General features: G+C 43.1%; 1 protein-coding gene across 1 annotated transcript; it reads left to right on the top strand.

Annotated features, from left to right (window-relative positions):
• Positions 1 to 37,139: 37,139 nt before the first annotated feature.
• On the top strand, positions 37,140 to 112,884 carry CASS4 (Cas scaffold protein family member 4). Its single transcript, XM_086950974.1, has 8 exons — positions 37,140 to 37,572; positions 70,589 to 71,017; positions 97,487 to 97,603; positions 100,595 to 100,735; positions 103,053 to 104,366; positions 106,230 to 106,307; positions 109,266 to 109,343; positions 109,983 to 112,884. The coding sequence occupies exons 2-8, from the start codon at positions 70,592 to 70,594 to the stop codon at positions 110,394 to 110,396; spliced, it is 2,568 nt and encodes an 855-aa protein (XP_086807100.1). The 5' UTR covers positions 37,140 to 37,572; positions 70,589 to 70,591; the 3' UTR covers positions 110,397 to 112,884.
• Positions 112,885 to 143,759: the final 30,875 nt, after the last annotated feature.

Genomic DNA, 143,759 nt, shown 5'->3' with positions numbered 1-143,759 from the left:
ACATAGCAAGCGTGGGATTTCCAGGTTTGCTAAGTTTTTATCTTGTTGAAGAACTCGGAGTGTTATCTAGAATATCAGATAGTGACTGCTGCTCTGTCATTGCACTAATTGGTCGCAAAAGGAAGTAGCAGAGAGTCATGCTGGAATGTGGCTCTGTTCGTGTGAGGCCAGAGATGACTTTCAGAAAATCGCACTTGAACGGTTATGCCAATATAGGAAATAAATGGATTTATAGCCGAATAGGGGCATAAGGTCACAGTATCGATCAGGAACCTAGATAAGCACGCAACACTCCTGGAACAGTAGTTTCCCTGGCCGCATCTGTGCGAGCAGGGAAATTTGTGTTTGTTCCTAGTGGGCACTGATGTGGGTAGGGAAACAGATCAACATATTGCTACTGCCCGAGGGAGCAGCATAAATGCAGCTGCTTCGTCAGGGCGGGAGCAATGCTGGCTGGCGCACTATGCGGGGAACCGGCTGGGCCCTGGGGGTCCCTGGGGCTCCCCCTGTGGCCCCCGTTGTTGTGCTTGGTGGGTGCCCTGGATGGGCACTAAGGCACCCACATAATTTGAAGACAGGGCCTGAGCGATGGGGTCCCTGGGGCCAAAATAGGCTTGGAAGGGGGGCGACGTGCCCCCCAGCTCTTTAAAATCAAAATGGTCCTGGGGGTGGGGGTGCCCAGGGCCTGATGAGGCTCCGGGGGGGGGGCACACAGAACCCCTCCCATTCAAAAAAAGGTACAGCCCTGAGGGTGGGGTCCCTGGGGCCCTAAGGCTTGGGGTGGAGGGCCATGCTGCCCCCTTACCTTTTATTTATATCTTAGTCCTGTGGATGAGAACCCTGGGGCCTAATTAGGACCAGGGAGTGAGGCCACATGCCCCCCTCCCAATCACTCAGCACCTTGGGATGGGGTTCCTGGGGATGAATAAGGCTTGGAGGAGGGGGCCATGCTGCCCGCTCCCCTTTAAAATAAGGTACAGCCCTAGGGAATTGGGTCCCCGGGTCCTAAAAAGGCTAAGGGAGGGGGACAGGTGGCCCCCTTTCCCTTTTATATTATATTTAGCCTTGGAAGATGGGGTCCCTGGGTGCCTAATAAGGCTCGGGGATGTGGGCTGTATGGCCCCACCCCTTTTTTATTGGCTTTGGCCCCAGGGATGGGTTCCCTGGGGCCTGATAAGGCTCGGGAGTGGAGTGTGTGGCCCCTCCCCCTTTTTCTTTAATTCAGCCTTGGGGAAAGGGGTCCCCAGGGCCAATTAAGGTTTGACCCATGAGGTTGCAAGATGGTGCGCAGTGAAGCTGACTGCCTTTGGGGTGTTTGGCTGTATGTGGGGTGTTGGCCACAGTCCCCGTGGGCAGCCTCCCCTGCGCATGACTGAACGCACTGCACAGCGTGGGGTTAGCTGCCTTTGGTGGGAGTTTCTCCTTTATCACTTCTCTTGTCTCTTCTGCTCCAGTTTACCTTTCGGGAGATGCATAAAGTCATCTAACCACAATGCACCCCATCCAAATTTCTCCTGCCTCATTGTATTTATTGGGCAAACTCCTTTCCTCTTCTTGTTCTTTCTGTCAATTTCTTCTGTTCCTCATCTGCACTATGAATTGACCTTTGTGTAAACCGGCTATAGGGATAGAATGGCTGAGGGAATTCCAACAACAGATTTGTTCCCGATTTTAGGACTTCCGCCAGATCTCTGATCATTTTTTATACCATCCTGCTTTAAACCAGGCCCTCTGTCCCTAAACAGACACAAGCAATACAATTTAATTAATTCTCTCATTTCCAGAGCCAAATATATGCTAAGAATCACCCAGGAAAGATAAAGGTGTGGTATCCTAGTGCAATGGTATGTAAAGGAAAATCCAGAATCATGCTGCCAGGGTGACTGCAGTGATGACTTACTATCAACATAACTCAAGAGCCTAACTAGACCTTGCTGGCAGCACGTTAAACCCAGGATTAAATATCGAGTCCCCATTGATTGTCTTAAAATCCCTGAATTAAACTCCTTGAAGAGTGAGATTTAAGCTGTATATGCTAGCACACCAGGACTGTGAGGTCACTGTATCACAGATTGATAATGACACATTTGTGCTTGCATTTAGACTGGTGTGGAATATGGACCGTAGAACTGGATGCCCTGGTGTGGAATTGTTACTAAAATTAAAGAAATCAAATGATTGGGTTACTTAAAAGAAAATAGACTTAAGACACATTTTTTTATATCAAATAAGAGCTTGTCACTCGGGGATTATCAATTGCCTTGATACCAATCAGTTTCGGTGTATTTCCAAACACCAATTTGGAGCTGGAAATTGCTGTCCAACCCGTGGCCTCGTACTGCCCCTTGTCTCTTTAAAGTATTGTGCAAAGTGAGCTTGAGCATTCATCATATATATATTTTAGAAGACTGCACGCAACCAGTGCTTAATTTGTGGTGGTGGTTGTAGGAGGTGGTCGCAGGATTCACTGTTGGGGCCCATTGTTTATTTTGTTTCAGTCTTTTATGAAGAGATAGTCCAAAAAGAGAGAAAGATATCGGAAAACAGTGGCCAACGGCTAAAGCAGTGATATTCAAAAAACATGCAAGAGTGCGATAAAGAGACAGGAAGTACCAGGTGATGGAAGAAAGAGGTATGAGGGCGAATTAAGACAAGACAGCCCTGGTATTTAGCAAACCCAGCATTGAGCTGTGAAGATGGAAGGCTCCTAAGAAAACACTTTAGGCCCCTTAGGTCTCGGCTGGCGAAAGCAGCGCGCATGCGCTGCTCTCATCATACAAGAGCTTCTTGGAATCAATACCGATTCCAGAGCTCTCGGAGGCAGAGTTGAAGCCCCGCCCATCTTTTTGATTGGTTCGTGTCATCTTGCATGTGAAACGCTGGCTTCTCATTGAAAAGGAGGCTTGTTAGTCCCTCCTTGTTTCCGCCTTGTCTTCTTTTGGCCACGCCCACCGGGACTTGATCTTTTACCAGCGGCTTGACACTCTCTCCTTCATTAGGCCCTAGGCACTTTTTTTCTCTCACTCAGCTTTGGCAAAGTCACCCGCGCGTTTGGTTTTGCATCGTGCTTTCACTTAAAGTTTTACTTGTGCAGGCTAGGGCGCTTCGAGTAACGCCGTATCTTGTTTTTTTAATTTGTTATGGATCGCCCATTAACTAAAGAGGGAATGTGGCTTCTCTTATCCCCTGTCCCCGTAGCTGCATTTCCCGGGATCACCTCTAGAGCCGCCGTGATCTGCCGCTGGCTCAGGTATGCCCACCTCCCCTCCTCCCCCGCAGCAGCTGATCCACTGCTGCCTCCACCACTCTGCAGCACACAAGATGGCTGGGTGCTGGTGGAGAGAGGCAGTCGCCTGGCAATGGTAGGTGCCCGTCATGCTTCTGTGTGTGTGCACAAGAGAAAGGAGAGGTGGCACGGGCCCGGGCCAGCCCGGACCCGGGCCTCGTCACCACCTCCGTGCCTGGCACTCAGAGCTCCCCACGCTCTACCAGCCCACGTTAACAGACAGCAGCAGGTACCTGGCTGCAGCCACCGCAGCTCAGCCTGCAATGCCAGCTCCCTTCCTGTGACACTGCGCAGCAGCGACATGTGCCCCGCATGTTTACCCCGGGGGCTGGAGGCCCTTCCTTCCGTGTAGCTAATATCTCACAGGGTTACAAAGCCCTTCATATTCTTATCAATAAGATTTATTATCACGTCTGTGTTGGTAATATTGGGCAGTGATATTTTTGCCCCTTCAGTGACAGAAATGGTTTAAAACTATATTTGTGTTGATATAACTTTCTTAAAGCTGTCAGTCTAACCAGTAACTATATTAGAACCAATATAATACTGATACCCTGTGCATTCTAGTCTATGCAAGCCATATGCAGTCTTCTCCCACAGTCCCACCCGGTAACAAATGCTTGATTCCTCGTTGGTCTCTCTCCTTTTAATTTTAAAAGAGAGACCTGTACCCCAGCAGCACAGCTGACCGCGACCTAGTGCCTTTTTCAACTGCCATCCTCTCTGGTATACTTAACAAGCATTTGCAATGCAATAGGTCTCGCATTTCGCAAGTTTGAGATATTGGCATTATAAATGACAATTTCTTTTATTTATGTTTTTAAAACATAAATAAAAGGCATTGTCATTTACAATGCCAACAGCTTAAACTTGCGTAGATGCGAGACCTAATGCATTGCAAATGCTTGTATAGACTCTGCTTTCACTTGCAGTCAATGCTTTTACTTCCACCTTAGCATGACACTACGGCTTTCAATTCCCTTCAATTCACTTCCTATTTCTCTTCTATTTCGAGATGAATGCGATTCCTTTCATCGGCCAAAAACAGCAAATTTCAGGGAATATTTTGTCGTATGTGGAGTACACTAAAATACTTTCTCCGCAAAAGGAGTTTAGTGATTAGGAGCTTGAGGTGATACTGCTACATTTTCAAATGCTTCATGTTTGCACATATAGCAGCTGCTGTAATTCATTTTTTTCTGGATGAGACCCAACTGGTTCTTAATACACTTCTAAAACCTCTCGGTGAATAGCTGCAAATGTCTGAAATAGACAATTCTAGCAAACGGAAAGGAAAGAGCTATAATATGAATGATCATTTAATGGAATTCAACACGTGCTTACACACACGTGGATTGATTAGAATCCATTCAAAATCTATATAGATTACACTGGTTTGACTCGTGTTCACCAATGTCTTTATTTAATGTGTTTCATGTAAGCCTACATGCCACCTCTTCTGCTACCTGAGAGCTTCCAGGTGACATACTGAAAATGGGTTAGTAAGTTGGGTTAAGTAAACTTTGGAAATGAAACATGCATTGCATGGAACTGGGTGGAAAATAGGATGTTCCTCAACCTGAACTACATTCAGATAACGCGTGGTAGGGGGAGAGGGTGAGAGTGAGTGAGAGTGAGTGAGAGAGCGTGAGAGAGTGTGAGTGCGTGAGCGTGAGCGTTTTCAGCATTCCAAACAAACTACTTGCTGACTGATAGTTAAATGAGAGAGCTTGATGCACTGAAGTGGAGCCAACTCAGCAGACTGTGAATTCAACATCAACATGAGTGGGCAGATAAACCATCAGTGAGCCTCGTATGAGAGTTGTTAACCTACTTTAATCCTGAGAAACTAGGGCTACCTATGTTGGCTTTGGGGTAAGGTATGTAACCAGGCTTGGAGCAGTGTCCTCAAATATAGGCATGTGCACTGGTTAAAGCATCTTAATACTTTAGAGGAGTCTCATCTGCACCTTGGGATGGAGTAATGAAACCAGAACCCGATAGGAGTCTGTCTGGCAGGAGACTGGATGTTATGACTAATCATTTGGGATGAGGACAGGGACAGAGGCCATCCCTCCTTTCACCAGAAGGGAATATTAGTCACTGTGAAAGTATACAGCCCATTTACACTAGTCCCTGGGTTACCTTTCTCTGGAACTGTGGCCACCCCTTAGGGTTGCATTCTCGAGCAGGTTCCTTAGCAAATTGCACTTTTTTTTCCAACTCCAACATACTCAGGGAAGGAGAGGATACAAAAGTAATGTGGATCCTTCACTGATTTTTTTTCACTCCCAAATAAAACAAGCATTAAAAATGCAATAGGTCTCGCCTTTTGTTAAGTTAAAGCCATTTGCTTTGCTATACAATACCATTAGCCAAGCAAATGGCTTTAACTTAATCAAAGGCGAGACCTATTGCATTTTAAATGCTTGTTTTATATATACCTTCATAAGACAGTATGTTGTCCATACCCAACTCTTTTACTCTGGATCAATTCCATATAGGACCCACATATTAAATCAATGCATTCAGGAAGAGATGTATATACATCTGTAATGACACTTAGAGAAATGTTTAATCTTCACTCCTCAAAAATATTTAATGCAAATAGATACTACATGTATAGATGTACTTCCAAATTGAGTGTAATAAGTATTGAGTGAATGCGTTGGTTTAATATGTGGGTCCTATAGGGAATTGATCCTGAGTAAAAGAGTTGGGTATGGACGACATACTGTCTTATGAAGGTAACATGCTTTTAGAGAGATTGGAGAGGGCACTGAGCCTGAAAAGCAAATAGAAAGATCGAATTCAGACCGCATAGACACTGAGTTTAAACATAGTTTTCAATAATTGACCGAAGGGGGCACTGAGACCTTAAAAGCAAATTTGAGATCAAAACACAGAACATGTAGACACTGAGTCTAAATAGAGGTGTTAACATGGCAAAAAGAGTTATAAATGCGAGTGTGGGCAATTACCCACAAGTGTTGCAAAAATGTAATGGCATGTGATTCAAAATTACTATGAGACTTTTGGTATGTCAAAAGTTATACACTCACACCCAGCTCTGATACAAGTGTAAATGTGAAAAACACTAGAAAAAGTGAACAATGATGTTGAAAATATGCTTGATTGTAAATAGAGACTACCTATCCCACAATGCCTCATAATGGGCAACGTGGAAGTTTGGTATAAAAAGGTCAAAGCAAAGAGGGACTATCGCTATGTTCCGCGATCAAGACCAATATGGTTGAAACGCGTAGACGGAGTAAGATGGCTTGATCCTAAAGAAAAAGAAAAACCCTTTGGAGAGTGCTGCGTGATATTTGGAAATTTGTGGAAAACATAAGTTCAAGGAATAGTCCAGCCTTGCCGCAAGCACCAGCTAATCAGTGCGATCTTCAAAACATGGACTGTGTTTTTGGCTCATAGATATATAAATAGATATAGATAGATAGATAGATAGATAGATAGATAGATAGATAGATAGATAGATAGATAGATAGATAGATAGATAGATAGATAGATAGATAGATAGATAGATAGATAGATAAATGAAGACATGTATGCATCCCCTCAGTAAAGTGGTGTTTTCAGATCCAGTGTATTCTTTCAAAAAACCTCAAATAAAATATTGCAGCTCCATAGACCGCGCATTCCGCTCTGCTATCCCACGTGCATGCCAAAAATGAGGCTGCGGAGGGGCTGCGGGTCCATCCATGGGAAGGAGAGCAGATACTTCTGCAATGAGGCTTTAGAGAATAGACGAAGTGTGGGAAAAACGAGCACCCCCTCCAGCCATGGTGGCGCTCGTCTGAGGCTTCCGGGGTTTCTCTGGAGGAGATTGACCTTGCTCCACACGACTCTCTGCATATGTTCCTAACGCAGTGATTTTGTTGACCTCTGGCTGTAGTATACAGTTGCAGAAGTCTGCGGATGTGACGCAAACAAGCTACAGACGGCGAAGTGTACAGAACTCAGGCCCCCCTGTTTGAGGCTAAGCTTTCCCACACCGCCACTTCCGCTCTGCTGGTTACCCGCACACATTTAAAGTTCATTTAATATCCCCTCCGACGGCTCGACGCAGCTGGGGGGTCAGCGGATGGAAGACAGGGTCAGTCTCCTAGGTTCCGATCCCCTGACCCGCCATGGGACAGGAAACATTTCCGATTGATCGAAAGAACAGATACATCAAACTGGAGCCAGAAAATTATACCAGTAGATGTGGAATCCGTTTCATGACAAGAATATAAAACAGCTTTCTCCAAAAAAAGGCAGGAACCTACAATACAAACTGAATTTCTGTTTCGGGAAAGTGAATGTATATTTTCTTTAGAAAAATATTGCTGTCACTGGAGTTTTTGGAATGCCCCATCATTAATTGCTTTTGGAAATGGTATGGCTTTGGTTGACCGGCCTCTTGTCCAAGTAGACGGCTGAGTGTGATGGTTAAGTTTAATTATGGACCCTCTGCTGAGGTTTGTGTGTGAACTGGAGATCAGGTTCGGACCCTGTTGTGATAGCTTTAGCCTTTGATCCCTTATAAGATTATAGAGTGAGCGATGTGAACAAGGTAACAAAAACATTATTTATACAGTGATGCAACACTAGCACATGTGCTGTAAAGCACTATATATATATATATATATATATATATATATATATATATATATATATAAATATATGTGTGTGTGTGTGTATATATACAGCGTGATCAAGGGCATAACTTGCCAGAAACGCGTAGCTGCTTTTTTTGTACCGAATAAATCGTTATGATGCTGAAGTTCTGTGGTCTGTCTTCCTTCTGTTTGCTGGTGTGCTAAGCTGGAAACGCCGAGAGATTCAGAGGAGTCACGTGGTATATACACATATATATATATATATATATACACATATCACGCCCCTTTAAAGGCAGGTGCATGTGTAGGCTTCACCAGTGGGTGGGGCTTGTTCACCAAGACCTGCCTCGACATTGTTTCCAAGTCAGGTATGGCTGGCGGGGCCAGGAAGTGACATCGGTGCATACTTAAGCACAGTGTCATTAGTGAGCACCTTTATCTGACTTTCGCTTCCATTGAAATCTCCACTCAGATCCCGTCCCTCTTCCACATCACACTTTTCATCTCTCTTTCAGCATCTCCTTTTATCCACTTCTGTACTGAATTCCCCTCACGCCGCTGATCTACATCCCACTAAATGTATAGTACAATGCTAGGAAAGCGCAGGCAACATTCTAGCACGCCGTAGTCCTACCATCTTTTTCTTAGCGTGCACTGGTTATATCATCCTGACGTGGCAGGAGAGCTTGGACCGTGATTGCATCTGGGACATGGGCTCTCATACTGCTGAGATCAGTAATGGGCGTGGAAGTGTACACTGCGAAGGAAGGGCTTCTCTATCTCGCTCTTCGCGGTCTCGAGCATGGCTGCGTGTATGGCACTGGCCACCTGTGATCTCAATTTGGCCAGTCAAGCAGTGGAGCGTATTGGGGCTTCCAAGTTGATGCACAAGAGTTGAAAGTGATGTGGACGGGTAGTGAGGACCAATGGGATTCTTGAACCATGGGGGGTAATCACGTTTATTTCCTTAGTCTTCTCAGTCAGCCAGCTATGTGTGGAATACTCCTAAATGGTGCCGGACTGTTGTCATGGTGTTTTCCACCATATGGGTGAGAGGGAAAGGGCCAGTGCTTGCAGAGTAATTCTGTAACTATTTTATGGAAGATAGGTTTTACTTCTGTGCAGGGTTCAGAGCTAGTTCCATACTGTCTGTGTCATCTTAGTTTTGTGGGTCTTGAAGTTTGTGTTGTTTTCAATGTGGGAAGGCGAATAGTGTGGATTTTGAGTCCTGAATCCATCCAAATTCATGGGTTACAGACATTCTTGAACCTGTGCGTTTCTGATATTATTGGTAAAGAGATCAAACTTAGATTTTAGGGATACACTTCAAGTAGGCCTTTGAAATCCAGGTGAGACTGGTGCAGAGGCAGTTTATGTGTGGGTCTTACTAAAGCAGGGACATGAACAAGCAGTGCTTAATTTGATCAGGTGGTTTCCGGTGCTCGGCACCAGCACTTAATTGTCAACACCGGCACTTGTTACTGTCTGCCACATGGTGGCACTGTATGTCTAATTTAGAAATGAGCACAGCAAGAGTTGTTTATTAACTCAATGTACATTAAAAATACTTTTATCTTCCGCCCAAGCCATTCTTAAAGGTTTTCGGGGCCTGGAAAAGTCCGAATTGTCTCACTTGTAGTAGTGTGATGGTTAATAATTGTGTTGGTACTATCACTGGCAGCACTGGCAGTGGAAATGTGTGGTGCAAGCTGCAGTGGCCTCCTGACAAGGGCCCTAGCACTTATTTTTTTACAAATTAAGCACTGTACACAAATAACCTGGAGTCTCCGAAAGGTGTATGTGATCGAAACAAGCTACCACCAGACTCAATGAAGGGTGTCTAAAACAGTGTTCAAGGACTCCTCACTGACATATCTGTTAGTGAACCATGACAACACTCCCAGCAACTATTTATGTGCTGGGAGAAAAAGGTGGACATGCTCCTTAATGTTTCTCTTCCAAGCAGACACAATGATATATGTACTTTGCTACTTGGCAGGCTTCCAGCACAATTTGGAATCGCTTGTATAGCTTTGCAATAATATTTTTAAACAGTCAATGCTGCACTTTACTTGTTTCTGTGGTTTTTATCAGTAATACTTGACAATTTTTTTTAATGCCTCCTATTAAGTCCAAAAAATGTACGCATTGCAACCAGTCACAGTTATATTTGAAGCAACTTCATGATGACGAAGCATGTTTTTATGTAAGTTTGTTCTTGCGGGCTGCTGTACGTACAAGACACTCAATGCACTTCGTACTGTACACCATCTGTGTGGGCGCATGTTCAGAATAATGTACTCAAGCTGTGCGTTAGATGCACATAACACTTTTGGTTGAATATTTTATTCATGTGTTTATTTTTTATCTATTTTAATTTCGTACATAATTATTGTAATTAATTTGGTGTATCAGAAAGTCTTTTGACGGAACGATGGCAGTTATATGTATTATCGATAATTCTGTACTCCCATGGTTGCAAGGCAACCAAAGAAAGTTTTTTAATTGAATACAATTGACTCTTCACCGACAGCTAGCCTTTAATAGCTATGTGGTGGATACTAACCCATGACGAAGGGGCCGCATCCTCTTCATGAACAGCATACATTGACGCTTGAGGAAATTCCAACAGGGTATTTTATTAACTATTGCAATTTTTAGACCTTCATAAGCTGCTTTAGTCATTCTGAAAAGAGGATCACCATTTAATTAACCTCACTTTGTGGGGTATACAATAGGGTTACAAAATCAGAGACACTATTTCCTTATTTAGGTAGTCAGCCGCAGGGCTGACTCCTTTTAAACAGCAGCTTTAATTAAAAAATCTTAGTCGAACACATTTTTTGTTTGTCTAAATATTGAGCTATTCAGGTCCTTCTAGTCACTTGAGACATAGACCACTGATATGGTCTGTACAAAGCTTTAGAATGCTATACTCCAGATGATCCACACTTTCAATATTGTAGTTTCTTCTGGCAGCACTGACTTTGTGTTAATACCACCAGAGGTTGCAAGTGGCCGAGTGAGGGGAAGGCAATATCTGAGGGTACAGCCGGGAAGGAGATCTGAAAGAACTGGAACAGTCCTTGAATGTGGGTCTGCATCTAGTACTACAATAACAGTTAAAGAAAATGCAATCATTTCCACAATACAAAGTGGTGGTGAATCACACAGTATCGCCACACCATGCTCGAGACGTGCATGCATAGACGCTTCATTATCAAAGTAAGTTATACTGAAGTCTACCTCACTGGCAGTTCAATACCACGCAAACCCAAGGAGATGATGGATGGAGTGCAGAACATTTTCAGACACTCACCCCCAGTCACAATTCGGGTTGAATCCATCATCGTTCTTTAGCTTACTTTGCCACCCCAGTTGGGAGCCAGCTATATGCAAATCAGTTTTGACCCTGTGCCTCATGGGAACAGTCCAGCCCGAACTGCCAGGCCAGGTCCTCCCTGGACCAGAAACAAGTATCCTAGGACCGGTTTAGGGGTAACACCCCATATCAGCCAGGCTAGCTTGAATCCAGTGGCAAAGGGAGTAAAGGATCCTCGTCAGGGCAAACCCTGCCAGCTTAGGGCGAACAAAGCAAAAACAAGGAGATGATGGACGGAGTGCTGAAACTTTTCAGACACTCACCCCCAGTCACAGATCGGGTTGAATCCATCATCGTTCTTTAGCTTACTTTGCCACCCCAGTTTGGAGCCAGCTATATGCAAATCAGTTTTGACCCTGTGCCTCATGGGAACAGTCCAGCCCGAACTGCCAGGCCAGGTCCGCCCTGGGCCAGAAACAAGTATCCTAGGACCGGTTTAGGGGTAACACCCCATATCAGCCAGGCTAGCTTGAATCCAGTGGCAAAGGGAGTAAGGGATCCTCGTCAGGGCAAACCCTGCCAGCTTAGGGCGAACAAAGCAAAAACAAGGAGATGATGGACGGAGTGCTGAAACTTTTCAGACACTCACCCCCAGTCACAGAGCTGGGTTGAATCCAACATCATTCTTTAGCTCACTTTGCCACGCCATTGGTGAGTCAAAAGCAGGATGGCATGCAGAAGAATAGTTTTTCCACTGCTGAAAAGAAAAACCCAAACGTTTGGGCGGGGTTATTCCATTCCTTTCATGGAATCCCCCAATCTACTGCTTAAAATTGACTCAAGTTTCTCAATAAATTACAACTGAGAACCAATGCTTGAAACGTCTTGCAAGTCAAAGAGAACTATACTATATCAATGAAAACTGCTTCAAAACAAGCAAACCAAAAACTACTGCCACAGTCTTTGCTAGATGCACCAGAAGGAAGAACTCCTGTCAAATGGAGACCAGCATGGGCTGAAAGAGTGAAATTCCCTTGCTGAGAATTTGGCCTGGGCAGATTTTCGATTATGCTGGAGTACACTGAGTAATTTTGGTAATTCTACATTACTGATAATTAAATGTTTACCCATGCTCGTGTAAATAAGAGTAATTGGGGAGGAAAGAAATCCTCCCAAATGAGCACATTTAGCGAGAGTGAGCGGCCGTTCATTCTTGCTATTTGTGTTCCGCTGTATTACCTGTAAATTTTGATGCAAATGTGCATTTTGCGCTAAGAAAATAGATCTATATGCCAGTAGTAAATTGGGGGGCAATCCTATCCTAAGAGCACATTTAGCGAGCATGAGCGTCTACTTGCTCTCACTATTTGTGTTCCATTGCATTTAGCGCTAATTCTTAGCTGAAAATGCATCCTCGGTTCGATTTTGGACATGAGGGAGCATTTTTACAATTAAGAAATAGCTCTAAATGCAGCATTTCTCTTCTTATGTAATTCAAGCGCAATCTTGCTGAATTTCTTAGCTACTCCTGCATGACTATGCTACATGGAATAACGAGAGTTACGCCCACCCCTATTGAGAGTGCCGTATCTCTATCTCGCGAAGCACAGATTAAAAACTCTCAAACGGCTTGACAAAGGACACAAAATAACCAGGATGGTGTGATGGAACCACGCATGCGTTTACCATGCATGCCGGTTCCATGCAGGCTGTACATCGCAAGTCTTAACCACAAATATGCCTTTACCACGCATGCCTTTACAACGATTTATGCGTTGTTATAGCATGCATGGTAAACACATTTCCATGGTTAAGACTTGACCCCACCGACCCATGCCCCCTTCCTGAGTCCAAAAACGACCCCCTCCCGCTGTAAACCAACCTCCTCCCCGAGCCCTAATAACTTCCCTGCCTCCAGCCCTAAATACTACCCGCCCTCCCCTAAGCTCTAAAATTGTACCCAACCTCACCCTGAACCCTAAAAATGACCCGCCCTCCCTTAATTCTTCAAAACTAACCTCATTCCCCTCCCTCAACCCTAAAAACAACCCCTGAAAACTACCCCAAACCCCTACCACGCCTGAAAACTACCCTAACCCCCACCACCCCTGAAGACTGCCTGAACTCCCCCACCCCTGAAAACTTCCCTGAACCCCCACAACTCCTGAAAACTACCCCGAACCCCCACCATACCTGAAAACTACCCCAAATCCAGCACCACCCCTTAAAACTACCCCAAACCCTCACCACATCTGAACACTACACCGAACCCCCACCATCCCTTAAAACTACCCGAAACCCCACTACCCCATAAAACTACCCCGAACCCCCCCAAACTACCCCGAACCCCCCCAAACTACCCCGAACCCCCCCCCCCCAACCCCCCCACCAAGACCCGGCCCCAGCCCTACTTACCTTTCGTGACCCCTTCTTGACGCTTCTCTTTTCCCACCCATTCCGAACACTAGAGCTCATTTGCCTTAACCACGCAAGTGTGTGGTTAAGGTGGATTCATTGTTCGGGCAAGCATGATTACGCCTGCGGGCTTCCGGAACTCGTGACTCTGGCCTCGTAGTTCCGGATGTTTACCAATAACCAGCAATGTGGTTGAGGTCATGGCCCTATTTATGACCATGCATCCAAGCTGGCTATTAAGATGTTTGTAGTCTCACGACACGCATGACGCCTCATACCTCAAGACCTGCACCTTCCCATGGCCCAGCAAAACAACAGAACGTGGCCCCCTCCAGAAGGGCACATTGCAATGCCACTACCAAACCCTGGAACCATGCACCTTTTCAGAGTGCTGTGCACCACACCACCTTTATTTATTTATTTATAAAGTTTTATATAGGGCGAACAAGATCCAGCAGGATATCAGAGAGCTTTACAGTAAATTGGTAGAGAGGACAAAATGAAATAAACATAGGAAAAAAATGCTAAACAGTAAACAATGGTACACATATATAGTTTTATGCAGAGGATAAAGTCAGTGACTGTTAGTTGTGCCATGGAGCTAGGAACAACGAAATAGTCGCCCTATAGGTGCCATATCCCCTTATGGCACATATTTGCTCATGAAGAATCTTTTGGCTTCCAGTTTGAAAACCGTCGTCGATGAGAGTATGCATAAGTGCGGAGGAAGAGAGTTCCATATTTGAGGGGCAGCACCAGAAAAGGCTCTGTGACACAAACTCTTTTTGCTGAGGAAAGTAGAGGCGCTTCTAGATGCCTCTCCCCACAGGATAATTCAAGATACGTGGGAATATTGTAGTGGAGGACCTTGTGCGTCAGGATTGCAATCTTTAGCTGGATTTGTGCTTCAAAGGGTAGCCAGTTGAGAGATTTAATTACTGGCGATATGTGCTCATTTAGTTTTGAGCCTGTAATCAGTCTTGCTGCAGAGTTCAGCGAGGTCCTAAGTGGAGCTAGGGCAAGTTTAGGAAGGCCACAGAAAGTTGCACTGCCATAGTCTAACCTTGGTAAGACAAGAGCTTGTACCACCTGCTTGAAATCCTTTTGTGGCAAGAAGGGTTTGGTCATTCTGAGAGTCCTCAAGTGATTTGCGCCCTTACAAACATTGCTGATATGGGAATTCATATTCAGGTGTTTCTCAACTGTGACTCCGAGTGATTTGGCTGAGTCTGTGATGATCGGAGTGCAATTGAGAGCCGTGAGGTGAGGCATCCAGAGGTCAATCTTGGGGCTGTGGTTCGGCGGGGAGATGAGCAAGAATTCCGTTTTGGAGGCATTGAGCAGGAGATGGTCCTCCGTTAACCAATTTTGAGTCGACATAGAGATAGAGTTTAGCGAGATGATGTAAGGGAAGAAATTTTCAAATAGAGTTGTGTGTCATCGGCATACATGTGGAAGAGAATGTTCATAGAGTTGAGTAAGTTAGTGAGAGGTTCCAAGAAAAGGTTGAAGAGGATAGGTGAAAGGGCGGATCCTTGGGGGACCCCCATAAGTACTGGGGAGGGCTGAGAGAGAGAGTGGTTTGTCTTGACTCTTTGAGATCTGTGGAGAAGGAAGGATGAGAACCAGAGGAGCACCAGATCCGAGAAACCCATTCTGTTTTGTAAGATGGATAGGAGGATGTTATGATTGACCTTATCGAATGCAGAGGAAAGGTCAAGGAGGATCAGGAGGCAGGATTCATTTTTGTCAAAGCATTTTTAGCATGTCATCAACAATGTGTACAAGGGCCGATTCAGTGCTGTGACCCCTCCGGAAACCTGATTGATGATGGTCTAAGAGTTGGTAATTCTCAATGTGAGCACAGAGCTGGGATTTTTCAAGAAGGTTCACAAGGGTCGAGATGTTAGAGATAGGTCGGAAATTATTGAGATCAGATTGGTCAGTGTTGTTTTTTTTTAGAATAGGTGAGACCTGGGCTGCCTTTAGGCAGTCAGGGATCAAGCACAGCCTGAGTCCCACTTTAGCAGGTTTTTAAAAACAAACTCACTGCCAGCTTTATTTTAGAGTCAATGCTCATATTTGAATCAAATAAAATACATGTAATGGTAAAAAAAAAACAGCCTCCTAGTTGTGCACGCTCTGTAGAGAAAACAATTATACCGCAATGAGACAAGTTTCCTGAACAAAGCGCCTGTTAACTTATCCGGTAGAATAAATCTTTTTTTCTTTTCTTTTACGAAGTTTCTCAGTATTGTGGGTACAAACCACATTCATAAAGGATGCTTAAAAAACCTGTAGCGACCCATTTCTGTTAATGCCTCACAAACAGCAAACTCTGAGGCAAGCAGTTGTCAGCATGAGTGAACGCCTATGTGGAACATTTGAAGAGACTGCCTGAGAGACCTCTTTGGATCCCTTGACCAAGTTTGTAGGAACATAAATTCCCTGGTAAAACATAAATTGTAATTGTAATTACATTTATATAGTGCTTACTACCCCGGACAAGGCGTTTAAATGCTTTTTCGGCGAGTAGCACGCTACTTCAGAACCCATAAAGGATTAGTGATGAATTAGTATAGTGAAATATGAAAGTGATTTGACTAGTGGATATTAGTCAGTTATTTGGATTGAGAAGGATAGCGGAGGGACAGAAGAGGAAACAAAGGTTTGCATTTATATAGAGCTTGCTACCCCTGATGGGGTTTAAAGCGTTTTTTTGGGCAAGTAACACGGGACTCCGGAACCCATAAAGGATTAGTTGTGAATTAGTATAGTGAAATGTGAAAATAATTTGAGTGGTGGATCTGTTAGTCAGTTATTTGGATTGAGAAGGATAGCGGAGGGATAGAAAAGGGAAAAGGGTTTGCATTTATATAGCGTTTGCTACCCCTGATGAGGTGTTGAAGCGCTTTTCTGTGAGTAGCACTCTACTCTGGAACTTATAAAGGATTAGTATAGTGAAATATGAGTGGTTATGTTAGCCTGTTATTTGGATTGAAAAGGATAGAGGAGGGATAGAAGAGGGAAAGATTTAGAATTGTGTTTGTTTTGGAGATCATAGCATTAGGAGGAGGTTTGGGGTGTGTAAAAGGGAAGTGGAGGGGGAGAGTCAGAGGGAAGGGGTTAGAAAGGCTTATTTCGGGTGATCGGTATGGTAAAATAGGTATGATATGATGCAAGGAGGGGTAGAGTAGCCAAGAGTCTAGAAAGGGTTATTTTGCGGATCATAGTTGTGGTATGGGGTTTGGGATGAAAGAGAGAGTGGAGAAGAGGATATATTGATAGAGGTACAGGGTGAGGAATAGGATAGTGCATTGGATATGCTGAATTAGAAGAAAAGTAATAAATATATAGGGGCCAGATTCACAAAACTAATCTGAGACAGAATCCTAAACTTACTACTTTTGGTATTCACAGAAGGCATTTTATCTCAGTTTAGTAGTAGTAAAGTTAGGAATCATAACTTTACTACTACTCAATGCCTTCTGTTAATACCAGAAGTAGTAAATTTAGGATTTTGTCTCAGATTAGTTCTGTGAATTGGCCCCTAGATGCATAACTACATGGAAAGTATATAAATGCATAAAGGAAGTAAGTATATGTAGATTAATTATATTAATAGAGGTATAGTGTGAGAAATAGGGTAGTACATTGGAAAGAGTAGTAGAAAGAGGTTTGAGATGAGTCAGAGAGTTGAGTTAGAGGATATATTGAGAGAGGTATAGAGTGAGAAATAGGCAAGTGCATTGAATATGCTGAATTAGCAGAAAAGTAATAAATATATACGTCCAAGTACATGAAATTTATATAGATGCATAAAGGAAGTAAGTATATGTAGATTAAAGATGCATTAAATAAATTCTGGCTTTCAAGTGTTGTTTATTTAAAAATGTAGTTGATTTATTTGTTTTTAAACATAATTATTCTACACGTTTACACAAAGCAATACACATATATAGGTACATGTCTATAGTGCAAATAAATGCTTATATACAGAGGGGTATGCTGTGTATTTCTGTTTGCGTATGGTGCTTATGTGGGGAAGAGCCAATTCTTGAGTAGTTTTCTGAAGTTAAGGTGGTTGTCCATGGATCTTATGTTGGGGGGTAAAGAGTTCCATAGTTTGACTGCTTGAACAGAGAAGGATGTTCCACCCATATTTACTTTCTTGTAGCTTGTGATTTTGAAGCAAGGTGACACTCTAGAGTGGAGGTTCCTTTGTTGAATGTGTTTGGTGATTTTATTCCTGATGACGAGCGGTCCCGTTCCATGTATCGCTTTGTGGATGATACAAAGCAGCTTGAACATGGATCTTCTGGCAGGCGGTAACCAATACAAGGCTTTCAAGGTAGGGGAGAATGATTGATTAAATATGTCCTCACTAGCTAGAAATGCTAAAGGGAAATGAAAGCCCTTGGAAAATGCAAATGTTGGTCAAGTTAAAAGAGAAACATCAAATAAACGGAATGGGTATGAGTGATGGTACCCTCTTGTTTTGGGGTGAGCCAATGGTAGCATTGGGCATCTTGCCACCGTTACTCCTCAAGATCATGACGTGTAAAAGATTAGGGAGACCTGTAATAGAGCTGCAAATACCAGGCGCGAAAGGCCCTCAAGTTCCATCCTTTGAAAGAGTAAGCCCTTGATATGCCAAAAGAGATAGTGCGGCCACTAAGTGTGGCCATTGCGTATCAGCAGTGGCAGTGATGGCTGGCTACTATAGCGAGTGGAGAACGCGCAAATGGCTGGTGGGTGGGTGAAGTAAAAAAAACTTTTTGAAAAAGTACAATAAAAGAAAAGTTACTTACCGTCTTTCTGCAGACACGTCCTCTTTGATCCGGGCATTTTATCACGTTACATCCAGGGCCCCAGCTAACTCACTTAACCAATCCTGGTGCTTTCATGCTGTCAACCAGCATGAGAGAAGCACTAGGATTGGAGAGAGCGGCCTATCTGGGCACTCCCGATGACACCAGAGCCCTATGCTTTCTCTCAACCCAGCTGTCCTAGACAGCTGGGTTGAGAGGTTAAAAGTGTGCATGTCAGGCTGGCCGTCACAAGACGGCCGGCCAAAGTGATATGCACAGTTTTAAATTAGTGCACAGGCAGTTCACCACTGCTGCCACTCAGTAGGCCCTGCCCCTTCCTGACATTCAGTTCAGGACGGGTTGACAAAAACTAAAATTGTAATGAATTAACTTCATAACCATTTTAATTTTTGGTCTCTGGGGTATTATAGCGGGTGATGCTCCTCCTCTCTAACGGAGGAGCCCCTGCCCCTGGGCAGTGACATGGCCGTGGTTGGTAGAATTGTATGGAGAAGCCCAACAAGCCATTGAGTGCTGAAAACAGGGGACCTCTATCTGTCACAGCAGAGGCAGCTATAAGAAGCCCACCGTTGACGCTGACAACTCCACCATTGTCGTTGAGAAGTCCACCACTGAAGCCAAGGGGCCTACCATTGGGGAAGGTAAGTGAGTAAGCCTTTTTGAGGTTTGAGTAAGGCAGCGATGAAGAAGCTCTGGAAGGAAGGATTTGAGAGCAAAGACTGGTATTGAGAGAGGCGAGTGTAGTCTTGAAGAGAACTCATCTGCTGAGCATTAAGACAAAGCTGGATCGGGAGGGTATTTGGGGAAGACATGGTTTCTGGATGATGATTTGTCTGAAGATTGCAGCTTCTGAGGGCATCAAAGAGCTCAGTCACACAAATGAGGCATTCTTGGTCTAAACTTCCCAATGTATACAAAAAAGTGATGGATGGAATACTTGAATTAATCTCAGCCTCTGGTAATTACTCGAGCCACAACCATCGTTATTTTGCACACAATCTCACCTCAGTTTGGACTCATCTGGCTCACCCTGGGTTGCTTGAGTTCCAATTCAGCGAGCACCTGGTTTGGCTCTTCTGGATGGACTTTTACTATTAGAGCAGGATCAAGAATGATTTGACTATAGCTGGGCCCAAGCTGAGGTGACATGGTGTGCAAAATAACAGAGTACCGGAATACAGCCTCAGTGATTCCCAGTGGATGAGATTAATTTAAGCATTACATCCATCACTGTTTTGTATACTTTTGGTGTAAACTTTCAGCAGAATATCTTACATCAACTAACTTTAAACAAGCTTTGTTGCATTCCGCCTTTAGACTGAAAGGTGGAGAAGTGTGGCTCAGTGGTTAGAGGCGGCAGACCCGGAGGCTGAGAGCGGCCGTGGACCAGGGTTCGATTCCCGACGCGGCAGGGTCTCGGGCTCAAAAATTCCACGGACTCGTTAATTCTCGCGCCGGTGCCTACTCAACTCACGGGGTCACACTCTGCGACTCTGGGCAATAGCTTGCTTAATCTCCACTACGGCCCCTCGCGGCGGGATGCCTGGCTTTCACCTTGTGGATACCCTGCCGGGGGTATCTCACAAGGGAATACCAGGACGGGTTCCCTAAGCAAGCGCCCTGAGACCTTCGGGTGATTTGTGCGCTATATAAGTCAAATTACATTACATTACATTACATTACATAAAGGTGTGCCTGGTTTAGTGTTCAATATTGAGCCAGAAACCTGGAGTTATTTGATAAAAGCGTTGAATGAAATCAGGAGGCATTATTCACTCACGCATTCGAGGGAATATTGGGTCGGGAGCATTCATTCATCACAATGGTAACTATGGAAATTTTCTCTAGCATGAAAATGTTGGCATTTCAACTGGTGTAGGAATCTGTAGTCATCATTCCACAGCAAAATGTTTTAGTCTCCATCCACTGACACATTAATAAAGGGTAAACACTAAAGAGCACAAACAGCAGACCAAGGTTAAGCACATTAGTTCCGTGTGTTCACAAAATCAGGTGGTGCAGCCACTTCCAACATCCGCTGTTTAAGGATGTTTAAATAGAACTAGTATAGAAAAACAGAAAGGAAGGTGCACTCCAATGAAGTCAATAGAGCAAAAGATGATTTAAAAAGTCTCTTCTTTATTCGGAAATCATAATTTTCAATCAGCAAAGGCACAGCCAACGTGTTTCGTTCCCCTTGTGCCACGGGAACTTCGTCAGGGCAAAAATATGTGTTGCAAAATCGTTCGTCAAGATTACAGGAAAAGGATCTGTCCTGGTAATAGACGTCCCAATAGAATAGTGCTTTAAAAAGATCCTGAGGGTACCAAGTTAGAGTTCCTCACAAGATCAACCGTCAGAGGTTCGTTGTACAGTCCAATTTGTTGCAGATAAGCGCCAAGATTGCTCGCTAATCTGATGGAAAGTGCTTGAAATGGTCGAAATAATGACCAAAAAACATATAGATTCACACCTAGGGAGAAAATAGGGAGTTATATTTCCTCCACAGAGTGAGTACCTTGCTACGAATAGGGCGAGTTTCAAATTAGATAAATTGGGACTGTTCTTACAGTAGCACTTCCAATATGGACAGCGGCCAATTACAAACATAAATGCGGCACCTGTAGTCAGGCACCGGGATCGCAAAGCACCATAGGTTCGAGACGCCCTAGGTGTGAATCTATACTTTTTTTGGTCATTATTTCGACCATTTCTCTCGTGAGGAACTCTAACTTGGTACCCTCAGGATCTTTTTAAAGCACTATTCTATTGGGACGTCTATTACCAGGACAGATCCTTTTCCTGTAATCTTGACGATCGATTTTGCAACACATATTTTTGCCCTGATGAAGTTCCCTTGGCACAAGGGGTACGAAACGCTTTGGCTGTGCCTTTGCTGATTGAAAATTATGATTTCCGAATAAAGAAGAGACTTTTTAAATCATCTTTCGCTCTATTGACTTCATTGGAATGCACCTTCCTTTCTGTTTTTGTACATTAATAAAGGGATAGTATCTATTGGCACAATAATCTTGAGCAATACAAAAAGAGTTGCATAGTTCTAATGTCATTCTTCTGTCATTTCAAAGCACTTGTCACTAATACCCAAAAGCACAATTCATCAAGCTCGGAAGGATGGAAGGCTGAGTTGACTTTACTGCATTCATACCCATAAACTGCAGACCACAGCAGAAGTCAAGCTATAAAGTGTAGCTCGCAGAGCCATCTCCATGACTACAGTACACTCTCACAGCAATTTTTGAGCATTATTATCTGACATGGTTCTGCCAAGCATGAAGCACTCAAAACTGCGAATTCTTGTACATTGATTGAAGCCGTTGTATACAGCTAATGAAAATCTCTATTTTCTAGTATAGATCAAGAAAGCTTCAGAGATTCACGAGAGAAAAAAAGAATTAAATTGGTGATTGATCTGTCTGTGTGCAAAATTTAGCCATAGAAGTTTGTGAGTGGAAGACTCATATCAACACATATGTTACTCAGCAAAATATTTTTGTTTTAGTTGGCAGGAGCAATCAAATGTGCGATTCTAGGAATTAAGCAGGTTCTGCCACCTTTCCAGCAATATATGTAACAAAAGTCTGTTTTTGGTTATATAAAAGCTTGCAAAGGGAGTTTCAGGATCTTCACACCAAGGGGCCGATTACGATGTCTAGTGCAATTCCTTCTGCCCAACACCGTCTCATAAACAGTCCTGACCGCCTGATTTGGATATGACTGAACACTGTTAGGTCAGGTCCTATATTTCTCTATGAGAGCATGTGTTACGGACGTAAACCATAGGGGAATGGGAGGTGGTATAAATTCTGCACCCTGTGACAGGCACCTTAAGGTGCCTAGCACGGGGTGCAGGGATCAACAGGAGTGCACCATAGTGTCCCCTTGGCCCCCAACCGGAGGCCGTGCACACAAAGGGGCCACTGCTAGGGGACCCCAAACATGCTTTCTGACAGGGTTTCAATGTTGGAAAGGCCGGCATGGCAATCCTGCTAGTAACCATGCATCGTAATCCCAAAGGCGGAAAGACCTCCCTGGGGGATTACTGGTTGACCTCCGACTGGCCGGCGAGCTCCTTGAGCCTGTCGGATGCCAGCCGGAATGTCTGGCCGGTTTCAATTCCAACCAGCTGATTCATAATCAGCCATCAGAGTTGAAACCGACGATGGCGGTCAGAGGCTTTCCAACTGCCAGCGTAATAGGCCCACTATATTCAAGCAACAGAAAAGTTTGAGAATTCATTGAAACTTGAACTGCCACAGAATTTGGATGATTCAAGTGGCAGCTGATTCGGTTTGCCTATGCCAGCCCAAAGAATAGATCTAGTTCTAAGAAACAGTTTCAACTCTGTTATGATCCCCAGTGAATGTGTTTCCAGTTTTCTACTGCTGTCTTCGGATCCCTGCATGGCACTATGTGCCTGGATCACTAGGTTTCCATTGTACAAACCACTGTAACCAGTCACTCTAATCTCATTGATGTGAACTAAGGCTAAAACTACCAAGGGAATTAATTTCTAATGGCAGATGGAGGGCATGTCCGATGTAATAAATGCTGTAGGCTAAAATGAACTTGCAATACAGGAGACGGAACATGTGCCACATTTGTGACTGAGCATCCCATCCACCAAACTCTAAATAAGGCCCTAACTCCTTAAACATTTTATTTACTTTAAAAAAAATATTTTCAAACTATGCGAAACAACATACAGCAGGTGCATGTATTTAAAGTGATAATCATTGAGCGGCATACAATTCGTAGTGTTACCCTTATAGGCATCACTCCATCAGGCCAGAACCCACCCTCTAATCAGAGCCGGGGCTGGCCGTAGTGGCACCGGGCATTTTCCCGGTGGGTCGGAAGGTTGGGGGCTAGTTTTGGAGCGGTGTGGACCGTTTTTGTTACTGGGGCCGGTTTTGCAGCAGTGCTGGAATATCAGCCCCTGTAATAAATGCAGCAGCAGTGTTTCCCACCAGCATCCTCCCTCCACCCGGGACCGGTCCAACTTAATTGCCAGGGCTGGTTTGCGTTCTCAGTCCCGCCCAGCCTCCGATGTTGTCTCCCTCACATTCCACATACGTTCTAATATTTCTGGGAGCAACCCCTGAGTTTATATCCATATTCCTCCGCTTTGGCTCTATGGTCCAAACCACAGGTCCATTCCCCGAAGGGGGTGCCATGTCTGATCGTCAATGACTAGCTATGTCCCTCTTGTTAATCAACATGCCTATGAACACCAAAGTCTTGTACCCCTCCGACCACGCCACTCATTCATCTAAGGGTTAATGTCAGGTACAGTAGGTTTACCTACATTTTGAAGAAGTGGGTTGTAGAATGTGGACATGGATTGCTGTATGACCGGGCATTCCCATGTCATGGGTAAGAAGGTGCCCAAATCCACCCTACACCTTAGGCAAGTGAGGTCTGTCCCAGTCTTCCTCCTGATGAATCTAGTGGGCTGTAATAAACTCCATTGAAGCATTTCAGTTGAAGGAGTCTCAGTTGCATAGATGCAGCCAGGACCAGAGCAGGCATTTTATGTAGTTCCAATCTGCGTCCTCAAGGGGGTCCACATCTTGTTCCAATCTTTCCTATAAGTAAGTTAATGGGTCAGGAGTGTTAGTCACCAGTGAATAGTATATTTTAGAAAAACCCTTACCCTCCAAACATGACATCGTACTCTTCGACTCTAAGGTGCTGAATTCAGGTAGCACAACTATGCTATCCCGTTGGGCCTCCAAGGCATGATACAGCTGTAAGTATCTGTAACATTGCGAGTTGTGTAGGTTATAGGTTTCCGGCAGCTGTACAAAGGATCTGATATGGTCGCCCTCCCAAACGACTTAAGTCTTAAAACTTGTTCTTACAGTGGGTATATCATCTCAATATTGAGCATTAACCCCTTCCACGCAGGGCTAATTCCCCCGCGGTCGGGGGGGGGGTAGGTACCGCGCGTGGCGCCGCGGTGTTTGTGACGAGCCCAGCTCGCCATGCTGCACAGAGGAGCTGTGCTCATGACGAGCTGAGCTCGTCACAACTCTGTCCACTCCTTTAGAACGCTCGCGCAGGCGGGGAATTAGCCCCGCGTGGGCCGTCCGCGACAGTTATGACGAGTTCAGCTCGTCATGAGCACAGCTTCACTGTGCCTCACGATGAGCTGAGCTAGTCATAAGCATGCAAGGTGTTAAATAGTGTACATAAATAGCATTGTCAGACTATCATCTATAAAAATATTGTATGGCTAAATTCAAGTAAATATAGATTTACCATTCTTAACTCCACATATATTTACCTTATTGATGTAATTGTAATTGCATTTATATAGCGCTTACTACCCCTGACGAGGGGCCGATGTGCTTTCAGGCTAATAACAAGCTACTAAGAAACCCAAATTGGAATAGTGGTGAATTAGTGTAGGGAAATAAGAAATTCATTTGAACAGTGGACATGTGAGTCTGTTATTTGGATTGAAAAGGATAGCGGAGGGATAGAAAAGGAAAGGGTTTAAGAAGAGATTATGTGAAAATCCTAGCTGCAGGAGTAGGTTTGGGATGAGTAGAAGGGGAGGGAAGAGCTAGTAGTCAGAAAGTGGCGGTAGAGGATATATTATAATAATAATAATTCCACATTTGTAAAGCGCAAACGTATCAACCCTAAGGGTATCCAGGCACTGGGGGCTGTCGGGGAGATTACGTGAGCTATTGCCCAGAGTCACATGATGGTGAGCTGGGCTGCTGCCGGCACTGGGGATCGAACCATGAGCCACAATCCGGAGTCAGATGCTCTGGCCGCTGCGCCACACCTCTCCCTAGTGTGAGAAATAGAGTAGTGCATTGGAGAGAGTAGTAGATCAACAGAGCCTTATGGTATGTGGATGTGGTGTAAGAATATAAAATCTCTACTTACCAATATATACCTTCTTTCCTTATGTTTCATGATATTTTGAAAGTCAATATTCTGGCTAGGACATATTTGGCGCGCAATATTTTCATGATGTTTCATAATATGGTGATCGTTGATATTCTGGCTACGACATTTGTTGCGCAATATTTCAATAATTCTGACGTGCAACCATCTCAGTGTCTGGATTCATCTGGCGAACATAAGGCGAAAACCGGCACAGCCAGGGCAGTAAATGCGAGGTCGCATTTAAATACTGTTTTGAAAGGAATGTTTCCTCTGCAGCCATTTGGAACTAAAATAAATGTGGTTAGCAGATCACTTGGCAACTTGATGGAGGATATATCTAGCCCGGGCCCTTTCCTGTTGTTGGCTGGCTAGGGAGTTTAGTCGTCTGGAGTTTCGACATCGGATTCTCTGGTGCCGGGGACCTGCCAGTCAGACAGATTGTGTTGGACAAGGATTTTTGTTTTTTGTCCAGCTGATTCATAGCCAGAAGCAAATAATCCATAAAACAAAACTGCTTTAAATAAACTATGTGAAAAGTGGCGTAGGGCTTCCTTATTCCTGGCTCCTGCTGGTGCAGAAGTTAAAGCTGCGATGGTTATGTTTGTGCCACATGGGATAAAGAACCCCTACGTGATATGGATATTGCAAGTCACTGAGGAGTTGTGTGGCCAAGGTCCAGTTCCTTTAGAGGTCACAGAAAACAAATAGTTGGCTTGCAGTATTTTTTATATTCAAGGGGGTATTTTATTCCCTATAATACATGATCACCACATTTAGCATTCATCGCTTTTCTTGAACTAATGCAAGAGGTTTCCTGGCGTAGAGGTGGAAATCTGTACTGTGAAAATAAACACACCAACATGCAGCTAGCAATCTTTTGCAAACAAACTTTTAACCAGATCGTAAGTTTAAAGAGACCGATGTTGTGCAGATCCATTCTCTTTTCCAAAGGTGCTTAATAAATATGATCAGTCACCCAGTCTAGCCCAGAAAGCAGCTAGTAAATTCGCATCCGTTCTTGGTTCCAATGGCTGACTCAGCCTTTCATCCTCGCAAGGTCGGTAAAATGAGTGCTGCCGTGTAACACTGTATTTACGGCGCTTCCAGGAGGCAATTTTATTTTTAAAAAGCTATTATTAAATCTTCAGTGTCTCCTAGTAATCCTCAGTGGCATACAGCCTACAGGTGCAGCCTGTCCTCAACACTCTCCCCCCACCACACCCCCTTCCCTACACGCTCCTGACGCCTGCCCTGGTACCCCCGTCACTGCTGGGCTGTCAGTGGGCACCGGGGGCGGTCCCGGCCTGTCTGCCGGTGGCAGCTGGTAGGGTCACTATGTGCTGAGCCGCCCGTGCAGCACAACGGAGCCATTGTTCGGTGTCCTCCTCGGAGGGCAGATGATGCCATCAGCAACAGGTCGCGGTTATCAGCTGAGCTGACGCGTGGGTCTTCCTGCCCTGGTGCTTTAAACCAGTTGCTCCTGGCAGCAAATGCTCTGGATAAAAATACAAAAACAAATGCTGCTTGGGCTGCAGAGGGGTTTAAAGGTTCTCTGCTGAGACCTCCGGACCCGTGCAATAATATGGGCCGCCTTAGACGTGTCTGCTAATATTTCTAACCAAGAAAATGAAAAATGTAAAAATATAGAGATTGAGGGGGGAAAAAAGTGTGGACTTGCGGGCTATGCTCCCCCTAGAACTTCCGAAAAGCCAGCTGTTCTAACTAAGCCTAGGGATTCTAACACACCTGTACTTTTTTTTTTATATTCAAATCTTTTTAATTAAAGAAACCGGGTTTAAAAAGAAACGAAAACAAAACATACATTTGATTACATTCATGTGTCAACGCAACCCGAGTTTCACAATTTAAATAAAAGAGCATCAGTCTTGTGTAACAAATGATTCTCTAATGATGAGGCAAATGAACAGCATACATAAACATATGCAATTATTAATCAGAAGGAAAGAGAGGGAAGGAAGAGAGAGGGGAGAGGATGTAGAAGAAGAAGAAAGAAAGACGAAATTGATATGAAATCAATAACAGCTATTAACATAAAGTCATGTTATGTACTCCAAATCATAACACTACATTCCTCACCGTGGCGAAAATCGCACGCTAAGCTCTGGAGTTCACTTAACTCTATGCTATGATCCGCCTTAGATTAGCACAGTGGTCATATTCACTGATCTAGAACACGTTCCTGTCACCTATATGAGCACACATGTACTTTTTAACTGACCACCCCAGCAAAACTTTCTCAAGCTCTCCTCTCCTATCTCAGCTGGAAAAGCTCCTTGAAACAATCTTCAGCTAAATGGGCGCTATTCAAAATTCAGTGCTATTGCGCCGTGCCAGTGGCAGGGATTTGCTGTGGAAACACCCGCACTCTTGCGGAGGCAGTTTTACCCTCTGGAGTTCACATAGTCACCCATGCAGATGATACGCAACTGGTGATCGGGCTCAATAAAGCGGAAAGCTACCCTCCCTGCCTTCGCCTATGCATGGAAGAAATTGCAAGATGGATGAGCGACTCCTTCCTAAAATTGAATGAGGGAAAGAGTGAAATTATGATCCTAGGTAACCACTCTCCCCATGATTTGACTGAAATCTGGCCTATGTCCATGGGTTCATTCCCCACTCCTAAGACTCAGTTAAAGAGTCTGGGCGTTTGGATGAACCATGAACTCACATTTAAATCTCAGGCCCGGAAGACATCCGCTTCATGTTACGGGATCCTCAAAATGATCCGGAAAGTTCTTCCTCTCCTCCCTTTCCAGGCTAGAAAAATAATGGTCCAAGCGCTGGTATTATCCCGACTGGATTATGCTAACACCCTTTACTTGGGTTCCCCTGTTGCTACTCTCTCCAAATTACAGACGACTCAGAACTGGGCAGCAAGACTTCTTTTGGGCATTCCTAACCATCACTCTGCTAAACCTGCCCTCAAATCCCTCCATTGGCTGCCAGTTCAGGAGAGAGTTAAGTTCAAAGCCTTGTGTATCGCTAATAAATCTATGTTTAAAACTGGGCCCTCCATTCTTCAGGGTATCATCCAACCTTATGAGCCCAATAGATCCCTTCTCTACAAAACTAAGAACTTGGCCATCATCCCTAGAATTAGGAAGGCAAGAAGCGGAGGACGATCATTTTCATTTAATGCTGCCAGACTCTGGAACTCCCTCCCTCCCTCTCCACCTTCGTACAGAATCCAATCACCTTTCCTTTCGTAGATCCCTGAAAACCTTCCTCTTTCCGAACTGAGTAACACCTCCCCGTTGTCACTGTAAGCGCTGGGATGCCTCCGGGTAGCCATGCGCTATATAAATGCTTCTACAATTACAATTACAAATAACTTAACATAACACCTACTGGATCATTATGAAAAAAATCAACCGTCTTCGCGGTTCTGTAACTGCAGAGGTATAAATATATTTTTAGAAATGCCTTTTTGTGGCATTCTTAGGAATAAAACTTTGGGGCATATTTACAACAAAGTGGGGGGGCGCGGCGTTAGCCTCCTTGGCTTATTGCCTCGCTCCGCCACTTCAGAAACGCAGGGCTGCACCACATTTACAACAATATGGTGCAGCCTTGCGTTTCCCCATGCGCTGGCTCTAAATTTAGCTGCCTAGTGCCAACTCGGACACCCTTGCACCATAGTGCAAGGGTGTCTGCATTGAGGGGAAGATAGTTTATGTGCAGGAAGGTGTTCCTTCCTGCACATAAACAACCTTTAAATTGTGTTTTGCTGTTTCTATGTGTGCTGCATAATGCAGCACACATAGAAACAGCTAAAACAAGGAGAAATAAAGCATTTCTCCTCGTTTCGCCTGCTTAAGACCAGGGTATCCCTGGTCTTAATTTTGGCGTGGCTCCTATTTCTGCCACCCTTGTAAGTAGGGGGCAGGGTAAAAATCAATGGGTGCTGCAGTGGAACGCCCACCGCAATACCCATTGCCCTTCCCTTTCATGCTAAGTACAGCATGAAAGGGGGCCTTATTTACAAGACAGTGTTAAGTCCTATTAAGTGGCTAACGCTGCCTTGTAAATAAGGCAAAGCTCCTATCCCCACCACAAAGTCACTAAAAGTGATGTTGTGGTGGCGGTAGGGGCATGTAAATATACCCCTTTGTGTTTTTGTCTCAGATCCTGTCGGTCCAGGGCTGTAAATGTCTTTCAAATGGATTTAGACAATGCCACATCCACCCGCTTCCAGGCTGGTGTTTTAATTCCCAGCAGGGCCAGCTCAGCCTTTCATTCTTCCATGGTGGGTACAATCACTACCACTGACTGCCGTAATATTTAAAGTTGTTCTTTAAAGTGCAGTGAGGCATTAGGGCTCGCACAACAAGCACTGTGTAAATATAAATGCTATTGCTGAATCATATTTAGTTCATGTTTAGGGAACATCATACTTCCATATTGCATTTGACAACAAGTCAAGGAGAGGGTGTCAAGATTATCGTGTTTTTGAAATTCATACAAAAACATTTTAAAGCTTGGATTGATTTTATTTTGTAGTGATTTCTTCTGAGCCCAAGTTTGGGATTCTTATGCATTATATACGTTTGACTGGAAACAGCATGGTTTCTTCCCAATACAGCCAGGCCTCCAAGGTAACAGGCTCAATGTTGGACAGGCCGCTGCCTTGTAAAAACCAGTAGTGCTGGGTGTGAGTCAGCAATGCTGGAGCACTGGGTCGGTCTTACCATTTATCCTACGATGAACCTTTTTAGTTGCCTGAGGGGTAAAAGGGAGTTAATAACAATCAAACAATTGAATTTACAGTGTAGCCCATTTGGCCACACATTAAGGACCAGCAATCAGTAAGTAAGGTTAAGTAGGTTTTATTACAAATTAAGGGCCAAACTGATGTATATAAATCTCAAAAACATATTGTAAAGATACAAAATCACCATAGGTATGCCAAAGCGTGAAATTAAATATAGTCTTAGTAGCATAAAACATACAAGAAATTTAGTTATGGCAATACAGAAGATATGAAATAGGATTTGATGATCTGTTTACAGGTTTTGATCCTACTGTCTATGCATAAATATATCCTAAGAGTCCGATGTAGCGGGCTCTACTGGCTATTAAAGGTCCGCTCCAGTGTTAAAGGGCTGAGCCGAAGGCTAGTGCCTTAAACAAAGAAGCGGGCCTTTAATGGCCGGTAGAGCTGGTTACAGAGAGCGCTAATGCTATTAGAACATTCCGCCCCTAGAGGGCAGAATTTTCAAATTTGTCAAAGGCCTCATGCAACCTGAGGGGTTTCTTCACAGCAACAGCTGTAAACAAACATTGGTATGTTGGAGCTCTGGGCTTCTACATTGTTTTCAATGGAGCTCTCAACATTCCAATGTTCTAATAAATCTAAAGCCACCTAATCTAGTCATAAACTAAAATTGGGTAAACGGGGGAAAATGAGATATATCAGGAGTAGCAGAAAGGTGTCAGCATAATGGAGACTTTAGTAGACGTTCTCCAAATTAAGCAATGCATAGCATAGAGCCACACAAAAAGAAAAAAAAGCAGAGAGGTTTCTACCCTTCAAAGTCCAAAATGTATCTGCCCTAAAGACTAAAATGTGGACACTAATTAAACCCATAAACCACTTAAGAATTCCACGTCATCCATTCCAGTAGTTTTGCACCTTCTAACAGTAGAAACAGGAAACTTCACTGTTATTCCATTCTACAGTTTTGAACAGCAGGATGTTTCCCTGCTCCTGATATGACATGAAGAGCCTTCCGTTAGTTTGTTAGCATCTCTCATTCTTACCAGAAGTTCTCCTCCCGTACTCATTAGGGACCAAATGCTTAAGGTCTTTGGTTAAGCTAACTTAGTAAGACATTCAGAGTACACTTTAGATACATGATTATAGCTGCACCTATGATTATTATAGATGCAAAACATTATAAATGAATACAATAGTTCATAAGAATGAAAGCCCAGTAAAGCGGTATAACTCGAAATACACATGTGTAAATGTTATGTTAATTAAATGATGTTATATTAATTAAATATGATATTGCACTCGAATCACTTGAGGACATCTCGGCGCTGCAAACAATATCAGGCAAGCATCCACATGAAGAGAAGGATTAGAAAAGGGAGGATTTTAGCAGTTTCATAAATTGGCAGTAGTTAATGCAGGTACAAATATGTACAGGGAGACTGTTCCAATAGAAAGGAGCCAGGTAGGAAAAGGTTTTCCCTCCACACCTAGCCAAGCGGATGCAGGGTAAATGTGAAGGAGAACAACAATTTGTAACATAATGAAAATATTAAAGCACACTCCTATATAAATGACGGCTTTCTACAGTGAATACACTCCAGCAATTTGTTTAGCTCTTCTCTTTACATTAATAGAGTTAAGGCACACACTAGATTTATTGTGTTAATGCATGTAAGTATCGTTCTTTGGTGACGTATAAGGGAGGAGCTTAAGTTGTGCTTATCCAGCAACCTATAAACGGGGGTCACTGGAATTATGTGACAGGCAAAGACAAAATTATGTGGCAGGGTTGAGTAAATTATGCAACAAGAAAAGGCAAATCATGCGGCATAGTGCGGCAAATTTTGTAATAGTGTTATGTAATTACTTTCTCATGATTTCGCATGTTAAAATTGTCTGGCCAAAGGTTTCACCTCATTAGTACCAGTTTAATACCCAAATACAACTGGGTAGTCAACTTTTGTGAAGGACCTTCCACTGCTTAGCAACAGGTGTAATACAGGAATGAAAACAATGGTCCGTGACCAACAATTAGAAACATTTTTTTACGTTGTATAAGTCATTACAACATGGTTAATATGCATGCATTGGAGTAGAGTCAGCCATCTGCCAGGGCCTGCTTCAGTGGAGTCAGTCAACAGCAGAGTCGGTCACCTGTCTGGCTTGGCGTTGCTGTGGTACAGTCAGTAACTTGCCGGTCTCGTCCTTGATGAAGTATAGTGAGTCACTTGTCTCTCTCATCCTGAGTTAGGTAGAGTCAGTCACTTGTCGGTCTCGTCCTTTGTGAAGTAAAGTCAGTCACTTGTCTGTCTCGTCGTGAATGAAGCAGAGTCAGTCACTTTTCTGCCTGTCTCGTCCTTTGTGAATTAGAGTCAGTCACTTGTCTGTCTCGTCCTCGATGAAGCACAATCAGTCACTTGTCTGTCTGTCTTGTCCTTTGTGAATTAGAGTCAGTCACTTGTCGGTTCCATCCTTGATGGAGTAGAGTCAGTCACTTGTCTGTCCTATGCTGGGTTAAGTGGAGCCAGTCACTTGTCGGTCTAGTCCTTTGTGAAGTAAAGTCAGTCACTTGTCTGTCTCGTCCTCTAAGAAGCACAGTCAGTCAGTCTGTTTCGTCCTTTGTGAAGTAGAATCAGTCACTTGTCTGTCCTATACTGGGTTAAGTAGAATCAGTCACTTGTCGGTCTCGTCCTTTGTGAAGTAGAGTCATTCACCTATTAGTCTTGTCCTTTGTGAAGTAGAGTCAGTCACATGTCTGTCTCGTCCTGGGTTAAGTGGAGTCGGTCATTTGTCTGTCTCGTTCTTTGCAAAGTGGAGTCAGACACTTGTTTGTCTCGTCCTTTGTGAAGTAGAGTCAGTCACTTGTCTGTCTTGTCCTGGATGAAGTAGAGTCAGTCACTTGTCTGTCTCATCCTGGTTGAAGTACAATCAGCCACTTGTCTGTCTCATTCTGGATGAAGTAGAGTACGTCACTTGTCTGTCTCGTCCTTTGTGATGTAAAGTCAGTCCTTTAACAGGCTCGTCCTAGGGGGAAGTAGAATTAGTAGATTGTAGGTGTCGTCCTGGGTTAGGTAGAGTCAGTCACTTGTTGGTCTCGTGTTTTGTGAAGTAAAGTCAGTCACTTGTCTGTCTCATCCTGTATGAAGCACAGTCAGTCACTTCTCGGTCTCGTCCTTTGTGAAGTTGAGTCAGTCGATTATCGGTCTTGTCCATTGTGAAGTAAAGTCAGTAACTTGTCTGACTCGTCCTGGATGAAGTAGAGTCAATCACTTGTCAGTCTCATTCCTTGATGAGGTACAGTCAGTCACTTGTCTGTCTCGTCCTGGATGAAGTAGAGTCAGTCACTTGTCTGTCTCGTCTGGTTGAAGTAGAGTCAGTCACTTGTCTGTCTCATCCTTTGTGAAGTAGAGTCAGACACTTGTTTGTCTCGTCCTTTGTGAAGTAGAGTCATTCACCTATTAGTCTTGTCCTTTGTGAAGTAGAGTCAGTCACTTGTCTGTCTCGTCCTGGGTTAAGTGGAGTCGGTCATTTGTCTGTCTCATTCTTTACAAAGTAGAGTCAGACACTTGTATGTCTCGTATTTGTGAAGTAGAGTCAGGCACTTGTCTGTCTCGTCCTGGGTTAAGTGGAGTCGGTCATTTGTCTGTCTCGTTATTTGCAAAGTAGAGTCAGACACTTGTTTGTCTCGTCCTTTGTGAAGTAGAGTCAGTCACTTGTCGGTCTTGTCCTGGATGAAGTAGAGTTAGTCGCTTGTCTGTCTTGTCCTGGGTGAAATAGAGTCAGTCACTTGTCTGTCTCATCCTGGTAGAAGAACAATCTGCCACTTGTCTGTCGCATTCTGGATGAAGTAGAGTCTGTCACTTGTTGGTCTTATCCTTTGTGAAGTAAAATTAGTCCTTTATCAGACTCATCCTAGGTGAAGTAGAATCAGTTGATTGTCGATCTCGTCCTTGGTTAGGTAGAGTCAGTCACTTGCCGGTCTTGTCCTTTGTGAAGTAAAGTCAGTAACTTGTCTGTCTTGTCCTGGATGAAGTAGAGTCAGTCACTTGTCAGTCTCGTCCTTGATGAGGTACAGTCAGTCACTTGTCTGTCTCGTCCTGGATGAAGTAGAGTCAGTCACTTGTCTGTCTCATCTGGTTGAACTCCTGTCAGTCACTTGTCTGTCTCATCCTTTGTGAAGTAGAGTCAGTCACTTGTCGGTCTTGTCCTTTGTGGAGTAGAGTCAGTCGATTGTCGGTCTTGTCATTTGTGAAGTGAAGTCAGTATCTTGTGTGTCGCATCTGGTTGAAGTAGAGTCAGTCACTTGTCTATCTCCTCCTGGATGAAGTAGAGTCAGTCACTTGCCTGTCTCGTCCTTTGTGAAGTACAGTAAGTCACTTGTCTGTCTCGCCCTTTGTGAAGTAGAGTCAGTCACTTGTTGGTCTCGTCCTTTGTGGAGTAGAGTCAGTTGATTGTCGGTCTTGTCCTTTGTGAAGTGAAGTCAGTATCTTGTCTGTCTCATCCTGGATGAAGTAGATTCAGTCACTTGTCTGTCTCGTCCTGGATGAAGTAGAGTCAGTCACTTGTCTGTCTCGTCTGGTTGAAGTAGTGTCAGTCACTTGTCTGTCTCGTCTGTTTGAAGTAGAGTCAGTCACTTGTCGGTCTCGACCTGGATGAAGTAGAGTCAGTCACTTGCCTGTCCCGTCCTTTGTGAAGTACAGTCAGTCACTTGTCTGTCCCGTCCTGGATAAAGTAGAGTCAGCCACTTGTCTGTCTCGTCCTTTGTGAAGTAGAGTCAGTCACTTGTCTGTCTCGTCCTTGATGAGGTACAGTCAATCACTTGTCTGTCTCGTCCTGGATGAAGTAGAGTCAGTCACTTGTCTGTCTCGTCCTGGATGAAGTAGAGTCAGTCACTTGCCTGTCTCATCCTGGATGAAGTAGATTCAGTCACTTGTCTGTCTCGTCCTGGATGAAGTAGAGTCAGTCACTTGTCTGTCTCGTCTGGTTGAAGTAGTGTCAGTCACTTGTCTGATTCGTATGTTTGAAGTAGAGTCAGTCACTTGTCGGTCTCGACCTGGATGAAGTAGAGTCAGTCCCTTGCCTGTCCCGTCCTTTGTGAAGTACAGTCAGTCACTTGTCTGTCTCGTCCTGGATAAAGTAGAGTCAGCCACTTGTCTGTCTCGTCCTTTGTGCAGTAGAGTCAGTCACTTGTCTGTCTCGTCCTTGATGAGGTACAGTCAATCACTTGTCTGTCTCGTCCTGGATGAAGTAGAGTCAGTCACTTGTCTGTCTCGTCCTTTGTGAAGTAGAGTCAGTCACATGTCGGTCTCGTCCTTGATGAGGTACAGTCAGTTACTTGTCTGTCTCGTCCTGGATGAAGTAGAGTCAGTCACTTGTCTGTCTCGTCTGGATGAAGAAGAGTCAGTCACTTGCCTGTCTCGTCCTGGATGAAGTAGAGTCAGCCACTTGTCTGTCTCGTCCTTTGTGAAGTAGAGTCAGTCACTTGTCTGTCTCGTCCTTGATGAGGTACAGTCATTCACTTGTCTGTTTCGTCCTTGATGAAGTAGAGTCAGTCCCTTGTCTGTCTCATCTGGTTGAAGTAGAGTCAGTCACTTGTCTGTCTCCTCCTTTGTGAAGTAGAGTCAATCACTTGTCTGTCTCGTCCTGGATGAAGTAGAGTCAGTCACTTGTCTGTCTCGTCTGGTTGAAGTAGTGTCAGTCACTTGTCTGTCTCGTCTGTTTGAAGTAGAGTCAGTCACTTGTCGGTCTCGACCTGGATGAAGTAGAGTCAGTCACTTGCCTGTCCCGTCCTTTGTGAAGTACAGTCAGTCACTTGTCTGTCTCGTCCTTGATGAGGTACAGTCAATCACTTGTCTGTCTCGTCCTGGATGAAGTAGAGTCAGTCACTTGTCTGTCTCGTCCTTTGTGAAGTAGAGTCAGTCACATGTCGGTCTCGTCCTTGATGAGGTACAGTCAGTCACTTGTCTGTCTCGTCCTGGATGAAGTAGAGTCAGTCACTTGTCTGTCTCGTCCTGGATGAAGTAGAGTCAGTCACTTGCCTGTCTCGTCCTGGATGAAGTAGAGTCAGCCACTTGTCTGTCTCGTCCTTTGTGAAGTAGAGTCAGTCACTTGTCTGTCTCGTCCTTGATGAGGTACAGTCATTCACTTGTCTGTTTCGTCCTTGATGAAGTAGAGTCAGTCCCTTGTCTGTCTCATCTGGTTGAAGTAGAGTCAGTCACTTGTCTGTCTCCTCCTTTGTGAAGTAGAGTCAGTCACTTGTCTGTCTCGTCCTTGATGAAGTACAGTCAATCACTTGTCTGTCTCGTCCTGGATGAAGTAGAGACAGTCACTTGTCTGTCTCGTCCTTTGTGAAGTAGAGTCAGTCACATGTCGGTCTCGTCCTTGATGAGGTACAGTCAGTCACTTGTCTGTCTCGTCCTGGATGAAGTAGTCAGTCACTTGTCTGTCTCGTCCTGGATGAAGTAGAGTGAGTCACTTGCCTGTCTCGTCCTGGATGAAGTAGAGTCAGTCACTTGTCTGTCTCGCCCTGGATGAAGTAGAGTGAGTCACTTGTCTGTCTCGTCCTGGATGAAGTAGAGTCAGTCACTTGTCTGTCTCGTCCTGGATGAAGTAGAGTCAGTCACTTGCCTGTCTCGTCCTTTGTAAAGTAAAGTCAGTCACTTGTCTCCCTCACCCAGTGTGAAGCAGAATCAGCAATTTTGTCTGTCTTTGCCTGACGGGAGACAAATCAGCCATCTGTCTGTCTTGTCCTGAGTGAAAAAGTGACCGAAAGATAACCTACTCTAGGCACAGTGACCTGCCGGCTTCATTAGGCTGATGTGGAGTTCAGTGTTTACAGAGTTAATCAGGCTCGGCCTGCGAAAGTAATGAGTCTCCCCTCTTCCCCAGCCCTGCCGGCCTTTCCTAGGCCCCGCCTGTCGGGGGCCCCCTCCCATTTCCACCTCAGCGGAGCCCGCCTGCGCTCCCCAGCAGTGTGCTGCTGCCAGGCCCCGTCTGCACGACATGTGGCGTAGTGCCGCGTGTGCAGGGGCTTGGATTGATTTAGCACTGGCGAGGAGTTCTGCTCCTGACACAGGCGCTCCGGGGCTGCAGAGGGGGCGTGTGAGGAGCAGGTGACACATGGTGCTCGGGGTCCCACGCCTGGTGGTTGCGGAGCTCACAACGGGTCAACACGCTTCACAGTGCCGAGAAGCAGCGCCGCGAGGCAAGGAGCTAGTGCTTTGTGGTCCGTTTCTGAGAGAGGGGGGTACGCTGCGGGCCAGGCATGCCTTGACACCCTGCACGCCTTCCACTTAGAGGAGCAGCCCCAAGTACCGTGAAGCGGAGAGCACAGCACCTCTCCGACGGACGCGGATGATATGCGGCACTGCGTCCCTACATACAAGTAGGACCGTACCGGAACGTCCCAGCCGAAAAGTGCACGCGCATCTGTGAGTATCTATCCCCCCTGTTTATCAATCAAGTCGAGCTCTGCCTGTGGGGAGAGAGGAGCCCGACGTGTGTCCAGGAAATGCGAAAGGCAAGCTGTATATTTCTTGTTGAGGGGACTGCTAGTCTGAAGAGCAGAGTTGGGATTGGCTTTTAGAGAGTTTTAGAAGGAGAAATCACTAGTTTAGTATGTGTCTACGGGTTTGAGGGGGGGGGGGGGGGTAGTGGAGTGGCCCGAGAACGTGGGGTTGTACCAAGCATTTTGAGCAGGGCTTTGAGAACACAAGTTAAACTTTGGCTGAAAATTAAAGAGGGAGGGGGGAAGGGGGGGGGGGGGTTGGAAACTGCACTTGTTGGTAATGCGTAATACAAAAACACTTAAAGCATGACTCAGCCTCTATCTGATTGGCATACAGTTGCATATACTAGATAGCTATTAGCGATGGCGTAACACAAAACAATGGGGGCCCTCTGCAGAATGGGAAGAGGCCCCCGTGACTCTCATATCTCAAAGATATTCATTGGCCTTGGGCTGATTGGGGGTCTTCTGAAGAGTTGGGGGGGACCCTGAATGGTTGAGCGGGCCCTGGAGGTTTGGGAGCCCATCTGCGCTGCAGGGGGTCTACTTTACACCCCTGACTTTTGGAAATCCACACGTTGGAGTACATTTCAATGCCAGCAATCTGCTCAAAGTTATCTACAAAAAAAATAGCCTCGAACACATTGAAAATGCAGTAGCGCAGAATAAAACGTATCTATTATCCAAGGACAACTTGAGTTAATTTGATACCCAGAGGAAAGCTGGCGTGCCGCCATTAATCATCGTATTAGTCAATGATATGTTAATGTTGATGTAGTGTCATGCAATGTAAAACTATTATAAATTGATTAGCGGCACCAAGAGGGACAAGAAAAGCAATTGTTCTCATAAAATAGAACCCACAGTGAATTAATATCATAAATGGTGCATTACATAAGCAGTTAATCAGCAGGGCTCTTCGTAATGGAGAACTGAGGACTGTTGCACAGTTCTTTGTTTATTTGTTTGTGTTTTAATTCGTGCCAACATGCCACCTTTCAGGCTCTCTGGAGCGTCATACAAGACCATCGAGAATGCTTCTCCGCCAGTCATGTAATATTGTATTGGTATTTTGATGTCGCTTTCCATACCCCACGTGAGGCCTGAAGCGCTTTCCTGGGTGGCCCAGTTGCATTATTTATAGCACTTCATAGCCACGAGAATGCATGTTACAAATTATACAACCGAGAACTCTTGTTAGAGGACCACAACAGGAGAGGACTGACATTGACATTAATGGATGCCAAAACACGCCGCAGCGGCAGAGACTTTTGAAATATAAGTGAACACTAAGAAGCCATTACACTGGCGGTATTGGTTACGTTTGAACGTTTATGACGTCGTTTTTGTCAAAAAGCAATACAATAGATTTGGAGAAAAAAATAATTCTTGTTAGAGTTATGCAATACAATTGGGGATACTTGGCAAAACCATGCAGTACCATCCAGAACGCGTATTAGAATTGTGCAATACAGTTGGCAGTACTTGTACGAGTCATGCAGTGCATTCAAGAATACACATCCGTTATGCTATTGAGCCTGGAAATACTTGGCAAAGTCATGCAGTACATCAAAGTCATGCAATACAATCCAGAATACTTGTCAATATGCAATACAGTCAGAAATACCTGTTATTGTCATGCAATACAATTGGGAATACTTATCAGAGACATGCAGCTCAGCTGGTAATACTTGCAGATCTATGGATTATAAATAATTGGTAATACTTCTCAGAGACATGCAGCACAGCTGGTAATACTTGCAGATCTATGGATTATAAATAATTGGTAATACTTCTCAGAGACATGCAGCACAGCTGGTAATACTTGCAGATCTCTGGAGTATACTTGGGAATACTTATCAGAGACATGCAGCTCAGCTGGTAATACTTGCAGATCTCTGGAGTATACTTGGGAATACTTATCAGAGACATGCAGCACAGCTGGTAAGACTTGCAGATCTCTGGAGTATACTTGGGAATACTTGTCAGAGACATGCAGCACAGCTGGTAATACTTGCAGATCTCTGGAGTATACTTGGGAATACTTATCAGAGACATGCAGCTCAGCTGGTAATACTTGCAGATATATGGATTATAAATAATTGGTAATACTTCTCAGAGACATGCAGCACAGCTGGTTATACTTCTCAGAGACATGCAGCACAGCTGGTAATACTTGCAGATCTCTGGAGTATACTTGGGAATACTTGTCAGAGACATGCAGCTCAGCTGGTAATACTTGCAGATCTCTGGAGTATACTTGGGAATACTTGTCAGAGACATGCAGCTCAGCTGGTAATACTTGCAGATCTATGGATTATAAATAATTGGTAATACTTCTCAGAGACATGCAGCACAGCTGGTAATACTTGCAGATATCTGGAGTATACTTGGGAATACTTGTCAGAGACATGCAGCACAGCTGGTAATACTTGCAGATCTCTGGAGTATACTTGGGAATACTTATCAGAGACATGCAGCTCAGCTGGTAATACTTGCAGATCTCTGGAGTATACTTGGGAATACTTATCAGAGACATGCAGCTCAGCTGGTAATACTTGCAGATCTCTGGAGTATACTTGGGAATACTTGTCAGAGACATGCAGCACAGCTGGTAATACTTGCAGATCTCTGGAGTATACTTGGGAATACTTGTCAGAGACATGCAGCACAGCTGGTAATACTTGCAGATCTCTGGAGTATACTTGGGAATACTTATCAGAGACATGCAGCTCAGCTGGTAATACTTGCAGATATATGGATTATAAATAATTGGTAATACTTCTCAGAGACATGCAGCACAGCTGGTAATACTTGCAGATCTCTGGAGTATACTTGGGAATACTTGTCAGAGACATGCAGCTCAGCTGGTAATACTTGCAGATCTCTGGAGTATACTTGGGAATACTTATCAGAGACATGCAGCTCAGCTGGTAATACTTGCAGATCTATGGATTATAAATAATTGGTAATACTTCTCAGAGACATGCAGCACAGCTGGTAATACTTGCAGATCTATGGATTATAAATAATTGGTAATACTTCTCAGAGACATGCAGCACAGCTGGTAATACTTGCAGATCTCTGGAGTATACTTGGGAATACTTATCAGAGACATGCAGCTCAGCTGGTAATACTTGCAGATCTATGGATTATAAATAATTGGTAATACTTCTCAGAGACATGCAGCACAGCTGGTAATACTTGCAGATCTATGGATTATAAATAATTGGTAATACTTCTCAGAGACATGCAGCACAGCTGGTAATACTTGCAGATCTCTGGAGTATACTTGGGAATACTTATCAGAGACATGCAGCTCAGCTGGTAATACTTGCAGATCTCTGGAGTATACTTGGGAATACTTATCAGAGACATGCAGCTCAGCTGGTAATACTTGCAGATCTCTGGAGTATACTTGGGAATACTTCTCAGAGACATGCAGCACAGCTGGTAATACTTGCAGATCTCTGGAGTATACTTGGGAATACTTGTCAGAGACATGCAGCACAGCTGGTAATACTTGCAGATCTCTGGAGTATACTTGGGAATACTTGTCAGAGACATGCAGCACAGCTGGTAATACTTGCAGATCTCTGGAGTATACTTGGGAATACTTATCAGAGACATGCAGCTCAGCTGGTAATACTTGCAGATATATGGATTATAAATAATTGGTAATACTTCTCAGAGACATGCAGCACAGCTGGTAATACTTGCAGATCTCTGGAGTATACTTGGGAATACTTGTCAGAGACATGCAGCTCAGCTGGTAATACTTGCAGATCTCTGGAGTATACTTGGGAATACTTCTCAGAGACATGCAGCACAGCTGGTAATACTTGCAGATCTCTGGAGTATACTTGGGAATACTTATCAGAGACATGCAGCTCAGCTGGTAATACTTGCAGATCTATGGATTATAAATAATTGGTAATACTTCTCAGAGACATGCAGCACAGCTGGTAAGACTTGCAGATCTCTGGAGTATACTTGGGAATACTTGTCAGAGACATGCAGCACAGCTGGTAATACTTGCAGATCTCTGGAGTATACTTGGGAATACTTGTCAGAGACATGCAGCACAGCTGGTAATACTTGCAGATCTCTGGAGTATACTTGGGAATACTTATCAGAGACATGCAGCTCAGCTGGTAATACTTGCAGATCTATGGATTATAAATAATTGGTAATACTTCTCAGAGACATGCAGCACAGCTGGTAAGACTTGCAGATCTCTGGAGTATACTTGGGAATACTTGTCAGAGACATGCAGCACAGCTGGTAATACTTGCAGATCTCTGGAGTATACTTGGGAATACTTATCAGAGACATGCAGCTCAGCTGGTAATACTTGCAGATCTCTGGAGTATACTTGGGAATACTTGTCAGAGACATGCAGCTCAGCTGGTAATACTTGCAGATATATGGATTATAAATAATTGGTAATACTTCTCAGAGACATGCAGCACAGCTGGTAATACTTGCAGATCTATGGATTATAAATAATTGGTAATACTTCTCAGAGACATGCAGCACAGCTGGTAATACTTGCAGATCTCTGGAGTATACTTGGGAATACTTATCAGAGACATGCAGCTCAGCTGGTAATACTTGCAGATCTATGGATTATAAATAATTGGTAATACTTCTCAGAGACATGCAGCACAGCTGGTAATACTTGCAGATCTATGGATTATAAATAATTGGTAATACTTCTCAGAGACATGCAGCACAGCTGGTAATACTTGCAGATCTCTGGAGTATACTTGGGAATACTTATCAGAGACATGCAGCTCAGCTGGTAATACTTGCAGATCTCTGGAGTATACTTGGGAATACTTATCAGAGACATGCAGCTCAGCTGGTAATACTTGCAGATCTCTGGAGTATACTTGGGAATACTTCTCAGAGACATGCAGCACAGCTGGTAATACTTGCAGATCTCTGGAGTATACTTGGGAATACTTGTCAGAGACATGCAGCACAGCTGGTAATACTTGCAGATCTCTGGAGTATACTTGGGAATACTTGTCAGAGACATGCAGCACAGCTGGTAATACTTGCAGATCTCTGGAGTATACTTGGGAATACTTATCAGAGACATGCAGCTCAGCTGGTAATACTTGCAGATATATGGATTATAAATAATTGGTAATACTTCTCAGAGACATGCAGCACAGCTGGTAATACTTGCAGATCTCTGGAGTATACTTGGGAATACTTGTCAGAGACATGCAGCTCAGCTGGTAATACTTGCAGATCTCTGGAGTATACTTGGGAATACTTCTCAGAGACATGCAGCACAGCTGGTAATACTTGCAGATCTCTGGAGTATACTTGGGAATACTTGTCAGAGACATGCAGCACAGCTGGTAATACTTGCAGATCTCTGGAGTATACTTGGGAATACTTATCAGAGACATGCAGCTCAGCTGGTAATACTTGCAGATCTATGGATTATAAATAATTGGTAATACTTCTCAGAGACATGCAGCACAGCTGGTAAGACTTGCAGATCTCTGGAGTATACTTGGGAATACTTGTCAGAGACATGCAGCACAGCTGGTAATACTTGCAGATCTCTGGAGTATACTTGGGAATACTTATCAGAGACATGCAGCTCAGCTGGTAATACTTGCAGATCTCTGGAGTATACTTGGGAATACTTGTCAGAGACATGCAGCACAGCTGGTAATACTTGCAGATCTCTGGAGTATACTTGGGAATACTTGTCAGAGACATGCAGCACAGCTGGTAATACTTGCAGATCTCTGGAGTATACTTGGGAATACTTATCAGAGACATGCAGCTCAGCTGGTAATACTTGCAGATCTATGGATTATAAATAATTGGTAATACTTCTCAGAGACATGCAGCTCAGCTGGTAATACTTGCAGATCCCTGGAGTATACTTGGGAATACTTCTCAGAGACATGCAGCACAGCTGGTAATACTTATCAGAGACATGCAGCACAGTTGGTAATACTTGCAGATCCCTGGAGTATACTTGGGAATACTTCTCAGAGACATGCAGCACAGCTGGTAATACTTGCAGATCTCTGGAGTATACTTGGGAATACTTGTCAGAGACATGCAGCACAGCTGGTAATACTTGCAGATCCCTGGAGTATACTTGGGAATACTTCTCAGAGACATGCAGCACAGCTGGTAATACTTATCAGAGACATGCAGCACAGTTGGTAATACTTGTCAGAGACATGCAGCACAGTTGGTAATACTTGTCAGAGACATGCAGCAGAGCTGGTAATACTTATCAGAGACATGCAGCAGAGCTGGTAATACTTATCAGAGACATGCAGCAGAGCTGGTAATACTTATCAGAGACATGCAGCACAGTTGGTAATACTTGTCAGAGACATGCAGCTCAGCTGGTAATACTTGTCAGAGACATGCAGCTCAGCTGGTAATACTTCCCAGAGACATGCAGCAGAGCTGGTAATACTTATCAGAGACATGCAGCACAGTTGGTAATACTTGTCAGAGACATGCAGCTCAGCTGGTAATACTTCTCAGAGACATGCAGCAGAGCTGGTAATACTTATCAGAGACATGCAGCAGAGCTGGTAATACTTATCAGAGACATGCAGCAGAGCTGGTAATACTTATCAGAGACATGCAGCACAGTTGGTAATACTTGTCAGAGACATGCAGCTCAGCTGGTAATACTTGTCAGAGACATGCAGCTCAGCTGGTAATACTTCCCAGAGACATGCAGCAGAGCTGGTAATACTTATCAGAGACATGCAGCACAGTTGGTAATACTTGTCAGAGACATGCAGCTCAGCTGGTAATACTTCTCAGAGACATGCAGCTCAGCTGGTAATACTTCCCAGAGACATGCAGCAGAGCTGGTAATACTTATCAGAGACATGCAGCAGAGCTGGTAATACTTCCCAGAGACATGCAGCAGAGCTGGTAATACTTATCAGAGACATGCAGCACAGTTGGTAATACTTGTCAGAGACATGCAGCACAGTTGGTAATACTTGTCAGAGACATGCAGCTCAGCTGGTAATACTTCCCAGAGACATGCAGCTCAGCTGGTAATACTTCCCAGAGACATGCAGCTCAGCTGGTAATACTTCTCAGAGACATGCAGCACAGTTGGTAATACTTGTCAGAGACATGCAGCTCAGCTGGTAATACTTCCCAGAGACATGCAGCAGAGCTGGTAATACTTATCAGAGACATGCAGCACAGTTGGTAATACTTGTCAGAGACATGCAGCACAGTTGGTAATACTTGCGTAGCTATGTATTATAATTGGTAATACTTGTCAGAGACATGCAGCTCAGCTGGTAATACTTCTCAGAGACATGCAGCACAGCTGGTAATACTTGTCAGAGACATGCAGCACAACTGGTAGTACTTGTCAGAGACAAGCAGTATAATTGACATGCAGAATAATCGACATGCAGTATCATTGGTAATACTTGTCAGAGACATGCAGCACAACTGGTAGTACTTGTCAGAGACAAGCAGTATAATTGACATGCAGAATAATCGACATGCAGTATCATTGGTAATACTTGTCAGAGACATGCAGCAGTACTTCTAATACTTGTCAGAGACTGGCAGTATAATTGACATGCAGTTTAATTGGTAATACTTGTCAGAGACATGCGGTATAATTGACATGCAGTATCATTGGTAATACTTGTCAGAGACATGCAGCACAACTGGTAATACTTGTCAGAGACATGCAGTATAATTGACATGCAGTTTAATTGGTAATACTTGTCAGAGACATGCAGCACAGCTGGTAATACTTGTCAGAGACATGCAGCACAGCTGGTAATACTTGTCAGAGACATGCAGTATAATTGACATGCAGTATCATTGGTAATACTTGTCAGAGACATACAGCACAACTGTTAATACTTGTCAGAGACGGGCAGTATAATTGACATGCAGTATCATTGGTAATACTTGTCAGAGACATGCAGCACAGCTGGTAATACTTGTCAGAGACATGCAGCACAGCTGGTAATACTTGTCAGAGACATGCAGTATAATTGACATGCAGTTTAATTGGTAATACTTGTCAGAGACATGCGGTATAATTGACATGCAGTATCATTGGTAATACTTGTCAGAGACATGCAGCACAGCTGGTAATACTTGTCAGAGACATGCAGCACAGCTGGTAATACTTGTCAGAGACATGCAGTATAATTGACATGCAGTTTAATTGGTAATACTTGTCAGAGACATGCAGCAGCACTTCTAATACTTGTCAGAGACTGGCAGTATAATTGACATGTGGTATAATTGTGAATACTTGTCAGAGACATGCATCACAGTTGGTAATATTAGTCAGAGACATGCAGCACAGCTGGTAATACTTGTCAGAGACATGCAGCACAGCTGGTAATACTTGTCAGAGACATGCAGCACAGCTGGTAATACTTGTCAGAGACATGCAGTATAATTGACATGCAGTTTAATTGGTAATACTTGTCAGAGACATGCGGTATAATTGACATGCAGTATCATTGGTAATACTTGTCAGAGACATGCGGTATAATTGACATGCAGTATCATTGGTAATACTTGTCAGAGACATGCAGCACAACTGTTAATACTTGTCAGAGACGGGCAGTATAATTGACATGCAGTATCATTGGTAATACTTGTCAGAGACATGCAGCACAACTGGTAATACTTGTCAGAGACGGGCAGTATAATTGACATGCAGTATCATTGGTAATACTTGTCAGAGACATGCATCACAGTTGGTAATACTTGTCAGAGACGGGCAGTATAATTGGGAACCCTTGTCAGTAAGGCAGTACCATCAAGATTTCTTATCAGTTATGCGATACAGTCATAGCTACTTGCTACGGGTACAGGTTGGGTAGCAGACTGTGAACTTTGTAAGGCAACCAGTGAGATCTTGCAAGTTACCCAACTTTACATCCGCTTTGCCTGCGCAGGAGCTGTGCCACTAGATTGAGTGGAAGAGACAGTGTGAGGGTGTAAGGTTTATTGATTGTGGAGCATGAATATTGTATATGTCACCCACAGCTGGAGTCCTGCCAACTGGTGTTGCTAGCTGCTGTATTTGGGGGCCTAGGTTTTCAGTCATATGATTGTCTGAACAGTTCAGTTTTCAGCAGTTTCCTGAAGCACAGGAAGTGTGACTCTGCACTTGAGGTTTATTTATTTATTTATTTATTTGAGGTTGGAGGTGGGACTTCCTGTGCTCCAAGTGATCGGTTCCTGTGCTCAGCCTCGTGCATTCTGGGTGGCAACTGCTGTGCGCCTTCTCTGTTGGGAGAGTTTGTGTTCAAATCTACAGGTGGCGGACCATGTCGAGACCAGTCAAATCATAATCAACAAAGACTTTAACCTTGATAAACCATAAGTCTGATCCTGCAAAAATGACCCAATACTCACTTCTATTTTTGCTTTAGGGAATATATACTATTCGCATAAACATGACATGTTAATAAAGAAAAGTTTTATATGAAGTAAAAATGTGTACAGTATTGTGGGTGAAGATTTGGACACAACTAATACATGATAAATCCCTACCACATTTGGACGCTTCTAAAAATGAGTCGGAGTCATGGTTGACCACTCGTCGGGTCCCTTGTAGCATTACCAATTCAACTGACTTGGAAAAGGGGGGAAACACCTGTGTTTTTCTCCATAATTTTTCCTTTACAAGGGGAACCAACCTGATCCCTCACAATAGAGGGAGCTTGGGCCACCATGAAAGGCGGTCCCCCAAACTCAAGTATGACAGAGCCAGCCCAATAGAAGGACCCCCCCTGCCACCCGATGGGGGATAGGCCTGGGCAACCAGGCGATATCTTGGTCCCCTGGTGCAGCCCCGTCCCCCAGCATCCCTATGGCCATGTAATGGAACACCAATGGAGCGACAAAGGCTTAAATCCAATTCCATCTTCAATTTGCCTGCACTTATATTCTTGATGCCAAGGTTGTCCACCTGATTTGTGACCGAACACAACTCCTCTCAGGCCAGAGGCAGGAACCAGGCATGTAGACGGCCAAAAGGTGCAGCCAGGCAGAAAGGTGGCAATGAAGTATGCTTGCCCCTTATTTAACTTGCCCGGCCGCTCCGGCCGGCCGTCCAGGTGATCTTTTTAACCACCCGCGCAACAATGGTTGTCGTCCGCATGGGAGCCCGTGAAAAATCAAGCAATCGGCCTCAGTTGCTTGTACCCTGGACTTGTCCAATCCAGCCCGCACGTGTGTCAGAGGCATGCCAGCTTGAAACGGGGCCCCTGGCCTAATATCTGTCCAGTTACTGCATGTATACTTACCTCTTTCTGTGAAACACTTATTCCGTGGGGCACAACAATGACATTTTATCCCGGATGTGTCCTGATGGGGAGTTGGGGGCGGTTGCAACTTGAAGGGATGGTGGTGACACAGAGACAGTCTTCAACTAAAACCTGGCTTTCAACATGCCCCATTAGTGCCTTACAGTCAGACACCAGATACTGTCTTTGGTGACCCAGAGGACCAAAGGCTGTGCAGCTGCACAGCCCACCATTTTGATTTGGGCAATTCTTGCCGCCACTGGGAACCCTCCATAGGGTCGGCGCTTTGTGGTATTTGATGCTCATTCTTGCTGCCAGGTTTTGTATCAGGTGTAGTCTGCCATTGAGGTTCTTGGACAGTCCCTTATTGATCAGATCACAGTAACCCATTTGCCCCTTGAATAGTAATGTAGTTAGCTCCGATTCAGTGGTCTGTTGGGGCTTCATTGAAGTTTTCAAAGTAGTGACAGTTGGGAAGTGGTGGCTTTTACAACAACTTTCAGTTTTAAGTCAAAGATGACTTCATGATTTGCTTCCTCATCTTTTGAGACAGGTTTGACACTCTTGTCAGCATTGATGGCTATTACACATGAATGTATTTATTTATCTATTTGTTTATTGACTGGATTTTTAGCGTGTGAATACCTTACACGTGTCCTACAAAATGGGATGTTTTTTCTTCAAGGTTAACACAATATTAGAATTGCTGAACATGATTTGTAGAGGAACAAAAAGCCTTTCCTCATCCAGTTTAATTAGTGAATGTGGCAACTCTTGATGATACACTGATTAGTTTGTTTTCCAACTTCACTTACCAAGTGGATGAAGATCTGAGTTTCATCCACACACATCTGGACTTATAAATGCTGCTGTTCAAATAAAAGAGATAGTGGATGTATAGAAATGTTGAAAAGTGGTGTACAAAACGATGAACTCATTGCTTTTGTGACTTTGTGGTGGATTCCACAGATTCTGTTTTGTCTGTTTGATTTCAGTTCATGGAGGAGCGAGTGGATTTAATCATGTGTGGTGCTTGTGACGTCAGTCCATTCTTTTAGTTGTTTTAGAAGTCATCCACCATGTCGGGTGCTCTCTGTGATTCGGGAGCATCAGTGGTGACTGACCCTCTTTATGTAGGGTGGTGTGAAGATCCTGGCTGCCGTTTCAGTCTCTCTCATGAGTCTAATTCCTGGTTGAAGGTCATGGAGTGGGTTGCTTTAATTCACATGTTCTTTAGCAGCTGTTTGTGACTTCTCTTTCTAGGATTTTGCCCACCAAGGTTATATTTAATATCAGACTGTTAGTGAATAGGACCTCAGGATTAGCTACTGATTTCTTCAACTGCATCGTTGTGACTGGCTTTAGGTGATTGGCAACTGCAGCATAGATAATGGTACACTGATGATGACTGTAATTCATGGAACCTGCCTTCGGAAGAAGTCCTTAATGACAGCAGGTTAGACAGGGTTCCACGTATAAGGTTCATCAGTTAGGTTCCACCTGTAGGTTTCATCAGTTGGGTTCCACCTGTAGGTTTCATCAGTTGGGTTCCACCTATAGGTTTCATCAGTTGGGTTCCACCTATAGGTTTCATCAGTTGTTTATCGCCTGTAGGTTTTATCAGTTGGGTTCCACCTGTTAGTTGCATCGGTTGGGTTCCACCTGCAGGTTTCATCATTTTAGTTCTTCCTGTTAGTTACATCTGTTGGCTTTCACCTGCAGGTTTCATCAGTTAGGTTCCACCTGTAAGTTACATCTGTTTGGTTCCACCTGTAGGTTTCATCAGTTGGATTCCGCCTGTAAGTTCCATCTGTTGGGTTCAAACTGTAGGTTCAATCTGTAGGGTTCTACCTGCGGGCATGCTTTGATTTTGTTTGTCAGTTTCCTCATCTCCTCTATCTCTAGAGGCTTGAAAGCCTCTAAGGGTAGGATGAGTGAGGATTGAAGTATATGGGAATCAGTGCAGCACACTACGTGGTTTAAGAAAAGTAGAGATAGATGGGTTTTTAAATATGTTTTCATTTCATTAGGGAATTTGGGTGGGGATATTTAAAAACTACTGTGTTCCACAGTCTGGTTTTCTGCTACCGTTGGAGCTGCATCTTGTTTTTATTCAGGCCCAGTAGAATAATGTGATTCTACAGCAGCAGTGTTTTCCTCTTAATTATGGATTCAGAGCAAGTGCCACATAATCCACCATCTGCCGCATAATTTTCTAGTTTCAACTAAAATTGTGTTTCTAGCTAACACAGATCAAAAGTTTTTTTTTTAAAAGCGCCTTTAGTAGCGCCTCGTGCCAGAGCCATACATACCAGTGTTTAAGTTTTCAATTGATAATTGCTAAACGTACCTCAGTGTCAAATCAGTTTTAAAATATACATTATTAATTTGTGTGAAACTAGCAAAATAGCGAAATAATATTGCCACATAATATGCCACATAGGGCCATACGTATGAAAGTTACATTTTGCGATTCTCAAATAGCGATTTTTAGGGAATCGCTATTTGAGAATCGCAAAATGCTATGTATGTAGAATTTGCAAATAATTTTGCGAATCCTACATATTCCTTAATTGCGAATCGCAATTCGCAATTAAGGAATACAGGCCCATAGGAATGAATGGGAAGACATTCTCAATTTGCGATTCTCAATTAGAGAATCGCAAATTGAGAATGCAATTTTAAGGGTGCCACGGTGTCAAAAGGACACCCTGTTGCACCCCTGAAATGTGCATGAGTGCCCATGGCATGTATGTGTGCCACATGGCACCTTGAAAAATGCAAAAAAGTGCATTTTTCAAAGAAATCGCAAATTACCACCAACTCGAATTTGGTGGTAATTTGCGATTCCTTATGGCCAAATTGCACTTTTTCTGGGCCTCATACATTGCATTTAAGGAATCGCAATTTGAGATTCCTTAAATGCAATTGCAAATTAGGGAATCACAAATTTGCGATTTCTTATTTTGCGAAGCTGTTTTGCTTACATACATACCACTTAGCAATTTTGCGAACAAATTTCGGCGTTTGCGATCGCAAAATTGCCTTCATACATATGGCCCAGTGTGCTCCAGAATTGGTCCATTTTTGCTACATTATTTAGTCTTCCATGCCACATAATTTGGTCCTCCATTTCCACTAATCCCCACATAAAGGCTCTACTTTAGTAATGCGTCCGTAAATGGAGAAAAGAGAAGGGCAGGATGTTCCCCTTAAAAGGTCTGCCCTCCTGAGGTAAGGTGGTCCCATGCAAGACCCGCTGCCTCTGACAGGCCTGCTTGCTTTTCCACATTTTGAACAGGCATGGGTGTCAAAAAGGTGCAGTTTCTCAGTGGATTTAATGCAAACAGGAAAGAGTATTCTGCAGCCTTAGTCCATCTCTCTCTGACAGACGATTAATACTGGCCTCCGATCAGGGGACGGGAAGTTTCCAGACGAGGGATGCCCACAACCCACTTCGGTCTCATCACCAGCACAAACTCCCTGTGCAGCTGCAGTGTCTCTCTGCGACGAGTGATGGAGCTGACGTGCGTTTGCTTGCGTGACGCTGCTATCTGCTGCCCCGTTGAGAGACGCACCCCCTCCGTGCCGGAGAGGCGCGGGGTGCTGCGTGAGGAATACCATGTGTTGTTTTGCTTGTCACAGATATCATGGAAATGAGGCCTCGGCCTTTGAAAGCGTGAAATCTCCGGATAGCGCGGGCATAAATCACCCCTGCCTGCGATTGGTCACTGTCTCTGGGAAGTGGCTGTCACTCACACTGAATGTATACATTGGCCAAGTAAACAAGGAATGCCTCAAAACAGGTAGCATGCACGGCCCCAGAGCAGTATTTGCATTGGTTTAAAACAATAGTATCGCCTGCAATCACTAGGCCCAGAGTTTGCTTCGGCCCAGAATTCCTTCTTGATAACTTTGCATAGTATACTGGGTTTGATCGCTCAGCTGGTTAATGCTCCTGTGGTAGAGGTCTGTGTGTAATGTGTAGGCCACCGTTTTACACCGGATGTGGGGCTGACAGAACCATTCATTCTTCCTGGTTGGGACATAATACGAGTTATTGTTTGCCAGTGCCAAGAGGCAGGTCAGTTTGTGATATGATGTATATAGTCAATATTCATCCATCCTGTCTATGGTCTCTTCAGAGTTGCTCATCAGGGATCCATCTCTCTGAAACATTGTGTCATGCACTTAAATGCCTTCAGAGTGCAATTTGTCAAGTATTTTTAGATAACAACGGAAATGGATTGCAGAAGCTTGAGCTTACACTGCTGAGTCTTTCGAAACTCTCATTTTTAGCATTCTAAAGCACGCAGTTAACGTTATGAAGTGTTGCAGGGCTGTGACTTTAACTAGTAGTTGCTCTAGAAAGTATACCTCCAACTCACCCTAGACCTCCTCCTGCTGCTATGATCTCCAAATAGACACTTTCCAGACCCTCCCTTTTCTATCCCTCCATTATCCTTCTCAATCCAACTAACAGGCTCACATGCCCACCGCTCAAATTAATTTCATATTTCCCTATACTAATTCACCACGAACCCTGTTTGGGTTCTGGAGTAGCGTGCTACTCGCCGAAAAGCGCTGTGATGCATCGTCAGGGGTACCAAGTACTATATAAATGCAAATCCTTCACTCTTCTATCCCTCCACTATCCTTTTTCAATCCAAATAACAGACGTTCATGTCCACTGCTCAAATTCATTATATATTTTGCAACGCTAATTCATCACTTATCCCTTTGGGTTCCAAGTTGTGTGCTACTCGCCAAAAAGCGCATCAACGCCTTGTCAGGGGTAGTAAGTGCTATATAAATGCAATAACAATAAACCCCACCACAGACAGAAAAATACTAGAGTCAGGTTGTGTTGAGCTCTTGGAAGTTGTGTCCCTTATTTACTTTATCCCAGAATGCTTTGCGCACACTGCCTCATTTTAGGATCATTAAATTTCATATAATATCGTTTAGCTGTCACAGAGATGATTAATGGAGACTGTTTGTGTGCTTTGAGCTCATTAGCATGGCCACATTCGATCTTTTTAGAAGTAAACATGCTCCAAGTAGCAGTAATTAAAATTGACTCCTTCTTTTCGACATGGTCCATATCACCCGGGCCACTGTGTGTCTGCGGGCAGGTTTTTCACCGGCCTGAGACTGCTGTGAGTTAGAACTTCCACTACCCTGAATTGTAGCACACAGGCCTGCTTGCCAATGCCTCTTTGCTAGCTATGAATCCTATCACAAGATAATATTAGCCTTGGTTTATGCCCAGAAAAGTTGTCTACACATTTTTCTGTTCATCAGAGCAGTTCCTAGGACAAAGGGAGGATTCCTTTATTTATATAAATACACATCAAAAGGAATCACCTGACCTGGAGCCTCTGAACCGACCAGAATAATCTACTTTACATCCAAATCCGAGCAGAGGAAAATGGCTGTGCCAGGCCCAAAATTTAGAAACTCCATGTCACAGAACTGTCCATCTGCAGTACCTCAAGTGTTCATCCTGTACTATTGCTCAGAGGCCCGCTGCATCAAACCACCATCTTGTATCAGTCACTTTATTAAGCACCCACCCAGCCCTGCGCATAACTACACAGAAGCGTTCTCTATTGGACCGCCATCTTAGATCTGTCAATTTATTAAGCAGTCACTCAGCCCTGTGTAGTACATGATAAAAAAATCCATTCTACGCTCATATAGACATTTTGAACTTATAATGCAATGTAACGTAATGCGTACAAAAACGTCTGTGATCGAAGCCCCAGCATTATGGCTCAACCATGGTCTGTAGATAGTCAGAGATTGTACAAGAAAATATAAATGGATACTTTCTCGTAAAAGACAGACAAGCACATTTCATTGGGCTTATTGACATTGCATTATTTTAGCTGAATGCAAATAAATGTGCTAGACACATAGTTATGTGCCATTTTCTATTTCGAAAAGAATTAACACATTTTGGGGACAACATCACATTTCCTTTTTGCTTGGGTGTCACCTACATCCTTCGCGTATCTAAGGAATGGTGAACTACAGCGTTATCCTAAAAACTGGGCTGGTCGAACAGTAACTGAGGGCGGATGTGGACTGAGATCCACCGACTATCTTGTCTCGGTGAGCTCCTGCATAGTGTACGCGTTTCCTGGTGGAAAACCCATACCATGTTAGGCAAATGCGCTTGTGGGCTGAGAAAGAACAATGAGTCAACTTTGCTGCCTACAGAGTGCTAAGTCAACTCTCTGAGACCTACATCGCTCTCACCCTTACTGCATGACACTTACTCCCATCACAGGACATAACAGGGCATGACCAATTTTCACATTGTGGTTGCTGCCATCAGTGCTACACCACAGAAGTTATAGGGGTTGTGAAAAAACCAAGTGTCACCAAAAGACCAAATATAGCAAAGATCTGAAGCAGGATCATGGTAAGGGTGTAGTAAATAGCTGGTGGTGCATTTTGGAACACATTACCACAGATACATTACTAATGGATCATGTGGTCGCGCACTGTCATTTACAGAGAGCACGTTTTCCATTTTAAAAGGCCACTAAATTTAGAAACATCAAGGTTTACTGCTAAAACTATACATAGCACACAAATGATATTGTGTGAAAACTGGGTTTAAATATCGCATCACCAAGAAAAGTTTCTTGATTTTGTTTTGATCCTATTGAATCTTTGTTTCATTCCAATTCAGATTCATGCTTTCCTAACTCCTAAATGTAAAGGCATCTTTATTGTGCACCCCTACTTACAGCCCTATGCAGGACATCCCTGGAAGTGTGGGAAAAGGGGTAAATATGCCTCTCATCCCAAACGCTTATAAAATTTAACCAATCCATTCCCCAATCCTCTTATGTTATCCATGCCTCAAAGGTATTTCACAAGGCAAAGTAATCAATAAATACGGTGCAGTAGAAAATCAGCATTCCTTGACACAACATATCTTAAGACAACGCAGCATAACAAAATGTAACACAACATAACTACACATTATAACATAGTTACACAAAACTACACAGCTTATTATAACCTAACATAGCACACAATACTGCAGCATAACATAACACCTCATTGCACAACATAGCAGAGTAGAAAGCACTATATACATGCAAAACTTTTCCCTCTTCTTTCTTTCCACTATCCTTCTCAATCCAAATAACTGACTAACATCCACCACTCAAATTACTTTCATATTTTCACTTTACTAATTCACCACTAATACTTTATGGGTTCCATAGTAGCATGCTACTCGCCGAAAAAGCGCTTCAACAACTCATCAGTGGTGGCAAGTGCTATATAAATGCAAACCTTTTCCCTCTTCTATCCCTCCACTAGCCTTCTCAATCCAAATCCCTGACTAAAATCCACCCCTCAAATGACTTTCATATTTCACTATACTAATTTACCACTAATCCTTTATGGGTTCCGGAGTAGCGTGCTACTTGCTGAAAAAGCATGTTGACGCCTCATCAGGGGTAGTAAGCGCTATATAAAAGCAATTACAACACAATACAACACAACACAAAATAACTTAGCAGCACACAACAACACTCTTTAATAAACATGTCACACAATATCATAACATAGCACTTTCTTCAGTGGCTGCCAGGCAAGACCACAGTATTCTACAAAACGCAGAAATAAATAATAAATCGACAAATATTCGTTGTGGGTCTCACAAACCATCACATAATGGACCCTACAGTTTTCCCAGTGATTGACAGGGTGCAGTATTGCTAGTACCCTGTTTGTCCCTGCTCACACCACCCTTGGGCCAGTCATACCAAGGGCCACTTTCGCTCAAATAAGCTCCATGCCGCAGGAAGGCAACTGTTATTTTGGGTGCCACCTGTTCAGGTTTGACTCATCTATTACACTCTCTCTAGTCACCCTGGTGCGCAAGGCCACTTTCTGCTAAATCTGCTGTGTGCAGCAGGGTTGGACTTACTTGTCTGCCACCTGTTCCTCTTCTTTTGACTGCTTCAGTCCCAGGCAAACATGTTGCAGTACTGCTGCTCTCTGCCAATGAGTCAAAGTGCTTCTGAGGTACATAACAGCACTGGGGTGCGAAATTCTTGTAATTTACTTTCACATAATTACGCAAAAGCTTGGCAAAATTATGCGTAGTTACTCATAAGTATGTGAAATGCAAATCTATAATTTCAGACTAGATTTTAGCAATTTTCGGGCGAAGACTCACTTAAACAAAGCATCGCTCGTCTTTTGTTGTTTCTATGCCTTTTTTCAAAATTTTCCTGGGAATAGCACTGTTCTCTGTACATGTGTGCCCTGAGGAGCACGCAATTACGCGAGACGTATGCAAAATTCTTGAATTTATACAAATTACCCCTGCGTAACTTACATTTCTCCTACTGCTAATAAAAAGTTGGTATTGCATACAGTGCAAGTACTGTACTATCAGTAACAGGTAGGTGGGAGTTTTGGGAATGTTTCCCAAACCTTTTACCCTTCTTTCTTTGATTAAAGAAAATGCCTCCCACAAGATGCCTGGAGGTGCTACTGGTTTGATGAAAGTTACACAGATTATGCCAGCTTGTCATTACAATGTCCAACAGACCTTGGCACCAAGAAACTCCATAGATACTCGCTTGTCCCCCTGCTGGACAACGAGTTTGAATATAGTCCTAGAAGATGCCTACGAATTTGCAAAACCCTCCAGCCTGATCACTTAAACACCAGCACCATATTCCCTGTCATTAATGGCTAGGACCTAGTCACTTAACTGATAAAAATTATCAGAGCACGGTACTAGTAAACGCATCATCACAAGTTCTATCAGAATATAGTCTGAAATGGTAAACCCAGAAATGTGAAAAATATCCAGACTACAGAAAATGCTAACAGGCCATAGTGCCAGATCTAGGGTAGAATGTATGCTTTACAAAGGTCGAGCATAGAGATATTTAGTTTTTTTTATGTCGAGCGTGGGTAGCGCGTGTGCTGCGAGGCTTGCTGTATTCAGGTAGGAACTTGAAGCTCCGTCCATACTTTTCATTGACTTGTGTCATTGTCCACTGTGACTTTTCATTGGTCAATAAGCTTAGTAGTCCCTCCTTAGTACCGCCTTGTCTCATTTTGTAACCTCCCATAGCGACACCCCCTTTTACGTGTGTTGTTACTCGGCAGGCTTTAATTACAGCCTCCGAGTACTATTTTCTCAAATAGCTTTGTCCTGCTTGGTAATGCAGGCAGGACACGCTCTCTTGAAACTCTTTTAAAAAAAGCATTTTATACCACAAATGCATCTGCAATGCAATAGGTCTCGCATTTGCGAGAGTTTAGCTACTGTCATTGTAAATGACAATGCCTTTTATTTATCTGGTTTAAAATCAACACATAAAGGCATTGTCATTCACAATGCCATCGGCTCAAACTCTCGACCTATTGCATTGCAAATGCTTGTTTTGCTTATCTGAATGTAGTGAATTTCACCAGAGAGAGGTCTTTAACCTAGCCTTTATATCTTTCTAATTTACACATTTTGGGTTCACAAATGAATGGTTCACTGTCCTATCCATCTCGATGCAAGGCCTAATGATACAGTCCACCAACAACAACTCTGCCAACTGGTAGTTAGCTGCACCCTGTGCCTTAAAGGGCCCATCCAGTCCTCGTTACCGAGCCGGCACAGGCTTTCCAGAATGTTCCATTCTTTGACGATGTCATCTTGGCTTTTGAGAGCTATTATGACATAATTTCCCGAATGGTCCCTTTACGCCTTGCACTCTCAGGTGGGAAAAATCCTAAATCAGGTGGGCAAAACCCTAAATAAGTAAACGAAGTAGTATTCGATATTTGTATTTTAAAAACACTGAAAATGTGCTTCACTGGGAGTTTTGAAAATTTGAGCTAACTTAGACACTGTCAATAATTCCACTAATTATGTCAGTCTCAAAAGATTTTTTTAAAAATATTACGATTATAAGGGAGATAAGATTGTTAAGTAAAGCATTATTTTAAAAGCCCTCGATAGCTGTTATTTGTATACATTTTGAAATGATATCCCGCAGGGACTTTTCTGCCTTTTATATGATTCTAGGCAAGGATTATTCGAGTTTTGGCCGACTCAAAGAAAATATGTAAATTCTCTTAGCTCTTTCTGGGAAGGCTAACTAGTCATTTGAGGCTAAAAGCTAAGTGTGATTGTTGTGTTGCTTACTTCTGTACTGCTCCTTTAACCTCACACATTCCTTCCTATGTCATGCTGAATGTAGAACCTTGCATATGTCATTTTGATGTGCATTCTTTGTAAGAGTCAGTTATCCATTGATGCTGATTTATGCTGGATGAATTGTACTGTGCTCTTCGAATAAACTAACTTCTACCTTAACCATCCTTGGATTTACCTTCATTTCACTGGCGACGGGATTCGAAGAGCAGAATCCACGTGGATACCTGATCTAATTTGGGAATTTTACCTGAATTCCTCGTTTTTTTAAGAAGGACATTATTCTACTTTGGACTTGGTAATTATACTATTGACTCAATTTACCTTTGGATTAAGCTTATGCTCTTGCATATCATAAACTTTGAGCGTTTTAACTTTAAATACGAGCGTTTTTGCGAATAGGAAAACAAGAACTTTAAATTTACCTTCTCTTAAAAAAAAAATCAGCCTTTCGTTAACTGGAATGACATTGTGTTAATGGATTGGTAACTTAAAGAAAATACTGTTACCATTGTTTTTAAGTTGTTATTGAGAAGTGTCTTAACTTATATAAGCGTTACCGTTATGCTATACGTTTTCCAACGCGCATTCAGCTCGCTCCAGCGCTCGCACTAATTCTGAATATAAAAAATTCTGAATGACGAAATTGCTCCAGCGCTCGCACTAATTCTGAATATAAACAATTCTGAATGACGAAATTGCTCCAGCGCTCATAACAAGCCCGAAGGTAAACAATTCTAATCAACGAACCTTGTTGCTCCACGGTGTTCCTTCATTGAAGCTGCAACGTGCCGCTGTGAATTCTGGGAGTTTACGTGTGACGTCACACGCTACACCGTAACGGCGGCCATTTTAGTAAAACTTGAAGGCGCGAACACCGCTGTTTCAAGTTTCCCTGACAACTTCAAGCAACAACGTCAAACAAACAGGAACGGAGCGACTAATTTAATTACGTTGACAGCGGTTTACCTTTACGGTGATTCGCACACCTTGTCCTACCAGATCTTCGTGCTACTCGCAAAAGAGAAGAAAAGGATTATAACAATTCAACAGCGGGTCACAAGTAACAGTGATTCGCACACTTTTCCTACTTTCAAGCGAGTTATCATCCACGGTGATTCGCACACCTTGTCATTTTGAGTATTTTATTGATTTACAGTACAATTTAGTCTGCTGATTTACAGTACATTTTACTGCATAATTTTCATTTTAATTGTGTTTTAGCACGGTTAGTGATAGATTTAAGCATTTAATCCAGCATTTTTCTCCATTTAGTTTCTTTTAATTGTTGTAGCAGTAGGTTAATTTAGGATGACTCAACCTAACTACAATATTAGTCCTCCTCAGGCATTTTGGGTTTCTGGTAATGAACCACCTCTTAAGTGGTTGGAATGGAAGCCTTATTTTTGTAATTACATTGATGCATTAGATGAGGATGGAAAAATGTCTCATGCTCAAAAAAAGAGGCTTCTTCTTCATTCCTTAGGTCCTGTTGGACTAAAAGTTTATGAAACTATGACTAAGCCCTCCTTTCCTGGTGATTTAAATGTTTATATGTTAGCACTTTTACATTCGACCAAAAACAACTCCACATTATATTGGATCCTAATAGTAAAGAACAAGTCTTAGTAGTTGATGACTGTTCTATAGTTACAGATAGCATTTTAAAGAAATTTCCAAAGGTTTTTAGTAAAACCTTGGGGAATTTAGTTGGTTTTGAACATAAAATCATGCTAAAGGATGACGCTTGTCCAAAAGCGCACAAGTGTAGAAATGTGCCTATCTTAGTGAGAGATGAAGTCAGTAAAGAACTGGATAAACTTGTGTCTACTGACATCATAGAACCTATTGAGGCGAGTGAATGGATTTCGCCAATTGTCGTCGCAAGACGGAGCAACGGCAAAATCAGGTTGTGTGTAGACCTAAGGTATTTAAACAACAACATTGTGGTTGATAAATTCCCACTTCCCAAAATCAATGAGATGGTCTCTAGTGTTGGTAATGCCCAGTGGTTCTCTACCATAGACCTGTCATCTGCATACCACCAGATCTCTCTGTGCCCCGATTCAATGAAGTTTACGTCTTTTGTGACGCCTTTTGGGTGCTTTCGTTATAAACGCATGCCGTTTGGCTTAGCCTCAGCGGCTGCTGTTTTTCAACGGCTTATGTACCAATTATTCAAGGGAGAAAAAGGTGTCAGATATTTTCAAGACGACATTCTGGTCTTTGGAGACGATGAGGATGAGCATTTATCGAGGCTACATAAAGTTTTGAATATTCTTGAGAGCAAGGGTCTTACAGTTGAACATTCCAAATGTAAATTTGCTCAGAAAAGTGTAACTTATTTAGGACACATCATTGACGCTGAAGGGGTTAAACCCAAACCCTCTTTGGTTTCTGCAATCTCCGAGGCTCCTATTCCTACAAGTAAAGATGACATCAAGTCGTTCTTAGGAATGGCTGAGTTTTGCTCAAAATATGTTCCTAATTTTGCGAGTGTCTCATACAACATTCGGCAACTTTTAAAAAAGGGTGTGAAGTTCGAATGGTCAAAGTCATGTGATGAAGATTTCTTGAATATTAAGAATGCTATTGCCCAGACCACTGCCTTGCACAGTTTTGATCCATCTTTTGAGAATGTAATTACCACAGATGCAAGTAACAAGGGTTTGGGAGCTGTTTTGGTGCAGATTGATGAGAAAGGGAAGGAAAATATAATAGCCTATGCCTCTAGATCCCTTTCTCCTTGTGAAGAGAAGTACCCTATAATAGAAAGGGAGGCCTTAGCTTGTGCCTGGGCACTTGAGCATTTCAAGTCTTTTGTATGGGGCAAAATGTGTTTGTTAAGAAGTGACCACAAACCATTGATAAAGATTTTGACTACCGAAGGAGTTATCAACGCTTCTGCTCGCCTAGCTAGGATTTCTATGAGGTTACAGAATTTCATATACAAAATCATTTATGTACCAGGTAAAAGCAACGTTCTGGCCGATTTTCTGTCAAGGATGCCTGTAATGTTAGAGGAAGTTGATAATAATGAGTGGAATGAATTACAAATTGCATATGTTCATGATGAAGGACTTTCAGCCTTTAGCAAGGAAGAGTGGAACAAGGACTATCTTGCTGATGAATGCTTACAGAAAGTTATCTCTTTCACCATTGAGGGTTGGCCAGATAAAAAAGATGTTCTTGATGATAATTTAAAGCCTTTTTGGGAGATTAGGTCTGAACTCTCTGTTTCTCATGACACCTTATTAAGGGGTGAAAGAATCGTTCCCCCTGGTGGGTTGCGGGAAGGAATCATTGAACTTTGCCATGAAGGTCACCCTGGAATTGTTAGGTCCAAATCCTTAGTAAAGAATTTATTCTGGTGGCCGGGTTGTGATTCTCATATAGAAAAAACAGTTAGAGACTGTACCATTTGTGCTTCTGCTGACAAAACTTTGCGTACCTTCCGTCCTCCTATGTTGGAGTGTTCTCCTCCAGAATCTACTTGGGAATCGATTTCCGTAGACATTATGGGTCCTGTTCAGGATCAGGATGGTTCTCAGAGGTATTTAATTGTGATCATTGATTTGTTTTCTAAATGGCCTGTGGTCAAAGTTGTAGAAAGAGCTGATACTGATTCAGTTTTAAGTTTTCTGGATGAAACTTTTGTCACTGAAGGTATTCCTTCTTGCATTCTCACCGATAATGGTGTTCAATTTTTATCAGTTAAGGCAAAAAGGTATTTTAGCAAACTTGGTATTAGACATAGGACTACGTCCCTTTACAATCCTAGTGGCAATGGTGTTGTGGAGCGTTTTAACAGGGTTTTGAAGAACACTATTCAACTTTCTATTAGTAACAATCTGGATTGGCAAACTCAGGTTGGAAAAGTTGTTTGGAACTATCGCATTACTGTGAATGACTCTACAGGTATTTCTCCTTTTGTCTTGATGAAGGGTAGGAACCCACGTTCTAAAACCATTCCCACTTGGTTATTCTCTGGTGAAATTGATCCCTACTCAAAAGATTTAGTTAAGGCACGGTTAGTTCAAGTCCACGATAAAAGTAAAAGATATCATGATTCGAGGCATGGATCAAAGGAGGTAACAATAAATGTTGGTGACTGGGTTAGAATTAAAAAACCTTTCAAGGTACAGAAGGGTGAGTCTACTTTTTCTGAACCCTTCCAAGTTTTAGAAGTTTTGAAAAATTCTGTTAAACTCAGTAATGGGAAAGTTTGGAATTTAAGTAGAGTTGCCAGATGCAATCCTGGTTCTTCTCTTAAGGTTGATGTTCCCAGTCGAGTGTGGAAAGCTGAAGATTTGGAGGTTGATGACTCTAGTGGTGATTTGGATTCTTCCCATGGTTCTGGAGTTGTGAGTTGCCAAAATTCGTCTGAAGTCCCAGATCATAGTTTGGTTGTCACTGGAAGCAATAACTCAGATTCTCCTAACGGTATTTCTGAGGAGTCAGTTGTCACTCCTAGGGAGGATTGTTTGGTTTCTGGTGAGGATTCTTCTCTCCGCCATTCCTCAAGGAAGAAGGTGGTTCCTTCGTGGCTTAAAGATTATATCACTAGTAACAGTTAAAGATCATATCAAACAGTTAAAGGTCATATCACAAACCTTGTTAATGTTTTTTGTAGTTGTTTTTTATTCATTATATGTTTCCTTTCTTTTCTTTTCTTTTTGTTTCTTTTTATTATAGATAGGGGGATGTGTTGTGTTGCTTACTTCTGTACTGCTCCTTTAACCTCACACATTCCTTCCTATGTCATGCTGAATGTAGAACCTTGCATATGTCATTTTGATGTGCATTCTTTGTAAGAGTCAGTTATCCATTGATGCTGATTTATGCTGGATGAATTGTACTGTGCTCTTCGAATAAACTAACTTCTACCTTAACCATCCTTGGATTTACCTTCATTTCAGTGATCTCGCCCAAAACATGCTATTACCCACCCTGCTAATTGGCGCCCTGCGAAAATGAGATGCTGAGGCGCAAGAACTGTGTCGCCTCCAAGGCTCTCAGGTGACCGTTAATCCGCACGAGCCGCCTGGTCTATATTGAAAGTGGGGGGGTTCACGATATGCCGGTCTGCCTCCGTTAATCCTTTCCCTTGTTACAGTCACTTCTCCACCCCCCTCGGGTACAGAGTGCTTTGTTGGTCTTGGTGTGCCTTGACTAAGCCACGTGCATCTGTGGCAAGAACGCCGGGAGTTAAAGAAGATGGCGCCCTCAGCAGGACATTTTAGCAAGAGTACCCGAGAGGATGTAGCAGTGTTAGCAACAAGTAAACAGAGAAGAAGGCAATTGGAATTTCCCGGAACAGGCTTAAATTCTGAGCACTGAGGCAGGGTTCAGGGAAAACACATTGTATGTTTCTGTCGTGGAAGCTCGTTGCGCTTTTTATTAAGTATTTTAAGCTTCCAGAAGTCAACAGTGCTTAATTTGAGCCAGTGGTTTCTGGTACTTGGCTCTGGCACTTAATTGCCGGCACCTGCACTTATTTGCCGAAAACTACACCTCTGGCACCTGCCTCATGGTGCCGCTGATTGAATCATTTCAAGATGAGCAGAACAGTTGTTTGTTAATTCAATATACAGTAAAACAACTAATACCTGCCACCCAAGCCATTCTGAAAGCTTGTAGCAGTGTGATGGTTAGTAGTTGTGTAAGTACAGTGGCAATGTGTGTGCAAACTGCGTGGCCTCCCCACGGGGGCTCGGCACTTATTTTTTTTTCAAATTAAGCACTGCCAGAAGATGCCGTTTCAACAGCATTTGAAATGGGCCATCAAGTGTAGGCTAAAACGCGAGTTCTCTTTAGGCGGGCCACGACCATATCTAGTAGTCACCAACAATAGGCGGTCAAGAACGTTGCTTTGATGATTTAGTTTTGAGGTGTGTTTATGACATCATTCACCGAATAGCCCCTTTGAAGTCTCCCACTCCTGTTCTTATAAGGACCACTTGACCCATAGCGCACTGTCCAGAGTGCTTGCTAGGGGCCTCGCTTATTTCATTGCGGACTCTGCGAGCTGCAACTCCCCACCACCCCACACCAAAATAACAACTCAGCACCATTCTTAGCAGAGAAAACCTGCTTAAGATTTGTTACTCATGCACATGTGTTATTATTTACAGGAGAGAAAACTATTTGCATTTAATACCAACAATGTGAGAAAAACGACAACAAAAAAGACAAAGGGCCCAATGTTTGCTAGAAAGGAAGTCAATAAGCCACAAAAATAATGAGCGGGAAGACCCATAGGGACCACCCGCAACAACCCCTTCAGCGCTTGTTCGTTGACACCTGTAAACCCTTGACACTTGGACGTGCGAACGGTCCACATACTTTGCAGACCACACTGGTGGATGATGGCGTTGCTAATATTATTGACTAGTGAGAGTGATAGTACCCCTCCCTACGGCATGAGGTTGGCTCAAATCCGTGACATCCTCACACTGTTCTGGGCATTTGTGACCTTGAAGTGACCTTAGTTGCTCCTGGCACACATAAGCACCACACCATCAATATCATATTAGGAAATGGCACTGGGTCTCCACTGTGGGTGGGAACATCTGCGGTGCATACTTCTTCAGATTCCAGGCCCCTTCCACCCATAACTTCTCAAATGTGCTTCCAATGATGTTAATAGTGAAAGAAAATGGGAAACTTGACAATTTTCAAAATGGAGAAAGAATGTCAATGCTCTTCATATAACCCATGCTCATCCAGACAGAACAAGATGCATTTTGGTTGCTCCTGATCTGTTACCAATTTTAATCTTGGCTTTTTCACACTTTCCTTCTTATCCATTTGTTAAAATTAAATTGAATGGTTGTCATAAAGACAGCCTGGAAAATTGTTGCTTTACTCACCCAATTACAACTTATTGTCTTTTTCCATGCCCAACAAAATGCCAAGGGAGGGAAGTAAACAACATATTGCATCAACAATATACTGACTTTATGTGAAGCACAAAATTATCAGTAAAGCACTACTTGCAGTCTCTGGTGAAATGAGTTATCTGTAGCCACGCTGACTGCAGAAATATTGTAATATTTTTTTTTACACCAAAAACACACATCTAAGAACAAATCAGCCATTTTGTTTGGTTATCCTAACCTTTGCGAGGTCTTTTTGAGCAGACAGATTTTGTCAGGGTGCAAACTTCTGCAATATATTCTGAGAGCATCGACAAAGAGAGGTCACTTCTGAGGCTTTTCTTCTCCCCTTATTGGCAATGGACATGGCTCTTGCTCAGAGGTGTTGTGGGATACTGCTTGGAATTTGTTTAGCTCTACATTTCACCTCAAAGCACTTTGGTAAATAAGCAGTGGCTGCAAGAAAAATTAAAAGGTGTGTGCTTGTGGAACGTGATTCTGGCAAGGTAAGCTTTTAATTCCCTTTTCATTATCTTGATCTTCTCTGACCCTTCCTGGTCCTCAGGCATGTTGTTTGTTGCATCTACCGATTACATCCGGAGGTTGATTGTACACAACACTTAGGGTGGAATTGAAGAAGACAGATTTCCAGGTATCTCAGTGTAGGCCCTAAAAATACACCTCGGGACCCAAAGAATTTTCATTTGAATCCACCTACCATTGGGAACTAGTGAAAGGTACCAAGAGTGGGTGTTGTAGGCCCACTATAGACACAACCAGTAAGAGACATGCCGCATAGTTTGGAGGTGCGAATGAGAAGATAGGAAGGGTTCGACTATTCATAATAGCTCGCTATAATATTATTTTTTATAGATTATAAACTTTCAATAAAGTATAAATAGGATTTAAAGGATTTAAACTTAACCGGATTCAACATTTTATTCTGCGCTAGGTATTTACTCATTATTTAATACTTTAATAAATTACTAAACAGAATAGAGAATAAGACAAATGTGTGTTGAAAGGCTGAGGTAGATATATGAGGCAGATAACTAATACGACATGAGGAACAAAAAGAAGAGCACTGCATAATAATAATAAAAATACATTTGACATTGTAAGGGAAAGGTGTGGCGCAGCAGCCAGAGCGACTGTTCGATCCCTGGCAGCAGCTCAGCTCAGAACCATGTGACTCCGGGCAATAGCCCACTTAATGTCCCCGAAGGCCTCCAGCGCCTTGAAACTTTAAGGGGTGATATGTTTGCGCTTTACAAATATGGATTATTATTAAGTATTTCTCAAAGATGTAACATTATCTCAGCCATGCGGTAAAGCGTGGAACTCTGGTTTCAACCAATACACACGTTGCATTTGGTTGATGGAGGCTCCTGTAAAAAATATTCGCTAAGATTTTGTTATCTTTAGAAGGTAAAGGAGCCTGAGGTAGGAAATAGAGCAGTTTGTTTACCAAGTAATTGGAAGTCTTCATTCTTGTGTCTGACGTTACATGTGTGGAGAAGGTCTATAAAGGGCATATAGGGTAGCATTGCCTTCATTGCTGATGTTCCAGTAGTTATCCTGGCATGACATGCAAGATAACCTCGAAGCCACCTTTTGCAGCAACACTTTCTATGTGGGTCTGTTGGAAGTGGTTAAAATATATCTATGCAGTTCCTCAAGGCGATTACCTTGCTGTGTGTGCTCTACGTAAGACCCCCCCTACCACAGCACAGCACACAAGAGGGGGCTATACATACAGCAAGCGCATAACTCCTCATCATCACTCATGTCACAAACACAGTCTGCCTCACCTTGTCCTCATCGCTTTCAAATTGTTTAATATTGGTGAGAAACGCCAATCAATAATTTTATTTAGTTGTGTTTTCATATAGGGTGTACCCAGAGCCACTGTTATTTTGCGATTTTGTGTGTGTGGCGATTTCCACATAATTATGGATTTGCCACATTTGCTACATAATCCATTTTCTGCTGCATAATCTGAAGATTATAACCCCAAAAATTGTTTCCAGATCAAACGGATCAAAAGTTAATAAAAACGTAGCATTACATGTTGCTGCGCAGTAGAAAACCCTTGGCAACGGGGTTCTGGTCACCTTTCGGTTGTTAATTGTTGTATTTGAGTGTCAAACTGGTACGAATGAAGTGAAACCTTTGCCCAGATACTATCAACATGTAAAAACAATAAAATAATGAGATAACACAATCGCAAAATTTGCCGTATTATCCTGCATAATTTTCCTTTTCGTGCCACATAATGTCAGTTCTACCATGTAATTTGGTCCCCCATCGTGCGGCATAATTTTAGAAGCATAATATTATTCACCATTAATAGCCACAAATGGGACTATTCGTGTTGGCTCAACAACCCAGTTTTTGGCATTTTTTGGCAACAATGAAGGTGGCATTTTACTTATCTACTATATAAGTGTTCAGAGGCAGGTATCAGTGTGTTCAGTAAAGTGTTCAGAGACGGTATCAGCAAACCTTATAACAGTCAGATGAACGATTATAGACATCAGTATAACAGAGAGGGACCATCATCGACTTGACGGGCGTCAATGTTCAGAATTGTAATTGATTCATTCAAATAGTGTAAAATGCCACAGAGCTATCGTCAATTCCCTTGAAAATGCTGTTGTACTGATAACATGGTCTACTGCCACCATCACTTCCTGGTTAATTGGGATTGAATGATAAAACTTGACATTCTTTGAGGGATAATCCTGGATTAGGAGACTCTGTCGATCGCCTTTGTCAAGTTAGTCATGGGGATTTTGGGTTAAGGGATTGACTGCACTTCTAAATGGTTTTGATGAGCATGCGGGAGGTACCTTAAAAGGAAAAAAAGCCATTAATATGTTTGTGGTGCAACACAATGTCGTCCTGCGGCTGGAGTAGCATGGAACCAAGGTACCGACATTATATGGGCCTTTACAGACATGGTTGGGGTAGATATTCTGGTTAAATGCTGCGCAAAATACCACATGTTCCAGCAAGAAGAAAAATAAAGGTTTCCAGCTTCTCTTTTATGTATGGGATTCTCCTGAAATCCACCTACATCTTGAGGAAAACTTTTTAGCAGAACTACGCAAAGCTGATTAAAAGCACGATAATGCAAAAATCTGTCAAATTGTAAAGAAAACAACTCTCACCCTTCTCTCAGCACCGATTAGAAAACTTAAGTCATATATTTATGAAAAATTCTAATGAGAACATATGTAAACAACAGACAACTAGCTTTTGTGATTTTGTTGGGGAGTCTGAAGAAATTTGGTATGTTCCCATGACATTTTCACAGAGAGTGAAACATATTTTGAAAACGTTCAGCAATTAAGAAATAATATTTGATCTGCTCCTTTAATTTTGTTTTGCAGTTTTAGCGCTTTTGTAATCTATAACAGTAACTTTTCAGACACTGCTGTGTTTTAGGTATAGTGAAATTTTGAGATGCAATTTCTTCTGTGAGGTGGACTTTCTGAGATTAATTTAAAATATTCTCAACGTTCTATGACAGTTTCCTGTCCATCCATCTGCTTGGGGAGGAAAGGTTAATTTTTAGATTAGTTCAAAGTGATGCTTTGCGTGAACAGAGAAAGAACATATTTGTGGAATGTAGAGCCCATATGTGTGCATTTCCATTTAATAAAAGAATCCTGAATTTTTCAGAAAGTGGGCTTTGTTTTTAAGATCTTTTTCTATATGAATGAGACAATATTCCATCATAGGCCCACAATTTAACAGACTGGTGTTTCTAAAAGACTTGGAGGCAATTTTCTATGCGTCATCTTACCGGTGATTACTTTAATTGGGTAACTGTTGTGGACTCAGGCTTTTAAGTTCCTGAAGTCCAGTAGCAAAGATGCACAAGAGATACATGTGTGGTCAGCTTAAGACCAAATAGCCATTCTGTCACCACAACAGCGGTTATTGAGGCAAATGCTAACTCTTACCAGTGTATGGCCACAGTTGCCTCTAACCTATCACTCTGGCACAGGATAAAGCCTCGAATTTGAGACAGTGCTTAATTTGAGCAGGTGGTTTCCGGTGCTCGGCACACCCATGACAGTCTGCCACATGGTGGCGCTGCTCATCTAATTTAGAGATAACCAGAGCTACAGTTGTTTATGAGTACAAATAATGTACTATAACTACCTCCTCAGCCATTCCTTTACATTTGGGGACCTCGAATAATCTGTACTTTCGTACTTAAAACAAAAGAGTTGTTTTGGGACCGTCATTGACAGCGATGACCGGGGCAATGCATGGTGCAAGCAGCAGTGGCCTCTTGGACAGGGCCCTGGCACTTATTATTTTACAAATTAAGCACAGATTTGAGAGTCATGATTGATTTTGAATGTATGTAGAAAATGTATGTATTTTACATGTGTATATTTTTACATTGTGCCTATAGAAGATTCATCAAGGATACGAATTCCATGCCCACATAGTTTTTCACTTTCCAAGGACTTTAATTCATAATGGGCGGAATTCCATGCGGAGAAGTTTGCTGGTAAAGATAATTCCAAGTAATGGAAATCTCTGCATCGAATTCCACATAGCTCTAAACTACTGTGAGCAATTCCACATGCTAATGTGGGGCTACTATGGAGGGAGGGTACGAAGAGTAGGGGAACAAAGAAGAAGAATAGTTCTGGAATGGCATAGCCTTGGAAGAGAACAAACATTTGCAATGCAATAAGGTCTTGCATTTGCGAGAGTTTAAGCTATAGGCATTGTAAATGACAATGTCTTTTATTTATATGTTTTGATGATTTACACATAAACAAAAAGCATTGTAAATTACCAATCCCTCAAACTCTTGTAAATGCGAGACCTATTGCTTGGTAAGTGAAAGCGCGCATGGAGCGCCAAATGTTGCAGGAAAGCATGTTGTGCCTGTAGTAGAAGAAACTATTTAAAGAAAATAGTGTTTACAGACTAAAAAAGACTCACTGTGTAACAACCGAAGTAAAAGGGCCAGTCCTCATGGGAGGTTACGAATGAAGGCAAGGCGGTACTAAAGAGGGACTAACAATTAATGAATCAGAAGGCAGCATTTATGGGACAATGACACAAACCAATGAAAAATATGGGCAGAGAGAGGGCAGAGCTTCAAGTCCATACTCCAATACAGCATGGCTCGCAGAGCAGCGCATGTGCTGCCCAGGCTCGACCTAAAAAGCTTGGCAAGGACGAGGGAATGCGCCTTGGCAACTGTTGCTGTCGAAACCTCATGCAGTTTTGCTGGCCAGACACACCAGTCTGTAAAATAAGGTTCAGTGTTCAAGCATCCATGAAAAACTGATGCAGGAACATCGTGCAAGTCATTCACAAGTTGATCCTCATCCCACCCGGGGATTCCACTCCGCTTAACTCATTATCAGGTCATAAGTGTTACTCTAATGGTCATGAATGGTGTTTCTTTGTGGTCAGAAGCCACTGTTTTGCTTTTCAAAATGTCAATGTCTTATGCAAACTTGACCTTAACTGTTATCTTATTGGCATGTTTTTTTGTTTTGTTCAAAGAACATGTTGGCGAAAGCTCTGTACGACAACAAGGCCGAGTGTCCAGATGAACTGGCTTTTCGCAAAGGTGACATCCTGATGGTGCTTGAGCAGAATGTGGTGGGAAGCGAAGGCTGGTGGAACTGTTCGCTCCATGGTCGGCAAGGGCTGGCTCCGGCCAATCGCCTGCAGGTCCTTGCTAATTCTCCCGTGGATACATCACCTTCATACATGCAGCATGGCTCCCCAGGTGGAAAGGAGAGCCAGCAGAACATTTACCAGGTTCCCTCAGCCTCCCGATCCCCCACCACCTCCATGACGTATGAAGAGATGGACCGGGTGTACCATACGCCTACATCCTCGCCGCCTCTTTCGAAAGATGTTTACCAAGTGCCTGCATCTTCGCCCGCAAAACTGTTTTGCGACCGAACCCGTAGCTCCACCAATCAGGTAAACATTTATATACTACTCCAACACCAATTGTTATTAACTACTTTTAATATTCAACCCTATTTGGTTTGTGTCCCTGGCGATTATGACAGATTTTTATTATTTCGCTTTAGGCTGAGATTCTTTCACAGATTGGTTCGTTTTCCAGCCGTTAATGACTGATCGCGAGATCTACAGCCTTGCCCCTGTGAGGATGTGTCTCCCCAAAGCACCATACATGTTGTTTTATTTTGCTCATTTTACACTACTATTAGGCGCAGGATTTTATTGCCTATTTTGAGACAGATGGGTCTGCGCCAATGTCGTCCGGCCCTGCTATCCCTACAATATTTGGATAATGAAAGAGGCGTTGCAATAATCGTAGTCCTCCTGAAAAAAGTGATATATTGGAGAAAAACTATGATCATGTAGTGCACTTTATACATAGTGATGATGGCTGGAGTGGAAATCTCCCACTAATGAACTGTTGTATATGTTTTTATATGTGTTTTCTTATAATATGGTGATCTTGTAAAATGAAAATGAAATGTGTTTAATTTTTAACCTGTATGCTTTTATGATTGCTTGCTAACAATCGAATAAAGCTATTTTTGATTGATTGATTGATTGATATACTGCTCATGAAAGAAAAAAAGGTCTTGTGACTATGCTGTTTTTTTGCATTTTTCTGCAATATCATTGTACAATTTATATATTTTAGTGTACAAAAACATTGCATGCTTTCTCTGCTCTAGGACACATAACTGCCATTTCTCCCCTGCACAAATTTCGACAGTTGAATTTTTAGTTCAGGGAAAGCGACTGGACCAGTGTGTTATTGGTGCACATTATACAATCACGAGTTGGACATACACACCCTTTTAGCGCCTGAGTCAGGATTACTGTGGCCCTCATAATGAGGGCCACGTTGAGGACGCCTGAAGGACAGAAATAGTGGCAGGGATTAAAAGAGGGGGTAGTGTTACAAAGGGCCTCAGTGGGAATTTACCCCATGGCTGGGAGCAGAGTGAACGTGGGATGCAGGTGAGATCTATAAGCAGTATTTAATTATGCTGTGTCTGTCCTTTCCAGCTAAAGCTTCAGTATTCACTTCTAATCTGTTAATGTAAAGTGGTTCAACCCATTAGGATATAAACTATAAAGCTGGGGAGAGGATGTGGCTTTACGGCTAGAGTGGTCGACCTTGACGCTGGGGAACCCGGTTTGAGTCTCGGCTGGGACGCTCAACATCCTCCGATTCTGGACAAATCACTTCATCTCCTGGTGCTTACCAAGAAATGAATGTGTCCATTTGTAATGCAACTGGTGCTCATGTAAAGCGCTCTGATGCGTTTGGGTCAGGTTCGCACTATATAAAGCTCTGAGAAAAAAAAAGCGAATATAGATATACAAAAAAAAGGCAATCATTTCTCATTGAGCAAGTAAATTAATTTCCAGATTGAGCTCGTTTGTGTAGTAGACCATCTAAGAAGCCCTTAATTCAATGGCTCATTTCTTCATTGACATACACCCATCTTGCCTCTTCTCTGTGATCTTATATATATGTCCAGGGAGGCACCGAGGTCCCTGGGATAGACAGACCTTCCACACTGCCCCCCGCCATAGCAGCAAATTGATCTGAGACCACTTTTGGAGATCTACGGCTGGACTGTTTCTGTGAGGGTCAAGATTGATTTGCATATGGCTGGGTATAAACTAGAGTGGCGTGATGAGCAAAAGAACGACAGATTATACACAGATCTTTGTGCCTGGGGGTGAATGTTTGCATTGTTCAGTATTCCGTCCATCATTTGTACCCTTTCCTTTTATGGATGGGGCCGCCGGCTGAATCAGAATCTCATCCCCAACCCAGAAGGGCTTTGCCCTTCTGGCAGTGACTAAGGCTTGGCCCAACACCTGGACCCAAAGATCCCCCCAGGGATGCGAGACCGCATTCGCCCACTCCCCATCGCGCTCTTCCATACCAATGCTCCCCCAAATTGGGAGAGCCTTGTCTAATGCCTACACTAGGTTTCAACTTTTGAGTATTTTTCTTAATGTTCTAAGCACTTGTGAGCTGAGAAGATTGGGAAATTGTGGTTTGAATGTATGAAAGTCAATGCTCTGAGCATAGTCATCTTAAGGATTTTGGGGGCCCTGGGACCGGAATGAGGTCAGGGCCTCTGTTCGGAAAAAGTTTGAAATATATTACCAATTTATTTGCAAATTTAAGCCCTGTGCTGCCTAACAATATTAAGTTATACATAAAAGGTTAAGACACAAAAATTCACAAAAGTAAACTAGAGAAAAAGTTCACTTTCCAGGGGGTCATTTGGAAGGCGGGCGCCCTGAGCAATTGCCCACTTTGCTCATGACTCACAGCGTCTCTGGCTGCAAGAAAAATTACATGAACCACCAACTCACCAGTAGAGAGTCAAGAACAGCATATACTTTAAAATGTCTTACCTTATCATGCATTAAACAATATATATACTTATGGGTATAACGTCATAATCTCTGCACGTGTACATTTTATATCTGCTGTTTACACAGTATGTTATGTTGCTTTCTAATATTAGGGTGCAGGATATTTTATAGCGCCTACACCTACGAAAGGTTGCTTCAAGGAACCAAAAGGCTTTTTTTGTGTACAGCATTTCTTCATATGTTATCATGGAAAAGCTGACACTCATGGGGGATTTTATGACTAATGTGGATTAAAAATGTGTTTCGTAAAGTGCTCTATTAGTCACTGATACTCAGCATTAGCTGAGCATGTTGTCTTCGACTAGATTCAGTGATAACAGAAGCTGGATCCCTGCCACTATGCACGGCAGTGCGATCTGAAACCTCAACAACGCTTTTGGGGTTAACAAGTCTTCCCACGCAGTGCCAGGCGTCATTGGCCACTTCCCTTTTAACTGTCTTAGTATGGCCAAAGCAATCAGCGTGTATAAAGCGCATGTGCGTCAAGCTTTGCAACACAATAGGATTGCTCTAAGCTGTCGAGTTCTATTTTAAAAACACTTCTGTGCAGGAGGCCCGGCTTTGCATCACTGGAAAGAATGCTTCATTATAAAAGAGCTCATCTTCTCTAGTAACCAAAAGCTCACCTCACATGCTCATGAATGCTTGCTCACTTTGCCACTGGATTCAAGCAAGCCTGGCTGAAGACGGCTGTAATGCCAGAAACCGGTCCTAGGAAGCTTGTTTCCGGTCCAGGGAAGACATGGCTTGGTAGTTCGGGCTGGACTGTTCCCATGAGGCACAGGGTCAGACTGATTTGCATATGGCCATTTCTGAACTGGGGTGGCAGAGTGGGCTAAAGAACGGTGATGGATTAAACCCAGATCAGTTGACTGGGTGTGAGTGTTTGATTGGTTCAGATGCTCCGTCCATCACCACCCCCTTTTGTACCGCTGTGGTATCAAGGGGAAGCAAAAATGGGCCCCCAGGGGCTCAAAACCGGCCCTCACCCTTGCGGCGCACCGGGGGATTGGCCAGTCCGGGCCTGGGGTGCAGCACTTTTCATTGCACTCGCCCTCGCAAGAACATTGATGCGCTGTATTTACTGTACAGTGCTCCATGCCATAAGGATTTACAGATATGTCAGAAATCCTGATATATCTTTAGGCGCAAAGATGGTGCAATGCTGGAGTGTTTTTAAAAACAGACGCAACTCCAGCAATGTTTAATTTCACATAGGGCAAGCCCCATGTGAATTGCTCTGCGTCACACCTTATACCTGCTTTATGCAGGCGTAAGGATTTGACGCACTGAAGCCATAGAAGTATCGCAGTGAAATCTGATAGATTTCACTGCAACACTTCTACGAGCCTTTTCTGTGCCTTAACGCCCACCCTGCACACATTATACCTGTTACAGGTATAATGTAGTGCAGGGGTTTGCAAAGGGACGCATCTGCCTAGGTGTGTCACTTTGTAAATATGGCTCAGTGTGGCTCACTTATTACGCCGTCGCAGCGTCACAAAAAGTGACACAATGGCGGTGTAAGGGCCTCATAAAAAAGGCCCAAAGTACCTATTTATTTAGAGCAGTGCCTAATTTGCAAAACAATAAGTGCCAGGGCGGGGGGGAGGAGCCAAGATGGCGACCGGAGCAGACGCTTGAGCTCCCGGCTCCGTCGGCCCTTGGCTCCGCAAGAACATCCTGTTTATTATCCTTCTCGCTCCTGGCGGCGAAACGTGTGCGAAGACGAGCTGATCACTCCTGTGCTTTCCCGAGAATCCAGCTTGCCCGGATGCCGGAGATATTCGTGATGGTGTCCCCCGCCCTGGACCCTCACTTCATTGCCGCTCGTCGCCGGCCCCTGGAGGCTCCGCAGTGACCGGACCTGCCAGCGCCATTTCAGGCTGCGCGGTCCCGACCGCACTACACACCGAGGACGGCCGCCAGCGGTGCCTGGAACGTGAGGGCTGAAAGACTGTTGCACGCTGTGCCTGGATTATGAGGGCTGTGAGGTAAGCCCCGGAGGATCGGGTCTCCTGCTCCGATCTGGTGGAGCGCGCTGTGGGAATCTCAGCGACCCGGCTCGCCCTAGGCTGCCGGCTCCTTCTTCTGACACTTCACCTGCTGCACAGCAACCTTAAGGGACGGGTGCTCGACTTTCCTCGATCCTTGTGGCGCTATAGACCTGAAGTGAGCTTGTTTTTGCCACAGCCCCCCCCGGCCATTATATCGTCCTGCGGTAATCATGACCTCATCTGATTGCCCGCGGCTTGGGGGAGATCACCCGGTCCTGCCCGCTGACTGCTTCGCCCTCCCTGCGTCTAGCACCAGTTCCACAGCGCCGGCTCGGATCATTATCAATGCGGGGTTGCAGCCTCCACCGTCCTGTGGCTCCGTTCTGGCCGCCCTCCGGGACTTTCACTCGCAGATGCGTAATGGTCTCCAGGCACTGAGTGAGCGGTTCGACTCAATACTATCTGATGCGGGTCGTGAGCGCAACATTTGTTTCCAGCAAGGTGTGGATCTGCCCTTGCTGTCATGTGGGGAAACAGTGATTACATGTGGACGTGCTACATTGGTGCCTGCTGCTGACTTTACCGACGCCTATGGTCAGCTACTCTCCAATTCTGTTGCTGATACTTTGTTTCCCCCTCCTTTGAAGCTTGACTCATTGTTGCCTGCACCATCGCGCTTGCAGATGTATCCGGCTGCGCAGCTCCTTGCACCCTCGAGGGCTCATTCACTGTGGCCTTCGCCTTATCCCCGGCGGAACTTTTGTGCTTCAGATGCCCTGTTGGGACTGTGTAAGGTGAACAAAGGGATCTCCACAGATGGTCGGCGGCCATTTTATGCTCCTGAACCACCTTCTTCTTCTGAGCGGCCATATTGTCTTTGTGTGCACGAGATGCTGGGCCTTCATATGGGAGCTGGCTTTCTTTTACACCCGCGATCGGGCCAGGGTTAGGCTGTTTCTTGTCGCTACTGCTTCATGGGTTGGCGGGTCTGGGACTGGAACTGATTTGTATATGCTGTGGGCTTGCATCGTGAGATGACTTCTTCCATCTATGTTAATATTGCAATTTACTATAGTACTGCTGCTTTCGGGGTAGAAGGTTTTTAGTGCGTGGAAGTTGTAGATGGCCGAGGGTCCCGGGCGCTCTGATATTGAGTGGCTCCTCCCCACCTTATTCTTCTTTTGGAGTTTAGATTAGATTAGTTTATTCTTTTCTGACTCCCTATATCATAGGTGTTAAAGTTTTTCTTTTTTCCTCTTCATTCTTCTCTTGCTCTCCTTTCTTGTCTATATTTCGGGTTTTAAAGGGCGACAGGCACTATGCTGGGGGGGGGGGGGGTAGGCCGTAGCCTCCGCATTGGTGTAGGGTGGGGGGGTAATTTAGTACTTCTTATTGGTTCTATGGGCCTTACTTTTCTTTTTTGTGTTTTCTGCGCTTTCTATTCTGGTTCGATTCTGGGTCCGGGTTTGGGGTTGGCTGAGTGGGGGCGGCGCTGAAGGGGCGCGTAACTGCTAGTTTGAATGTCTTGCTGTTGATTCGCACCGCCTCACTGCCTGGGATGTTAATTTCCGCCAGTGTTTTCAGAAATGATGCCGCTTTCCCATGATGTGAAGATAATGTACGGACTCGAATCTCCTTGCTTCTTATTCTTCACTGCTTATTTTATGATAAAATTCCATAAAAAACTTTAAAATTAACCTTCATTTCTCCTTTCCCCCGATGTCATGGCTCTTCCCAGTGTGACGCTCATAAACTGTTGCTGTTTCGCCTGTTGATGCTAGGGGACCGAAATGCTTGCTCCTGTGCTTAAAAGTATTGTGGCCGGCCTGATGGTTGTAGGCCCGTATTTGTTCTTTTCTTCATGCACAAATAAAGGTTTTCAAAAAATTAAATAAAAAAAAAATAAGTGCCAGGGCTCTCGTCAGGAGGCCACTGCACCTTGTGCCACACATTGTCCCTGCTAGTCCTGCCAATCAGAGGAGTAGCCAGAAACCTAAAATGCCCCCCACTTTCAACCAAATCTTTTATGGCACCTAGCAGACTGGAAGAAATGTTGAATCGAGAGGAGAATCCACCAGGGATATTTCCTCCATCATAGGGCTAGTGTGGTCCAAGGAATTGTTCCTCTACAGTCACCTCCAGCATTTATTCATTCTCTGAAAGATCGTATGATTTGCAGTTAGCCTTCTTCTCTAAATCAAGCCCTTAATCTTCATGAAGCTACTGCACAGTATCCATCTTTGCGGTTCTGCCTTTGTGTCTCCCTACTCTTGTCTCACTGCTTTTATTGAATCATCAGGCATACAAAAATGGTATTAGTTTGTGTGGGTAGCGCCTTGAGACTTTCAGGGGTGAGTTGTGCACTTTACAAGTCCTTGATTCATTGATTGGTTGATTGTCATGACAACTTGACACCAACTACAGGCGAAGAGTTGTGGTGGGAATAGTTTCATACTAGATGGTGGGTGCCAGTATTTACACCTGAGTCCAAAAACCCTTTAGTGTGAGTGCAGTGGTATTCAGCTGAGACCCAAGAAACTATTCAATGCTCATATCCTATCTCCAGGTTTAACTAGACCAAACTAGATTTCCCTTTAATATAGGTTTCATTGATTTTCAAAGTTCTACAGTAGTTTTAATATAGCTTGCTGTGTCACCAGCTATTGTACTGCTGTTCTTGGATATCTGCAGGAATTGTTTCAGCGATATATTCCACCCTCTTCACTCCAGTAATGAGCATCCTTTAGATGTTCCCCAGTACAAGCTGAAACCCTGAGGTACTGGTGCCTTCAAGGATGCATGAATGGAAGTTTGGAAGAACTGATGTGCTTTGTTATACAAGGGCTTCTTTTTATGTTGGTTTTAATACTGGTCTGGTTATACGTTTCAACGTGTTATACCATGTTGTGCTTGCATCCATTCAAATTGTTGGCGTGGTTTGTGAAGGGTAATAGTGCCATCTGCTCATATGGTTCATGAGCATCTTTTTTTTAATTAGTGCCTTGATACCCTTGTAGGACAAATTGCGGTCTAGCCAAGTTTCGATTGATCATATGTGTACAATTTCCTTTATTTCCTGTAGACTCTCTACCAATTTGTTTCTAAAGATCTCCAGAAAGTACTCTCAGCAACCTGTGACTACACTGATACTAGATCGTGTGTTAAAGAGGCTAGGGAGGAAAGGTCCTCTGAGGACCTAGGAAGACTGGATCGGGGACAGACTTTTAAGATAACCATCATATGAAAGTGATGTCCTTTCAGATTCATTGAATGAAAATGTATCTTAAATGGGTATCCCTTTTTTGGGGGGGCAAAATTCTCAAAGGACCTCTTATCTCACCCGTGGACCTGTCCACCCAAGTCCCTCACACCCTACACACAGATATGGCTCAGACATGCCCACCTACCACAACTCCCAGTTCTACACATCCTGCCAACATCCAACTCTGCAGTCAACTCAATAGTAAGTAATATGTTTTTATGATGCGGACAAATGCAGCCGCTTGCGTCAGTGACCTTATGTGCAAAATGCAGTAGGTGGACAGCTCAGCCGAATGGAGCCCAGCTGTATAGGCGTGAATGCTTCGTGGACAGCATGAGGCAAATGGCAGCGGTCCAAAAATGCTCAGCTGCTGACTGAGCAGCTGGCACAGCTTGTGTCTCTAAGCACATTGACATGGATGGCGAGTACACATATGTCTATTCTTGAGACTGTGAAATCAACGCATCATGCTGAAGTCTATAAAGAGCTCACAACAGCGTCAGTGCTCATCCACCACACGTGCCCTCTGCAATGCACGAACACTCCCCCGTGGGTGTTTATGTGTCTGTTTCGCAGTCTCCTGCGACCCATTCGCCTTGTTATGGCTTGAACAACCATATGCTTCTATGTCCCGCTGTCCATTAGCTTCAACTCTGTGTAATAAAATAAAGAACCCACTCAAAGTCAGTCAGTCAGAAATATCAGTGTGAATAAAGATCTGCCTCTTTCAAGTGATCCATACAGATGGGTTGATGTTTTGTGGCATGGCAACAAGGACTTTATTCTTGAGATTAGTGAACCTGATATCAGTCTCTTATCCACATTTTAAGGTGTCAAGCACAGATTTGAATGAAGATGGATAAGATCAAGCTTATCTATAGATAGTTCAAGGGACTGCACAAAGAGAATATGGTCTCAATGCATCCCCGTTCCATAACTACGACTGTGTGAATAATCAATGAAGAAATCGCCTCTAAGACAAGTACTGGCCAATCCAGTCAGTCGAATGTTGGCTGCCAGCCTTTTGGCTTTGTCAATATTTGTTTTCTTTTGTGATTTCTTTTATTTGTTTATGTTTTTTTAGGAGACCTTGATGTGGAAGCTGCAGAGCCCACACCAATATAAAAAAAATATTTTGAAAAAAAACAAATATATTTTGGTCTCAACAAGTACACATTCCTATAGTACCCCCAGCACAGAAAGGAGCATTCTGTGTGTGTGGATGTGCTTCTTGTGAAAGAGCAGAATATGGTTCCTCGCAGTGATGCTAGCCAGTGGCTCAAGTGGACTGACACATTGCCCAATGCTGAATGCTGGCGAGGGTGGAGGAAACCTTTGAAGCACACAACAGCAGATCAATAAATGAAGATGGCATTTAGAAAGCCCATATAAGTAAAGTGTATTATATATATATATATATATATATATATACATACATATATATATATATATATATATATATATATATATATATATATATATATATATATATATATATATATATATATTCAAAATTAAAAGATCTTGGCTAAAGCAAGAACTAAACTATCAAGATTAGTCCTCCGGTTGCAAAGTCTCAATGGAGCGCTGGCCTCTGTAAAAGTCTACAATTTATGGGCCGGTGGAACTGGGGAAGCCTGCTAGATGAGAATTGCTTTAACATACCGGTGAACTGCTGAGATTGAGACATAAGATTATTTTTGTCCAGTAGATCTTCAGTGTATGGAAATGGATGGCCTGGAGTTGTGCCTTCTACAATGGAGCCTTGTGTAGTAAAAAAGATCTTTCATGATGCAATTGTGGCCTTTGCCTATGAAGGTTGTGCCTATAGTTTGCAGTCACCATTCTTAATACCTTCAAAGTCATACAAGGTCCCATTCTCCCACCTCAATGATGCACTGAAAGAAGAAGCATCAAAGATCTGGTGTACATTTGATTTTTAGGACCCCTTAACATGGAACTCTTGCTTCAAAAAAGCCAGACATTTCATCTTTATTTTATAACAAACTATTAGGCACATAGTTTACTACACAAAGCGAATGCTTACAGGTGATCAGTAACATGCATAAATAATACTGGCATTTGTGGCCTTCTGGTTGTCTGGCCTAACTGAATATGATCAAAGAGCAGTGCCTTTACACAGTAGTGCGTAAAATTGCACTGCCATTGCAAAACATTGGTAGCATGGGTATGATTTTGCGTTGCCATTCTTTGTGGGACTTCTCTTATCCATTGGTATGCACATTGGGCATCAGTGTTTGGACCAACTTCTCTTGACGTGAATCCCATAGTGACGATTTTTTTAACTTGCTACTTCCCTTGCGACAAAGCTCCATTTGTATAAGTTGTCAGGCCAGTAGACATCTCATTTACATTAAGGGCTTGATTTAGAATTTGCAAACAGACGCAATTCCTTTGGTATGGTAGAGACCTTTACTCCCGCCATACCGAGGGACGTCCGCCCACCACATTAAGAGTTATCCTCCAACCCAGCAGACATCTCTTTACATTGTCATGGCACTGTGACTGCAGTTCCTGTCAGTGTATTAAAAGTTTGACAGATGGTACTATGAAAATGACAGTACTGTTTGTTAAACCTTTAAACCCTTCGGTGCTCCCATCGGCCAACAGCCGCCGTGAGCACTACCTGGCTAGTGCTGCGCACATCCGTTGGCCGATGCGGCCCCACCCACTCATTAAAACCACCGCAATGCTGCGGAATTCGCGCTGCGGTTAAGCGGCTAACATGTTATTGTATTGTAAAAAATAAAATCCCAAAGCAGGATTTTGTTATTGAAAATACAAAAAATAATGACTCCCCGCCCCCCCCCCCCCCCATGGATGTTGTCTTGCATGAAGTAGAAGTAATTGTGCAGTTTTCCCTGCCCCTTTCTTCCAGGTTGAACCTGGAAGTAATGGGCAGTGAAAGGTTGACATTCGACTACCCAGTTTAAATCTGGTGGGGAGTCACATCTCCTAACCTCCAACAGTCCTTACTCTCTCAGGCTATTGGTGGAGTATGGCAGTGACGGAGACACAGTAGTCTCCGTCACTGACTTACATAAGGTTCCCCCATCTGGTGTACCTTCAGTTTGGTGGAGATGGTACTCCGTCGCAGTTAAACGGAGTACCACCCCTGCCAAACTCTAAATCAGCCCCTCAGCATTTTTAGTGGATGGGTTTCCATAAAAACAAATATTTTTGTGTCTGTTTTTTTTTTTTTGGGCCAATGCATTTTTGAAGCTTAGTGGCTACTGATTATTGCATTACCCGATGGAGAAGTGTGGCTCAATGGTTAGAGCTGCAGACCTTGATGCAGAGGTCTAGCCTGGGACCAGGGTTCAATTCCCCGCCTCGGCGGGTCTTGGGCTAAAAATTCCACGGACCTGATAATTCTTGCCTCAGTGCCTATTCTAATCATGGAATCCCACTCTGCAACTCTGGGCAATAGCTTGCTTAATCTCTGCAACAGCCCCCACAGCGCTAAGGATGCCTGGCCTCCACCTTGAGGGTGCCCAGGAGTGGACCCCTCATAGGGAAAGCCAGGATGGGTTCCACAGCGGTATTCGTACAAGCGCCTTGAGACCCTTGCGGGCGAGTAGTGCGCTCTACAAGTATCATTTTTTTTTTTATACAAGTATCAATTTACCCGATGAATATTCAGTAGGCACCTCTTTCTCATGGATGAAGCACTGCTCGTCTCTCCATGTATTTTTCTATGTCTGCCTCATTTGTAGCCTCGTGTGGGCACTCTCTTGAGCCTTCTGTGAGCTGCAACAATGTTTCTTTGGCTAAGCAATCAAAGTAATGAGTTTATAAAATATATTATGATACTGTTTACAGGCACTTCTTCTCAGTGCCTGCCAAAACTTGGAGACAGAGTAACTAGTCCAAAAATATATTTATTGAACAGTGGTTTGATCTTATGTAATGTTTAAAAAAGTGTGTAACAACAAAAAAAGCAAACTTTGATGCCATTTTATTTGACTTACCAGACTGCTTGACTCTAGTGTGAATTTTCCAAAGAGAAATATTTATAGAGTAAGTATTTCCATTGTTTGTGCATCAGGCAGTGTAAGACATAGACATTTTAAATTGTTTTTTGTCCAGAACCCAGCCTAATCCAAGGCTGGTCCTCTGCTCCTCATTAGTTGGGAAAAAGTCATCTTGGCAGGGCCGTTCAGCACGAAATTGAATTCAACTGCAGCACTGGTGGGGTACAAAAATGCAGATGGGCTTGATTTAACTGTTTCGTACACAATAGCGTAACACTATCAATGTCCTGGACATCCCTTTCTTGGGGGAAGATCGGGGCATTGCTAAAGGACTGGGAAGTAAAAAAACAGTGAAGCTAAGACCCCTCTCTGCAGGTTAATTCACTGGAGCTGGTTTTCAACTTTAATGCATCGCAAAATTACTTAAGCACTCAACCCCAGCATTATACTGGGGATATAGCACCAGTGGGCAAAACTCCAATTCTTAATCTGCTAAATCAAAGGAGCAATAACAAAAGCTGGGATGATAAAATGGTAAGACACGTGAAAAACAACGAAAGGTGTAAAGGCAGGGCACAGAGGTCAATGCCTCCAAAGACGTCTGGTGATAATCTAGACAAACATTCATGATGGCTCATGTTTGGGTGCCTTACAATATGACCTCATCTGTCTTGGACCCATTCACATCTAGGGCAGTTTTTACAGAATGATAATTTGTGATCTCATCAGACCCAACAGGTAATTTGGGGGTTTTAGATCTTCCACACACCTCGGTGGTATAGTCTAGACTCTAAAGGATGCTTTACCATTCCCGCGCCATTTTGATCCATTTTGCAGCTTCATGCCACACATTATACTCTTTGGGGCTGGACCATAACATGTGGGACAATGTGTCACTGCAGACTTGGCTCTTCCATCAACTTGTCGTCATGACCGTAGTTTTACTCACTCTCTTGAGTATTTTGGTACGTGTGGCTTTTCCTGCGGCGTTCCCTCCTGTGCAATTAGGATGTGACCGCCACCCTGGCGGTCACATTCTCTATATTTAACATTGCGGCGGGTGCGGCTTCAAGCTGCACCCGCCGCAATGTTAAAAAGGCATGCATTGCATTTACATGCAGAAAGCGGCATGCACTGTGCGGTGCCAGCCCCTTTCTGCATGTAAATGCAGGGAGGTACCATAGGTACCCCCCATGTGCACCCCCCACCCAATCTTCAACCAGGGGGCCCGCAACGGGCCCCCGAAGTGAAGATCCGTATGCTTTTCCACAGCAGAGAATCCGCCACGGAAAAGCATGTTTTAGAAGCCATCCTAATATGTCTGGCAGTGTCTGAGAGACACCGCCACCATATTAGAGCTTTTCCGCCGCGGTTGTAAGCCGACCACGGCGGAAAAGCGGCGGACTGAAACCAAGACCCACCAGCCATCCTAATGTGGCGGTGGGTCTTTGGTGGGTCCGCAGCGGTTTTCCCGCATCCTCCGGGCCGGCGGTGGCTTCCGCCGACCCGGAGGATGCGGGAAAACCGCAATCGTAATGAGCCCCAAAGTGTCCCAATAGCTTGTTCATTCTTTGTGCCCACAAAAGGTTGCCAATACTTTTTGTCCGACTTTAGGCAATGTTTTGGTAGATCTTAACACATCTCATGGCAGGCCAAGTGTCTGTTGTATCCTTGTCTGTAGAGATATGGTTACTACCTCAAACATCTGACTTTTTCTTCGAAATCATTAATTTTCACATCAGTTTCTTTTGGTCAGGGTGGCTCTACCACTTCCTCTTTTTTATCCAACTGGCCTTTTTCCCTATGTGCTCCTCTGCTGAGTTTGTAGAGACTCTCATAATGTACTAAAATACTTCATTCTAAATGTGGTCTGTCATTTTACATTGAAGTGGTTTTGATTTTTGATGGACAGGAATCATTTTTCCATGGCAGTAACATTTTCCTCTACCACTTGGTCACTGATTGGGTAGAATTTGTCCCAATGATGCAAATGTAATTTCAAGTAAACCGATTTAAGAGAAGAGACCGAAATCCTCTAGATTTGTTTTGCCCCACTAAAGGCATTGCTACTGTGTGGGATTCCTCACTGAGTTCAGCATGGGGTATTTAGACAGGCCTGAGTGCAGATCTGCCAGACTCTCACAGCAGCATAGAGAATTATTTTCTGGAGGACAAGTTACCAGCATCTCACAGCTGTTGACAGAAAGCCAGCTCTGCCACCCTTGATAGCAGTGACACGAAAACCACAGATGAAAAACGGCACCCTCATCATCTTCCTGCATCTGTCGCTTACGTCACTTTTACTAAAAATTGTATTACTAATGTGTAACTTTTCTGGAAGTGTGACATGAAAAACTGTCTAGCTCACTATTCAGTTCTTGCTTGACACTTAGGGGAATTAGGTTTTATGCAGGCGCTCTCCAGGTGCAAGGCAACACAAAGCACTGCGTCACTTTACACACGATTATGAAAGTCCACTGACACATAATTACACAGTGCCACACAAGCGCTCACGCAAACCCTAGGAGATAAACCCCTGAAATAATTTAAAGCGCCACTTGGCTAAGTGGGCCATGTTAGCGAACAGAAAGATATTCTTTCTGAATAGAAGTTTATGTGCTGTATCTCAGTAGAGTTTAGTTTGTGTATTTTGACACAACTCACACATCCTCTGAGGTTTGCCTCTAGTAGGGTCTTAAAATACAACAAGACCCAGGTACCTACCATTGCAATATCAATGCAGTAGAACTTCAGGGCTAATTTGTTTACCACTTGCTCAAGATGGAAACACATGTGTCCACCATAATGCTAAGGTGTCAATTCCTTGGTGGAGATAGGCCTGAAATGTACCATGAAAGAAAGCACATGTTTGATGGGCAATTCCTAAATTCTTGGAGAGCCCAAACCCAGCCTTTCACAACCCCATTATCCCAGACAGCACTTGTCATACCAATCTGCTTTACAATGACCTATGTTATATTATATAAGTTTATAACACGCACATCTACTCATGAGTATCCCGGCGCGGTACTTATAGTACTTACTGCTCTGAACTGCTTACCAGTGCAACCCTTAAAACCTTGGACCTTATTATGAGGCCTCTATATATCCTCCAGTTAGTTGGCCACTGGAGTGGGACCCTAAGGGTAGCCTTTGAAATGAGAAATTATTGTTGAACAGGTAATTGTGGTCACAAATGCCACGAGTGATCCCGCATGTTCATCTGTATCTCAGCAGGTGCAGTATCCAGATGAAACACCACAGATCCATTGAGTTACCGTGGATCTTGTAATCCTGATTCTGCCGGGAACTCTTGTTACCGACTATATCGGCATTGCAGGAGACCTCGATTGTCTTCATTTCTCATACAGTAAAAATCTTCAGATTTCCGGGTATCTTGAATCATTGAACTGGTAAATTAATTGTTATGTTTCCTGAAGAGCTGAATCTGGTGGGCAATGTTTAAAGTGGTTCCGGATTAGCCTGTTACTTGCCGAAAAAGCGCTTCAACACCTCATCAGTGTTAGCAAGCGCTATATAAACGTAATCCTTTTCCCTCCTCTATCCTGCTCAATCCAAATAACTGACTAACATATCCACCACTCAAATTACTTTCATATTTCACTAAGACACCACTAATACCTTATGGGGTCTGGAGTAGCATGCTACTCGCCGAAAAAGCTCTTTGACACCTCTTGAGGGGTAGTAAGCACTATATAAATGCAATTATAAATAATACAATAGAATGCATATAGCCTAATTCCTTTCACCATTATTGGAAAATGATGTTTCACCAACATTTTGAAAGTGAGCCCTGAACACTCTTGAACACAAGCAGTGGTACGAAATGATACAATGAAGCCATCAAATTACTTTATTTTCCATATAGTGAATTAACTGCCCTCATCAGAATACTAAAATCACTAACTTTTGAAATCAACATAATTTTATTGCATTTAATGTTCAACTAACCCAAAAATATTTCAGCACCAGAGTTCCGATACCCACAGCAGTCGCATCCAACAGAAAGAAAAATGGTACCTGAGGGCCATAGCTACATTTCCTCTTTCCGCCTGGGGTTCTTTTATCATGTTAAGAAAAGGACTGATTGAGCCCTATTGGGCTACTGAAAATGCACATATTTTGGTTTCTTTTCATTCTGTGGGCCACTGCATGATATCAGTAGCAGGGGCTGACATAAAGTTGGCGGTTTTTTTTTCCTATTGTTGTAGATGGAATAATTTCCATTGCTCCTTTCCTTCCCCACATTCGGCCTCATGAAATGCTCTGTAATGATAACTACTGGGATGGCCAATTTTCATGAGAATCTAAATCTGAATCCCAGGTCTGCTTGCACATCTTGTTCTTGATTGCCTCATTCAGCTCTTTCCCGGTCTACCCGTGGATCAGGCCCAAGAACGTCATAATGTTACTATTGAAAAGCGTGCGCAAAGGTCTGTACAGTTCGGTACAAGGATTCATTGACAAATTTTTTTGTGAATGAAACGGATGTGTTCCTTAAATGGTTCATGCGTCGTTGTGTTATTTTGTTACCATCCGTTTTGTACTCATTTTTGTCTCACTCGTGTGCATTGGTGAAGTGATGAAGCGCGAGGCACACTCATTTAACTACTAACCATATACACTAAAGTATAACCCTAGAAGCCACCTTACGTCTTTCAAACAGGACACATCAGGATACTTTTCCCAATGGAGCTTAAACATGAGTAAGCGTTGTAAATAACGTCAAATATGTATATTTGTGGACACTTTCCTGTAGAGCATCACCCAGATGCCAGGAGTAAGTAACCCTGCTTTGCCCAAACTAGGGTCTTTGTTCTTTTCATGTTGGAAGTTACCATCTTTACGGAATAGCCATTTGAAGTTCTACCTCACCAAACATCGCATATGATTAAGGGTACCAGATGGCTCCATGTCACCAGGACCACCAAGGAACATGGCTGGGCTTCCATTTAATTAGTCAATGTTTTCTGGGAGCTGCAGTCCTGGACCAGCTCAACTGGTCTTCCTATTGACCTTTAATAATGTAGTAATCCCATTAAGGATGGCTATTGAACTGTGGAGAAATGTCCCCTAATTTAGTTGGAAGCCAGCTTTTCCACAGCGCTATTCTTGAAGCATTAATTTGCCAAAAAAATCCCTATACGTCAAAATCTCAAGGTGCAGATATATGTATTCACAAATGATTAGTGGGTGAAGGAGAGGGAGAAAGAGGTCACACTGCTCGTCCATCAAATTTAATATCAGGGTCCGTAATGATGTCATAGACCTGCAAGCCCTCAGAGAGTAACTTTTACCAAGGTGACAATCCACAGTTTGGGGGTTTTAATCATTCTATACGTCACAAATGAAATTAGGGCTAGACCATGACTGTATCATTGCAGTTCTGTCTTTCTTCCACCAGATCAATGCTTTCTGGGAGATAGCATTGGTTAGAGAATTTCATCTAAGTGTCTAATACAGTGGATCGCAAGGGTTTGTGAGTCGAAAGCCCATGACATTTCGTGGAAGCGGATAGTAAAGAGGGGCTATTTAAATCTATACATTAATCCACCTAAATGTATCTGGACCTCATTCCAGTGACAGACATGCGTCAAGCAAATACAAATAAAAAGATATAATGCTGCAAAAGACCGTATCAATAATAACTAGCACAGTGTGAGCACAGTGGTGGCTCCTCCACTATGGCGGAGGAGCGTCGCCTCACTGAACAATAGGAAAACGTTTGCACCCCTTAAGTGGACCTGACTTATTGACCTGCACACTCGGGCCGGCCAAACAGTCATGCACACTCTGCATCTTTCCCATCAGGCTACATTACGCAGCCTGGTGAGGAACATGCAAAGCCTGCCATACCTCATTTGAGCGCCAATCCACAGTGCTGAGACCAATCACATTGGTGCGTTGTGATTGGTTCAGGGGAACCTGGGAGCCGGGTGCTTCCTGCTGCTGGCCGGGAGTGCAGGAAGAAGAAAGAGGACGGAGAACGAAGGAGAAGTGGTGGCCGGTTGTTTCAGGTAAGTGTTTTTTTAATTGTTTCTTCGTCCCTCGTCCCATGTCCCCCCGCTACCCCGCTACCCCGCTTCACCACCCAAATCCCTTACCAGCCGCTACTGTGTGAGCATCTCTGTTGGGGTACAAAACATAATGCTCTTGTTATGGAGAGGAGTGATTTGTCTAGTCACTATTTTGGCTCATAATAATATGGCATAGAGGGTTAATGTCGCTGTTACAAAGCACAATGTATAACATACAGATAATAATAATAATAATAATACAGATGCTTGTAGAGCGCGAACAGCTACCTCTGGGGAGGTGTCCCGGCGCTAGCGAGTCCTGCAGCAAAGAGCGAGTAGTCAGGAGCAAGATCAGGATTATTGCCTAAAAAGCCAAGTTTTTAGGAGCTTCCTAAAGCTGGCTTCTGTCGTGGCGGATTGGATGGCAGGGGGCAGGGTATTCCAAAGTTTTGCCGCGCCGGCCGAGAAGGACCTGCCTCCAAGTCTAGCTTTCCTCACGCGCGGTACAGTTAACTTGAGCAGGGAGTTTGAGCGCAGCTCTCGTTTTTGGTGGTAGCGGGGGAGTCGGAGTTTTTAGATAATTGGGACACGTGCCTTTTAGCGCTCTGAAAGCCAGGGTAAGCACCTTGAACTTAATTCTGCTTGCCACTGGCAACCAATGCAACTCGTGCAGATGCGGAGAGATGTGCTGCCTGAAAGGGACACGTTTTATCAATCTCGCAGCCGCATTCTGCACAATCTGTAAGCGTTGCACTGTATATTTGGGCAGACCAAGATAGAGGCCATTAGAATAGTCAAGTCGAGATGTGATTGTTGCGTGAACAACCGTTTTTCGACACTCGACTGGTAGCAGAGGCAGAAATTTCCGCAAATTTCTGAGTTTGTGCAGGCAGCCAGCGGTGAGCTGTTGTATATGCGGCAAGAAAGACAGGTTCTCATCCCATCTTACTCCTAGATTTTTTGCATGGGTTCCGGGAGATGGGGCAGGGTCCATTTCCGTTGGCCACCACAGGTCCGGAGGGGGATATTTGAGATTTCCGAAGAATAGCACCTCCGTTTTGCTCGCATTCATTTTGAGCTTATTAGTGTTCATCCATTTGGCCACGTCTCGAAGACAGCCCCTGATTTTGCTGAAGGCTGCCTCAGACATCTCTGTATATGGGAAGACTAATTGAGTGTCGTCCGCATAAGATATTGCCTTGACCCCCCATTTGGCAATCAAGGTGAAAAGCGGGGCCAAATAGACATTGAACAGCAGAGGGCTGAGTGCCGACCCCTGTGGGACACCACACCAGATCACAGATTGTATTTTATGTAGATAGCTCAGTGGGTGCGGCTTGTGTCACAGAAATAATTTTGTTACTTGTAGCTCATAAGCTACAATGTTTCTAAAATACTATCTTTTTAGCAATAAACTGGCATCAAAGCACTGCATGCAAATTTCAACTATAGATTTTGGGGCATATGTATCAAAGAATGTGATTCTCAAATAGTGATTATTAGCAAATCACTATTTGAGAATTGCAAAACGAGATGTAAATGAAAAATCGCAAATATTTAGCGATTTCTTAGCATTCCTTAATTTACTGATCGCAAATTGCGAGTTGCCTTTAAGTAATGGCTTCCCATTCATTCCTTTGGGCCTAGAGGCCCATAGGAATGAATGGGAAGACATTCGCAATTTGCGAGTACCCATTAAGTACATTAGGTGCAAGGGTGTCATAAAAATACCCTGTTGCACCCCTGAAATGAGCATGTGCGCCCCATGGCCCTTTGAAAAGTGCATTTTTAAAAAAAATCGCAAATTACCTTGTTTTTTTCCTTAATCTTTAATTATTCAAGATTGCTAAAAAAAGGATCTCTGTGGCTAATAATATAATTTCATTAGTTACTTCACCCCTATCGTGTCACGTTTGAAATCCGGAGCTTATGGGGGAGATTCTCTAAGACTTTATGCCTGGATTGCATCAAAATAGCGATGCAATCCTGATGAAAAGTGTTGCTTTGGGGTTTACTTCACAGCAGAAATCCTGAAGTGCATTGGAAAGTAGCCCTTAAGTAACAGAAAGTAGCACTGCGTGCTACTTTGTGTCAAGGAGGCGTCCCATGGGTGGTACCTAGACATTCCCAAGCATCCAGTCAGGATTCGACACTAATCCCTATCTAATAACTTTGGCAGTAAGGGCTTTGCATAAACGAGGCAGGCATAAAGTCAGAGAAAAGATTTATTTTTTCTAAGCCTTTCAAATTTGCATGTGTGCTGCTGCACACACAGAACAGCACACACACAAAGTGTTAAAGTGTAAAATTAGTGAAAGCATAGAATCTTGGTAAAAGGTACTTTTCCTATATTAAACCCATGCTTGACATCACACACACACCCTTGCACTGTGGTGCAAGGGTGTGTGCACTGGCGCAAGATAGCCTAATGTACACAAGCAACAGCACCATATCTTGGTAGGTACAGTGTTGATGTGCTCTCCCTTTTCACGCACCAGGCACCACCAATGCTGGTGTGAATGCACCAGCCTTTCTTTAGCTGAAGCTGCAGGCTCCAAGTTTATTTATTTATTTAATTATTTATTTAATACGATTTTATATAGCACAAACATTACCCGAAGGTGTCAGAGCGCTTTACAAAAGTACCAGTTGAGTTACATAAGGTCTTTGGATTACAAGAGTTACATAAGAGATATAAACAGCAAAAAAATTGCAAATGTACAAGTGGAGTGAAAGGAGGGAAAAATTGCAAATGTACAAGTTGTAGAGTCACTCAAGGAGGAGATACAAACGGATAAACTCTAAAATGACATAGGAATGGTATGTATTAAGTACAAAGGTCTACTACTTATACTAGTGGTTAGAGTTATATATACAAGTGGAGTGAAAGGAGGGAAAAATTGCAAATGTACAAGTTGTAAAGTCACTCAAGGAAGAGATACACAGAGAAACATTCTAAAATCACATAGGAGTGGTAGTAAGTACAAAGGTCTACTACATATACTAGTGGTTAGGGATATAAATATATACAAATTGCAAATTCACTCAGGATTACATTTTAACAGCGATTAGGCATGGACAATTATATATTACACATTTACGGAGACGGGGCCCTCCAGCGAGCTGGGTGGGGCCTCTTTCAATTGAAAGGGATAACATGCTCACTAGTGAGGAGCAGAAAAAAGATGTCCTGAAGACATGGATGCGCTTGACAAGGCCAGGTGAAACCTCACACAGGAGTTTAGACTCACGGGGGAAATAGTGTCGTTTACCTAAAATGAACTTGGATTCAGGAAATTGTTTATGGGTGATAGCTGGCTTGCAGCGCCATCTAGTGAACATCCTCTCTAAAAGCAAGCAGGGAAACAAGGTATTGAAAAACAAGACAACCTGGCGATAACATCCCAAACGTATTTCAAATGATAAATTAAATCAGTTTCTTCGGTGTGAGTTGTAACTACCACATGGTGCCGGTGTCGGGGGTTGGTGGTGGGAGCGCATCATACTGCTACAAAGTACATGCAACCCACTAATCTCTTCAGTGGAATACGTGACAATACTTCGTTAAAAAAATATATTTTTTCATTTGGTTCAATAAATACAGGACATCAGAAGTCTACATTAGAAATACATCTGCGGTAATAATTCAAATATGCTTAATACAATGAAACCAACAGTGGCGGTTCGTCCATTGGGGGCGTTGGGGCGTAGCCCCACTAGCCATGGACGACCGTCACTGCTGTCACTGGTCTGACACACTGCACACAGCACACTGCGCAAAAAGTAAAAAGTATAAAGTACAATTATGAGCGCGCACAGAATAAACGACAGTGCAGTCATAATTGAGGCCGGAGTCACAACGTGACATCATCGCGATCGTGGGGGGCGGGCCTGCGGCAGTGCAGCGTGTGACTCACTGTGAATATCAGCGTCTGTGGCAGGCAGCAGTGTGCGCATTTAGGACACGTCATTATTATGACTTGCCCACGCATGCGCACACAGGCAATAGCCCCTTCCCTCCTCCTCCTCCCTTAGCTGTCACACAGACAGAGACCCGGGGGAGCCGGGTCTCATTATGGGCAGTTTTAGCCCTGCACTTTAGCCAATCCTGGCGCAGTGGCGATGTTATGCTGCGCCAGGATTGGCTGAGTTAACGAGGATGATGGTGCTGCCGTGCGTGGGTTGGAGGCTGACTGCCCGATCTCTGGTGAACAGAAGGCAACGCGAGGATAGGAGAGATCTTTTGAGGCTCCAATGTTCGTGACCAATCACTGCAGGGCTTTAATATGATGCCTTGCAGTGATGGACCCCTACTCCTGTTGCCGCGCTGGAGTTTAAATCTACTTCCAGCTCCTGCGTATATTTGCCTCCAGGACGACGAAGATCGAAGTGTGGATGGTGCAGGTGCAGTTGAGACGAGTGGTGGTATTTATTCCTCATTCCCAATCTGACCACCACCATGTCACTCGTCATCTCTCTGACTACATGCCACGCTCAGGCCCGGGCCTGGCCTCACAGCAAGGCAGCACTGTCAGTGTTGGCCTAATGGCCTCAGAGACGCTGAAGCAGGCAGCCGCCCGTGTGTAAAAATAGAAGGTAAAAAAACCACATCAAAAGTGTACTGTTTACCGTTTCAAATCCCTGTTGGGTGGGATTGGGCTGTAATGCTGTTTACTTTGCACTATAAAAATTGCTGTAATAAGGGTATATAAATATGTGTACTGTACGTGGTTAAACTTCTGCCGCCCTTGGAGCTGGCCTGACGTTCAAACTGTCTGTGCCGATTCCTTCGTTCATGACAGCTGATGTTCCTTCCCCATACCTGTGCAGCTGTCTCCGGTCACACTCCCTTCTTACTACCAAACACCTCTGGGAGGCCAGACCATGAAGAGACTAGAGTGCGCGTGGGCAACACTAGGTTTGAATTCCTCTCGTGCCACACTTGCAGCGGAGTTCCTATGATTTTTGCCCCAGCAATTTGTCCGTTAGTGCAATTTTCATGATAGTGTTTCCTTACTGAGAATATGGCAGAAAACAGGTATTTCTATTTTTTAAGTATATTCTCAGTTAGGAACCGTTTGAAATGTTAACTAACTGATGAAAAGGTAATCTGCACACCAGCGCTGATCATAAAAAAGGGTTTGTGATTAGAGCATAAATCACATAAATGCACCTGCAGAAAACTGTTTTTGCACAGGCTCGCATTGTTCAGGATACAACCCTTGTTTGCTCTCTCGCCCCCTCTAATATTGCTTTCTCACCCGCACAGTCTTACAGCGCAGTTAATTAGAACTACTGCAGCGGTAAACTCATTGCTCGCTCGTGTCTTTTATTTGCTCTGAACATGGTTCCCGTGCTGCAGGTGCTCTTCGCCATTCTGGCCCAGGAGATCAAGGTGCTGCAGGACACCTTGATATGCTTGGTGCACTGGGAGTTGGGGTCATACTGTGCCACAGGTGTGTGGAAGTTAAATGTACAAATCAGAGAGCTTATTAGTTCCGTTTCTTTTGCGAGTGGAATGTAAACAAAACTGCACAGTTACACAAACCTGCACGCAAGGACTTGTTCTAAAATACCACAGAGAGAATTATTTAAAAATTAACATGGTGTTGTCACATGGTTTGTTTTCCCTCAATGATTCTAGTTTATGCAGATTATTGAACTTTAAGAGGTGGGGTGTGCGTGTGCAGCCTTGGTAAGGACCCAGCTGTGTGATGTCACTGGTAGTGACATGTTCTGCGAGGTGCTCGGATGCTATGGACTGGAGTCGTACCCTTTAAATTAGCATTTTAGTGTTTCTTTCATGGTTGGTAAATTCATTAATTTCGTTCATGAATGTCTTTATTACTGTTTTTTGTTTATTCAGGCACTGCTCTCTTCATCTGCTACTAATTTTGCATGTGTACTACATTATTGCTGCATCCATGCTGGGTGGTGTTCTTGGGTCACATAGGATGCCTTGGGGCTTGTTCCCTGCATATGTTGCCTGTTTTCAGGCTGTCAATCGCCCCCATTCCTTTTGATGTTACCCACAGTGGCCAAATACCTCACATGTGCATGCATTGTGTGTCTATCCATTACCGTGTGCGCTTCGGTAGTCAGGGCACCATCTCTGTGCAGTGTTCACCATTGTCACCTGGAGTTTTTTCAGATATTACACATCGGCTTAATCAGCATCTGAATACTGATAGGCTGGGTTAGCTTAGCTCTGGGGATAGTCAGTTTGATTACAAAAATGGCGAGAAGGACCCCACAAACCCACCTTATGGCAGTCAGACTCACTCACTAGGCTCACTCGCCACCGAGCACTCACCTCAAACTTTTACGCCCCACTACTTTCAAATGTCACCAGCCGCCACTGGAAACCAAATGTCTAACAAAGCACTTTAAACCTACCCGCAGTGCACAGGGACACACTCTGAATATTTGCATCTTGTAACGCCAAGAAGGACAAGAATTGCTCAAAGTGTTTTGTAATTTGAGAGCGACATATTATGTAAACTGCAAAGGCAGTGAAAGGGGAAGTTTCATCAAATGAAACGTTCCCTTTCACATTTCTTTGGACAATTGCACAATGAATTTTACCCGAAATGAGCACTTTAGCATTGTATTCCTATCTTGGGGCTTCTTCAGTGATAACACATGTGAAATCGGTATGCAAATGATAAGATTGTTCTGAAAATGTTGTATTTATTATTCATTAATCATGTGATTTTATTAGTAGTGTAATGGTTTTAATGAACTATGCACTTTACAAATAAACTTGAAGTTACCTTTCGCAGTTCTTAACTACGGGCGTTTGAGTTTCAGACTTTTTTTAAATTGAGACTTCTTCAGTTAAGTTTATTCCACCATACAGAACACTCATCATCAGATGGACAGTGAAAATAATACATCATCAGCTAGTTTTATATTTTTTAATACCGGTAAATCTCGGTTTGTCCTGTTTGACCATATTGTCTTATTTTTGCTGTTCGACTTCATCGCCAAGCTCCCCAGTTGCCTTATCTGCTAATTTGAAAGGGTTTAGAAAAAGTCTAATCTCTGGTTCCTTCAGATGATAGGCACTGTAAAGCTACAGGTACCTCCCTCCTCCAAGTTGTCAAGGGAAAGGAGGGTTAGCGGTTTATTTGCCATCTAGGGAACCTTGTGACCGTGGTTCGAAACCATTTGACCAAACTGTGTGATCCTGGGCAAATCACGCTATCCTGTATGGTCTGACCACACTGGAAGTGATCAGAAACAGGTGGAAAGCTAATATGAGCTCTGGGTGCGAAACACAAGGACGCATACATTTAAGTCTCTACCATAGTTATATATATAATTTAACATTAGCCTACCATTTCCTAAAGTTGTGTTTCTGTAAACTGTCAGCTTACAGTTGATAAGTCGGTCTCCTTGCGGAGAAGGGAGAAAACGTTTGGACTCTGGATCACTTTGTTTGACAACATGAAGGCGTGGAATGAGGGGAACTGAACGAGTCGGTACGAAATTATGTAGTTTACTCCAAGAGGTACACTTAACCTTATACTATGCTGGCCTAGTGTCTGTAATTTACCTGTTTAAGTAGTTGTACTCATAGTTAAAAATCAATAGCTAAATATTTAAAAAAAACAACTTACAGTTCATAACTCGCTTTTGATTCTAGACTAATTTTTGCCTTGGGTAGTTTTCTATTGGCTGCAAGGTTTTTAGTTTGATTGCTTCCTTGTAGCTACCTGCAAAAGTGATTTCGAAAGTCATTTGGGGTGTGATAAGGTGGGTATCCTAGAGGCAATTTGCATCAAAGCATGTTCGTTCCAGATGTTCCCTTTTGAGCATCATTTCTTCACATAAAAGTTTAGCCAGTGCTTAATTTGAGCCAGTTGTTTCTGGTGCTTGGCACCGTCATTTAATTGTCATCACCAGAACTTATGAGAGTCTGCCACGTAGTGGCACTGTCTGTCTAAATTAGAGATGAGCAAAACAACAGTTATTTATTAATTCAGTGAACATTTAAAAAAAATTACTAATACATGCCACCCAAGGCATTCTTATAGCTTTAGGGGCGTGGAATAGTCTGAATAGTAACATTTGCAGGAGTATGATGGCTAGTAGCTGTGGTGGTGCGGTTATTGACAGTATCGGCCGGGGAAATAATGTGGTGGAGTCTGCAGTGCCCTCTTGACAAGAGCCCTGCCACTTAATTCTTTCAAATCAGGGCCAGACCATAAGACAGGCCTGCAAACAGCCAAAGAAGACCCACAAAGTGACCTGCCAGACCAGCCTTCTGGTACTGCCAGATTGCACCATAGGCCAGCCCGACCCTGGTCCCTTCTACATAAGTAACAAACTATCTTAACTTGAATGATTGGTCTTTTGCAAATATTGTCATTATACCAGACCAGCCTTCTGGTACTGCCAGATTGCACCATAGGCCATCCCGACCCTGGTCCCTTCTACATAAGTAACAAACTATCTTAACTTGAATGATTGGTCTTTTGCAAATATTGTCATTATACCAACGACTGTTCACTGGTCTTCTTCCTTCAGAACCGCCTACAACGACACAAAAACGTAGGTGTGATTTAGGTGTGTTTCCGTCGTAGACCATCACAGAAGACCTTTTCTGGTCAAACAAATTCATACAATGATAGATTTTGTACAAAAACTGTAATTCTAGCCTTTATTTGATTTAGGCATCTAATTTTGCATTTTCTTCCATTTTCAAGCGACTTTTTACGCTTCCCAGAGCATCTCGGGCCTCCAACCCAAGTCCAGTGGCAGGACCACAGAGCGAGCTGTATGATGTTCCTTCACCCAACCGCCGGGGGTCCTTGCTGCCTGCGGTAAGCGTATTTTACACCTCATGTTTGTGCTCTAAGACGTGTATCAATTTAGTCAAGAAATGCCATTTAATTTCATACTGTATTATAAGTACAGCTCACAGTCTCCCATTTTAGATGAGTTTTACTCATAAATGCTTAAAGAACAATTCTTACATGCCTGTTTTTATCTTTAAAAACGGAAAATTGGAAAGTGGGCCATAAGTGCTGTTCCACTAGCTGTACTGCATAAGATTGATTTCTAAACAGAGACTGATTTCAATATGAAGATCAAAAAGGCCGATGTGCATATGGGTTTGCGATAACATAACATAATGGTGTTTTCACCTGAGGGTTTTGATGCATTGCTCATGACTGCTTGTGCTCTAAAATCCTACAGGGATCAAGGCAAGTGAACACTCATCCTTTAAGTTAACATGGACATCTAAAAGTTACAACTTAATACCTTCCCTGAACACAAAAATAACATGGAAAAATCGAGATGAGAGTGTAAAAAAAGAAATTCTATAAAACCAAACCAGGAGTCTAATTGAAAGGGGTTGCTACATATATAAACAATACAAGTTAAATAAAAGTTAAATATATACATAAATATGGAAATTGACCTTTGCACTGTTGTGAATAATGTGTGAGTGTACTGTCCCAACCCCACACATACATTCACATTGGTGTTATCAATGAAATAGAGGTTAGCACCTGTCCATGCTTCTACTATGTAAGGTGTAGAATAAATGGGGCTGAGGATTAAAGTTGAATCCACATAAGAACCTGCCTTCAGCCAGTAGAGCCGTACCCACACACACTCACATCAGTGTTTTCCATGGAACAGACAATAACACATCTCCATGCTTCTACTTGGAACTGCAAAGGGTGTAGAATGAATGGTTAAAAAAACATGCATTAAGGAAGTACAGCCTCACACACATCAGTGTTATCCATGGAATAGAGGGTAAGACATCCCTATGTAAGTTGTAGAGTTCAATGGGCTGAGGATTCAAGTTGAATCAACATAAAAACCTGAATTAAGCAGGTACAGACACACACACACACACACACACACACACAATCTGTGTTATTCATGGTGTAGAGAATAGCACATCTCCATGCTTCTACTCGTAACTGTGTAGGGTGCCGAATGAATGGGGTGAGGATTCAAGCTGACACGGCATAAAAACCTGCATAATGCAGGCAGCCCTAGTGGGATTAAAACCACAACTCCATTGCACTTGTCAGGAGCCAAGACCCTGTTTACTCTACACTCTTCGGAGTGCAAAACAATGGTTGTGGTTTGTTAACCCTTTCGATGCTGATGACGAGCTCAGCTCGTCATCACCCACGGGTGTCGTGTGCTGATGACGAGCTGAGCTCGTCATGGTGCCACTAAAATGGCATTTTCCAGCACAGGGGGGGGGGGGAAACGCCCAGCAGCCATGTGGTTAAAGTCACATTTCTTTATTCATTTACAACTTGTAATTACGGTATTCAACAGAGCAATAACAACAACTATTATTCCCACATCCGCACATTATTCATACCATGTTGCCCCAAGAGGGTACCCATTTACAATAAACATAAAACTGAGAAATGTAGACTCATTCTAGAGTCACGAGAAATTCCTGAGATATAACTGTAAAAATAAAAAGAAAGGATGGGTGAATTAAAGGAAGAGAAAGCAAAAAAGGATAGAGCACTCTACAACTAAGGATCAAATAAAACTCGTCTCAGATCCTGCTCATTCCAACAGTCATGGCACCCGGGTTACTGGGGGGCTTCATCAAGCCCATGCACTCCATAAGCCAGTCTTCAGAGAAAAAAAAGCTTGAAGTCAGAGTCAGTGCATTATCCCAAGATAAATATGCTCTGGCACGTTTCACAAGACTGATTCTAGACTCCGGAAGCATCAATGGTGAAAGAAAGTGCCAAAAAGGCTCCTGTTAGAGGCTGGGGAAATTATATCCTCTTCTGTGTTCCACTTCATTATCAATTTACAATGAATAATCTAGGTATACCACAAGTAATAGACCTTCAACTTGTCATTCAACTTATAAGTGAGTCTCTCAAAAAGTGCCACTTTGTACACACTCTCCAGCTATTGCTGAAAGAAGGGGACACTAGGTGACCTCCAGAGACGAAGAAATGTCATTTTGGCCTCACTGGAGGCTGGGGAGAGCCACCTGTTAAAATTCTGTGTTAAAGGAGGAAGGCTGGAGGTAACATGTAACAGAGCCAGACGGGCATTCAATGGCCTAGACATCCTTAGCCTCTTTCAGGAGATTCTAAAACTGGATCCAAAACCTTGGATCTTGATGCATTCCCAAATCACATGAACTACGCCACGGTCTCGATCACCATCAACAAGAGCCAACACTGAGATGAGCCGTGCATAATTTCGCTGGATACCAATGCCAACGATGAAGGGCCTTGAAATAGCTATATTTAAACCGTACCTCTCCTAACCCTTTAATATAATCTGCCAATTTTCCCACTTATCCTCAAAGAATTAAGTGAGTGTTAAGATGTGCTTCTCACTAGGTACGTAGCGATTCCAAGATGGCGTCAGAAAAGCAGTGAGCAATCAAAACAGTGTATAGACTTCAAATGACCTCACCAAAGTCCTTCCAAGTGTTGTTATAATGAGTAACGTGTTTGTTAATACATGTATGGTATGAAATGATGTTTCCACATCTCCAAATCTTTTTATCATTCTGCCTTCCATTTTGCTCTGTGTTGTTCCCTTGCTTTTTGTTCTTCTCCACCCTGTCTCTTCCTCTCCCAATGCCTCGTTTTCATTCTGAAGTTCTCGTTTTTACCCACAATGCAGCAATGTGCACAAAGTATCCCAGCCAAGTTGTGTGTATGTCAAACTGCCACATGGTATTATATAACAAGTCACCACCTTAGTCTGAATGTCTCTTACCAAAAAGCACAAGCCTCATATCTTAAATAATTGTAAGTGGATTATGCCTGACCAGTGGCTTTTGTTTGTCTCACCAGAAGTGTGCCACCCCGCCCACTTCAAGAAAAGCGTCATTGCCAATTACGCCAACTGAATATTTTCAGCAGCTACTCTATGATGTACCCCCGACTTCTGAGAAAGCAGGACTGCACCATCAACAAGGCACAGAAGATGGAACCGTGAGTCTCATGCAATGTCTTCACAAACTCAGTACTGTTACGGTAGAAAGCGAAGTGTCTAAAAAAATATAACAATGAACAACAGAGTGCCAATGCCGTCACAATTTTCCTTCCTAAATCATATAACCATAAGAATTATTCACTATGGTAGAATGCCATACTGGTGTCAAGAATCAATCTTTTTATTTTCTTTTGAATTTTTCTTTTTCAAGGATTATTGGTTATTATTTCACCAATTTGTCAAAACATCACAAGACCTCAACATATACATATATATACAATATTCACAAAACTCTTTTATACATTATCAATAATGTACCAATTAGCATAAATTATTCATAAACACTCATACCCTCATTCATTCACATTCATACATATCATCATATATTTACACAAAAACCTGGAATCAAAAATATTCACAGTAAGCCATATACAAAAATTGTTATAAATGATAAGACTTTTTCAAAAGTTTTTAGCTACTCCTCCTTTTTTGATGGCAAAAAGTTGTCTACGCGTTTCGAACTCACACCATTCGCGGAGTTCTCATCATGAATGACAGTTTTACAGATTGAGTGTCCTTCTCTCACACAGATTGATGGTTATATTGGATTAAGTGTCTTCGACGGGTGATTTTTTCTAACCCCAGTTAACTCCAAATACTTAGAGGTAAGACAAGGTGGCTAGAGTAATGGAGGCTGCAAGTAAGGTTACCAGCATTTCTTGATATGACCCTAAAGGAAGATTTCTGTTCTCCTTTTTTCGCAGTTTTTGTCCTGATGAGAACTCCGCGAATGGTGTGAGTTCGAAACACGTAGACAACTTGTTGCCATCAAAAAAGGAGGAGTAGCTAAAAACTTTTGAAAAAGTCTTATCATTTATAACAATTTTTGTATATGGCTTACTGTGAATATTTTTGATTCCAGGTTTTTGTGTAAATATATGATGATATGTATGAATGTGAATGAATGAGGGTATGAGTGTTTATGAATAATTTATGCTAATTGGTACATTATTGATATTGTATAAAAGAGTTTTGTGAATATTGTATATATATATATATATGTTGAGGTCTTGTGATGTTTTGACAAATTGGTGAAATAATAACCAATAATCCTTGAAAAAGAAAAATTCAAAAGAAAATAAAAAGATTGATTCTTGACACCAGTATGGCATTCTACCATAGTGAATAATTCTTATGGTTATATGATTTAGGAAGGAAAATTGTGACGGCATTGGCGCTCTGTTGTTCATTGGTATTTCGTGGCTCAGCCTTGCTGTTGGGGGCCCAGACCCAGTGGTGGTTTTTGATTGTAAAAAAATATAACAGCAAAGAGTTCACTGTGCATCACTCAAATCATAGTTCTGAGCGTCTCTCTCTCTCTCTCGCTCTCTTTCTTTCTCTCTCCCTCTCTCTCTCTCTATATATATATATATATATATATATATTCACCAAATCGCCCATGACAACTCAAAAAGAAGGTGCACATTCAACGGAATCTCTGCACCCTGAGTGCAGCCAGTGCCATTTACAATGGTCACAAAGTGATATGTACTACTGCAGGGATTCTGTGGAATGAGCACCGTCTTTTTGAATTGGAAAGGGTGGTTTGGTGATTAATGGGTGATCACACCCGGTGCGCACCACTGGCGTGATGGCGGGAGGGTGTGTGAAAACTTCAGGTGATGACACATGAAAACACACACACAAACTCACAGAGAGAGAGAGAGACTGATGCATAGTAAATCTAGACTTTCCAATATTTACTTGTTTTCATGATATTGGTGTACTCAGTATTTTGGCAGATTGATATGAAAATCTTGATATTTTGGTAGAAAGCACCCATAAACGGTGAGAACTGCCATTACATTGTTTTCCAGAGTTGCATTTTTATGCAACATGTGGAGGAATCTACCCTTGATCTATCTCTGTGGTACTGTTTGATTGGTCCTATTTGGTTAAATGGATCTCTATATTGATGAGAACCAATGGAGGAGTGGTGAAAGGTACAATACATTAGCCTGTTTATTGTTACTCAGTGATATTATTTAATAGTCAAATAATTGATTTTGAGTGCGGAAGACAATACAACACCAAGAACACAGAGTATCACATTATTTGGGTTTGAACTCTGTATAAAATGATACAGATACAATTCGGATTGAGACTTAGAAGACATACCTTAATCAGCCTATGCTTTTGAGTAATTTACTGTGATCTGTCCTTTTTGGAATATCACATCGAGGATAACCATTGATAAGAACCAGGTTTTAAACACCTCAAAATGAGCCTTATTAACTATGCTTTTCTTCCTCTTAGGTTTATGATATTCCACCCACCACTGGAAGAGACGTTACAGAGAATGACGAATATGTTGAGGCTCCGCTCCCAGCCCATTACCAAACATTGCCAAATCCTCGAAAGTCGGACTGGATTTATGATGTACCTGTGTCGCCAGATAAAACATGCACAAATACGACCCCGCCAAGCATTTCTCCACCTAGGCAGGTCCTTTATGATACACTGCCCATCCGGCGGGAATCACATCCTTCCCAAATATATGATGTGCCCCCACTACAGAAGAAACAAAGTTTTTCTTGTCAACCAGTGTATGACATACCTCCCTCTCGTGATATGCCAATGTTGCGGCACAATGGAAACTATGATGCTTCTTCGACCTACTTAAGCAACAAGATGGAGCAGGCAAGCTGTAACCAGAACATTTATGATGTACCAAAAGGCTTGCCTACAGTATCAAAGCCAGGAAGTTACAGTGTAAGGAACAGTGCATGTGATAGTCGGATATATGACATTCCACCACCACTACCAAGAGACAACAAACCCTGTTCTTTACCATTAGAACAAGACAGACTGTCGGTGGCTAGCACAGAGAGTAGAGCCAGCACATTTTCCATGTCATCGTCAACATCCATGGAGTCCTTTTCTGCTTCGTCATCTTCTGATGAATCCGCTAAAGAAGTAACCCTGAAACTTGAGGTAGCCATCGAGCGGTTGTCCCAGCTTCAACATCGAGTCGCCAGTTCAATAGCGAGTCTTATGATCTACGTAAGTAGCAAGTGGCGATTTCGAGAGTACCTGGAGGAGAACCTTGAGGAAATCCATCGATCTGTCGACAGCATAAAAGTGTCACTTGCAGATTTCTTGGACTTTGCACATGGGGTAAAGAGGAATGCAGTCCACCTCACGGACAGCAACCTTCAGACAAAAATAAACAAACAGCTGCAGATCATTGCTGACTCTTACCAAACTCTCCTGCAAACCAGAGAAGCTCTAAACAACTGCAACTGGTCGCTGGAGGTCCTAGTTGTTAGCAAGCCTCAGAGCAGCCCAGATGACCTTGATCGCTTTGTCATGGTGGCTCGCACAATTCCAGAGGACATCAAGCGTTTTGCGTCAATTATCATTGCCAATGGAAAGCTGCTCTTTAAAAATATTTCAGAAAATGGGGAGGAGAGGAATTCCAAGCAGTCGATGGTAACCCTGCAAAGGTCAAAATCTGAGATAGATGAGAAGGAAAGGAGTCCGTCTTGGGTTAAACCAACTGAAGACAAACCAAATGTGAACATCTCCAAACGAAGTATGATAGAAGAATGTGAATACGTGCAGTTACAGGTTAGTGCAACGTTTTCTTTACTAATAATGCAGAAATAATTCTTCTATTTTATGTTATATGCATATTGGGTCAACAGACTTATTGATGGGCTATAGAGATCTTAATGCATCAGTGTGGAGATACAGCCACTGGTCTGCTACTCCGATCAATCATTTTTGAAGTACTAGGTAAAGTTATATTTTTCCATTAAAGCATTATGTTGTTCATAGCAATGGTGCCATTTAGGAAGGAAATTGGAACAACACAATATTATGCATCATGGCATTTTCTAGCAAATGCCGGAAGCGGTGGCATATCATAGCACTGACTTAATATGATGGCCAACATGGTCATACATTGGCTGACTCATAAGGGAAATGAGCACAAGGGTATTGGCCATCGTATGTGGGAATCAGAAGTACATCAAGGTGCTTGTTGGTATAGGAGAGATGCTTGTTTCTCATGATGGGAACATATGTGATATCTCAAAACCTGATGACCTACTGTGAAGGATACATGACTGATGATAAGCTACCCAAAATTTGCTTGATGGGGAGATAAAAGGAAGGACAATGGGGAAGTGAAGAGAGCTGATTTTAAGGATTTTGAGATGTTTTGGGAGTTTGCACCAAACTGAATACTCAGATTATTAGAAGCTGGCTTTTTAATCATTTTCTATGTAACTTGTGATATAAAATGCACGGTTTGATAGACGTTTCTCCACTTTTTCTTGGCGGAAGATCCTCACTCTTCTCTTCCTAAAAAACACTTGGGAGAGTTGTGGTAGATGATGGAGGATGGCAATATTTCACGATTACTGTTTAACGACAGCCTGTCAATCAGAAATGTTTTTTTTGCCCTGTTTCTATGGAAAATTGTTCTATAAAATATTTGTTACAACTTTTTACACTGGGGAGATTTTGACATTAGGTCATGGAGAATAACTCATTAAAATGTTACATTTATTTGACATTACAAAATATTTCACATGAAAAAATTACATTGTTTGTAGAGATTGTAAAATGGTTTGAAAGCAAATGGTGCATTTAAAAAGCTGTAGTGAAGAGTGGTGGCTGCTAAACCTTCAAACAGGTGGGGATTAAGCACCATGCCCAATGACATAACACAAAATGATGGTCCTTCAGCAGATTGTGAAGAGGAGTCCTTGAGTCTCCTATATTTTACAGATATCCATTGGCCTTTTGTTGAATGGGGCCCTTTGAAGGGTTGGGGGAGACCTAGAAAGGTTGGGCCCCTCCTACCCGAGGGGCTGCAGGGGCCTTCCATTAAACCCTTGGCCATGCCCGATTAACACCAAGCGAATAAAAGAAGCGATGGAACGCAAAATTGACAAAATGGAGTTCAGACTTTTCTTCATCACAGCAGGAACTCATTTTTGGGGGAAAAATAATGGATCCAAAAGGAACACTAACACCAGTAGATTCTGACCCCTGGGCAGAAAATATACATATCTAAGATAAATACCCCAGGAATCTTTTCGCCACAGTCTGTATTAATTTAACACCAACATTTCTGTGTTCATTTGCTATGTTGCAATTTTCACTTTGTTCAGGTATTTCACTTTAATGAAAAGACAGTACTTTAAGTTATAATTATGCTAAGTACTTGAGCGTTAATCATGTTCAAACAGGCATGTGGCTGCATCTGATATATGTGGGAGAAAGATGAGAACGAAATATTTCAAACCTAAATGCCAGAAAATAAGTACTGTAATATTTTATAGATTTATCATTCATTTCTGGTGTCAGATCTGCCTAGAAGGCGTCTTAGGCCCATCAGGGGAGGGACTGACTCCTTCACAATTTTTGTTACCCTGTAATTTGCATTTTAACAATATTTCATCTGGAAATTTTTTCTTTCAGAAAAAAGAGGAGTTTGAAAAAATGTTGAACCTCACGCTGTATCGAAGAGTTTCAAAGAAGCAGCAATCAGAGGAAAAGGTAATTCTTGGAAATACTAAACAGTAAAACTATACATTTAAATGAAGCTCACCAACAAATCAATTGTCTCTAAACTCTGCTTTAATCAGATGTATAATTTCCAGTTTCATTATAATCATATTATTATCAAAAGGCTGAGTGAGCACCATTGGATTCAAGCTTGTGATCTTTAAGTTAGGCGCAGAAGTCCGCAGCAGATGTTACCCTATGTTACGGGCATTAGCTTAGCTTTTTAATATAGTGCATTTCTACAATTTGTATGGTTCCGTACACAACTTGCTGAGCTACCTTACTAGGCTATAATGAGAAGATTTATGAGAAATATAGGAAAAAGACAGTAGTAGGCCCACTGTGCACACCATTTCCACTAAGGTAACTAGAACTGGGATTCCCAGACTTTTTAGAACCATGACCCACTTTTTAGAATTACACACTTTCACAACACACCTACCTTTAAAGGACATGAGGAGGGGTGATTTTTTAATGTAACTAAAGCTTCATGCGGCAGCGCATTGTCATTCAGAAACAGTACGTTTTCCATTGAGATGGCCACTAAATTTGCACAGACATGCAGTTTTACTGATAGAACTATATAGCACACAACTGATAATTACATTTTGTTGTGTGTTGCAAAACATGACATCCCAGAACTTTTCTTTTCACATCCCTTGGACTCAAGCAAGATTGTCACATAATTCACTTTAAAAAAACACCTCTTACTTTGCAGCCAGAGAAAGAAAAGTAAACACCAATCCTGCAGCAATTTATCAGCTTTGTCTTTGAAGCGCTGGCAGGCAAACATGACAAGTTAAACAAAGAATTTAAAGACATCTTTATTTATTGCTCCCACTTATCCGATCCACCAAAAATCAGCTCGCAACCAACCAATGGGTGGCGACCCACAGTTTGGGAAACCCTGTTCTATAGTATTGTAACACGCTCTGGTGAGAATATCTGTTGGGGGCATTGAGGAAAGGGTATCACAGGGCACCTGGCAACACTGTAGGTCACTGCAGTAGAAATACCCTGTGCATATATATTAATTTAGTGAAGGTGGGTGAGATGCATGTCTCAGTTGTACGTCTATTGTGGAAGGTGCAATACCTAGCCGGAAATGGGGAGGTTCAGGTGAACTGCAGTGGAATAAAGCACCATCATCCTGAGAAGCAATTCTGGGAAGGCAGGGATTGGGAAGCCCTGTTAGGTTTTAAAGTCTACCTAACAATAGAGGGATATTATGGCTCTCATGTCTGATCTATAGCAAGCTAAACAATGTGATTCATATGAGAGGTATAACCACCAGAGAAACAGAGGCTGTGATAACCCTTGCACATTAAAAATGTGGTTCATAAAATGTGTCCAGTAACAACAAATCCTGAAGGTCAATTTGCAACATTCCCAAACTGTTGCCTGGCTTAATCCCCAAGCCCCAAAAATAAAACCCCCAGAGGAATTCAGAGACAAGAGGGAAAATTGTGTGATGATTGCTTTTGGCCGTGCCAGCTTGTCACCTTGGTGGCATCATTGGTTAGAGCACGGGCTGCAGTTGCTATTGTCACACGGAGGCTGTGGCATGAATCTCAAGATTAGTGAAAAGGAGCAATGTCAGCCCAGAAACATATCTGTAAAGAACAATGTGCCGCCCTAAATCTGACTCACTGATGGATCCCAATATAGCGGAACATGTTCAGTTGTTGTTACTTGTGTTGTTGTTCAGAGGGGACGTTGCCTGGCAGCCTGGGTTAGACTGTATTCAAACAGGACCAAGGATGATTTGTACAGGCTTGCTCTCTGTCTAGTGTGGTACATTGAGCAAACCATGATGTACAGCATTGCAGCCAGAGTAATTGCCAGTGCCTGGGTTCATACAAGTACCGAAGTATACAGACATTGATTGCTGGGATCCTTGAATTATTCACAGGCACTGCTAATTGCTTAGGGCTGGACTGTTCTCATGAGGAGCGTGATCTGTACTGACTTGCATGAGGAGTGCCTTTCTGTAGAGTGGCTTGTTCGCCAAACAGCAACGACTGGAATGCGGCCCGAGTGATTGCCAGTGACTGAGATTACTACAAGCATTCCATCAATCACCATGTTGTTGTTGCAGTTGATGTCCTAAGTGTGATACATGTGCCCAAGCGTGTGTCCCGTTCTTAATATGCCATAGATTCAAGCTATTCCTCACTGATGAGACCTAAGTAGGTCGAAACCAGTCTGGGGTTGCTTGTGGTTGTTTCTGAATCAGGCTATGCCTGGAAGTTTGGTTTGGACTGTTACATTAGGAGCAGAGTCAGTACTGATTGTAATAAGGCAGGCCTTTCTTTAGAATGGCATGGTAGGTGAAAAATTATGCACTGGAACGTACCCACTAAATTCAAGCATTCCATCCATCACTTTGTTGTTGTTGCAGTTGGATTAATTCAAGTGTTCCACTTATTACGTTTTTGTTTCTTTCAAAAGAGAGGAATATACGTATGGTATGGTTTGCTAGTTTTAAATTAAGGCTAACAATCTTATCACTACAGTAGGAAGAAATGGAAATACCTTCCTTTGCACACTTATTATAACAGCTCCCCCCCAATGTGTTAGGGGCTATTAACATTTTAATTTTGTTAAGTAGTAATTAATCCTGTAAACCAATATACCAATATGCAAAATATTTCCGCCTTTTAACCCGATGTAACTGTTGAGTCATGTTTTCTGTAGATGGATACCTAAAAAGGTGGGCAAACAAGAGGTGAATGCCCAGGGTGCATTAATCCTCAATGTGTGAAGTCAGGCTCTGCTACTTATGGACAACAAGGAAGTTGCCACCTGTGGAGGGCATCTAAATGCCTCAGCCGAGGACATTATCCCAGCTAGTTCCATCTAAGTTGTTTCTTGGCTTGCATTGTTCTTTTGGAACTGAATACCAAACAGAAGGAACTGATCTTTTTCTATGTGCTAATATCTTTTCAGAGGAAACCCGACTTGGAACAAGCACCCAAAAGTCCTGATAAAGAATCAGTCAAAAAGAAAGCCGTTTTTCAGACGCAGGTATTTTTGGTGCAATATGAGTCCTAGCTGGTCAATATTTATTGTATGGATTATCTTTATCATATACAAATGTCTTGAAAAGTAATAAAAAAAGAGTAAAATGTTAGAGGCACAACTTATGACTCGACATGAAAAGGAGACACGAAGGGGATGTAGTTAATGTCGTTGTTTTTTTGTGTACAATCATCATATATTAATATATTGTGTAAATTATTGCGTGATATAGAGCATCAATATGGTTAAGGGTTCACTACATTGTTGTCGAAATATCTCTCAATCAATCAATCAATCAAGGAATTTGTAAAGCGCGCTACTCACCCGTTAAAGTCTCAAGGCGCTGGGGGGGTCACTACTGCTCGAACAGCCAGGTCTTGAGTTGTTTCCTGAAGGCGAGATGGTTTTCGACTAACAAAATATTGAATTCACAATATTGACTACCACTGCATCGTCACAGTAAATAGATGTGGATTTAAGAATAGTAAACCTGTACTTCCCTCTGTCTACATAGATGGAATTTCAACAGCCAAAATTGCAGGAGCAAACTTTTTGTATATATATATTTTTTTATATATTTCGATATTTGTCAAGAAATAGTGACATACAGCCTACTAATATGACACTTTTCGTTCCCTCCATTAGGTAACCCCACCTTCAGACAAGAACAGTAACCAGCTCACAGCAGACTCATCACACAAGGTCATTCTGTCGGAGCACTGTCGGTTATATTTTGGAGCTCTCCAAAAGGCCACCAGTGTATTTAACAACAGTCTGAGTAATAACCAGCCCCCGGAAGTCTTTATAGGTCACAGCAAACTCATCATTATGGTTGGACAGAAACTGGTAGACAATCTTTGCCGACAAGTACAGGAAAACGATGCTCGCAATGATATCCTGTGCCGGAGCAGCCAGCTCTGCACCTTGTTGAAGAACTTGGCGGTGGCCACAAAGACGGCTGCCATACAGTACCCAAACCCATCCGCTTTGCAGCATCTACAGGAGCAGGCAAACCAACTAGCCTATGAAACACAGCAATTTAGAGCATCGTTAGACTAATGCAACATGTTCCTAGGATAATTTTGTGTGATTGCTTTCTAACTTCAAAATTGTTTCCTTTCTGTTCTCATCTGGAGCCCACCCCTTCTTAATACAAAGCATGATCAAGATCAAGTATTTCCATAATGCGGAATCCAATCATCTTCCTTTCTTTAGGTCTTGAGTGAGCCAGGCCATCCTTCTATGCTTCAGACTGCAATAGACTCCATATTATCGTCATATAACCCACTGTATTCTGGTTGGGCAAATCTTGTTTTCTCATATGTACGCAAGCTCAGACAGCTTTTGGTGTAGTGTTCAACAAGCATTTTTGCTAAGATTCAGCGATTGTATTGATTCTACTTGTTTCTGGTTTGTTTCTTCTTTTGTCATTACTACTGGCTCCTACACTCCCAAGATATCTACCATAATCTGATTTCTTAAAATTTTATTCTTTACCTTTTATATTTGTGTTATATGCTCCTCTTCTGTCTGGCAGAACTACATTTTACCGGTAACGTTGAATGTGAAAGTGACTCAGTGCTAGCCTATATTACGTTCTTCTCATCACCTTCCATGGATACGTTCGTTATGAAGTAGACAACGAATCAACAGACCTTTAGTTTCAGCAAAGTCGTTAGCCAGTCCCACCGGTTCCTTGAAAATATGTGAATTTCAAAAGTATGAAGATGGGTTGTGGCAAGACTAGAATAAACAGAGTGGCACAAATTGTTACTGACCATCCCTAGGGCCCTTATAGGGGACTGCCCCATGCTTACTGTCATTTCAAAGCAACTACCTTTAGGGAATATATAACATTTTCTTTAGGTCTGTGGATAATCACATTAGGAGAGTGTTGCTTTAAATGCCCATATATAGCTACAGTAATTGGTCCTGATACTCATTCAAAACAATAAGGGGATACACCCTTGGGTCTGCGTTTGGCCCCTTGGCTGTTATTTGTATATAAGGGGCAGGCTACCATTTCATTCATACATTTACCTGGCTTGAAAGTTGAGCTAGATTTATATATTTAATTTTTATTTGCAATCGTATTTCTAGTAGGCAATATTTACGAAGAAATATTCTTATATTGTGAAGTAAATATCCACAAGCATATGCTAATTTTACTATGATTGAGAACAAAGTAATGAAAGGACTCTGTAATAGCATCCTGAATCCGGACTTGAATGTACAAGAAGGAACGTTTGCCGGATGTTTTTGGTGAGTTGCTTATTGAACAGGCATGATTTGGTTTATAATTTAAAACCAAATAGTTATAGTGTGAACAAAGTACAATATTTTTAAGTGAATGTGTAATAATTCTAGTTAGACTAAATTTAGAAGGAGAGGAACAATTCCCAGCCTTCTGCGTACCCTGCAAGTTATGTTGAGCATTTGAGGCCTATTCCAGTTTGAAATCCCAGGACATTGTTTTGACTAGGAATTGAAAACAAGGAGCAAATTGATAATGGTCTTCATTTAGCTGCAGTATTCGTGTTTCAATCAACTATTTGAGTCCTGAAAAGCCCATAACTCTTTAGTAATATAATATTTTGAAAATGTGGTATTAAATCAAAATATGGAATTTCCGATTTCTGTTGCTGTGAAGAGAGGTATTTAACAAATAAAAACTTTAAAGAATATCCTAAATGATATTTCCATTAATTGTTCTGTATTCAAGTTATGTTAAGATATCTCAAGTACATTAAATGTGTTTTGATGGTACTATGTTTGCAAGCATTACAATAATGAAGACTTTTCTATAATTTATGTCATCTTTTATATAAAAGGAATGTGTGTATCGGTTTATTGTATAACTAAATACAAAGGGGCTTAGTTAAAATCCCCTTGCACCACCGTTGCATCACTTTTAATATGGGAAAAAGTGACATACTGGTGGTGCAAGGGACTTGTAAATAAGCTCCAAAATATTTTTTGTAAAATGTTCTGAAGTTGAAAGACAAAGTATTCTTCTGAAATGCCTATTGTAATATAATGTATAGTGCAGTGATTTTATAGGATTATTGTTTTACCCTTTCTTGTATTTTCGTATTTTTAATGCACTTTTTGTAAATGTGATCACATCCCACCTTATAGTTTTACAAATGTTCTTTTATTTTCCTAATGTTAATGATTCATTGCATTAGTTTGAACTAGTAATTTATTTTTCTAAAGATAATTCTATATTCTAATGTACCATAGACCATGACATCTAAACAAATATGCCATGTGTGATTAGATTATCCTGATATGTAATAGAAGTGTTCTGTAATAAATTTAGATTGAACTGAGGTATCCTAGGCACAGCTCTGTGGTATTGGAACCAGAAAACTCAATGAATTAAATATCAATAAATTGATGTAGCTTTGGGAATGTATTACCTTTGAATGATTCTTAAAAACTACTTTCAATGTTTCACCTTGTACTTATTGTGTTATCTGAAAGTGTTCAACTTGAACATTTAACCAGGTCAGATGTCCAGAATGTTTTAAATAAAATTCTTTGTACTTTATTTATGTTTTACTCACTATTTTTTCAAGATGCTAACACCCTTTTTGGTAAAAGCGTTTTCAAATCCTGTGAAGATTTACATTTTATGGGCTAAATGCCTTAAAGATTTCAAGCTTGACACATACCAATTATTAAAATGTCTGATGACATTGAATTTTTGTGTCTAAGAATACGTGCACACACTTTTACAAAATAAAGAGATGAAATTGTGTTTGATTTTTTTAATATAGAAATTAGTCAAGGAATTAAGTTGCAGTACGGCAGATAAACATCCAAAATGGAAGAAAGGAGAAAACGAGGTAATGCATAAAAAAGTCCTAAAACTTTACTTGCAAGATAGTATTATAGGGTAATAAAAGAACCGAAACTTGCAAATAATTCGGTTGTCACACTACTTTTTGGCAACTGTATTCCATTTCTAAGAGAACCTAGGATCAGAGGCAGAAAATCAGTAATTAACCAAGGAGAGATTTGACTTTTTAGAAAGAAATGCAGTCATCTTTTAATATAGAACATCATTTCGTCATTGCTACATTTTGTAGACCCAGGAAATGACATTCTGCTAATTTTTAAGTGACATTTGCAGGAATGACATATCATAAAGGCATCACACGAAGGGGCCAAAAAAGTGTTTCAATACAGAAGGGAGCTGCAAATAGGGATCTATTGATTGGGGTGTAGAGTTAAAGACAAAGGGCCCGATTCACAGAATGAACTTAAGACTCAATCCTAAACTTACTACTGTTTTGGTATTCACAGATTGCACCTACTACTTTTGGTATTCACAGAATGAACCTACTACTTTTAGCATTCACAGAATGCACTTACTACTTTTGGTATTCATAGAATGAACCTAATCATTTCTGTATTCACAGAAGTTAGGACTCCTAACTTTAGGACTCCTAAATGCCTTTTGTGAATACCGAAAGTCCTAAAATTATGATTTTTCTCAATTTAGTAGTAGTAAAGTTAGGACTACTAACTTTAGGACGCCTAAATGCCTTCTGTGAATACCAAAAGTCTTAAAATTAGGATTTTTCTCAATTTAGTAGTAGTAAAGTTAGGAGTCCAAACTTTACTACTACTAAATTGAGAAAAATCCTAATTTTAAGACTTTCGGTATTCACAGAAGGGATTTAGGAGTCCTAAAGTTAGTAGTCCTAACTTCTGTGAATACCGAAATGAGTAAGTTCATTCTGTGAATACCAAAAGTAGTAAGTGCATTCTGTGAATGCCAAAAGTAGTAAGTGCAATCTGTGAATACCAAAACAGTAGTAAGTTTAGGATTGAGTCTTAAGTCCATTCTGTGAATCTGTGAATCGGGCCCAATATTACCTAACATTCAGGATAATTACTTTGATTGATATATACATATATCAACGAGCGCGAACAAGCAGCGCTTCAAGTATTCACTGATGAAAGAGGTCCCGCGGGTGACAACGCGGCACCAGGCACGAGCGGGAATGTACAGAATCAGTTGATGACAAGACTAAGGCGATTGGAAAAACTCCAAAGATCGGAGTTATCTAAGTGGTGGGAATCAAAATCACTTCAAAGATATCTGGAAGTGCAACGCATACCTCGAGGACTCCGGGTAATGGTGGCACCGAGCTATGAAGATCCGAACCCGGAAATGTTGAAAGAGTGGGCGGCAAATAACAACGACTCTTCACGAAGAATGCTAGGCATTCTTATAAAATATGCCGATATCGATAGGAAGAAAATCTTGGAGGAAATAGAACAAATCCTCAATGACCTCAGCAAAGAGGAAGATCAGTCCACCATCTTGAAGTTTAAAGCTGAGAGTAAAGAAAGACTAAAGAAATTAGAAATTTCTATAAAAGAACGTAAAACGCACAAATTTCAGCGTGACAAACAAGATTACGAGCGAGGGCAGATATATACTTTTGCCAAGAAGTTCGACGCCATCAGGCAGCAAAAACAAGCGAAAGCCACCAACCTATCGAAAAAAGGAACAGAACCTGCTTCTGATTTAAGCAGCGTTACCAGCTCAGACTACGACACGGAAGGTGAAGCGAATAGACCCACACCAGAAGAAATCCCAACCGTGATCGATGAATTGGGATATTTAAACGTGGAGCGACGCTACAATCTGCGTCAAAGGCCACCAGCACAGAATGTAAGTCAAGAACCACCAGGAGGAAAAGGCAGAGGGCAAACCGGCGGAAGGGGAAGAAACGCCGGGAGAGGTTATCAAACACAGAAGAAGAAGTAACTTTGATAACAGATGCCACCAAAAACATGACAATCATTAATCTGACGAACATCCAATTGACAGAGAAAGAGCAAAAGATCTTAGAGCTGGGCCTTTCATTTTGCCCAGAAGCTGATATGGATTTTGTACAAACCCGCATTGATCTTTTTAAGTTTATAAGACTGCTCAAACTTAAAAAGCATTTCCTTACAAACCCGAGGCAAAGGACTACTGAGGCTCCCCAGGTGGGGACTGCAATTGGGAACAACCTTAGAGTGGAGGACATGGATTTAATGATGGAATTGAGAGCAACGAATATGGAAGCACAAGATTTGGAACCTGAGGACTTTGCTGACAACATTGCCCAGGAAGAAGACATCAATATATATCAAGATGCCCCAACTCCCTTCAGACCGAGATCACGCTTCACACCCTCATCAACAAGGGATACAGTTGATGTATATAACGAACTGGTCCTCAATGAACTGAAGAAGTTGGGTAAGAACATAAATCCAAACAAAGCAAGTAATAAACAGCAGAGAGAATATTATGCTTTAATTAGGAAACTATTGGAGTGTAATAATTGCATAGTACGCAATGCAGATAAGGGGGGCAATGTAGTCCTTTGGGACAGAGCGAAATATTTAACAGAGGCATACAAACAACTTGATGATAAAGCCTGTTATGTACGTGTTGAGGAAAAAACTATGACAGATAGCCATGCATTGTTCAACACAGAGCTGAAACAGTGGTACGACTCCTCCTTATTAACGCATGACGAGTTAATGTACTTGAAAATAGATATGCCAACTACACCTGTATTTTATTTGATCCCAAAGGTGCACAAAGATTTACTTAACCCCCCCCGGACGCCCTATTATTTCAGCGATAGGCAGCGCACTAGAAAACACTTCCAAATTTGTTGACTCCTTCCTGAATCCATTGACAAAAACATTACCTTCATTTTTGTTAGACACTGGGGATTTTCTGAAAAAAATATATGACACACCCTGGGAAGACGACTACCTGTTGATCACTATCGACGTGGCCAGCTTGTACACAAGCATCAGACATAAGGATGGCATTCGTGCAGTCAAACACTTCTTGGGCACGAGAGCCATTAGTCTGTGGTCACATACACAAATGCTCCTGAGGATGGTGGAAAAATGTTTGACCAGTAATTATTTTTTATTTTATGGTCAACTATTCCACCAGACGTGTGGTACTGCCATGGGCACCTGCTTCGCCCCCAGCTATGCTAATTTGCATATGGGCTGGTGGGAGGAGCAGGTGGTCCGGACGCAGTACCAAAAGGAATGGGAGGAGAATATTGTCCACTGGAGTCGTTTTATCGACGATTTATTTTTGGTGTGGAGAGGATCAGAGTCAGAAGCTAAGTCTTTTATATCTAAGCTTCAGAAGAACGAGCTAAACCTATCCTTTACAAGTACCATCAGTAAAGATAGTGTTAATTTTCTAGACCTAACAGTGTATGTCGAACAGGGCAAAATCCAAACTAAATTGTACAGAAAACCCACCAGTGGCAACACTCTGTTGCACGCTAAAAGCTTTCACCCCATGGCCCTCAAGAGCAGTATACCATATGGAGAGAGCCTTAGAGTCATGCGCAGCTGTAGTACTCTTACAGAAACAGAAAAAGAATTGACAGTTTTGAGTACCAGATTTAAGGAACGGGGCTATCCCACTACCTGGATAGCAGAAGGAATACAGAAAGCCTCTAAGCAAAAGAGAGAACAAATCCTCTTTGGCAGTACAAAAGAGTCTGAAAATGAGAACCAATGTAGATTTATAACAGGTTTTAGCAGACAACATGTTGAGGTGAGAAGAATACTCAACAAGCATTGGCACATCATTAGAAACGACCCCGTGCTTGGGAGGGAAGTCCCCAAGAGACCACAAGTAACATTCAGAAGAGCAAAATCTTTCAAAGATTGTTTGGTATCCAACATGCTCACAAAACCCAAGCTAAAAGCAACCTGGCTAGATAAAAAAGGCTTCGTAAAATGCACAAAGTGCAAGGCATGTAAGTATGGCCTGAACTGTAGCAAATACAGATTAGGCCTTTCCAACAGAACGGAAAAGATTAAACATAAATACACATGCAAAACTGATTACGCGATCTACATCCTCGAGTGCCCTTGCGGGCTCCGGTATGTAGGGAGCACAATCAATGAAGTCTATAAAAGGATTTTGCAGCACTTACGTGCAATTAAGAATGCCGATAGGGCCTATCCTGTAGCCAGGCACTTCGAGTTGATGCACAATGGGGATGCCAAAGGATTGACATATTGTGTGATCGACTCTATTCCAGCTAGCCAAAGAGGGGGGAACAGACTGAGCAAGTTGAGAAAATTAGAATCTATGTACATAATCAAGCTCAATACCAAGCAACCGAACGGTCTTAACATTGAAGAAGATTTGCATAGACACCTTTAATATCTTCAGTGTTTTACAAGTAGTGTCTGCTATATTCATATATAATAAATTTATTTTGATCACTTTGATTAATGTATGGACAGCACATTGTGTAATGTATTTATAAATCAGGTCTAACATGAACTGAGACAACCGAAAACAATCTTGGTTTGCTTTGCGTAAGGGACAACCAGAGTGCTCGCTCACTGGAGCTTTATTAATTTCTGTAATGTTTTGTAAAACGAGTCGTGATGAAACACAGTGCGTAATGTTTTAAGCCTAAAGGTAAATCGGAATTTTTTTTGTGTTAATCCGACAGATATTTGGGTAAGCCCACATGGGCTAAATTTTTCGACTTCTCATCATTAAATTGGTGATAAGCGCTGGCAAGGTGCTTTGTCTCTTTGTCAACATGTGCCACTGTGGATAAAGTTTTTTGAATGTGGTAAAAACAATCCCCAAACAGCTCGTAATACGACATGTTAATCTAAACCAATGAATTGTCCGTGTTTAGCAACCATTTGTAATACATACACGTTTTTTGACCAAATCTGTATAATTATGTTGAAGGAAATGTGAAGAAACAACACTATTTCTGTAATGAATTGGTAAAATGAAGTCTGTCCTTTCTGTCAGTTGACATGTGGTCACTGACGGACGTGATGATGAAAAAAACCTTCTCTTTTTTCTTTAAAATGGCCGCGCGCTTTCCTAACCACAACCAGTGATCAAGACTACTGTGTAGTCGAAACGCGTTTGGCAGCGGCAATAAAGAAATCGTGAAAATCTCACCTGGCGTGGTCGTTTATGTAAAGAAGTGTGAGGGACTCAATCCAAGGAGTCCTACTGAGACGACGCAACTCTCGATCTGGTGGAGGCAGTCAATACTTGGATTTCCTTTGTATATATATATATATATATATATATATATATATATATATATATATATATATATATATATATATATATAATATATTACCTACTGGCGATAGCCAGTAGATATATATAGTTCGGATTTTTTCTCTATGGAACCTTTGAAAATTCTATGTCTAATAACTTTGGCGTTTGTGGACGGAATCGGCTGAAATTTACAGGAAAATGGCACATTTTGTTTCTGAGCAGCCCCTGAAAATTTGGGGGGATTCCGTCAAGGGGGGACCGAGAAAAAAGGGGGGTCCCAAAACACGTTTTTCCCATGTTAATTTCCATAGGGCGTTTGGCCTCACTTTTAGCTCGAACGGCTGAATGGATTTACACGAAACTTGGCAAAATTGTAGGGACTGTTAGCCCGATGTGCCTTTGCTGGGTCTCAATATATGTGCTCCAGTGGATTTTGAGAAATTAACATTTAAAAAAACAGATATATCTGTGACAGCGTCCTGGATAGCGCACTACTTCGCGTACTTTTCGCGTAACGGAGCTTTGCAAAGCGAAGCTGATTGGCTCTCCGGTGTCTGTCAACATTCTAAACAGTCCGGTGCGGCCGCCATCTTGTCTCTCGGAAGGATCGAGAGACAAGAGGAGGAGAAAAACGAAGGGGGAATTTAATGAAAGGGGGCAAGGTAGACCCCTCTTGACCCCCTAGGAATGATGTTGGGGTTATTAAAGGGTCCCGTTGGGAAAATAAAAAAAATATTCGCGGTAGAAGCGCTTCCCGGTTCGCGAACCGGGTCGCAAACTGGTAGCGAAACGGGAATTCGCCATTTTGTGTTTCGATTTAATTAAATTACTAGATGGAGGAAAAACTATGTGAGTATTGGGTATAAGGGGGTACGGGAGACGTATCCTGACCCCCTATGTTTTCTGAGGGTGGTTGAGGAGGTTCATATATGTTGATACTTGTCTTCCAGCGGTTGCGCGTGAGCGTTTTTTTTTTTTTTTTGTTGCTGCGTGACGTCTGTTAACGTTCGATTCGAAGGAAATTAGGAAGTGTTGATCGCCATTTTGACACTGCGAGTAAATATATTGTTAAAAATAATTGTTATAAATTAATCCGTATTGATAAACATTGTCTGCGCCATCTTGCTTTTTTTCCAATGCCACACTTTTGTCGTGCACTGCAGCAATTTTAGATGCCTTGACCAGACCCACTCTCTGCACGCCGCCGATCCTCAGCATGGCTCCCCACCCTTGCAAGCATCTCCCCCACGCACTGGTCACCCCCGCTCTCTCTCTCATGCATGGGCCAGAAACCTCCTCCCATCTGCGCTGTTCTTCTCTGAGAATCACACCCTGTGCCCGACCGACACCTCCCTTTCACCCTATTCACTATCGCACCCTCTGACACTCCTCTTCCTCTGTGTCCAATTGTCCAGGCCAGTCCCAGGCTATCACCTAGCCCTGCAGATGTAGTTTATGGCCCCAGCTGTAAAGAATCACCCCTCTTCAAAGGAGTTACAGTAGATCAAGGCCCCCACCCGATGAGATCCGTCACACCACACGCGTTCCTACTATCTGATAACCATCCTGTATTGTGCTTGGGGAGGGGATTCTCACTGTGAGGGTGTGTGGGTCCGAGCCTGAAGCGGAAGATTCCAGGGATGCCTCTTTGTACATCAAAGATTTTACAATTATGTGTCACATTAAAAATATATAGCACTCCAACAAAGTAGTAGGATTATAAAACTTTAATAACTTATAAATATATACAACGCAACAAAAACAGTAAATACATTTAAACATTTTTTTGAAAAAAGAAGCAACAATGGTCAGTAGCTGTGTTTTGTGCTAATAGTCCCAAGGCAGCACAACGTGCTGAGTTCTGGACGGCACCCAGGTGATGCTACCTGGGTGCCGCACTGGTTTTTGGTATACTACAATGCAGCTCCGAAAAACGGCGTGGGGCGTCCCGGGGGGTGCGGGGGGAGGCCTCGTCAGTAGCGGTCTGTTGTGCGAATAGTCCCAAGGCAGCAGAACGCGCTGAGATGTGGATGGCACCCAGGTGATATCCAGTAAGAGTTGCCGCACTGGTTTTGGTATCCTACAATGCTGCTCCGAAAAACGGCGTGGGGCGCCCCGGGGGGGCGGGGGGGGGGGGGGAGGCGGCGTGAACGGGCCTCCCCAGGTGGAGGCTCGTCTGCTGTAGTGGGGCGCCCCTTTACCGTTTCAGTTGCCATTCCGCCCGCTTTTGGTACACTGTGCCAAAATCCGCCATTCAGCTGAGTTGCGCCCACTCTTGCGGTTCAGCGATAGGTGGCTGCTACAGGACTCTCAAAATGGCGGCAGGCTCTTTCCTTTTTGGGCCTGGTCCACTAAAATGGCCCTGGGACACCTTGGAACTCGGACGCTTGTCTGCTAGGTCTTGGACCCCATTCTCGAAAGCGTCCCCTGAGCCTTGAAGATTCTACAAAAGTCTTGGGGGCCCCCGACTCCTGCAGGCTTCCGGTGGGGAGCGGCTGCCATGATTGCTCGCGGAATGACCACGACGGAGCCACGAGATGGTGGTGCTTTCATGCTGACGCCAGCTTCAGTCTGAAACATCCAGAAACAAGGTGGGGCTTTCATTGTTTGGGAAAAAAAAGTTTTAATCCAATGAAAAGTGTTATTTTTAGGTCATATGATCAAGCCTTCCATCATTAGGAAACCAAAAGTAAAATGAACCAATGAAAAGTTTTATAAACAAGTCACATGACCTGTTCTGCGGCATAGGGCTATAAAAAGCGTAGAAAATCCGTTGGCACGTGAGGCGGCGTCAGTAGCGGACCGATGTGCGAATAGGCCGAAGGCAGCACAACGCGCCAAGATCCGGATGGCACCGAGGTGGTGTCCAGCAAGTTGCCGCACTGGTGTGGCCATCCTACAATGCTGCGCCGAACGTCGGCGTGGGGCACCCCGTTGGCCTGTCAGGTCGCGTCAGTCAGTGGGGGCTGTTTGAGGATCTGACTGCATTGGAAAGCAATGTGATGCTGTGCGTCGCCCTCAAGATGGAGGCTCCTCGGCTGCAGTGGGGCGCCCCTTGGTGTTTCACTCGCTATCCAGCTGAGTTGCGTCCGCACTTGCGGCTACAGTAGGCCGAAGGCAGCACAACGCGCCGAGATCTGGATGGCACCGAGGTGGTGTCCAGCAAGTTGCCGCACTGGTGTGGCCATCCTACAATGCTGCGCCGAAAGTCGGCGTGGGGTGCCCCGTTGGCCTGTGAGGTGGTGTCAGTAGCGGACCGATGTGTGAATAGGCCGGAACCAGCACAAGGCGCCAAGATCCGGATGGCACCGAGGTGGTGTCATAGTTGAGAGTTCTGAGCAGCGTTTGTAACACTGTCTGAAGCTTATTTGCACCTGCTGCAGCTTCACTATTGCCCTGGTGTGGCCAAAGATCGCCCATGACATAGGCGGCCGGCTCCCGGGGTCCGGCGGAACTTTTTTCCTTTTACTTTCTGCATCTTGTCCCACAATCCGTTTGACCTGAAGACACGACCAGGTCCCTGAATGTGTGCAGAGGGACGCTATTGATTGAATCAAAATGGCGGCTTCACACAAAGCTGACTCAAGCGTTGCTGCTGATGCTATACAGACAAAAACTGGTTTTCAGTTTGTACATTCTTCAGGATTTTTCCATCCAAGGCTGGTTGAGAGTTTGTAGAACGATGGCTTCAGATTTTCAACATACGGTGTGGTGGCGCGGACTGGGAGGGGGCGCTTGGCTGATGTGTTATTGATTACTGTACTATTGAAAGTTCGAATTAACGTCACCCATGGTACTTGCCCGCAAATGCATATCTAGATAATTTTATTGTAAGTGGCCCTGTCGTATTTTAATTACAAAATGTACGTCCACCGATTCCGCAACTGTTAGACACCTTAGTTCTTGCAACCTAACGGCCCGCTTGTTACGTTCCTCTTCAGTGTAAATGTCTCCTCATCATATACGATTCCAGTTTGCTCCGTGGCCGGCCCACGTGGTTATAGGCCCGTATTTGTATACTGACATTTTCACAATAAAGGTTTTTAAAACAAAACATGGTAGTAGTATTTACATTGGTAAAGTTTTTAATTTTAGTCACTGTTTTCGAATCAGTAAAAGGCAAGTGAAATAAAGCAGTCCAATTACATGACGGATAAAAGGTATAATACGCAGGAACGCAGTAAAGATAAATGGTCAAGGGCTGTTGTGTTTTCTACTCCTGCAACATAAAGTGATCGATAAGAATCTGATATTCAGGCGTATCGGCGACTAAGACAGCAGGCCGAGCCTCTTTTGCTCAACGGCTCCGTCATGGGACGAAGAAACGCCCTTTTTCTCGAAAAAGGAATATATTTTACTTGCAGGACAGTTGTAAATTTTCCGGGAAAGTACATTAGCCTGGAACAATATAACATATATGTTTAAGAAAAAATAATGTTCGAAAGCAATAAAAAGCGTAATTTTTAGGTCATATGACCAAGCCTTTCATCATTAGAATAACAAAAGTAAAATGAACCAATGAAAAGTTTTATTAACAAGTCACTTGGCCTGTTATGCTTACGTTACGCGCTGCGCGCCGCGCCCCGGATCGCTTCCGGGAAGCTGCGCTTTGCGCACCGGAGCACTTCCGGGTGCGCTAACGCGGCGTGTCATATAACGCATTACGCGACAACGTAGGTCCAGAATATAGTCAAAATGTCTCCACCAACCAGCGGTCGGAACACAACCCCTTTCAGCAGTCTAAAAAGTTCTGTTAAATGACAACAGAAGGGACAGGCAACAAGAGAGAGCACCACCATCTCGTAGCTCAGTCGTGGCCATTCCACGAGCAATCATGGCAGCCGCTCCCCACCAGAAGCCTGCGGGAGTCGGGGGCCCCCAAGACTTTTGTAGAATCTTCAAGGCTGAGGGGACGCTTTCGAGAATGGGGCCCAAGCCCTAGCAGACAAGTGTCCGAGTTCCAAGGTGTCCCAGGGCCATTTTAGTGGACCACGCCCAAATCTGAAGAGCCGGCCGCCATTTTGAGAGTTCTGTGGCAGCCGCCTATCGCTGCATCGCAAGAGCGGGAGCAACTCAACTACATGGTGAGCGAGACGCTGTAGTTGCAAGAGCGGGCGGTAAACAGCTGAATGGCGGAAGAGGCACAGTGTAGCAAAAGCGGGCGGAATGGCAACTGAAACGGTAAAGTGGCGCCCCACTACAGCGTGTCTTCAGGTCAAACGGATTGTGGGACAAGGTCCAGAATGGAAGAGTCATCAAAAGGCAAAAAGTTCCGCAGGACCCCGGGAGCCGGCCGCCTATGTCGGGGGCGATCTTAGGCCACACCAGGGCAACACGACTTGGGGAGGGGGCAGGAGCCAAGCGCCCCCTCCCAGTCCGCGCCACCACACCGTATGTTGAAAATCTGAAGCCATCGTTCTACAAACTCTCAACCAGCCTTGGATGGAAAAATCTTGAAGAATGTACAAACTGAAAACCAGTTTTTGTCTGCATAGCATCAGCAGCAACGCTTGCTATCAGAGTGCATGAGTTTCATGCTCGATCGATTGAGCTAGCCGGATCAGGCAACAAAAAGTATAAAATAGTTATGTAAATAGTTATTTAATAAAATGTTTTACCCTGTTACTTTGCTGGTGTGTTGTATATATTTATAATATTTGCATAGAGTTTATCGTTATTTTGGGCGGGGTGGGTGGCGGAGCCGAGCTGTCTTGCAGCCATCATGGTGTGGAGCTCAGTTCATCTCACTAGTTTCGTATTTCTCATGAAGGGTTGTTCCTAATGTTTCTATTTTAGGGAGGTCAAAAAGAGATCCCATTAGTGGCCTACTGATTTTGCTCGATTACTTTTGTTTTTTTACACGATTTTTCACTATCTGCAAAGACTAAACAGAGTATTGCGACTCTGTGCTTGTTTGTAAATAGAGAATGAACCAAAGAGAATCAATTCTAAAACAGTAAATGCTTGGATAACAATCAATCAAATGGAGAGATAAGCAGGCACGACGGATTACAACGGGGGCAAAGGCCTGCGTTAACTACCCTTCACTATCTGCAAAGAGAGAGTACTACTAAGAGAAAAGAGGGGGGGGCAGCGTTCAAAGCACATCAGCGTGCATAAACACGAAAATGTTTTTACCTATCACGTACTTGACATTTGACAGCTTTTGATATTTGCTATTAAAAAACCATTGAAATTCACTGAAAAAACCATAGGTTATAGACCATATATAGTTAGGAATTAGCATTTACATAACCTTATTTTACTCGCACAAAACCATAGAAATTCGCATATATAGTTAGTTGCAATAACTATATATCGCGCACCCGCAATCCACTGCTGATGATGTCACATATTACATCATTCATGACATGGTCAGTGACATCACTGATGACATCACTGATGACATCTCAAATGACATCACTGATGACATCTCAAATGACATCACTGATGACATCTCAAATGACATCACTGATGACATCACTGATGAAATCTCATTTGCCATTACTGATCACATCACTGATGACATCATTCATGTGATAATACGATGAACCTCTTCAGACTCTAATATAACCTTAGATACAATCATTGTAAACAGACACTCACAGACTGTCACTCATCCATGGAGTTACTCACACACCTAGTCAGTCATGCAAAGAATCAATCACACCTCCATTTCCTCAACTATACAGTTATACACACCTTACTTAATCAAACATATACTAACACATATTTACTCTCTTATACAATCACTGATACAAGTTCACAATGATCCATACAGCCACTCACACATTCACTGGCTCTTATGCACAGTTATTTATATATATATCAACTCTTACATGTACTGTGTTTTACATATGTACTTACTTTGACATGTAGCACTGAGAAATCCAATCACTCACCAATACACTCATGCAGACAGTCAACCGCCCATACAGCTGTTTCCACATGCACTTTTGAACCCATACATCTAGTGAATCAACTGCTCACACATTTATGCACAGAGTCACATACCTCCCAGCCACCCCCACACACACACTCTCCCATACAAATATTTGGGCAACCAATCAATAACCCATATAGTTACTCATATGGCTACTGATCAACACATGCAGCAGTTTACAGAACTACAGAAATAATGATGCACAAATTAAGACAGTTTAGTCACTAACCCATGCACTCAGTGAGACACATTTAATCATTTTCTCATACAGTCAGTCATGCACCTACTAAATCCTTCATCCAAACACTTATACATCCACTCATTCTTCAATATGTAAGACATATTTTAACTTTACAGAAACATACAGTCACTGGATGTTGTCATCAGTGATGTCATCAGTGATGTCATTTGAGATGTCATCAGTGATGTCATTTGAGATGTCATCAGTGATGTCATCAGTGATGTCACTGACCATGTCATGAATGATGTAATATGTGACATCATCAGCAGTGGATTGCGGGTGCGCGATATATAGTTATTGCAACTAACTATATATGCGAATTTCTATGGTTTTGTGCGAGTAAAATAAGGTTTTGTAAATGCTAATTCCTAACTATATATGGTCTATAACCTATGGTTTTTTCAGTGAATATATATATATATATATTTTTTTTTTAATTCAAATCGTTTTTATTGAGGGTAAACAAAAGGACAAACAGTACAGTACAGTACAGTAAAAGAAGAAAAGGTGATGGTAAATAACATAGTGTTAATCCCAATAACGCAAAAACATGACAGTAATGATACTAGCATTATTCAGGGATGATAATAGTTAAAGACGACACAATAAAAAGAAAGCAATAATAACAGTGGCAATAATAATAATAATGATGGCATTACTTATTGACAGTGCTCTAGTGCTAAATGAAATTTCTTCATTGAGTCCAAGCCTTATAGTATCTAAGTGGTCAGTACAGCCAATTCATACAATAGGTAAAAGCAAAGTATTGCTCAATTTGCGAGGAGTATGACACTTACTAGGCATAACAGAGCTTATGAGCTTATGGAGGGTTATGAAATGAATGAAACTTATATAGCGCACGACTTACCCTGGGGCATCTCAGCGCTTGCTTAGGGAACCCGTCCTGGTATTCCCCTGTGATATAACCCTGGCAGGGTATCCACAAGGTGAAAGCCAGGCATCCCACCGCGAGGGGCCGTTGTGGAGATTAAGCAAGCTATTGCCCAGAGTCGCAGAGTGTGAACCCGTGAGTCGAGAAGGCACCGGAGCGAGAATTAACGAGTCCGTGGAATTTTGAGCCCAACACCCGCCGAGGCGGGGAATTGAACCCTGGTCCAGGGCCGAACTCAAGCTCCAGGTCTGCCGCCTCTAACCCCTGAGCCACACTTCTCCATGTAGCATGGGTACGAAGAGTCGAGGGAGCCCCACAATTGTCTGTGCGCTTTACGCCATGGAGAAATATGGAGAGACTCGTTAACCGCACCTCTCAAAGAAAACAACCATTCCTGCCACATTTTGAAGGAGACTTCACTGGCACTTTTCCATTTGCTTAGAATGACTTTGCATGTCAGAGTGAGCATAAGATCCATCAGGTGCAGATCCTGGATGTTTACAAGATGAGGATCCAATAAAATGTAGGAGAAATCTCTTGGTGGTCGGTAGTGAAAGGTTTTGTGTATATAATTATAGATCTTGTCCCAGAAGGATTGTAAGGCAGGGCAATAAAAGAGCATGTGGGCCAAGTCACCCACGTGAGATTTACAGTTCCAGCATGTGGGGCTATTGATAAGTTTAAGCTTAAACATTTTCTCTGGGGTCCAGTACGATCTGTTTATTAACATTATTTTGGTTTGTTAGAGTATAGGCGAAATTTTGTTAGAAAAAGGGGTCAGGTGAATCTTCTCCCAATCAAATGGGATCAGAGAGGAGTTTATCTAATTTTCCCATGACGTCTCGCATTTTCTATGTGATTTTTATGAGTTGGGAGAAAGGAGTTTATTTACTGTGGATACAGTGTGCCCAGCTTTTACGAGTTAAGCAAGCTTGCCAGCTAACGAAGGGTCGTAGGGTGTGATAGAGCGTGATGAAATGAGCGATTTGACTTTGATATATTTTAAAAAAAATTTAAAGCATACATTCAGTTTAATGAATCATGTATCTTTTATTTAGCTCTTTCACTTTGCATTAAATCGTAGGCTTGCAATGTATCATCTACTGTCACAACATAGATCCTGTAATTAAACAATAAACGTTTGGAACACTGCCATGCACTCAGCAAATAAACTTTGCTATTTACCCAGCCACTGGCTAAATAGCAAGGACTATGTACTGTTTTGGCAGCAAATAAACTTTACTATTTTGCCCAGCCTGTAGAAATTGTGCACTGCTTGGCCAGTGGCCTTGCAAATGGCAAAGAGTATTCATTATATACCTAACCAATGACTAAATAGCAAACATTATGCTGTAAGATTCAAGTACCCAACACATTGTAAGAAACCTCACTCTTCCTGGCATCTTGTAAATATCAAACATTATCTACAATGTGACTGACAGCAATGCAAATAGCATATAGTTTATTAGTTACCCTGCAGCTGGCTAAATATTAGAAACAATGTACAGTTGCTATGCAAATAGCAAATAAACTTCACTATTTACGCAAGTGCTGACTAAATAACAGAAATTATATTCAATTTAGTCACCGCTGAAAAATATGAAATAATCTTTACTATTTAACTGGCTTCTGGCTAAATAAGAGAAACTACATAATGTTTTAATGGTGGCCTTGCAAAAAGCAAAAAAACTTCATATTCACCCTTCTGCTAATTAAATAGCAGGCAGGCATTATGTATGATTTGGTGTGTAGCTGTCCAGATAGTAAAGGAACTCCATTATTTTTCTGACCACTAGCTAAATAGTAGGTAGCATGCAAGATAAGGCCACTAACTGCAAATATCGGAGTAAATTCACTACCGACCTGGCTTCCAGCTAACCAGCCAAAAGTATACGTTATTACACCTAGCACAGATTTCAATAGGCACTTACCACCAGTTAGAATCTGCAAACAAGGAGTGAACAAATTTGTAGGGGTTGACAGAACTCGTGGAGGTTCACTCCGCAGAATTCCTCAGAGTTTCCTAAAAACTCAGCGAGGTTCAGCAGAGTTCAGCGAGAGGCAGAGTTACAGTATGTCAAGCTGCTCTCACTGATTTTTAGCACTGGTAGCTTGCTCTGTGCCATAAAGTCAGCATGAACAGTAGCACTCGGCGCACCAGAAGAAACTGCTTTTTTTTGCTGCTCCAGTAGATTTTCAACCCTGGCAGCAGCCTTTAGTGCGCAAGCGGCAGCTTTCTCAATGCAAGTTGTAGTGATCTGCCATGACCGCCCGAGTTGAGAAATCTCGCCGCGAAGCAGTGTAGTGCTTGATTTTCTTGCTCGCCAATTTAACATTTGCGAGCCGCGTACAAGAAACAACTCCACCATGCAGCGGTTGGAGGAGTTTTTCCCAAACTCTGTGCTCCAGTAGGAAGAGCTGCAACGTTTGCTGGAGGAACAGACCCCCCCCCCCCCCCCCCCCCCCCCACCACCACCAAATTTGGTACCCATCTCTTATGCTGGGTTGTAGTAGAATTGTTTAAATGCAATTTACATCCTAATTCATAGGTCAAAAAAGTCCCAAACCATCACGTCAAATGTTTAATTTTTTCCAAGTCAATTTCACAGACATGGTAGAGAATGCTACTCCATTTCCATAAAGGCAAAAGGCACAGCAACTTTGGAAGCCCATTATGGTGCTGTCTGTTATCGCACAAATCCTCCTTTTCCTTTCCTTTTATCAGAAGGTTGTTGTGAGGAAATGCCTCTTTTTGCATGTTCACACCCACAATTTTGGTCTGTTGCTGCTTATTTATGACTCTGAGAGTGCACTGTGGCTGCTAACCCAAATGCATCAGTTTAAGTATTCTAACACATTAAGTATATTATGATTTGGATGTGTCCAATTGGCAAGGACTGACATACTTATAAGTCCCTAGTGTAGGGTACCCTGGGTACCTAGATCATGTAAGGCAGAGCTTCGGCCCAGGGCTACAGCACTGTTTGTGGCACCCTGTGTGTGACAATGTACAAAATGGCTCACAGCCTGCCACTGTGGACTGGAGGAGCAGCGAAAACACTTCTAATTCGATTTTCCTACACTACCCATAACAATATATGTAAGTCTCCCCTAAGGAAGGACTATAGAGCCCTAAGGCAGGGAGCTGTATATTATTAAGTAGGATATGTATTTGTATATGTGTCATTGCAACAACACTTCAAATTCAAATTTCAAAGCTTAATTCGACAGCAAGTCATAAAAGCAATTTTTACTACAACAATATTAAAATCATTATTTTTAAAAACTCATTAAACAAAGTGCTGTCATATTACAGTTTTAGAAACAATTTGTACATAATGATTAAAATGGATCAATAAAACCTGTATTATTAAAACTAATCTATAATAAGCGGTGTCAATTAAATCATCGAGCAGTATCTAGCTGTTGTAAAGTGCGGGTGCGTATAGTCCATGACCAACCTAGAAATTTTGCAACGGCAATCCCCAAGCAGGGTGTACAGTCCAATTCCAGCATTCTTAGCGCCTCTATACACCTGCGCGTACCTAGATTTAAGCACACTGGTTTTATCCATTTTCGTCGTGGGCTAACATAAAGGGGACAAACAAACAGTATGTGAGCAATATTCTCTATCAAATCTTTGCAATGGGGACATTTATCGTCCTGAATTACTGACCATTTGCTGGGTAAACGCCTTTGTAGGAAGCGTCCCGATTCTGAATTGGAAATACAATTTTCTATCAAATGGTCTTTCAATAATGTCCCAGTATGGCTCACAAAATGGTACGGGTTTAATATCCAGAAAACGTCCTGTTAGATTTATGTTAGAACCAGTGCTATAAGCGGACGACCATACCATTTCCCAATAAATATTTTTTAGTGTTGCCTTTGGTGTAAAGCTTTCTGCATTGCATGTTAGAACCAGTGCTATAAGCGGACGACCATACCATTTCCCAATACATATTTTTTAGTGTTGCCTTTGGTGGAAAGCTTTCTGCATTGGGAGAGTTCCATAGGTGGTCTAATTCCAGCTTAGTGAGCAACCCTCTTATTTCCTTTAACCACGGGATCGAATGAAAGCGATCTGCCCTAATGATGTCCTTTAGGGCAGTGGCATAATGCTCAAGTTCAGGAGTAGTCATGATGCGTCTCCAGTATAATAAGGGTTGCAGCCGTGCCAAGTCCTCAATGTTTTTCCTGCCAACACTTCCTAATTGTGATGTTGCTGGGGAAAAGCAAGTAACCCCATTGGCTAACACAGTATTACCAAGTGATTCCTCCACCTGCCTAACTTATAAATGGGACTACTTAGCAAGATACTGTAAGGTATCAAATTAATTGTGGCATTAAACCTGACCTGATGGCCAGGCCGAATCTAATCCCACTATTAAAGAAATGCAACTTTTAGAAAGTTCCCACTTCTTGACTCAGTCTGTCCAGTAGCCTCACACTGTCACTGGCCACTAGACTGCATTTTGTCCGCCTGGGGGAGTTATGTGAATGACTCCCAGGCTTAGGAACAATAGTAACCTGCTCAAGGGAGAGGATTTACCTCTCCTTTGCAGGAAGCCACTCAGGGTGTTAGCCCAAAAGGCGAACTTCAAAGACAGAGCCAACCTTTGTGGGCAGATGGCATTCCCACTTTTGAGGGGCTGTCCTTTGTTCAGGGACACAGGCTGGAGGCAAAGACAGAGAGGGACACCGTTTTTTCTGTGGGCATGTAGCCCTCAGGTAGCTCCAATTCTAGGGTGGACTACCAAGCTCCTGACATGAAAGGAAGGGTCCTAACAACTTGAGAGGGGACAGGAGAGTTCACTCTGTGATTTGCTAGAAGCCACACCTAGCTGAATAGTAATTACCAAGAGGAAGGTGACCGGGTAGCCCATTGGCTAGTGACCACATCATCCCACCAGGGCACTTTCTGGGAATAAATATGGCACACCTAGCAGCCTCCACCTCAGATCACGTTGGAACAGGAACAAGGACTGAAGAAGGACTGCCCTGATGCACTCTGGACTGCACAAGAGAGAGTACACGTCGGCAGGACTGTACCTGCTGCACCTCGGGTGAGCGAAAAGAGGAATGTGGCTTGAGGAAAAGGTAATGCTGGTCCCAGACCAAAGGAGTGACTCAACCTAACTGTGGGCTGATCCCTTGGAACCCTCACTAGAGTCAGCAAAGCTCAAATAGCCCACAATGGCAAGTTACTAGCCACTGAAGAAGACTTGGTACTAGCTGCCATTGGACACCTTAAAAGGCTGATGTTTGACAACCAGAAGTTGCACTCGAGTCCGCTGGACCCACGAGTGTTGTCGGAATCCAAAGTAGAGGGGTCACCCAAGAGGGCTACCATCCCCATTAAAGGATTTTGTGAGGGTTCCTGTAGACTGGTAGATCAGCTGCAGATGGCTTTCTACATTCTTAAAGAAGACTTCTAGGAACCCCGACCTCTCTAGTCCTAGTCTCCCCAGATGATCCATGGATAAGGAATCAGCTCAAAGGCACACCTGTGAATCTCACAGCAAACAGAGCAACCTTGAGCATCTTCTCTTCCTCTATCCTCAGCATCAGGATCACTCCATTTAAGTCTATGGCGATTGTGCTCACAGTTTGAAACTGGACTGGAATTCTGGTGGCCAGGTAACTGTCCAAATGCGAGATTTTCTCCCTGTTTGACTTGTTCTCCCAAGCAGGGCCAAAGAAGCCAAACTAACTTTTACAAACTTTTCGAAAGTTCATAAACTGTTGATTGACCGGTGCTTGTTTGCGGTTGAATACAAAAAGTGCTAAAACTGTTAAAAATCTGTATCTCAGGATCCCTCCACTGAATTTTGCTCATCAAGGACTCTAAAAATTCATAAATATATAATCTATTTTTTATAAATTGGTGTTGTGTTTCTTTCATGTTCCATGGCTTTCTAAATTTGTTGTTGGTACTTGTAGGACTTGGCCCTTTTTGGCTAACATTCTCTAAACTTGTTGCTTTTCCCCCTAGACCTTTTTCCTGACATGGTTTTGCCAACTTAAATACTTTGGACACTTTGCCACTGTTAAACAGTGTAAAGTGTAATGGTAATTGGTTGTCCATGATTGGTATGTTTGCCTTACTAGTAAAGTCCCTAGTAAAGTGCACTATGTGTGCCAGGGCTAATAATGCAAATGCTACTTGTGGGCCTGCAGCACTAATTGGACACCCACACAAAGGCCTGCCATTGCATTGCCTGCGCGCAGTTTGTTAAACTGCTATGTTGTTCTGACAAGTGCACCCACTTGCCAGACCATACCCTTCCCTTTCTATGCACATCAGACATCCCTATGGTAGGGTCAGGGTACCCCCTGGGCAGGGTGCAGTGCATGTGAAAGGTAGGACATGTACTAAGGTGTGTACCATGTCCTGACAGTGAAATAATCTCCATTTCGTTTTTCACTGTTGAAAGGCCATCTTGCCCGTAGGATAGAATGGGAAGGCTGTGTAATATGTTTTCCAGCCTATCTTCCCAAAGGCTTAAGATGGAAAGATGAAGTTTAGTGTACCTGAACTCACAATGTAATACCACATCTTTATATGAAGGTGGTTTTTGCAGTGTGTGTTAAGAAGTCACTCTTTTAGAAGTGGCTGGGTTTTTGTCGTCCAACATATCTGTGTGTCTCTGCCTGGTTGTGGATTGACTGTCTTGATTTGAAAGCGATAGGATCTGGGCAATGTCTTGACCAGGGGAGGAGGTGAGACAGCAACAGGCTGACCTGCATCTTGAGTGTAGGAGGAGGAGTATCCCCTAAAGGTGAAGAGGCCTGGGTTGCTGCCATAAAAAAATTGTTCTATCTCCTGCTGAGTGATTGAGAATCCAAACTCCCACTATTCAAAGGAAGAAGGTGTCACTGGCAGTGAGGCACCCAGAACTGGTTTGAACAGGGGTCAGTCCTCCAGAACACAAAGACTTCAAAGCCATTGAGGGGTATAACTATGAGAGCTGAAGCTCCTGAACTTTGGAGAATGGCTTGATCAAGATTGAACAAGACTGGAGCTTCTTCGTGGTCAAGAGGAACCTTTGCCAAGGCAGAAACAACTGAAGAGACTGAAGGAAAGGACTGACCCTTGCTGTGTGTTCTGGGGCTGGCCTGCAGTTTGCTGTTTTAACCAAGGAAAGGCTAAAGGGACTTTGCTGTGTGCTGTGTCCCCCTGCTTGAAAGGACTTTGCTGTGCTGTATCCTGAAGTAACTTGCAGCATGAGACCATAGTGAGGATTGCCTTGTTATTGTGCACACCCGGTATCCAAGTGAGTCTCATCGACGCTGTGTGCGTGTGCTTTGTGCAGCGTGAGACCTTTGTGAGGATTGCCTTGTTAACGTGTACCCGGAGTTAAAGTGAGTCTCAGGGAGCATGTGCGCATGTTCTTCGTGGAGCCTGAGACCTTCGCGTGGAGTGCCCGGTGATCGTGCACCCGAAGCTAAAGGCAGTCTCAGCAACGCTGTGTGCGTATGCCCTGTGGCAGCCTGAGATCTTCGTAGCAGTAGCAGCCCGGACCGGCAGCCCCGGAGGAGCTGAGCCGCAGGCCCGAGCCCTCCGTTGCCAATTCACAAAGATTGCATTGGGGCCCAGGTGGCTGGACGAGGAGAGGAGAGTGAGTTTGCGCCCCCCAGGTAACGTGTGTCGTCTCCTGGGGTGGGGTGTGGGCTCAGAGGAAGAGGCTCTCAGCTTCTCTCTCGTTCCGGCAGCGCGAGGCTCTGCTTCGGCTCGTATCGCGGCCCGTATTGCCAAGGGAGTGGCAGTACCGGGGCCGGAGTGCGGAGCTGCACTTTTTGTTACACCATACCTGTGTTGGGGACAACTGTTGACAGAGGCTGCCTGCGAGTCAGAAGGAGTGGTGGAGAGACCGCCAAAGGCACCGTGATCGGTGCTGTAGTTTATTATGCAACATCTTATTTCTGCATAACGGAGTACCTGATTGTCATATTACACATTGCATCATTTCTGCATAACGGTGTACCTGATTAGTGTATTGCGTGTTGCATTATTCCTGCATAACGAACTACCTGATTAGTGTATGACGCATTGCATTATTTCTGCTTAACAAACTACCTGATTGTCTTATGACGCATCGCATTGTTTCTGCATAACAAACTACCTGATTAGCGTATTACGTATTGCAATATTGCTGCATAACAAACTACCTGATTGGTGTATCCCTCATTGCTTTATTTCTGCATAACGACGTACCTGATGGTTGTATTACGCATTGCATTATTTTACATTGCAAAGGGCCTGGTGGTTGTATTACGCATTGAATTATTTTTACATTGCAAAGTACCTGATTGTCGCATAACGCATTGCATTATTTTACATTGCAAAGTGCCTGATTGTTGCGTTACACATTGCATTATTGTAACAATGCTAAAGTTCCTGATTCTACCATTACGAACTGCATAACATGGTATTAGGACTGCAGTGGAATGTTTAGAAGTGCTCATTAATATCTTCAAAACTTACAAGCGCTGGCTGGCCTAACAACCAACCAGGAGAAATATTACACATACTCATATGTTGCATTTATATTGTGTGGTATTATCGTATATCTTTTTATATAAAATGTATACTCGTGTTTATAAAAACTTGTGTGGAGTCCATTTGTTGTGTCATCATTTGGTTGCTGTGAGCGTGGTTGCAAATAATTTACACATTTGCCTTGAAGATAAGCCTGGCTGCTCGTGCCATGCTACCAAGGGGGTGAGCGGGAGCTATGTCAGAAGGTGATCTTCCTTCTCTGACGTGGAAACGCGGGTCCCTATTTGGCCTAAGGTACCTACCTCAGCCAACCAGGGATCCTGGGTCTAACAGTTCTGTTAAATGCTTTACACTAGTTCCTATGTTCAAGTCTTGCTGCTCAGAGTCATACCTACCCAGGGTTGAGCTTAAGGTTGTGCAAATGAGCCGGACTGGACTCAAGACAGTTGTTGAGATTGTATTCCACAGTAAGGCTGCACAGCCATACCATATAATGCACCCAAATCTTCACAGTGGCTAATGATAAAGATAATCATATGCTTTGCAAGATTAGGTGCAGCTGTTTGCTCTTCTAGGGCTACTGGACCAGTCTGACTCACAAAGTAATGGGATGCACCAAGGCCAGATATATGGCTACCAAATGACTCTATGTTATCAGAAAACAATATTCTGCTCGAGTCTTGATGTAACAAACCAGTGCATTTAGGAAGCTGTAATTCTGCTTCAAACTAAAATTAAATACATCTCAAAAAATTCCCCCAAAAATGATTTGTAAAGGAAAGGCCAGAACTGGAAATTGTGTATCCTACTGATGTGTTGCAATCTGCTAGCCCTACTTTTAGTTCCCTGACAGAAAATCAGTCCCCTAAATATGGTGATACAAAAATATCGCAACCAAAGTATCGATGACAAAAATATCATCATCATATATTTTAAATGGTAAGTACAAAAATATTGAAAATGTAACTTGGCCTTGATAGGCTTTAGGCAGAGAAAAAGTCAATTTTCCCCAAAATTTAGGACTTCACCAGTGAATTGGGCTTATTTTAAATATTTCCAAAAGCACAAGAATTCAATTGGTAGCTGTTTCCTAGCTAGATCTAACATTATCAAATTGAACATTGTATCCCAATGTTTTCCTGTTGAACAGCCAGCCTTGCTACAGTGAAAATATCTTTTCGGGTGTTTTCACTACAAGGACATGTATAATGTTAAATGTTTACTTGTCCTACTTTTAACTAGCACGCATCCTGTCTTATGGGTAATAAGGTCTTCTTAGTGTTGACTTATTAATATTTAAAAGGAAGGTTTTGACCTGTCAAAAAGGGTTATTTTGACATGTTTAATTTGAAGTTTGAAACTGCACAGCAAGGCTACAAATAGTCAGCCTACAGTTATGTGTGTACGGGCACTGCAGCGGGTGGCACAATGTGCGCTGCTCTTGGTGGAGAGGATGTGGTGCAGCAGACAGAGCTGCAGACTCAGAGCTGAGAATCAGGTTTCGCGTCTCGGCATCAGCTCAACATCCTGTGATTCTGGGCAAATCCCTTAATGTCTCCCGTGCCCATGGACGGCGCCTGGATATCCTCACGGGTGATAAGCCACACTATACATCGATAAATTATTATAGTCCACTGGTCTAATTTAACTCACATGCCCTTGGCACACTTATAGGCAAGTTAAAAAAAACGATCGGGTATGCCAATTTTATCATGTTGAAAGGGGAAGCACAAGCACTTTAGTGCTGGGTAGAAGGGTTAAACTGCACAGAGTGCTACAGCCAGCAAAATTCAAGGTAAACATCTAGGGGTACCCTAATCAAAAGATGGTAATTTCAAAAAGGCTACTTGATTTCTATATATCATTTAAAATGTTATATTTACTTGCCTAAAAATAAAGTCCTATTTTTCTTTTAAGTTATAGCGCTGACCCGATATTAGCGTTACTGAGTGTTATTTACAGTCATGCTGTGTTTTTGTTTGTAACCCTACTACCTACTGGAGTAAGCCTTGAAGACTTATCTTTATTACCCATGATTCAAGTGCCACAGGCAACAAGCAGGTTATCCAGTTGAGGTAAACTAGTATTTTGGCTGTGGGACACCAGTAGTAAATTGCAGTTCCAGCACAAGATACCGTCCAATAACCACCAAGTAGAGGTCCCACCGGTTTACCAATCTTCAGCTTCTGCTGGCTTAACATAATGATGAACAGATTATGAATCTCTTTTTCAGTGTTCCCAGGAAGGAAATGGTTGTGCTTTTTAATTCCCCTTTCCATTAATTTTATGCAGAATGCACACCACTATTAATTAGAACTAGATTCAGAGATTACCCTCAAGCATATCACATTTCAAGACTGTGCGGTCTCACGGGATCACAGGCCACAGGTACCCATGCAATCTGTGTTTTTTTGCCACAAGGCAAGGTAAACATCTCTCGGTCCTCCTACAAGGCAAGGCTAAACCCAGTCACATTTTAATATCTTGTCTGAAAGGTTAACGGGGAGGTGGAAGTATAATACATGTGCTTAGGGTGGTTGGAATTATGAGGTAATTCTCTGATTTACAGCTAGATTCATCATAGTGCTGTTTTGCGAGTCCTTAATAGCGATTATTAAGGAATCGCTATTAAGGACTTGCAAAACGGGATTCATGTAGGAATCGCTAAATAAATTGCGATTCCTACAGGCCTAAAGGCCCATAGGAATGAATAGGGAGTTATTCCTTATTTGCGATTAGCAATTTGCTAATCGCAAATAAGGATGCGATTTCAAGGGTGCCAGGGGTGTCCAAAGGACACCCTGTAGCACCCTTGAAATGTAAACTACATTGGTGTTACGCACACACATGTCCAAAGGACATGTGTGTGTGTAACATGCAACTTAGAAAGTTAGAAGTTTTCGCTATTTACCACGAGGTTTGACCTCGCGGTAAATAGCGGCCCAAAATAGCGATTTCGCAATTTTTAAATGCTTCTTGAATTGCATTTAAGGAATCTCTAATTGAGATTCCTTAAATGCAATTATTCGCAAATATGCAATTTCTAAAAATGCGATTTTTGCATTTGGGATGATGAATCCCAAATACAAAAATAGCGCTCGCAAAGGACCAGATTCTCAGAATCTGGCCCTTTGCGAGCCGTTTTCGGCTTGCTAAATCTGGCCATTAGTCCCCTCCCACTGCCACTAAATAACTGATTACCTAGGGCTCCTTTTTATTCTGGTGCTCGCAGATTAGCTCTCAGCACTCAGTGCCCCCTCACAGTTGCAGTTTTTACTTCCTACTACATCCTTTACTCCAGACTTGCTTCCCCTCAAGCGTCTGTGCAACCCTTTGCCATACCTCACAGAGCATTGAACCTCACTGTTGCCACTTGATAGTCACAGTATCCAATACAGACTCTCCAAGCCTCACTATTTTCTTCAGAGACTCTTTGCTGTCTCTCCAAATGCATCTGCCCCATACACACCCCTGCACTTCAATTTGCCCTCAGAACTTTGCAGACCACTTTTTTCTGCTCAGGCCACCACTGCTGGTCTTGGTTTTCAGTACTAACAGAGCTGGCGATCAATCAATCATTTGTAAAATTCATCTTGTTACTCAAAGTCCCTCAGTTGACCTTCTGATCGCATCCTGTTTTCAGTTTATGAAAACCTTCTTCTGATCATGGGTTCCCCTTTGCCGATCCCAACAGCCATTTAACTCCCATTGTTAGACATTGACCATGTTTTCTGACTTCAGCCTTTGAGTTTCTTAAGCACTATCTGCCACCTTCTGCAGACCACAGTCCTTTTCATCTCTCCAGCTTTAGACTCCACTGAGCCCCTACGGCCCTTAATTTCTCTCAGACCAATGTTGCCAGCATCAGGCTGCATCTGCTGTCATTCAGAGCTCCTTTTCCAACCCTCAGAACTCTTTGCCATGGTGGCTGTCAAAAGCTCCTCTGCTGGCAGCAAATTGCCATGTCATGTGTGACAATTCTGGCATTTATCCACCTTTCATGATGTGATTTTGAGTTCACAAGTACCATTAGTGCTTTAAGTGGGCCTAAAATGTAGCACATTGCTATGGGGGGGGGGGGGGTGGCATAAGAAGCATGATTAAGAACCATTTATCAGGGGCCTTTCCTAATACATGTGGCCTAGAATCAGACAGGCATCCTCCCAGACCCTGAATGATCCCCGCAGGCATTGAAGTATCTCTTTCAGATCTTTCAGTACCTCCTGGTCTTGGTCTGTCTCTAGATCCTGATCCCAGCCCTCTTTTTCCAGGTTGTTGTTGCCTACCTGCTCCTGTTCCTCCTATCCCTGGTCACCCTGGCACTGGTTTCCTGAATCTGGTGCTCCTGGTCCTTCTTGGCCTGGTCTTCCTGATCTTGCACCTTCCTGGCACTTTCAAATCCTGGCCCTTCCAGTTTCTACAGGTCTCAACCCCTTTGTTCTGGTCCTCCGGATACTCATCACCCTGATTTTGCTGGTCTGTTGGGTCCTGCTACACCTGGCCATGCTTGTCCTGTATTCCTGGGCTTGCCGCTCGTAGTTCATGTTTGTTGGCTCTTCCTGTATCTCCTGGTCCTGCTCCCTGTTCTCTTGGTTCTTCTGATACCATCCAGGTCCTCCTTACTCGAGTCCTCTTGAACCTAGTTATCTTGGCCCTGGTCCTCTTGGCCGTCCTAGCCTGAACCCCTTTATCATCTTAGCTCTAGCTGTTATAGTCATTGAGGTTCTCCTCACCCGCCTCAACGTCCAGGCCCTCCTACTCCACATAGTACTCTTTGCATTGGCCCCCTTAGGTCTGATGCCTCTGGTCTTCATAGTCTTGTCCTGTGCCTCTTCATCCTGATCCTTCTTGTACACCTAATCCTATTCACTCTGGTTCCACGTGCTAATGGCCTAAGTTTATCAGTTTCTGATCTACCTAGTCTACCTGGTCGTACCCTATCTGATCAAGATACTCCTAGCCTGGTCTTCCAAGACTTCCGGCTCCTTGATATCCTAGTTCTGTCTTAATTTTTCCTCTTTGTTCTGATACTTTTTGTCCTGGTCATCCTTTGCTTGGCCACCCTGTTCCTCCTGGCTGTCATGGTCCTGGCCACCGAGCCCAGTCTTCCTGGCTCCTGTCATTCTGGTCCTGGGTCTCCTTGTGCTGGTCTTCCTTTTCTCTCTCACCATGGTCCTCCTGATCTTTGTATGCCAGGTTCTGATCCTTTTGGACTTCTATTCCCCGATCTTCCTGTGCCCCTTTGTAGTGTCCTTCGGTACTCCTTGTCCTGGCTCTTAGCTCCTGTCCTTCTAGCTTGGTTTCCTGCTCCCCTGCTTCTGATCCTCCAGATCCTGATTTCCTTGTCCTCCTTTAAGGTCCTCCTTGTCCTTGTTCTGTTCTCTCTAGCCCTAGTCGTCCTCTTCCTGTCCCTCACACAACTAGGCCTTTTCCTGATTGTATGCCCACTGAATTTGATTCTCTTCCTCATGGTCCTCCTTATTTGGGGTTTTGTATATCTGGTTTTCCTAGTGTGGGAGCGCAGGTTTGATAGACAAGCGAGGAGGCTGTATGTATTTGCGAACAGATTGAGTTTTATTTTCAGGAGAAACAAATGTTCGGGAGTCAAAATAGTATTCTTCAGGTTCCTTTTCTAATGGTGGTGTTGAGGGTGATGTTTCCTGCTCCTCGTCTTCGGAGTCCAATGAGTTTCCCCGGAGGCTCATAAAAGAGGAAAAAGAAGGAGCCGTCTGAACACAAGTTCCGGAGTATCTAAAAAGGTTGTCCCATCACCACACCGTGAAGTGTTCCAAATATTGAACTAAAATACACCTTCTTAGGTTAGGTGGGTCGTGAAAAAGAAAGAGTTCTGTGCCTAGGGAAAGGACTTTGTGAGTGGGGAACAAAAGACTACAACCAGGGTTGAAAACAAAGGCTCTATCTCCTTTAGCACCCAAAATAAAGTACGATTCTTTTATGTGGTATGTGGACACACTTCCTATTATTGCCGCACGGTGACCACTTGCCAGGGTAGGAGTTTATAATGCACCTCGGACCTCTTTGCCTCGTTTTTATGGGTCACGGGTAAAAGCGTAGTCTGCCTGATAATCACCAACCCGGAATTGAACAATGCCCACCCAGCACTTTGCACCAAATCTCAACCCTCACGCACCCCACCGTTCCCTACCCGCCTCCCTTGTTCCTCCCTCCACTTCCAGTGGGACGCTCTCACTCACCGGCTCTGCCGCAACTCTCCAGAGTTGTGGCCGCTCTTCGGCATCCTCCGGAGGACTCCACCACTCCTCGCACCAAGGCTCATCCGGTTCCGCGTCCACGGCGTCTCCTCTCCTCGGTTCCTTCGCGCTGGCTTCTCTGCAGGGTTTCTTCTCTTCCACCTCTTTTTCTGACGTCTTCTCTCCTGTTCCCGCTCCACATGATTGAACGCCTTCTTTCTCGTGGTCCTCTGATTTCATTGGACTCGGCCGATCACTTCCTGTGTTACGCCCGCCCACTTCCGGGTTCTTTCCGACGGCTCTCTGTAGAGAGACGGGAAAGCGGCATGGATTGGTTTCTTTCACTGGATCTGGCGTTCTCCACCCGTCACAAGTCCCATGCATACCACGGGGAGCCTCTCCCCATGGGGATACACCAGTGAGTCCCTCCTCACACCTAGTCTTTGTACTCTGGCCTTCCTGGTCCATCCGTGTCCCCCTACCCCTGGCCATTCCTGGTCCTGTTTTCTTCTGGTTCTCTTGGTCCTGGGCTCTTTGTCCCGGTTGTCCTGATCTTCTTTACCCTGATCATCTTATTCCCGGTGCTGGAGGCCCTGGCCCTGTGGGTACTTTGTCCATCTGGCCTCTAATGCCATGGTCTCTCATGTCCTGGTCCTCTTAGTCCTTGCATTACTGATTGTGTTTTTCCTAGAGATCTAGCCCTTTACCTTCCTTTTTTGGTTCTTCTATTACTGTGCCTATTGGCCCTGGCCCTCTTGGTACTGGTTGCCCTTGTTCAGGGTCTCCTAAGCCTGGCCATTTTTCTTTTGGTTCTCCTTTCCTTGAGATCATGGCTCACTTCCTTGCATGTTCCTGGCTCTATACATCCTGGTACTCTTAATCATCCTTAGCTTGGTTCTGCTACCACCGTTCCTTGTCCTTCCAATCTACATTGGGCGCTGAGCCCTGGTCCTCTTAGCACTCTTTGCCCTGTTCCCTGTCCACATTATGCAATGCATTCCCTAATCTCTCTTCTGTGTATTGTGGATGCCTGGCCCTACTTGGCATAGTCTTCCTGCTCCTCCCCACCCCCTCCAATGACCTATTGCTAATCCCTGTCCTACATCAAATGATCATGGTCCTCCTCTTTCTAATCCTTCTGGGCATGCATCCAAGTCCTCCTGGCTGTGGGCATTCTGGTCTCCCTTATCACGGCCTCTTCCTTGTTCTTCTGGATCTTGTGTGCCCGGTTCTGGTTCCCTTTGATCAGGTCTTCCTGGTCTACCTCGTGCTGTTTCCTGGTCCCCTTAGGCCTTCTTTTCCTGGCTGTGGTTGCATTTGCCACTGCTCTAGATCCTCCAGGTCACAATGCTGGTTTTGGTCCTCGTGGCCCTGGTCTTCTATTTTTGGTTTACATAGTCTCTGTCCATCTCACGATTCTGCATCCTCTGGACCTAATCCTCTTGCGTTTGTTCTTTTTAGTTGGGGTCTCCTGGACCTCATCATACTAGCCATCCTAGTTGTGTCCTTAGTCCTGGCTTTTTGTGCTGGTCATGTTTCAGAATCTCCAGGTCTGGTTCCTTTAAGTCTTATTTGCTCTGGTCCTGGTCCTCCTGGTGTCAGGTACTTGCCCTTATCTTCCTAGTACCTGTCTCATTTATTTCAGTACACGCAAATATAGGAGTCTAGAGGGAAAGACAGAACTAGGACGCCCTCCACTCTATACGTCATTCAACAACACCAATCCTAGCTCTCATGGCAATATTTACTTGTTGATCGGTATACAAGGTGATAAAGAATTATTCACCCAGGGAATCCCTTAGATATTGAGATAATCCCAGTGCTTCGATCTATTGCCTCTTTAAAAAAACAACCTCTCTGATCTATACATATATAACAGCACAAGACTAACACAAAGTTTGCAAGACAAAAAATGTGTGAAAAGCGAGATGGCACCTCACGGGCGCACCACCAATGGGACCCTGGCTGGTTCTCACCAGGCTGGCCCTGTTCTCATCATCGGTGCCATCAAGCTATAACGTAAACGTGTCTCCAACCCAAAATAAAAAGGACAGTGATTGGTGCAGTGAACACAAACTTATATGTGACAAAACTCACAATGTTAAACACTTAACATACAAGTTACTGTGCAACCAGGACAATCAACTTTACTCACGTTCCTTTCTTTGTTGCTAACAGTAAACACATATATACATAAAAAAGGAGCGTGTGAATACTACCTATCGTCTCACACCCTACTTACAGCCGACATGTTTCATTGCCTTGGTTTCTATCAGGCAATTTCTTCAGGGCAACTTAATTAAAATGCCACTGCAAGAGACACTGTATCTCGAGTGCCTTCAAGCAGCATTGCCTCTCATACCAGACAGGAGGACTTGTAATTCAGGAACTCGGCCCCCGAAGGTGAGCGTGGTCCTTTTTCTCCCTTTAGTTCAATTACGGTGGAGAGTAAAAGGTCGGCGTCCTCTCGGCACTGGTTCGGGGGCGGGGGTTGACAGCAATAGCTTTGACCCTGTGATAGAGTGGAA

The sequence above is a fragment of the Lissotriton vulgaris genome, unplaced genomic scaffold (assembly GCF_964263255.1).
Source record: "Lissotriton vulgaris unplaced genomic scaffold, aLisVul1.2 SCAFFOLD_4967, whole genome shotgun sequence".
NCBI classification, from domain to species: domain Eukaryota; kingdom Metazoa; phylum Chordata; class Amphibia; order Caudata; family Salamandridae; genus Lissotriton; species Lissotriton vulgaris.
This window is presented reverse-complemented; position numbering and strand designations above follow the sequence as displayed.

What these genes read in the sequence shown, in the direction of transcription:
- CASS4 (XM_086950974.1), top strand. Translation starts at nt 70,592, where the DNA reads ATGTTGGCGAAAGCTCTGTACGACAACAAGGCCGAGTGTCCAGATGAA. An exon ending in CCCGTAGCTCCACCAATCAG is followed by an intron (nt 71,018 to 97,486) that starts GTAAACATTTAT and finishes TCCATTTTCAAG; the next exon opens with CGACTTTTTACGCTTCCCAG. An exon ending in GGGGGTCCTTGCTGCCTGCG is followed by an intron (nt 97,604 to 100,594) that starts GTAAGCGTATTT and finishes TTGTCTCACCAG; the next exon opens with AAGTGTGCCACCCCGCCCAC.